At 45.8% G+C, this 144,179-nt stretch overlaps 6 protein-coding genes, 1 long non-coding RNA gene and 1 pseudogene across 7 annotated transcripts; 7 read left to right on the top strand and 1 right to left on the bottom strand.

Moving 5' to 3' along the window:
* The first annotated feature begins 5,911 nt into the window (after window positions 1-5,911).
* Window positions 5,912-10,301, top strand: LOC126525731 (uncharacterized). Its single transcript, XM_050173654.3, has 2 exons — window positions 5,912-6,064; window positions 9,086-10,301. The coding sequence occupies exons 1-2, from the start codon at window positions 5,953-5,955 to the stop codon at window positions 10,219-10,221; spliced, it is 1,248 nt and encodes a 415-aa protein (XP_050029611.1). The 5' UTR covers window positions 5,912-5,952; the 3' UTR covers window positions 10,222-10,301.
* Window positions 10,302-19,776: 9,475 nt separating this feature from the next.
* On the top strand, window positions 19,777-23,423 carry LOC126525739 (uncharacterized). The gene is made up of 2 exons (XM_050173663.3): window positions 19,777-19,931; window positions 22,635-23,423. The coding sequence occupies exons 1-2, from the start codon at window positions 19,820-19,822 to the stop codon at window positions 23,330-23,332; spliced, it is 810 nt and encodes a 269-aa protein (XP_050029620.1). The 5' UTR covers window positions 19,777-19,819; the 3' UTR covers window positions 23,333-23,423.
* Window positions 23,424-34,624: 11,201 nt separating this feature from the next.
* Window positions 34,625-37,864, top strand: LOC126525755 (uncharacterized). Its single transcript, XR_011889948.1, has 2 exons — window positions 34,625-35,144; window positions 37,510-37,864. It is a non-coding gene; the product is annotated as an uncharacterized lncRNA (long non-coding RNA).
* Window positions 37,865-51,948: 14,084 nt separating this feature from the next.
* LOC126526037 (uncharacterized) lies at window positions 51,949-60,426 on the top strand. Its single transcript, XM_055067657.1, has 2 exons — window positions 51,949-52,122; window positions 59,715-60,426. Exons 1-2 carry the CDS (start codon window positions 51,990-51,992, stop codon window positions 60,059-60,061), a joined length of 480 nt encoding a protein of 159 aa, XP_054923632.1. The 5' UTR covers window positions 51,949-51,989; the 3' UTR covers window positions 60,062-60,426.
* Window positions 60,427-63,934: 3,508 nt separating this feature from the next.
* On the bottom strand, window positions 63,935-64,114 carry LOC126526079 (U2 spliceosomal RNA; annotated as a pseudogene).
* A 20,258-nt stretch (window positions 64,115-84,372) lies between these two features.
* Window positions 84,373-85,289, top strand: LOC126525762 (uncharacterized). Its single transcript, XM_072284128.1, has 2 exons — window positions 84,373-85,113; window positions 85,199-85,289. The coding sequence occupies exons 1-2, from the start codon at window positions 84,416-84,418 to the stop codon at window positions 85,287-85,289; spliced, it is 789 nt and encodes a 262-aa protein (XP_072140229.1). The 5' UTR covers window positions 84,373-84,415.
* An 11-nt stretch (window positions 85,290-85,300) lies between these two features.
* LOC140212801 (uncharacterized) lies at window positions 85,301-87,828 on the top strand. The gene has a single exon (XM_072284129.1). It carries the CDS (start codon window positions 85,301-85,303, stop codon window positions 87,317-87,319), a length of 2,019 nt encoding a protein of 672 aa, XP_072140230.1. The 3' UTR covers window positions 87,320-87,828.
* Window positions 87,829-95,814: 7,986 nt separating this feature from the next.
* On the top strand, window positions 95,815-114,635 carry LOC126525748 (uncharacterized). Its single transcript, XM_050173671.3, has 2 exons — window positions 95,815-95,959; window positions 114,024-114,635. The coding sequence occupies exons 1-2, from the start codon at window positions 95,878-95,880 to the stop codon at window positions 114,443-114,445; spliced, it is 504 nt and encodes a 167-aa protein (XP_050029628.1). The 5' UTR covers window positions 95,815-95,877; the 3' UTR covers window positions 114,446-114,635.
* Window positions 114,636-144,179: the final 29,544 nt, after the last annotated feature.

The following is a 144,179-nucleotide window of genomic DNA, read 5'->3' on the forward strand; positions in this document are numbered from 1 at the left end:
AGCGATCGGCGGCAGCCATCTTTTATTCCTTTCGGAACGGGGCAGTCTGCGGCTATTCAGAAGAAAATTCAACTTTGTTCGGCATAATAATGCATCTTTAACGTGTGCACGTCACTTTGACGCGGTGAGTTCTTGCGGTTTATGACGTCGCGTGAGAGGCAGGTGAAGTGGGTGCAGCCCGAAAACTTTTGACCAATAGCCAAGGGCTGATGGCGAAAACGCGTCGAATCAGAAATAACTATTTTTCTTTTGTTCGGTCAAATCATTCATAATCAGTGTGTACACGTCATATCAGATGGGGAGCTATTGCGGTTTTCGTGACGTCGTGTGACAGACAGGCGAAGTGGGAGCGGTCCAAAAAAGTTTTTGACCGATCGCGCCGGGCTGATTGCAGAATTGGAATAGAAAAGTTTGGAATAGTTTTACGTTATAGCGCCCCAGGTCACTTATAAACCTTGTAGAAGATAAATTGTACCTTTCACAGAGCTAAGGAAATAAGAGTAGCGGTGGCGTTGTGAACTAAAGTATACGACCGAGAGATGGCACTGCAAAAAAATCAAAACTAATATCATCATCATCATGGCCGCTCCGGTAGCGGCTGGTGGGGCTTGTCGCGCTGCTCGCTTGTTGGTTTCGGGCGTTTTGTTACCGCTTTCCGGGCAGTCATCCTGTGTGCGGTACTATAACATGACTACAGGTATCTTTATTATGTCGCCAGAGGATCGAGAGGCCTCCACTGGCAAAAAAAAAAGAACACTTGAAACAAGTAAGCTTACATTGTTTATGGTCAATGAGGAACGAAGTAGTACACGCTCACAATTTTCGTACAGGACAGGTGGAGTTATTGCTCTCAGTCACTAAGTTTACAATATACAGAAACACAGATGGACATCTATTTAATGGAATTGAAAGCTGAAAGCCAACGAAGTTTTCTCATCATGTTCGGCGTGCCGCTAAAGTAGGGAGAGCGACGCTTCAGAGAACAATATTTATGCCGGGCTAACTTCGTACTTGTAGTTACGTACAGCGCTGCTTGACGTGTTTCATACTCACATGAATCGTCTGCGTTCTGCGAGTTCAGCTGCATTAAAAAGAAACATGAAAAGTGCTCGGCAGACATGTACTGTCAGCAAAATAAGCTCGAGCTGGAATATCCCATTGTTTTCATAACATATTGGCGAGAACCAAGTAGTGTACTGAAAAAAAAAAAAAAACGTTACGCTTTATTTTACTCCACATATTGCCTGCTCTTCACACTTCTGCTGCACATTTGGTGTTCAGGTGCGCCAGTAAAGGCTTTGACAGAAGTCGAGTGCTGGAAAGGAATGGTATGGAGACAACAGTGCTAAGAAGGACTTCTGCAAATATTGTGTGAATTAACAAGGACACTAAATAAACAATTAATTAGTAAGCCCAAATAATGCTCACGGATCCTTGGAAAATGCAATTGACGGTTTCATGCTGAAAAAACATCTCGGTTTCTGTATTTAAACAAGGCAAAGAGGTTGTAAGGAATAGAACACTTCAACTTAGAAACAGATGTGAGCAAGGGAAGCCTCAGCCTGGAGCTAACGTCTCAGCAAGCAAACATCTTTGTGAGGGCCGTGACGAAGACAAGCTCCCGCCCTGAGGCTTCCCTTGCTTGTCCACTGCTAATTGACTGAAAGCTGAGCTGAACCTACTACGAGCATATTAAAAAAAAACACGTTTTTGGGGACACACTGTGCTCAGGTGTGTCATCCGTTGTTTGAAGGCAAAGTAAAATTGTTTTTATTGACTTGTCTGTTTGAGAAGTGTAGAACAGGCCGATTGTGTGAACACACCTTTTCTAGCTATCTCTTACGGTGCAAGCATAGCCTAGTTATTGATTTCATGCAAACTGTGCATGAACCATTTGTAATTAACAAACGTAAAATAATGTACGTATTCTTATCTAATTCTAATCTTAGCACTTGGCATCCTAACATTCACTTAGATTTCGGCATGCCATTTAAACACCTTGCGGTACACATTACAAATAACCTAAAGTGGAACGTTAATATGAAGTACGTCTTTAACAATGCTAATCTTATGATCGGGTACTTACGGTGGAACTTTTTCAAAGAACAGTCTACGTTAAAACTACAGCTTTACAAGACTCTAACACGTTCGAAACTTGAATATGCATCTGCAATACGGGATCCCAGTCGCGTTACTTGAAGTAGTAAAAATAACTCTACAGCTTTCATTCTAATTAAAATCGTATTGCGAGTATAACCTCAATGAAAACTAACCTAGCCCTTATACCAGTAGCTAACCGCCGTAATGTCGCCCGTCTTTCGCTATTTCTAAAAAAATTTTCCACCACATGACACTTCACGTCGGCTTCATACTGCAATCTCAGTGCATTTCAATCGACGTCGACCATCACAGTAAAGTACGAATTGATTCATGTTACACGAAGTCTTCCTTTCAATTTTTCATTTCCCGCACATCTAAGGAAGGTAACTACCTTCCCTCAAGTATCGTAGCCATCACCGATAAGAAACTTCTTGCGAAGCTGTAGCTAACATTGTATAATCAGGATAATTGCTATATTACCAGAACTCACTGCACTAGTTTATTTGTTTGTTTGCTTTACTCTACTACTTTGAAACCACTCCCCTGTTTTGTGCCATATGGCCATGAGGGTATTTCAAATCAAAAATGAAATGAGCAGTGACTGCCAGGATTTCAGTCAACATGAAGTAGCATTTTCACAATATTGCACTGGGTGCGTTTGATCGTTTTAAAATTCTTTGCATTTACATGTAACAAATTGTTCTCAGTGAGCATATGATACCTGGTGGGAATGCACGTCAAGTTGATTTGCAAAGAGCAGATGACAGAGTTTGTGCATTAGCAAGTTGGCTGATTTTTTGGTTCTGGTCTTCATGGCTATAACGAATTGAAAAGAAACAAGTTGGCACTAAACATGTTACTTCTCTAGTTGTCATAAAATGCCCTTAAATGCAAATAAGCATGTATGTAAAATTTTAGGATTCCCGCTCGGTACGATACAATACTCTAGGCTTCTGCTTTCCTGATAGGGCTCACACACCTCTATCTGGTAAAATTGTAAACATTTCATGGTGAGGCACATAGTTCAAGAGGGCCTGTTGCCATTATGGTGACCGTTGAGCTTTTTATGGTATGGCGTGGGCAGCTTGCAGACCAATAATCTCTCTGGTCCGTCTTCCTGAAAAGACGAATCATGAAGCCATGACAAACATGCAAGCAAAAAATTGTGAAGCAAATGTTAGTCAAATAAATGAACAAATCATGGTTCTAGTTTAGGTGTTCAGAAACATACCTCGAATTTATCGCAATGTATCCTTTGTGCAGAAACAGGCAAAAGTATTTATTATTGACGCCGTACTACATGTTAGGAATTTTAGCAAAGTGCCAAAATAGCAAGAGCCTCGTTTGAAATGCCTTTAAAGAGCAATAACTTTATAATAAGTATTATTTTCCACTTTTGAGAAATGACTACAGGAATCTGTTTTATCCACCTCGTACGCAAAGGAATTCAAAGTTGAGGATGTGAAGCACTGTTTTTTTACTCCGAGGTGCACACGCCCACGGGTTGCAAGGTTAATCCACTTTCTTGGGTAGCCTCCGAACAGACTGTGCTCAAATCCAGCGATGAATTTTCGCGCCAGCTAGCCCATTTTTTTTCAAGCAACACGTCATTATGCGGCCAGATGCGGCAGATCACTAACGATGGAAGCCGTGGAGTAGTTATGCCCCTGAAACGCCGCAGCTGATAAAATTCACCGTCTTTAGACACTTTCGCTTGGTGGCAGCTATAGAATGTTGGACGCATAAACAGGCTGAGATATTATTGCTATCTACTTAAAACGAACCTGCGTGATGCTGCTCAAAGGAAACGACCACACCGTTCGCAAATATTGCCACCGAACAATTCGAATCGATAAACTGCACGGACTACAATCGATACCAGTGAGCTGCTGCATATCACACTTGAGTGAGGTCTCAAAACCTTTATTCAAGTAATAAAGCACAGATGTTAATAACGTAAGTCCAATAAAACAATGGTCTGGTTATTCGTAAAACAATGACAGGTTAAATATGCTTCTGGGTTACTATATATACGTTTATAAACCAAATAGGTTGGATGGATGGATGGATGGATGTTATGAGGGCCCCCTTTGGAACGGGGCGGTGGGTTGTGCCACCAAGCTCTTGCTATTATACTGCCTATTGTCCTACGTAGGTTAAACAATAAAAAAGAAAATAAACACTGTGAACTAACACACCAGAATTTTCTGATCGCCTAGTGCGAACTGTGCTTTTGTACGTCTCCGTCTTTTGTCGTTTCCCCACTTTTCTTCCAACTCAAATATTGAGGTGGGAATAGTGAGCCACGTTGAGCGCCCCTACACTCTAAAAACAGTTTGCACCCTTTGGGGTGTATATTTGTCCCACAACAATAATCGTCATCTGTCTTGCCCGCGTTTCCTTTCTTTAACGCTGCGAGCTCGGTACTTCCCAGTCACGAACGGCATGCGCGTTATCAGTGTCATGACGCAGCATTCTCGACAGGAAAGTAGCGAGCGTCGAGTTTTCAAGAAAGGAAGCGCAAGCAAGGCAGATGACGATTATCGTTGTGGGACAAATATACACCCCAAAGGGTGCAAACTGTTTTTAGAGTGTAGCAGAAAAATTACGAACTAAAGTATACTACCAAATTAGAATATCTCCACTTGCGCCCTTCATGCTGGAACGCGCCGCGGTTCATTTTTCGCCCTCTGTGACGATTGCTGGAACTTGAAAGCGTGCGGGGCCTGGCTCGACTAGCAAATGCGCGCAGGGTCACAGCAATACGTTAGAATCCCAGTAGAGGTGGTTGTAGAGAAGTCGCATATTGTTTTTTCACGTTGTGGTAATGGCGAAGATGGGCAAGATGATGGGGGCCTGACGAAGAAAAATATGTATATCTGCGTCCTCGATGACGACAACGGTCGTCGTCAGCGTAACAGAATGAATGAGCGGACAGGGCAAACACGATTTTGAGCACTTAACGGATGCCTCCGTAAAATAAAAGGTTGACAGTACTACCATAATTAGTTGTATTACTTTACGTTTAAGATTCATTCCCAGCATAAGGTTTCCAGTGTACTGTTTCTTGCGAGAAAAGCTTATCTGCTGTAGAAACATTAGTGGTCTCTGGGAAATTTCAGGTTCGAATGAATAGTTGGCAGATTAGACCACTGTATATGAAAGCGGATCTCTGCCACATTATATAACTACCGGAAGCTTCAATAAACAAGGTCACTAATTTTAATATCGACGATGCGGAGATATGTTCAAGTGATGTCACTCTCAGCCATCGCAAAGCAGTGAGAGAGAGTTGGGAAAGAGGAAATGCTTACGTGGCAAATTTTTTGCATATCTAATGCGATCCAGAGGCCCGCCTTCACTCTTGTGCGTATCGTATTCGCAGTGCAGTAAGTAAACAGCAGATGCGGCAACTTTGTTTTTTATTAGGAAGCGCCAAAACTTGGGCACGAGGCAGGAAGAAAATGAATCCTTGAAAGTTTGCTTACACTCGCAGATCAATCACTTCCCAAGGACAGGCGCGTCCGTGAACCTTTTCTTCCTCCTTGCCAATAAGAAGAAAGCGAGGTCACTCACCGTTGCAATTTTCCAGGACCTCTCCTAAGCTCTTCATGTCTTGTGTTATTTGCACACTGAACAAATAAAATGACAAAAATGTTTTCTTAGAGAAACAATAGATGTGGCGACACGCATTGAGGAAGCCTGTACTTGAGCTATTTTCTGTCGTGTATACGTGTGTAGGTTGACCTTTTTTTTTGCGATACCAGGCGGGCGGTAGTGGAATTATCTGCGTATAAAAAGGCCGAAGCGTCTTCGGTGAGTTCACGAGCATCTCGAAAAAACTCCAGAACCATGGCCCGCCTCTTGGTAGTCTGCGTACTCTCCGTGTCTGTGGCCTATGCCGCCTCATACCAGTATTCGATCGGGAGCAGCGGCCTCTACGGTGACGACAGCTCTAGCTTTGGTGAGTCTAAATCCCGAGTCCCACATATTGGAGGCGAAGATTCGCACACTTAATCAGTATTACACTCAAGTTCTGTAGAAATATGCAAGGTAGTTGGAGACGAAAAGCAGTCGACGCGACCGTAGCAGAAGGCTAGAGAGGGACCACTTCGCCAGTCCCCAGAAAGCAGACTGGAGATGAAAAACAGCGTATCCCTAATCAAAACGCATTCGACACGAAAGTTCTACCTTGAATGGGCAGCCGCTATTGCATAGAAGCTAAGCATGAGGCTAGCCGTTGGCAGCGTGAGGACAGGATTCTTTAGCTCCCTTTGAAAAAAGGTGTTGATGTTGTGACCGTCAGAGCAATCTATACACAGTGGAGGGAAACATCGTTCAACCGCTGCTAATTTTAGGTGAACTTGGGTGCTCAGCTATATATATATGTGTATATATATATATATATATATATATATATATATGTGTGTATATATATATATATATATATATATATATATATATATATATATATATATATATATATATATATATATATATATATATATATGTATATGACAGCAGTAGTTCATCGGACCCGGTGTTCAATAATATCTTTCAAAGTGCAGCCGCTCATAGAGAAGCCAAACCAAACATTTACTTTCGACGTTTCAGCCAGCGTCCGGCCTTCATCTAGAGTTTTTGCCGTTATACCTGTGTGTGCATTTCCTCCAATATATATGCCTGTGTGTGTACGTATAGCGAAGGAGAGAGAGAACGAGAGCAGACGTTACTGAGGGAACGCAGAGACGTCGGCCTGAGGTAACAGTCCATTAGCCTGCCAACTGCTCAGTGTGAAAGGGTAGAGAAGAAAAAGAGGGGTATGAGAGGTAATGATGAGCAAACACAGTAGGACGCGATTTCTCAGTCTTTTAAGCCTTTAGGCCTAAACTGTAGGCTGTGCAGTTTGGTTGGATACAATGACTTCGAGTTCGCTTTATTGAAGTTAAAAGCTCGAAAATGCTACAAACGTATAATAAAAATGCTAATCATGATGATGTTTCCATATATGTTTTGCCATGCTTGTACAAAATCTTTCATTCACGAAGATGTTAAAGCCAGATTTCTGTATTGAGGCTTTCTTATTCATGGGTGCGGGAGGGGGGTGTTGTACGTATATAGAAAACACACACTAACGGGGAAGCCAGTGCGACGTCCGGGATGAGAATGGTCGTGCACCTAGGATAGCTCAGAGATGCATTGGACACGTTCCCCCCCCCCCCCCCCCCCCATCTCACCCCACCCCAGAGGTGTAACACATTCCGCTTACTTTCACCGCGAGCGCCTTGTCGACCCCGACATGCGGCGCACCATGCCAATTTTATCGCTAGTGGCTCAGAGACCTGGATTGGGAGGAATTGTGGATAACAGTTAGTGGAGAATACCTTAGTAACTTGGGATTCGCTGATGATATTTCCTTGCTTAGTAACTCAGCGGACCAATTGGAATGCATGCTCACTGACGTGGAGAGGCAAAGCAGAAGGGTGGGTGTAAAAATTAATCTGAAGAAAACTAAAGTAATGTTTAACAGGTCTTCAAAGAGAACAGCAGCTTACGATAGGTAGCGAGGCAATGGAAGTGATAAGGAAAACCATCTACTAAAGCAGGTAGTGACCGCGGATCCGGAACATGAGACTGAAATAATCAGAAGAATAAGAATGTGCTGGGGTGCGTTTGGCAGCCAGGTTCAGATCATGAACAGCAGGTTGCCATTATCGCTCAAAAGCAAAGTGTATAACAGGTGTGTCTTACCAGTACTCACCTGCGGGGCAGAACCCTGGACGCTTACGAAAAGGGTTCTAGTTAAATTGAGAACGATGCAACGAGCTATGGCAAAAAGTATAATGGGTGTAACGTTAAGGGGATGAGAAAAGAGCGGATTGGGTGAGGGAACAAACACGAGTTAATGACATCTTAGCTGAAATCGAGAAAAAGAAATGGGCATGGGCAGGGCATGTAATGAGGAGGGAAGATAAGCGACGGTCAATAAGGGTTACGGACTGCATTCCAAGAGAAAAGAAGCATAGCAGGGGGCGGCAGAAAGTTAAGCGAGCGGATGAGATTAAGAAGTTTGCAGGGACAAGATGGCCACAATTAGCACATGACCGGTGTAGTTAGAGAAGTATGGGAGAGGCCTTTGCCTTGCAGTGGGCGTAGCCAGGCTGATGATGATGTTGATGACGATGATGATTATGGCTCTACCATCAACGGTCATTTCGCTCGTAACAGCACGATGTGCGTGCACAGGCAAGTTGACAGACACAAGTAAATGAGTGACCGCGTCATAGAAGGCAAGATGTAAAACACGCATGCTATTCACTATCAAATAATGAGGCAACGCACATTTACACATGGTTCAGTTACACCAACGTACAATTTTATTTGCTGTTACTGTGAAAAATATTCTAGATTGAAAGCGCAATATGCAGCAACGTTCTCAGCAGTAGTAATCGCTAGAACGAGGAGCAACTTTAGTACACTGAATGTAAGAGGCCTCGTGATAAGATAAAGTGAATTTGTTTGACATAGGAATTGAGGTACAGACTATCATGCATTACATTAATTACAGATTAGTTTCAGATGGCCAAAGGTGGATTGTTTTTATTACACTGTCCAAATGTCATATTGAAAAAGCGTTGGAAAACGCTCCGCTTTGTACGGTGCACATAAACGGAGTACTACTTATGCTCTTGCTGGCTAGATTTCAAAATGACAGGCGCGTATTCATGCGTTATGGCATAAATAAAGACAACGATTCTCGCGTAGGCTCCTCGGCAACACGATGCACCTAATTTAATTAAACGCTACTCCACAAAAAGAAAACATTGTCTAAAACTTATGCTCAAGATATCTGATGCGGCATAACTTATACGGAAAGATGCCGATATACACAGCAATATATGCGTGCTGGCCCTATATATACTGAGGTGACCGCCACATCATGCCACAGTAGTAAAACCTAAAATATTCGCCTGTTTATTCGCAGGTGGTAGTAGCGGTCTAGGATTTGGTAGTGGTGGCTTCGGCGGCAGCAGCTATGGTGGCGGCCTCGGCAGTCTTGGCTTTGGCAGCAGCGGCCTCGGAAGCGGCAGCTACGGCGGCTACGGAAGCTACGGCAGTAGCGGCCTCGGTGGTTTAGGCTTCGGCAGCGGTGGCTATGGAAGCAGTGGCTACGGTAGTGGCGGCTATGGCGGCTATGGCAGCAGTGGTCTCGGTGGTCTTGGCTTCGGCAGCAGCGGATACGGCAGTGGCGGCTACGGCGGCTATGGCAGCAGTGGTCTCGGTGGTCTTGGCTTCGGCAGCAGTGGATACGGCAGTGGCAGCTACGGCGGCTATGGCAGCAGTGGTCTCGGTGGTCTTGGCTTAGGTAGCAGCGGATACGGCAGTGGCAGCTACGGCGGCTATGGCAGCAGTGGTCTCAGTGGTCTTGGCTTAGGCAGCAGCGGATACGGCAGTGGCAGCAGTGGCCTCGGCGGTCTTGGCTTTGGCAGCAGCGGATACGGCAGCGGTAGTTACGGCAGTTATGGCAGCAGTGGTCTCGGTGGTCTTGGCTTCGGCAGCAGTGGATACGGAAGCGGCAGCTACGGCGGCTATGGCGGCAGTGGTCTCGGTGGTCTTGGCTTCGGCAGCAGCGGATACGGCAGTGGCAGCTACGGCGGCTATGGCAGCAGCGGCCTCGGCGGTCTTGGCTTCGGCAGCAGCGGCTACGGTAGTGGCAGCTATGGCGGCTATGGCAGCAGTGGTCTCGGTGGTCTTGGCTTCGGCAGCAGCGGATATGGCAGCGGATACGGAAGCGGCAGCTACGGCGGCTATGGCAGCAGTGGTCTCGGTGGCCTTGGCTTCGGCAGCAGCGGATACGGCAGTGGCAGCTACGGCGGCTACGGCAGCAGCGGCCTGGGCGGTCTTGGCTTCGGCAGCAGCGGCTACGGTAGCGGCAGCTATGGCGGCTATGGCAGCAGTGGTCGCGGTGGTCTTGGCTTCGGCAGCAGCGGATATGGCAGTGGCAGCTACGGCGGCCATGGCAGCAGCGGCTACGGTAGTGGCAGCTACGGCGGCTATGGCGGCAGTGGCTTCGGGAGTGACGACTATAGCAGTGGATCAATGCAGAAGTCAGTGATGTAAACAACAAGCTGAGCAAAACGAGATGCGCCGGCGGGAGGGGTTTACTAGTTCAATAAAAAGCTCGCTTCTCCACCGCTTCATTTCATTGTGGATTATTATTTTGTCAGAATGGTATCATTTTTACTTGGCAGCTTTTAAGTGCCTGAAAACAGAACGCAGACCATAAAGCACTCTCGTGGATCGTTACTCCCAGATAGAAGTGTTGTTCGTGCCTGTGGATGCAACATGCTAGGACGCGTAGTTTGCTGTTATACTTCAAGAAGATTGCTCCCCCATAGCGAGTCTCAACAAAAGACGAAAGACACAATGCATGAAAGTTATGAAAGTCGCACGCAATGGGGGGATCTGAAGGTATATGCGAATTGTTTTGCAGGTAGCAGGCAATTAACATCGTTTGGGATGCTATAAAGTTTACGCCAGTTTACTAGCGAGTGACATGAATTGACGACATGCCGATTGTTGGACTCCAGATGAGCATTGGACGAGCGTAAGTGAGAGCAGCGCAAAGTTCTACGCCATCAGAGACTAAATCTTGTACAGTCCTACATATCTATCTGTATGCCATTTGGTCTATGTAAAACTAAACAGCGATGGCATTCGTACTCCGGTGAAGAAGCGTAAAACGTATCTGAACGATCGAGAAGGCCCATGCCACAGAGCTCACAAAGCTTCTGTTTGTCTGTTTGTTTGTTTGTTTGTTTATTTATACTGTCAGTCCAAGGATGGACCATTACAGGAGTGGATAGAAATACAACAACACATATACAAAATATCGGTACATGTTGAACAAACAACTATGCAATAGCAGTATCTGTAAAAAGTGACATGCAGTGATCAAAGACAAAACACTCGTAATATGCGCATCAGAAACAAATGCTATGATGCAGTCATATCCGGAAAAATAAGATTCTCTAAACCAGCAGTAAAAGCACTGACAGAGGAACATGTGACAAGTGGATTGGGTAATTCATTCCATTCCTTGATCGCCCTAGGAAAGAAACTATACCTGAATATATCATTCCGTGTAACTGGCGGGTGTATGTATAAACTGTGCTTGTGTCTGGAGCGTTGATCTGGTGAAATTATACAGAAATCAGTGAAATTAAGTTTAACCTGGTTATGAACAATTAGGTAGAAAAATTTCAGCCGGTCAAACTTAGTCCTTAGTTCTAAAGCGGAGAGGTTTGCGCGTCTGCATAGTTCAGTAGGAGAGTGCACGCGCTGATACTTATTAAATATGAATCTGGAGGCGAGTCGTTGAACTCTGTCCAATTTATGACGGTTGGTTACAGTGTGTGGGTCCCATATAATGTTAGCGTATTCAATAATTGGCCTTACTAATACCTTATATGCCAAGCTTTTCACTTCAGGAGTTGCGCTGTACAGTCTTCGCCTGAGACTCCATAAGACTTTATTTGCTCTGCTACACACCTGATTGATATGCGCATTCCATCTCAAATCTTGAGTAAATATTAGTCCTAGATATTTATATTCTGTTACTCTTTTTAGTTTCTGTGGACCTATGCTGTATTAGTACCGCAAAGGCACCTTCTTTCTTGTTATGGTCATACAAACTGATTTTACTGGGTTCAGTGACATTTGCCATTCATTACACCATTTTAATATTCTTTGTAAATTGTTGTTAAGTTCTAACTGGTCACTTAAAGATCCGATCCTATTGTAAATGACGCAGTCGTCTGCAAACAACCTTAGTGGAACAGTTATATCGGAAGGCAAATCATTAATAAATATAAGAAATAAAAGGGGACCCAGGACACTGCCTTGGGGTACTCCAGACAAAACTGGTTTGGGCATGGATTTAATTTTGTTTATTTCAACATACTGCTCACGAGACTGAAGGTAGGATTTAAGCCACTTAGTAATATTTGGATTTCTAAATATTTCATTCGTTTTTAAGAGAAGTTTAGGATGTGATACTTTGTCGAACGCTTTGGCGAAGTCTAAAAAAATTAGGTCGACCTGTCCTCGGCAATTTAAAGTTTGTGAAAGATCGTGAACGGTTTGAACAAGCTGCGTTATTGTAGACAACCTCTTGCGAAAGCCATGTTGTGCTGGTGGTAATAACTCGTAAGCTTCCAGGTAATTTGACAGATGTTTACAAACTATATGCTCAAGTAGCTTGGAGCAGGTACTCGTAAGAGAAATAGGCCTGTAGTTTCCTACCTCAGATGTGCTCCCACTTTTGTGAACTGGAATTATTTTAGCTTGCTTCCAAGCTGTAGGAAATGTTCCCTGGGTGAGCGAAGATTGAAAGACTATGGTAAGATATTTAGCAACCCATGGAGCATATGTATATAGGAACTCATTCGGGATGCCATCGGGGCCGGGGGATTTCTTAATGTTAATGCTCAGAAGAAGGTTCAGGACTCCTGCCTCGTTGATGAGAAGGTCAGATGCTGAAGGGCGGTCTGAGGTGTCACGAAAGTACGGAAGTGTGCCATCATCACTGGTGAACACGGAGGAAAAAAAGGAATTGAAATTTTCTGTGCGTTCTTGGTTAATCATTTCATCCTCGTCTTTGTGTTGTTTTTTAGAAGGGTTCACGTATCTCCAAAATTTACTAGGTGCGTTATGAAGAAAATTTTTCAGTGTTACATTAAAGAATCTCTCCTTGGATTCCTTGATCAGACGGTTTAAGTCGAGCTTCATGTTATGAAGCAAAGTCTTGTTTTGGGCGCTAGGATCTCGAGAACAAGCTTTTCGTTTCCTTTTTATCCTCCGTTTGACATGTATGATTTCCCTTGTAATCCATGGGTTATTTCGTTTACATTTTTTGACGCTTATAGGGATAAATCGCGTAATGCAATGCATCGTAACCTTGGAAAAAAAGTCCCAGAGATCGTCAGTGCCACCATTGGATTCATAAACAGACATAAAGTTATCAAACGACCTTTCAAGGTAATCCAAGATGCTAACATCATCAGCAGCTTGAAAGTTTAGATATTGGATGCTTGAATCCTGGTGCAAAGGGTACGATGACATGTTCATGGACAGAATAATCATTTTGTGGTCAGATAGCCCTTCATCAACAAGACAGTCAATCACATGCGGTGTCAAAGCATTTGATATTAGTATAAGATCAAGTACAGATGACCTTGTTGCACACTCCCTAGTATATTGGTTAACAAGCTGGGTTAAATTGTATGAATATATTAAATCCAAGAACAACTCAGAAGATGTAACATCTGTGTCACCGGCTACATATGAATCCCAATCAATAGCCGGGAGATTAAAATCACCTAGTAACAGTATGCTATCTTGCTTTTTCACGTGTGTTTCCATGAATTCTCTTAGCAGCATAATGTGTTCTACTGGGGAGTTCGGAGGCCTGTATACCGCTCCGATGAATACAGTGCGATTATTCAATTTTGTAGTGATCCATACAGCCTCAATATTTCCTGGTACTTCTAAAGTGGAAAATATGATATTTCGTTTCACCAAAACGGCCACGCCTCCGCCTCTTCCATCTCGATCCCTCCTAACCAGCGAATATCCGGGTGGCGCGATATCGCTATCGAGAATATTTTTATGCAACCAGGTTTCGGTGATTACAGCAATGTCAGGAGCATGATCAATAACTAGAGCTTCAAGCGCATGCGCTTTGTTTATCAGGCTTCTTGCATTTACGTTGATTATTTTGAAACCAGCGTGTTGGCCCTGCATGCGTCAATTATCACTTGCTCCTGCATCAGTTCGCAGTTTGCACCTTTCCTCACGTTCTTCATTCCAGCTGTACAGCGTATTGTTTACTTTTAATTTATCAAAAAGCAGCTTTACCTTCTTTCCTGCCTTCTTCTCCTCACTCGCCGAGGCCCCCAGCTTTTTTCTTATTCCCTGTACTCTTTTAGAGAAATCTTCGCTTACGCTGTAATCTGTGTCTCTTAGTTTTGTGCAGTTCTGCAAAACTGTCATTTTATCCCTATAGTATGCCACCCTCAGGATAACTGGTCGAGTTCTACCAGAAATCCTCCTGCCTAACCTATGAATTCGTTCAATAGAAGATACATTCACTTTCAGAGTAGCGCTGAAGATTTCGTCCTTTACTTTGCTTAATAGAGTCTCTTCGTTTTCGTGGTCCTCTTCTTTAATTCCTCTAATGATAAGATTATTTCGTCGTGAACGATTATCCAGATCATCCAGATGTTTGACCAGAGTAGATGTTTCAACGCTGTGGTCAGCTACAATTCCCTCAAGAGTTGCGAGCCTGTTCCGAGTCTCGTCTAAGCTTTGTACCTTACTCTCGATAAGAAGAATCCGACTCTGCATGTCTAGGATTCTTGTTTCAAACGAGTCTTGCTTGTCTTGAACCGCAGTGAGTTTAGACAAAATGTCTTTCTGGTTTTGGAGCATTTCCCTGCACATTACTTCTGTTATTGGACCTGGATTTTTCTCCACGTCCCCAGAGAGACTCAACAACAGGGCCGCAATAGAAGAACAGTCGCTTATACAGTCAACGACAGCCTGTGGACACGGCAGCACTATAAGACCAAGAACATCACTATGGAAGCCATTTTTTCGGTCACCAACCGGCATGAACAGCGGCACGTCAGGCGACATCGTCACGGCGGTGCTGCCGTGTCCACTGAAGCTGGTAGGTGAAGGGCATGCTTTTATAGCATACAGCTGATCCCTTCTGGGCATGCGTCCTGACGTCATCGTGCCCCCAGATGGTGAGTCGAAAAGACCATTCACGTGTCGATGCCCCTGGATACTGGTGAGGTCAGCAAACTGGCCGAAGTATCCGCCTGCGCAGAAGTGTCGCGGCTGGCCAGCATCGTAGCGAAGCATGATGTTTCCAGCGTCGAAGGGTTTCGCAGCGCCTCCAGCGTTGAGACTAAGGCATGCGCAGAGAACCTGCATGAACAGCGGCACGTCAGGCGACATCGTCACGGCGGTGTTGCCGTGTCCACTTCTGGGTAGCGTGAGCTGCTACCTGTAAATGACTGGGGGAATGTCGACCGATAACACAGCGTCTAACAGCGTCTCGAAGAGCTGGCTGTCACAAAGGAAGAATGCGAGGAACTGACGTATGCCTGAAATGACGTATGTCTCAACGAGTTAGTGTCCCTTTCGCATTGGAGAAGTATGCGAGCATCAGACTGCCTTGCTGGGAGACAGAAGTTTTATCCCACCGTATGCCACGCATGATTAGTTTTCACTGAAGAGACACGAAGCGAAGTGAAATAGTGATCTACCTCCCACAGGGTGCCTGGATTGAGGCAAAGAATGCTTAACATTTAACATTTCTTTATTGCTTAGAAGCAACAATAGCTATAGCGCAATATTACATGTGTTTATTCAGTGTGTCTATCCGTAACAACGACTGCGAACATTAGGAGCTGTGCGTGAAATCTCTAGAAAAGGAAGGATGCTGGTTACTGGTCATTTATATGTGCGTGCTTTTGCTTCTTTTTTTGCCGCTTGTGTCGTTTACCTTCTCCAACTTCATGCCTGTTATGGGCTCTGCAATGAAAACGTTGCCGCTAGAGGCTATGTTGCTCCTAGCGTTCTCCTTTGTCGGTATTCAGGTGGAAGTGCGCCGAATTTCAGCCTGGCTTGTTTACGAAGGGATGACCCATTTCTCCCGTTTTTTAAAGGACTGCGAAGTCTCGTTTTACACGGATCCTAGCAAAACGTTCTTTTTATTTCGAGGGGCCCTGAACTACTTTTCATCGAAGTGTAGAGATGCATTTGAAATGAAACTAGGCTTTTTCAGAAATACTTCGCCACAAAAAGTACTTCAATGCATTCAGCAGAAGCAGAGTTATCGGCAGTCAGACACGGGTTCCGCCGTGCTCCCGTACCTACTTCAGTGCTTTGCACTGCGAAGGCTACGGCGCAGTGGGGGAGTGCCCACAAAGCTCCGCCTTCTAATTGTCACGGTGGCGCGCAGTTCAAATTTAATTTTGGGTGTGAACGTACACGCCACGATTTCCGATTTCGGTACCTACGACGAGCTAACGACAGGCCAAACGCTTTCTTCCTCAGCAAGTCCTAGTGCGCTAAGCCAGTGGGCTCGTGGAGGCACACCGCGGCGGCCGCAGTATATACGCTATGTAGCCGACCGCAACTAGCAATAGCTGCCGCGTATGGGAATCCGCTTTAATACGAAATAAAGTTTAAGCCTGCCTCCTAAAGAATGTAAGGACGCTGGCTTCTGTTCATGAAAGAGAGCGGTTGAGAGAAAGGTGCACTTCGCGATCCGCTTGCGAGCTCCAACGCGCCGCGTACGACGGCAAAACGATGGCTGATATGTCCACAGCAGCGTATGCTAGCCGCGGACTATGTTGTTTCACCAAGCGCGAGGGGTGGTACGGGGCCCCTTTAAATAAACTGTTTGCTCTACGCTCCCTATTGATTCGCTACCATTATAGTAATTTTTTGATGTTCATCTGAAGACCAGAGTTCTTGAAACATGTCAAAACTCCATGAAGACGAGTGAGGTCCGTCGAAAAATCGGAAGAAAACACAACGTCATCAAGGTAGATAAGCAGATGTTGCATTTGAGACCGCGAAGCACGTTGCGCATCATGCACGCGAAAATTGCGGGTGCATCGTGGAGTCCGAATGTAATGACGTTAATTTCATATAGTCCATGAGGGCTGCCACACGCCGTCTTAGGACGATAGCACGGGGCCACGGGGACCTCCCAGGAGCCAGATCCCAGGTCCAATGAGGAGAAGTACTCAGCTCCTTGTTGACAATCGTGTGCATCGTACATGCAGGGTTAGGGGCAGACGTCCATCCGTGTCGCACCGTGTTGAGACGAAAGTAACTGACACACAGTTGAATAGCACCATCTTACTTCTGCAGTACCACAACTGGAGACGACCACGGACTCTGGTATGGTTGAATGGCGCAACGCGCGGACATGTCATCCACTTGGTCATAGGTTAAACGATGCTCCGCCGCTAAAACGCGCTAGGGATATTGCTCGGATCCAGTGTCGATGTGGTAGTAACACTGTGCGCACGTCCCAAGCCGTGTTGAGTACAGTTGAAGGAAGCGCGTAAAGTATCTAGGAGAGACAGAAATTGCTCGTGGTGCTCCAGGGGAAAATTAGCGTGGACACACAAACGAAAGACTTGGGCAGCCAATCGTGAACATTTCAGAAACGGTGCTATGACGTCGAGCGAAAGACGAAAACAGGAACCAGGAACTTCCAAACAAGCAGATATGTCTACGGAATTGACACAGCCGAGGGTCTCGTCGCAAAGAAGAGTGAGCGGGTGTGCGAGCAGGTTGTAGATCAGCATAAGCGTCTTACCAGCGGCTACGCCGAGAAGGGCGAGTGGAAGTAGTAGAAGTTTACGGGCGAGAAAAAAAAAAAAAAAAAAAAACATGCAGCCTCCCCCGTAATCTAGAGTAGATGTAAGCGTGAAATGGCTACCGACAAAGCAGACTGGTTGGAGTAATTACGAAGATTAATAGCGACCATTTCACAACCACCCGCGGTGCGGCGGAGGCTGCCGGCTTGGTCACGCAGCGTGGCGCCGTCTCTCGAAGGAGGCGGTGCAAAACCCACGCCGCGGAGCTCGCGGATTGCTGGCGTCGAAAAGAGCACAGGCAACCCTGTCTCAGCGCAGAAAGACGACAATCATGTGCACGGTGCACTCGATCTGCCTTTTGAACGTAGCTATTAGAAATGACAACATAAATATTAACATGTTTATGAACAATATAAACAGTAATTGACATAGATAAAAGTAGTTTTGAACAAACTCTAGAGACTGACGGTCAATCATGAATTGTTGTTTCCTTGCCAGGCTATTCTACATTACCTTTATCTTCCGCATAATAAACTCCATTCTACTCTTACACTTTTTCAATTAAGGTCATCTATCATACGCTGCGATTCACACCTAGTGCTGCTGAACAGCGCAGTGTCATCTCCAAACCGAAGGCTGTTGATATATTCAGAATTGATCCTTATTCCTAAGCCTTCCCAGTCAAACAGTTTGAATACTTCTTCTAAACATGCGGTGAATAGCATTGAAGAAACTGCGTCTCTTAGTATGACCCCTTACTTAATAGGTAATTTTCTACTTTTCTTGCTGAGAAACAAGGCAGCTGTGGAATCTTTGTAGATATCTCACAATATATTCTCGTATACCTTCTGTGCCCTTTGATTACGGAATAACCCCACGAATGCTGGTATCTCTACTCAATGGAATGCCTTTTCATAATCTATAAAATGCATTTAGAGAGGTTGAGTGTATTCATTAGAATTACCTGGATAGATGGCAAAGACGTGATCCATTGTAATATATTCCGTCCCGAAGCCAGCTAGTTTTCTTGGTTGATTAAATTGTTGCCCTGATTGGATTGGAAATTTCTGAATTTACTACACAATACTGAAAGCAAGCGAATAGAGCCATAGCTTTTCAATTCTTTAACGTCTCCCTTCTTAAGGATTTGTATGTGGTTGACACTCTTCCAGCTCTCTGGTGCGCTTGATGTCGTGAGGAACTGCGTATACAGGGCCTCAAGTTTTTGGGACAGAATATTCGTTCCATCTTCGATTAAGTCGATCGTTATTCCATTTTCTCCTGTCACCTTTCCCATGAACATATCTTGAAAGGCCCGTATAACTTCATCACTAGTTGTAGAAGGAGCCTCTGTATTGTTCGCACTACTTCAAATGAAGCCTGCGTACCTGTTCCGGGTGCGGTACAGGTCGACCGTACAGGTACAGGTCAACCTAGTACGCTTCTGTCGATTATACTGCGCATATAATAGAAATTTCCGAAGAAATTACACGCTTATCTTCCACTGCATACATCTTGCTCGGTGCCATGGCTAGTTTTCATCTCGCTGATTTTATGCTGTGGTCATTTTCTACGGCTTTCTCAATTTTTTCGAAATTATAACTGAGAATATGGCTTAATTTATACTTTGTTCATCAGCTTTGCTACTTCAGCGAATTTAATTTGATCGCTAGCTCTCCCTCACTCTATATGGGTCCTCAAAGCACCCGTGTTGAGGCGGAAATAAAAGGCACGTATTCATTAATAATACCCTCAGTGCTTGACCAATAAAGAAGTTCTATCTAGTAATATTGGGATTAAACTTAATGCTGAAATTGAAGTAGCAAGAGCAACCTCATTGCGACAGTTTCTTGGAAGTTACGCTGCTGACGTCACTGCTTTGGGGAGTATGCTGTGAGGCAAGTGCAAGCGTCAGTAAAGAAAACTAACTTTTACGGCATTCTTATCGTTCTATATCAATCACTGACTAGGGAAAAGCCTCTTCGACAAGCCCTGTCCCCGTTGTCAGCGTCAAGCAAGCAAGGTCGCTCGCATGCAAAAAACAGTATGAGCACACTTTCAGACGACGTTCCGTCTTGTCCATGGCTGTGTCTATAAATAAATAAAGCAAAAAGAAGGGTTCTACTGTGCAAGACAATAGAAGTTTGTGACATCAATTCGTGGAGCTTTCATAAGAGCCATTTTTTTTTTCAAGCATGCCACGTAGCCTAACCTTCCCGAAGACAGGCGGTCAGCAGTGCAAACTTGGTATATAAGGAGTACCTGTCTTCTACGTCTTCACAAGGCTTCTACAGTCCAAGACCGTGACCATGGCCCGTCTCTTTGTTGCCTGCGTGCTCGCCGCGTCCGTGGCCTGCGGGGCCTCCTACCAGCAGAGCGTGCAGTGGGGCGGTGGACCGATGGGTGGAGGCTTTGGTTCAAGTGAGTTTGTTGTGCAATTTCTATATAGTGAGAATGCGTGATCTAAGACTTGAAGCATTTTATGCGTACGATTCCCGTCACACATTGCCTTAACAGCTATAGTTTTACTGCGGAGGTGTTTAAACCGTAGAGACCGTCGCACAACTAAATTTGATGAGGAGTGGCGCTAAAGAGAGAGAGTAAGCTGGTATGTAACGCGGGCATTTATGAACAAAAATTTGCGAACATTTAGACGCTTGGAAAATGTGCAGTGAGACATAGGCTTTGTTAAATGGAATTGAATGCCGATCGCTGAATAGTGTGAATTGAATGTATTGACATGTAAAAAGCGGAAAAGATTGGTGTAGTTTGCACGCATCTAAGCCAGAATAGTTATACGAGATGAGAATTGCTAAACATATCTGCAAATCTTTCAGGATGACCGTCTTTACAGTAGAAATACCTTGTAGACAGCAAAATTGATCAGCATCGCAGTTATCTGGGAAGTCATCAATGCCTTCTTCGTCAGCACTGAGAACATATGCAATGCCTAGTAATGTTTGCATGGGACCATGCTATAACGCACGCAATGTAATAAGCATTCGTATATACGTATTGTAAACTGACACATCAGGATAGTTTGCTTTTACACACGTACAATACCGGCATTTAACAAAAGGGCAATAGCTGTATCCTGGAAAATAACTGTGTTTTGAATTTACTACATGAGGTTTCGTTTATCCCGACATTATTTTGCAAGTTTTATAATCCTTGATATCATAAAGCAATGTCCCGCTTCCAACTTACAGGTAGAATTGCCACGCTCTCGTAAATTATAAAGTTTGTTTAAATTATCCGAGTGTTTGCATATAGAGAGTTACTCTTCTATTCCTGCGATCCCCGTGTTATCGATGTACTTGAATAACCTTATTCAACTTCATATGAAAAAAAAAAAAGCTCCGTAGCTAGCTGAACTTTCCTTTAAATTCATCTGCGCTTCCTGCCATGCCCAGCTTTACGCTATTTACATTGTAGAGAGTTTCTTCTTAGGACCTCCGTGTCATCAAAGAATGTCTGACAGTTCCGAGTTCAATTATCTGGGGATATCTTTCTGCCTAAGAAGGCCCTATAGGAATATCCGCTCCCTCCCACCTCTCCCTCCGAATAAGTTCCTAGATTATATTATGAATTGGCAGCCCCGGAGCAAAATGAGTTACTTATCAGGAAGAGAACCCCTCAGCAGTTCCAATCCCGATTACCCAAAAAGATTACCTGAAGCAAATTACCACTGTGCCCCGAAACAAATTAGCGAAGTTACTGACGTCCTTCTGCAAGAGCGGTCATTGGAAGCGTAGATAAGCTGCCATGTACGTCAAATTAGGCCCAGCTAACTTTACGGTCGTTGGAAGAAGGCTCAATAAAGGTGTAATGTGCGTTAGTGAATTCAGCCTAAAGCCCAGGTTGAAATCCGAGCAACGCAAGTAGTCGTATAAATTTATATTCCTAACTGAACGCAGACACGTTCACTGTATGCGCGCTTAGTGAACAAAATGTCTTTACTTGTCGCAGAGGGACCCTAATAGAGCGCAGCTGGTGGTGCACTTTAATGCTAATTGAGTTAGAAAATTGGGAAGCAGGCGCCATTTATTGTCCACATTAAAATTAACAAAAGAAATAGTTTTTAGGTGTCGGAACCTAGATATGATTTTGAGAAACGCCGTCGTGGTGGACTCCGGATTACTCTTATCTCCTGGAGTGGTCAAAATAATTCTGAGGTACGCGAGCGTTTTTTGAATTTTAGAACTATTTCAGCCCGTTCAACCCGGAACTTCGTGTTTAGCAGAGCAACGCCTTAGTCACTAATTCACCACGACAAGTATATGTAGTGAGCACTGTCACACTTGTTACTGTTGCGCACTTTAGTTGCTAGAGTAATAGTGCATAATACCAAAGTCGAAGCAAAACATGCTGTATAGCGCTTGTGCTTGTTGGCTAAGCGAAAACTTGGTGCTCTAAGAACAAATTTAGCGACGATATAGCAGTAAATGCCAAAGCATTCACTGGCCTTTATTTAATGCGTTAGCATACGTGATTACAACGGCGTTCACCACATTAGAAAGTGTTGTTAAGGAGAGTTACTTTTGTGAATCATATTATGAGAAGCCAACAAATAGACACCAATAACCGCATAGGGGAAATTACTTGCACTTAATAATTGAATTAAGGAAATGATATTTTAATGGAAATGAAAGTGGTTGAAAAACAAGTCGCCTCAGGTGGGATACGAGCCCACGACTTCGCCCTACGCGTGCAATGCTCTTACCAAATGAGCTACCGCGACGCTGTTTTCACGTCCACTTTCTGGGGCAGTTACGTTTCACTACTAGAACTAACTCGGGGAGTGGTAGCCAGCGCCACTGCTCAAAAAGCCTGTGTGATTTGTGGTGACCACTCCCATTTCCGTAATTTAATGAATAGCTACAAGTAATTTTTTCTATTCCCCTATGCTTCCTTGGTGTCGTTGCATCGCTTCTTAGGACACACACACACACACACACACACACACACACACAGACACACAACTATATATATATATGTACGCATGACTAGCTGCCCAGACTGCCCACAGATGCACATGCACTTTTTTCCTCCGATAATCCTGATGCTAACACAATTATGAAATGTAAAAAAGGCTTGATGAGCTCCCCATGAACATATTTACAGGCAGCGGTGGCAGCCTCGGCGGGGGGCTCGGCGGCGGCCTCGGCGGCAGCCTAGGCGGCTTCGGCGGTTCCGGCGGAATGGGCAGTTCTGGCTCCGGCAGTGGCGGCTTCGGTTCCAGCTTCGGCGGTTCCGGCGGAATGGGCAGTTCTGGCTCCGGCAGTGGCGGCTTCGGTTCCAGCTTTGGAGGTGCCGGCGGCGGCCTCAGCTCACAGGGTTATGGAAGCGGTGGATACATTGGGTCCCAGGCAGGACCTTCTTACAGTGGATTAGGAGGTGGTTCAGGCAGTGGAAGCGGTCTCGGCGGACTCGGCGGCGGTCTCAGCGGACTCGGTGGCGGTCTCAGCGGACTCGGCGGTGGACTCGGTGGTGGACTCGGCAGTGGACTCGGCAGTGGACTCGGCAGTGGACGCGGCAGTGGACTCGGCGGCGGACTTGGTGGAGGACTCGGCAGTAGACTCGGCGGCGGACTGGGCGGTGGACTCGGCAGTGGACTCGGCGGTGGACTCGGCGGTTCCGGCTACGGCAGTGGCGGCTATGGTTCTGGCTCTGGCTACGGTTCCGGTTCTGGCCTCAGCTCACAAGGTTTCGGAAGCGGTGGATTCTTTGGGTCGAATGGAGGACCTTCTTACAGCGGATTTGGAGGGGGTTCCGGCAGCTTCGGTGGCCAGAGACAGCAACTGATGCAACAGCGTCTGTGAACACCATGAAGAGCAAGGAAAAGAGAAACCGTGGGGAGATGCTGGCTGCAGTATAATAAAACAACTTCGGTCTCAGACCGAGAGAAATGCAGTGGAGGCGTTTTTTGCTCTAGTTCTTCCAATCAGAAGACACGTGGCTTATTTTACTTGTGCGTAGAACTAAACCCGAAAATTGCACAAACGACTTATGCCTTATGACTTATGCCAAACGGCCTTGCTGCCGTGCACAGAAAGTTGCTGTGGTAAAATTTAATGTCCGGCCTCGAAGAAAAGGACCATATTCTACAAAGCACACAAAGAAGAGCAGCACAATTATATTTAATTTGATATATATATATATATATATATTAATGAAAGTGACGAAAGGAAACCAATGGGTTCGGCTTTATTAGTGAAATCATCATAAGAAGCCAACCAACAATGACAGGAAGGACAGCATAAGGGAAATTATGTGTAGTTCTAGTAGAAGTACTGAAATGACAATGTAATTGTTATGAATTTGGCTGAACAAAGCAGCTGCGCGCAGGTTGTACACGAACCCGCGTCTTGGCATTACGTGTGCGATGCTCTTACCAATTGAGCTACTGCAGAGCCGCTGTACCATTCCCTTTAGTGGATATTTCATATCTGAAATTGTATTGAAGCGCAAATAAGGTGTGGACACAGAAATGAAGTAGATAGGATGGCAAGGGCCGTCCTGTCTGCTATATATCTATATATATGAGAGAAGACGGACCTTACTTCCTTTCTGGGACCACGCCTTATATATATATATATATATATATATATATATATATATATATATATATATATATGTTCACGTTGTGCGGAACTGCGACTGTGAATGGTACCCCCTATAGGTGGCGGGAATTCGGCCTTTAGAAAGTCTCGTTTGCGCCAGGTCCAGCAGAGCTTTAGAATGCACGTGCCACGTCTGGAAAGCGTGGGTGTCCCTTCTAGGTTGATGGCAGCCGATGAAGGTTCATACCCGCCGTGGTTGCTCAGTGGCTATGGTGTTGGGCTGCTGAGCACGAGGTCGCGGGATCAAATCCCGGCCTCGGCGGCCGCATTTCGATGGGGGCGAAATGCGAAAACACCCGTGTACTTAGATTTAGGTGCACGTAAAGAACCCCAGGTGGTCGAAATTTCCGGAGTCTCCCACTTTCTGATTATGAGGCACGGCGTGCCTCATAATCAGAAAGTGGTTTTGGCACGTTAAACCCCATAATTTAAATTTTTTTATGAAGGTTCACGTTTAAAGAAGCACAAGATGACACCCGCGGCAACCATGCAGAAAAAGTGGCGACCAGAAAGGCTGTGCCGATGCCATATATACACGCAGTTTCGGGCGAACTGAATAAAATCGGACGTAAGCATGGGTTGCTTTCAAAGCCCTATGTATACTTTAGAGGTTATGCTCTCTAGCACGTGATTAAAGCAAATAGAAAAACGCCGAACATGTATGTGGGAAAAGATGTGTAAAGCCTACTGTGACTTGCGCTACTAAGGTTGTTTACAAGATTCTGCAAAGCTGTGGTAAAGTTTACATTTGCCAAACAGCATGAGGTTTAGGCGACCGACTAAGAAAGCACTCATCGTGTTTAAAGGCTGTGTAGTGTAGTATTCATATACCTGCGCACAATAAAGATTACTATTGCACCCTGACTTTGACAATGCAACGATTGTGATCAAATCTTATGACAGACTGGTCAGGCACATTATTGAGGGTGGCCAGATATGCGCACAGTGAGTTACGTGCATTGTCCCGTAATTATTGCTGACGGAATAGAAAACACGTTAATAAAGGGAAACTCAGACATCCGCCCGTTCTGCTGCAAAGGAAACCAATACGGTTTCCTCGAAAGGAAAGCCTCAGAGTTGAAGAAAAATTCGTCCTGGTCCGGGACTTGAACCCGGGACCACCGCCTTTCCGGGGCAGCCGCTCTACCATCTGAGATAACCAGGCGGCTAGCAGATGGCAGGGCGAAGTCGAACTTGTCGACAACACGAAGGAATTAAAGGCAAGTGTTTGACGTAGTAGTTCTGCGGAAACCCGCAAGGTGGAGAGAATGAATTAATAAAGGGAAAATCAGACATGCACCCGTTCGTAGCAATTGCTATTTTCCCTCTGATTTTCCCTTTATTAATTAATTCTCTCCACCTTGCGGGTTTCCGCAGAACTACTACGTCAAACACTTGCCTTTAATTCCTTCGTGTTGTCGACAAGTTCGATTTATTTTATTCGATTAGCGACCTTCTAAACGTTTTAAACAATTCATTAAACAAAAACCTGGATACCTTACGATTGGAAAGTAGCTAAAGTAATCCCGATACCTAAAAAGCAAGGAGTAGGTTATAAGATAGAAAATATCAGACCTATTGCTGTTACTTCTAATATGGTCAAGCTCATAGAGAGGGTATTACATTGCAGAATCACTATCTGGATGACGGATAATTTAATATTAGGTCAAAATCAAATAGGCTTCAGAGCTGATTGCTCAATATTGCGTGCCCCTGCTGATTAAGAAAGCCGCATCCAGCTTTCTCGGAAAAGAAGACAATATTCTGCTTTATTGACATTAGGTATAGCTAAAGCTTACAACAGCGTTTAACATTCAATGTTACTGGATTTTCAACAGAATTTTGGATTGTCTGTCGTATTTCGCAGATTATGTTATTGTGTGGTTGGCAGAATTAAAAAAAAATTTGAATATGGGGTTTTACGTGCCAAAACCACTTTCTGATTATGAGGCACGCCGTAGTGGAGGACTCCGGAAATTTCGACCGCCTGGGGTTCTTTAACGTGCACCTAAATCTAAGTACACGGGTGTTTTCACAGGCAGAATTTTTGCTATCCAGAGGATTTTATTGCTTCAAGAACGGATGTTCCTCGTGTAAATTTAGACAGACTCGCGGTGTTCCCCAAGGAGCAGTCCTGTCCCCAATATTATTAAATATAGCAATGAGCTCCATCCCCACTTGTCACGGCGTGCAAGTTTATATGTATGCAGATGAAATTATATTCTTGACGGCTGAAAGTGACGTTTGCACTCTATAGCAAAAATTACAAAGATACATGAGTATGATAGAGATATGGCTTGAGACAATCTGCGTGTCAATAAATGTAAGCACAAGCTCAGACTTAGTGTTCCCGGTCACGGATACGATTTCAATTTCTATAGCTTATAAACAAGAACGCATTCCACAGGTTGAGACGAAAATGGGAATTATATATAATAGAAAACTCAACTGAAGTCTACACAGTTTATATGTATGCAGATGAAATTATATTCTTGACGGCTGAAAGTGACGTTTGCACTCTATAGCAAAAATTACAAAGATACATGAGTATGATAGAGATATGGCTTGAGACAATCTGCGTGTCAATAAATGTAAGCACAAGCTCAGACTTAGTGTTCCCGGTCACGGATACGATTTCAATTTCTATAGCTTATAAACAAGAACGCATTCCACAGGTTGAGACGAAAATGGGAATTATATATAATAGAAAACTCAACTGAAGTCTACACATAGCAAGTGTAGCGTGTAAGGCAGAACGTGCATTAGGTGTTCTGCGCAGACTGAGTAACCGACAATTAGCACACCGTAGGGATTCACTGCTAATCATATATAAAATGTATATTTGCCCCACATTGGAATTCGCGTGTGTATTGCTCTCAGGCAGCCCTTCTTATAAAACGAAGCCAATGGTTTTTTTGGATCGTGAGGCCCTGCGCCGGTGTCTGGGACTCCCCATGTTTGTGGCCATTAATGTTATCTATCAATAAGTGCGCCTACCAACATTTCCCTGCAGGTTTCGCATCTCAAGAATTTAAGCATTTCTAAAATTTTACACTTGCCGCTTAGACGATCTGAATACGCCTTTATTATTATTCCAAATTCCTTCTTTCTTGCTCATTGGCCTCGTTTTTGCACTCCGCAGATTGTATTTGCACAAAAACAATTAGATAGTCTGAATGTGAACATTTGAGAGATAATTCCATCAACTGAACCAAATCAGAATATTAAGATAGGATTTGATGACATTTTTAAACGCCACTTTTAAAATAACGTGTTGCAAGATTGCCTTGCGCACGTACAAACAAATAACATAATAGCAACAGACGCTTCAGTGAACAATGAAAAGGCGGGCGTAGGATTGGATTGGATTGGAGAAACTTTATTTATGCCTGCAGTTGGGCGCTCGCGCGCCCCGACGAGGGCCTACGTCATCCTCGAAGTTGCCGTAGGCATTTTTTCGCTTCCGCTTAGCTGGTCATTCTCCTTCAGACCGCCAGATTTCACTCGCGTTTTTGAAGCCGAGCTTTTAGCAATGATTTTAGCGCTTCCGATACTCTATTCAAACGCAATAAGTGAGGTTATTATAACAGGTTCCCTTTCGATCTGTACTTCGCTTACAGCTTCATCGAATTCGCCAACCCTAAAAACGTTTCTAACATTAGTTCCTCCACAGTTAAATTCTCTGAAACTATTATGGATACCATAGGGACTGTGGATTACGTTCAAACGAAATGGCGGGCTCACTACCGCGAGCACCCCTGAGTGGACCTACAATGCCGGTTCTTCCACTAGTGGCGCACATAACAGCAATTAGATATCGAAAATATTCAATTCATAGAGATGTCAACGAAACAATAATAACATGGACAGAATTTCAGCACCTGCAATTTTTGTGGACAATCCAGTGGTGTCCATAAAGACAATCGGAAGTAGTGATCATGAGATTACGGTGCCGTGTCCCTCCATTACACCTGTATTTACAAAGGAATGGTCCGACGCTATCGCCACTGTGTCCATACTGCCAAGAAACAGAATCCCTAGATCACCATTTTTTTGTTACGTCGGTGATACAAATTGTTAAGAAACACACATCTATAAATTCCGCTTGCTCAATTAGGCTTAACGTTGTCAACAGAAATAATACTATCTTTCGATGGGTCAGATATAGAGGACAGCCACAGGGACTTGTTTGATGCCGTTTGCGGTTACAAACATTCAACTAAGCGAACAACTTGTTGAACGTTTTTTCGTAATTTGTTTATTTTTTAACGTTTTTCTTTCTCTTTCTTTAATCGAATATGGAACACTTCAAAATAATAGGTAATTTCTTCAGCACGCAATTCTTGGCTAATCCCCCAGTGTGGGTATGAGGAATAATATGAGGTCATCATCATCATCATCATCATCATCATCATCATCATATGCTGGCTTCAATGGGGAGGTGCTGCGTACTTATTGTGAGGAAGGAGCTTCGCAGGGCATGCCACCGCGACTCTACCAGCATGCAGCCTGGTGATGACACGTGGGCGCCAGCTACGCCTGCGAGCTCCACCCAGTTTATCTCCCTCTCGCAGCCCCGTGATCCCGGGACTTTTTCTTGGGCAAACAGCGTCGACGCGGATAAGTGCCCCAGCATGTACCAGCGAGTCAGAAACTAGAATGGCTTGGATCAAACTTTAATGCTGGACAACGACTTATTTTATCTCGGCAGAAGCCCTCGCGTCTGGTTTCGGACCCACGAGGATGATATCAACAGCTGGGACACGTTCAAGCTGCAGCTTCGCAATCTTTTCGTCAACGCGTTTGGTCGACAGCTTGCTGCCAAGAAACAACTGGCGGTACGTATCTAGACGTCCACTGAGCCTTGTTGCACACACAGGTAGTGCCCGCTCTGTGTCTACAAGCTGACCAGAAGGTGTCCGAGGCTTACAAGATCACCCACATCTTGAAGGGTATCGCAGAGTACGCGTTCTACCTGCTCGTCTTCACCAAAATGACCACGGTTGACAGTGTAATCAGAATGCCGTCGTCTAGAACAAGCGGAATGCCGATGCATCTCGTCTCGTTTCGAGCTTAGAAGTATGGTTGTTTGGGCTAATTAGTTTCATGCAGCAAGCACTGGAAGACACGGACAAGAGCAAGACAACAAGTATCAGCGCTCGTTTTTGTTGTCTCGCTCTTGTCCATATTTTCAAGCGCTATGACCCCCATTGCTCATTACGAGCGTCTGCCGGATACCGATGCAACGTCGTCCTGTGAGGCAACTCCTTGTCAACCATCCAAATCAAACGATATGGCGCACAGCGTCCGCCGAGAACTCGAGGCCGCCTATCCGCCTTCGTATAAACCTACGGTATCCGTGACCTCGACGCCGGTTACTTCCTTGATCCAGGCCGTTGTTCGCCAGGAATTTGCGAACCTTGGCCTCCTCCCTACTGTCTGCGTCATGAACACTCCTGACGCCAGCCTAGTCTCCGCGGACAGGCCTCGTCGCGGGCCGTGCGCCTTGCATCGTACCAGAAGCCCATTGGAAGGGAAAACAGACGACGACAAGCCTATCTGCTTCCGCCACAGCCGCACTGGACACATTGCTCGCTGTTGCCTCAGCCAATGGCCCTCTTAGTCTCATAGCCCATTGTCCACTTATTTTTGCCCCTCCCGTAATAGAAACCGTTATCCGCCCCACACCTCTGCCCCCTGCAAGACTCTCAGCTAGAAGCTTTTCCAATGGATGCTACATGTCCTCAGCGAAGCACTCGGACGCCGACAAATTCTGGCAGCCACGAATTTCGCAGCATGATCGCCTATGACCTTCCACCTGAGCACAATGACGCCTTCAAGCGTATTTGTGAGTGGTGTGGAGATATTTACGACTTTGGCAATCGGCCTTTTGGCGAGACGTCCGTTGTCGCGCATCGCATACACGCATGCAATGCCAGCCCTGTTGACCGGCGCCCCTATCGCGTGTCTGCGTCTGAGCGAAGCGTCATCCGCAGCTAGTCAACAAGATGCTTGCGGAGGACATTATCGAGCCATCCTCCAGTCTTTGGACGTTGCCTCTTGTTTTGGTTAAGCAGGATGGTTCGTGGCGCTTTTGTGTGGACTATCGTCACCTCAACAACATTACGAAGAAACACGCTAGCCCATGCCCGCGAATGAATGGTGCTCTTGATTGTCTGAATGGTGCCGCTTACTTTTCTTCAACAGACCTTCAATCTTGATATTGGCACGCTGCGGTGGACCCAATTGACCGAGTGAAAACGGCTTTTGTAACTACTGATATGCTTTACCAGTTTAAGGCCATACCTTTCGATCTGTGTAATGCCCCAGCCACATTCGAGTGAATGATGAGCTCTGTGCTTTAAGGATTCAAATGGTATGGATGCTTGTGTTATTTAGACGACGTGATTGTGATTTCGCCTACATTTGATACACAGCTAGAACGTCTCTCATTGATTCGTGACGTGTTCCGCCGTGCCGGACTTCAGCTGAATTTATCGAAGTTTCGTTTTGGCCGTCGCCTCATTGTGATTTTTGGCCATAACGCGGACGCTGCCGGCGTACAACCGGAGTCAGAAAAAATTCGAGCCGTCAAAGACTTCCCTGTGCCCAAGTCTGCCAAATATCGTCGCGGCTTTGTGGGTGTCTGCTCCTATTTCACCGCTTCGTGAAGAATTTTGCAGTCCTTGTGAAACCACTCATAGATCTGTTTAATGTAGACGCCCTTCTTACCAGGGGTCCTGCACAAGCCGCGGATTTCTCCGAGTTAACCACATTAGTCACAACGTCTCCTTTTTTGGCCCACTTCAACCCACCAGCTCAAATCAATGTCCACACTGACGCGAGTGATACCGCATAAACGCTGTCTTGGCCCAACCTGAACGGGGAACGAAATGCGCCATCGCTTATGCCATCAGGCTGCTCTCCGCATGGGAGCGCAAGTATTTAATTACAGAACGTGAGTGCCTTGCTTTTGTAAGGGCAGCTGCTTAATTTCACCCTTATCTATGACGGCAAATCAGAAAGTCATTTGCCCCTATTTTGATTAGCCAAAATAAGGTACATACAAGTACTTACAAATATACTTACCATTGTACGTACCTTGCACTATTTTCCCACATAATTTCCACCCCGGCTCAGACATTTATGCCATCGCAGCACTAAATCTGAGATGTCCTTGTGGTAGAATTCGTCCGGCTGACTGGGGAACAACCGTCGGACTGAAGGCTTGGCTTTATCGTTGCACCTGAATCGCTGCCCGCCTCCTCGCACTTCTCAAAGCGAGATACCTTTCCCCATACGTGGGCTTACGGTGGATTTCGACGGGCGTTGGCTACCTTGCTCTACAGAAAACGAATCATACTTTGTTGCTAGTTCGCCGTGGATGTGTGAAACACAACCGCCATCTTCAGTAACTGATAGCAGCGCCGTGCCACGGAGTTAGCTGCAGATAAGATCGGGCCGGTGCGAAAGGGTCCACCGCGGGGAATGGATACCCTGGCTGCGCATTTGCAGCCAGTCTTTCCTCGTGGTGCTTTTTATTGCTCCCCGCCTTCCCACTCTCCCGCTTTTGTCCCCTCGTCTTAGAAACCACGCTTGCAGACGTCAGGCGACAGCACTCATCCTCTTTGAAGTCTCTCCCTTTACATCCAGCCGCACCGACAACAGCCGCACGTGACGTCATTCTACTAACCCGTTAAAAATAACATGCCGAGTATGACGAGGCCACCTTTGACTAAGATAGGTCCCCCTATCGAAACGTTGGTCAGTCATTCTGCTGCACATTATCCCTGTTTATAACATGTATACCAAAGTGTGCTACTCCATCTGTCAGCCCCATTCTTGATTTTGGATTTCCAAGAGTAAAGAAACATTGGGGAAAGCGGCAGGATTCCCCGTGTTCCTTCCCCGTCATGCCTCCCGATATAATCAACTCCAAGAATTTTCAATGACATTTAGGAATATCTACTAGACTGGTTGAGAGCGAACGCCCACAGACAGACTGACAGGCACACACTGTGCAGTTGTGTCATAGCAGTGGCCGCAATCATTTTACAGACTGCCACACGGTGCTGATTGACTCGAGACAAGCGGTGCGAAACTTCGCCAAAGGCCAAATCTGCAGGGAGGCCGAAAGCTTACTGCGCGTGGCCAAACTACAAGACAGGAAAGTAACACTCAAGTGGCTCCCGGCGCACGCGGGCGACGCGGGCGTCGCGTCGGAACGCAATGAGAACCACAATGACACGGCACACGCAGCGGCGCGAGCGCTAACCAACCACGCCCCGGCGACAGACCGCCTGACGTGGTTTAGGAACCAAGGACCGCATGACGGACTACAACAAAATCACGAAGGCTTACCGTCTGGCTCGCAGGCTTGCAGGACCCGCACACCCGAGGCTGAGTCGAGCGGAGGCGGTACTACTGACACCGCTCCAGACGGGATCGCTACCGAGCCCGGGACTGATGCATCACATGTACCCCGAGACATACCCGGCCGATAAGTGCAGAGTCTGCCGGAGGGAGACGGCATGTTACACGCACATCTTGTGGGAATACATAAAAATCCAGAAGAAGCAAGATCAAGAATGATCCCGCCGCGGCTCGAGGCAGCCGCAAAGAGCTACGACCAAGACCAACAGCTCTTGGCCATCCCGCCAGTCCTCGGGGCGCTCGAAAGGCAGAGACCCAGCGAGCTGGCAACGGTGAGCGGAGACTAGCGCCGAGTAACGGCAACCTAGTGGATGCGTAGGCCCTTTCGGGGCACGTGAGCGCTCAACTGCAGGCACAAATACAGTTTGCTCCAATCGAATCCCTGAACGGAGAGGCATCGCAGGTGGTGCGAAAGCTCCGAATTTTGGAAAGGACAAAGTATATGATATAGAAACAAGCACTGAGCCCTTCGAGATTAAAATAAAATGAATTCTGGAGGTTTCCGAACAAGAACCACGTTGAGATTACGAGACACGCTGCATTGAGGGGCTGCGGATTTAGTTTGGCCACAAGGGCTTTCTTTTTATACTGCCCCTAATGCGCGGAACACTAGCATTTTTGCATTCAGGCGCCATTGGAGTACGGCCGTTTTCGCCAGGAGCTAACCCGTAACCTCGTCCTCAACAGCCTTCTGCCATCGCCACTGGTCGCCGTCAAAAATGGTTTCATACGTTTAGACTCGGTTAAAAATTGATTTTTCTTGCGCGAAATATGTGACAGTATGAGGGGATTTTAGTTTACAGCCCCTTCCTTGCAATAACGTGCAGGTGCACAAGAATACGCCTTCGTTATCGGTAGTTTTTTTTGTTTTGTTCTGTTTACGTTTGTTACGTGTGTTGGTTGTTCAGACTTCACTGAAAAAAAAAATATGAGCCGCTATCTTCGCGATTATCTTATTCTATTGTATTTCTAGAGCAATCCTTCAAGTTGCTTTTGCATATCTCTACAATCATCGTACTAACCCGCCACGAGTAGCTTTTCAAGGGCACAAAGCAGAAAAATAGGTTCAGCTGGATTAGTAAGTAACACTTTTTCAACACCAAGAAAGCTAGGTGGTGACGCCTACTTGAAGTTTCCAAATCAGCTCGGCGTGATTTCATGAATTTTAGCGGCATCTGCTCGGGGTTTTGCTAATTTTATCGACATAGCAACAGCTGTCCTAGTCGTCCTCACAACCGCAGTAACAAAGTATCCACGGCGCATGCGCTACCCACGCGTGGAGCGTTATAAGGCGTCCAGCATGGTGGCATCTAGGGACGTGCCAGGCATACGGCTGTGCAAACGAAAGACTGGACTACAGCACTCAAATACGAGAAAATACATTGAAATCGATGATGTCACAGTAATGTACCGGTTCATGTTCTCGGCAGGAAATTTAAACGTCTTAGCGCTAAGCTTGCAAAAATTGAGTTTCCATACATTACTTTATCCAACCGATTTATTGTTTCGCAATAGTGTAGCTCTAAACCTCAGTGCTTGCTGTATCGCTGGGCTTGCCGCTCTATATCGGTATCAAGGACATCACGCTGCACCAAATTGCCCCATATATATATATATATATATATATATATATATATATATATATAGAGAGAGAGAGAGAGAGAGAGAGAGAGAGAAAGAGAGAGAGAGAGAGAAATAGAAGGCAGGGAGGTTAACCAGACGCACGTCCGGTTGGCGACCTTGCACTGGGGGAAGGAGGTGCGGAGAGGAGAGAGAGAGAGCACAGTTTCGCGCACAGTTGAAGGTTCGCACCGAGTCTACACACGGTTCCCAAGACCTGTCGACTTCAAGTATTTCAAGAGCGCTTTCGTGGCTTTCTGTGCCATCGACGCGTACGGCCAAGGTCCAAGGATCTTCATTGCCGAAAATGGTCAAAAGCCCAGCCATTTCAGTGCTGTCCGGAGAACTCCGCGCTCGACGTCGTATTGGGGACAGACACATAGGAAATTGTTGTGCTATAAGCTAAAAAACATAAAGCGACTCGCGTCAGAGGCCCGGTTTAGCATCGAGCGTAGAACGCTGAAAATTCTGCGCGTGCGGAAGACGAAGAAGAGACTTCGCTGCATTATTATTTCTTGTCCATCAATCAATCACACAGGGCGAGCTTCTAGCTCAGGGTTTGTCAATGAAACGAATTCGTGTTCTGTCGCCGTTGCAGAATGCATGCAGCCTCTGCAAAATAAAACGCCTTTGTCCGGGGCCACCTTTAGTAAAACGACAAAGCGTGTTCCGAACGACTTTGTTGACGTACAATTGAAACAATCGGTCGGGCAGCTTTTCTCACTGCAGCGTCGGCATTTTGTGTCAACCTTGCCGATGACAGGCAACCAGCACTCACATCTCTGGTGTATAAAAAGCGTAATAAGTCTACATGCAGTCATTGAGCACTTCGAAGCAGGAACCATGGCCGGTCTTCTGTTAGTCTCTGTGTTCGCGATTTCAGTGGCCTGCGTGGCCTCCTACCAGCAGAACGTAATGTGGGGTCGTGGCCTCAGTGGCAGCGGTCTCTCAGGTTTTGGTGAGTATAGCTTTTGAGGTCCTGCTTTTTAATGTGTTTAAACGAAATATCAAATGCAATATTTTCTTGCCTTTACGGACATTGCTTGTTTTGCTGCCAATAAGCGTTCCGCAAATATCTATGAACACGTCTAACCAGCCTCGGAATCAGGAGTTTCTTAGCGTTCAAAAAAAAAAAGAAAAAAAAAAGAAAAAACATCCCTGGGGAGGATAATTTTGCGGACTGGTTGCACATAGAAAATTTCTAAGAAGATATACCGCATAGAAATGATTTCTCGAAATCTGGATATGAATGATGTAACAATTTTAATGATTATTATGATGATGATCATATATTTATCGGCGCAAGGGCCAGGTATGACCAAAGAGCGCCATGCAAGTGCTGCTGAGTTGTCGATGAAAAAAAAAAAAAAGAACTGGGCAAAGATTTTTTGCTTGTGTGTTTTTATTTGCGCGTCTGTGGTCCGAGCTGCGCTCCCTCCACGTGGGCACCAAAATAGGCCGGTCCTGAACGCTGGATGTCAAAACGTAACTAAACTGAGCAAGAAGATGGACTGCATTTTGCGGGTTCAGTTATGCCTGACGTAATTTCAAAAATGCAGTAAAAAGGATGCGCGGTATCCAACGCGGCTGTGCTGGCGCTGAAACATCACCCCCCTTCGTGGAAATTTTCGATATGCTCGCCTTCCTCATCACACCTGGGGGTGGGGGAGGGGGTTACAAAAGACCTATGGGCCCAGGGTTCCAGATGACCTAGCTACGCCACTGCATTATTGTCAATTTATTGGCTTTGAAGTACCTCGGAAAAGTCATTCCGAGGGCGGAGAATTCTTTGCGGACGCCCTATGCATCGAGATATCATGACGAGCTTCTTCATTGGTTGCCCTATATGAGCTGGCACAGCAACAGTGTTTAATAGCGGAAAAAATTTTCCTTCTCGCTTTTTTTTTTCAGTAATCCGAGCCGCGCCGCGCCCCCGTTATCGACACGACCGAGCGGTCGTGAACGGTGGATGACAAAGAGCGGCATTAAATCAGGCGAGAGGAATCACTACGTTGTGCACGCCTACGTTTGATGTAATTTTATATATCCAGTAAAAAAAGGGACCATTGTGTGCTTTCATTCGGAAAGACCACTTGATACGCAGAAGCTGTAAAGCAATATGAAATCAATGTCGAGTAACGGTTAAGAAATCTTCGATTTATTGCTTCACAATAGAAATTTTTTATATAGATTTCCAGAACAAAAAAGCCCACTGTGCGCTGGGAAAGGGCGATGAGTAGCAGCGTAGCTCATAACTGAACATACCCCCCCCCCCCCATATTTATATATATATATATATATATATATATATATGTATATAAACGCGATCAATGTCACATGTGTAGGATGCGGAAATCGTGCAGCAGAAAACATCAAGATAGAATTGTGAACAAGAAGAAATTACAAGACTAATAGCAACTACCCAAATAACGCGAGAGTTGTAAACCGCGTAAAAACGGCTTTTTACGTCATCTAACTAACAGACTACAGATTTTAGCCAATATCTAGACTGTCTGTAAGGCGGGAAGTAACGTAGTAAACAGTTTCCTCCAGGCAAACATTTACGACTACCCATCGGGACCAAGTGTATTAGAAGCTTCACGCAAAATCGTAGGAATCGCGGCACAGTCACTTGTCTCACAACTGAACTTCATGATGGCAACAATTACAAATTAATAGAGAAGCATCAATAAATTCTAGGACAGAAGGTCGGGAAGCGTGTTTATAAATATTTTCAGATTGTTGATAGTCAGATGCTTTGCAGTGTGATTACCTACGCACTGCTTTGTAAATGGTACTGCTCGGCGGCATTAAAAAAGGAAGGTTCATGTCCTGCAATACAAAGCACGCTAAGACATTTGGGCGCCTTAAGTTAAGCAAAACGATGTGTGGGTGACTGTGATCGGTCCCGCAAATTAGTTAGTTTCCCGCCAGCAAACGAACAGTTCACAATATTTACGGGGAAAGTCAATTCAACCATCTACGATAGCACGTTCAAATAAAGCGGCTCTTATTCTGTACTGAGGAGGTAACCAATGAACTCAGCAGCACCTGAGCATGCGCTGTTGTGTACAGTCTTTGCCCGGACTGCGAACTTCGCTAGGTTCATAGGTTTGGAGAAGTGCCTTTGTTTCATGCCTAGTGCAGGAAGTTCTAAACACAGCCTTTTCTGGGCTATGTTTGCTATGATCGCTACAGTGGATGCTGTTGTACGCAATGTTAAAAAAAATCAATGCTAACGAGAGTTCCACGATAGGAAGCTAACAGCGCGTTTACTATGTCCAGTGAAGGTGGTAATAACGTCTTCACCCTTACGTTTACAGGCAGTGGTCAACCCGTAGGCTACGGAAACAGTGGCTACGAAAGTGGCTATGGCTTTGCCGGAGGCCTGGGCGGACTGAGCGTGTACGGAAGCGGAGATGGAGGCGACGGTGGAAATTTCGAATTCAGCCCCCTCCCCCATACTCACCAGCCAGGCTGCCCCCATTTTCAAGGTGGATACGGCGGTGGTATCGGCAGTGGCTTCGGTAACGGATTGCTTGGCCCCCAACACCTGCAGCTACAACAACAGCGGTTTGGTTGGTAAAAAGAGAGGCGAACTAGAAAACACCGCTGCGGAGAAGAATGCTTTTGTACAATAAACACGTCCAGCCATTCGCTAATGTCGGAAAGAAACTAGTCAGTTTTTAACTATTTGTGTGGTTTTATCCTGAAGCCCTGATGGTCGACCACTGATCGATAGATGGTGACGATGGGAACTGAGAATTCAGCAGGAAGACTTCGCTGCCGCTAGGCTCTCTAAGGCTCAGAGGGCTGATATCGAAAAATTTGAGTCTCTTGACAAAATGAAGGCCTTTCTTGAACTGCTATAGTGCCTGATAAGCCTAATAAGCCGCACAGCAGATATATGAAGCTTAACAAATCAAGTACTCTATTTTCTAGCAGCTACGCGCAGTTATTCTGAATACAGAAAAAAATGTTGACATTTAATTTAAAGAAAAATTAGGGAGCTCAAGAAACAACCTTATAGATGCAAGAATGGAAAGAACAGGGGTAAAGACAGGGAGATTGCCAGTGTATTCACCAGGTAATGGGGTAAAGCGAATAAAGGGTGATAGAAGGACAGACTATGAAAAAGAAAGAAAGAAAGGAAAAAATACGCACATGTGGAAATCCAAGTTCAGGAAAGCTTATGTGAAGAGAGTATTTAAATACGGTGCATCTAACACTGACGCATACGTTTATAAATATATTCACAGCATGCAACGTGTAATATTATGCAATATTTTTTACGCACTGCGCAGATCAAAACTTCTATACTCATGGAGTATTCCTTATGATGCATTATACGGTCCACAAGATGTTCCTAAATGCGAGCCACCGTTTATGCGGGTGCACACCGTCAGACATCCTCGGAGTGATGTCGCAAGGAGAAAACAATGTTTGATATCCGTCAAAAGAAAAATGATGAGGAGAGGTGACTTTATATATAGATATCAGTCATATCATAAGAAGCCAACAAACACTGACACCAAGACCAACATAGGGGAAATTACTTGTGCTTAATAAATGAAATAAGGAAACGATAAATTATTGGAAATTAAAGTGGACGCAAAAACAACTTGCCACAGGTGGGAACTGAACCCACATCCTTCGGAAGCCAACATGCGAAGCCGCATCCGAAGCCAGCTTCGGATGCGAACGATATATATATATATATATATATATATATATATATATATATATATATATATATATATATATATATATATATATACATATATGGTGCTGCCGGCAGCTGCCCCTTCTCCCGGTGTTCCTAATGGGCAGAGAGATTTTCCTCGGTTGTTTGTATGTTTTCTGACAGGAAGAGGGAGGTCGTAGACATATACAAAGAAAGCTTGATTTGCTCCCGTGGCGGTCACTTTCTCGTGTGGCGTCCCAGTGTTCGCATTAGGTAGGGACGTCCTCGTGGCTGGGGACATACTCCTCTTTCCAGTCGTTGGGGTCCCACAAAGACCGAGCAAATGACCAGGAGCGCGCTTGCCCTTATTTTAGCGGCAGGTATCCGGCGGAAGCTCTATCCTGCCTCCTAAAACCACGGCAGACGCATTTCAACAAGCGCTGATGATCAGGCGAGTTGGTATGGCATTCAAAAACTGGCACAGCGCCACATATTTATTTATTTATTTATTTATTTCATACTGCAGACCTAGAACAGGTCCAAGCAGGGTGGTTAAACACAACAATATTACAATGCATTATTCAATCAAGTAGGGTGGTAAGACAAAACAGTAGTACAATGAGTCAATCAATTGAAACAGGCAACGACGAGTTATTCCAGTCTGTTATAGTTCGGGGAAAAAATAATAGACTTGAATACATCCGTCCGTGCAAAATAATGTGTTAGTGAATTCGGATGATAGTGTCGAGTAAGCCTAGACGTTGTACTGGACAGATACAATGCAGCATTAATTGATAAGTCTCCATTAATAAGCATGGAAAGAAATCGAATTCTTGAGTGTTGCCTTCGCTGCTCAAGGACTTCGATGCCATTATCATGCAATATTTGTGAGGAGGAATCATAGCGAGAGAATTTAGCATATATGAATCGTACGGCTCTTTTCTGTACCCTTTGGAGACATCTAATATTTTGTTTAGCAAACGGGTCCCAAACAACACATGCATATTCAAGTTTCGATCTAATTAATTAATAATAAGCAAGCAGCTTTACGTTAAGTGGCGAATTTCTAAGTTTATGTCGCAAAAAATATGATTTATACAAGGCTGAAGAACAGATATTATCAATGTGTAAATTCCATGATAAGTTGTCAGTAATTGTGACGCCCAAATACTTATATTTTGTTTCTTCCTGCAAAGGCAAGGAACTTAACGCGTAACTAAAGGTTAGTGGAGCTTTCTGACGACTGAAGCGAAGAAAGACCGTCTTTTCAGCGTGAAGCCACATTCCCCACGTTTTGCACCAATCAATAATGGCAGCTAGAGAAGCATTTCAATCAGTTTGATCATTGGTTGAAGTGATTTCTCTAAAAAGCACACAGTCGTCCGCAAACAACCTAATTTGCACGCTGGGATGGATTGAAGTAGTAATATCATTTATATAGAGTAAAAAGAGCAGTGGCCTTAGGATACTTCCTTGAAGAACTCCCGAGGTGACCGGAAGACAGCCAGACTGTTGCGTATTAATTTCCACGAACTGGCGGCGATTTGTTAGGTAGTTTGTTATCCATGCGATTAATATTTCAGGGAGCTCAAGATGTCTAAGTTTTAGTGTTAATTTGTCATGTGGAACTGCATCAAAGCTTTTGCTAAAATCAAGAAATACAGCATCAATTTGACCATCTTTATCGAGGCATGAGGCGAGTGAATGAATTACGGTGACAAGCTGTGTAACTGTTGAATAGCCTTTTCTAAATCCGTGTTGAAAATTAGACAGTATTGAATGTTTATCTAGACATTCGTTAATCTAATTGGCAACAATATGTTCAATTAGTTTGCAACATGAGGATGTCAATGATATTGGCCGGTAATTTTCTAACAATGAACAGTCGCCCTTCTTGAATACGGGTACAACTCTGGCTACCCTCCAGTCATCCGGTAATTTTCCAGCAAGCAACGAAGCATGAAATATAATAAGAAGGAACCTTGCAATAGTTTCAGCATAACGTTTCAAAAAAATGTTCGGAAGGTTGTCAGGACCGCAGGAAGATTTAGTTTTTAAGTTAACTAGCATCGAAACTAAGCCAGGGTATGAAATAAAATTAGCTTCAGATGGGTGAAACGTTTTGTCTTTAGATGAACTAATGCCAGAATTAGAAAATACACTATGGAAATAATAATTGAAGTGACTCGCAATTTCCCTGTGATCGGTAATGATTGAACCATCGATGCATATTTGTGCTACTGGCTTCTTTTTTTTTTGCTCAAGTAATTCTAGAACTTTTCGGGCTGTTGAACAATAAAGTTTGGTAGTACTATATTGAAATATTGTTCCTTCGAGGTGCGTACTGCACGCGCAAGGTTTTGTTTCATTTCTTTAACTCGGTCAGGTTGTAATCGTGTTTCCTTTAACCTTTTTATCTTGCGGGTCATCTGGATAATATCACGTGTCATCCACGGTGTTTGTTTGCGGACTAGTTTGTATTTATCAGGCACAAATTTATCAATAGAGAACTTACACATGTTTTAAAAACGGTGCCAGAGTATTGTCACATCACTGTCGTTAAAGTCGGTGAGACAGGTTTCCATATGTTCTATTATGGCTGCATCATTTGCGAGTGAGTAGTCCTTGAAGGAACGCTTCACAGGTTTTTCAGATGGGGTGGAAGAGACTATGGATATATCGATACTGACAAGTAGATGGTCACATATACCTTCTACAACTGCAACGGTATATTCAGTTAACATTCTGGGCAAAAATACCAGATCAAGCAAAGATTGGCAAGGTCCTTGCACACGTGTTGGCTCCTGAACGACTTGAATTAGGTCATGCGTTAGCATTATGTTAAGCATGCTGTTTAAATGTTTATTGTTGCGTGAAAATGCTTGCAAACGCTCCCAAATGACGTCAGGTAAGTTCAGGTCACCCACAAGTAACAATTGGTGTGACTGGAATTGGGACATGCTTTCTTCTAGCTTGACTAGATATTCAGGTGATGCATCGGGAGGTCTGTAAATTGCGTACAAAAGGAATTTGTGTCCCCAGCACGTGATTTTTATGCATAAGCATTCGAGACTTTTACCGTCTTCCAGTAGAACAGCTTCTATATGGTGTTTAATAAGGACTGCAACACCGCCTCCGCTAGAATTCCTATCGTTGCGGAATACTTGATATCACCGGTTGTAACCGGTGGTGACACCTTCAGCCGCGGTCTCATTTCGCCAAGGTTGTGAGAAGCCTAATAGCTGCCAAGACACTGTTTCTGCATTGCAGCAGCCATTGCCAAAAATGCTGCAATGCGCCAACATGTCGCCCCCACGTATCCTTAGCACACCATATGAGTAGAGGATGTGTTCTGTAAGAGTCCACGTTGAATGGAAGAAACAAGCCGAGCCGGCCATGTGAAAGAACAGAGCGTTCCGTTCCTTCATCTGGCCTGCTCGACTTGTGTCTTCCTTTATTTTTCTTCCTGTTTCTTCTTGTTCTTCTTGTTTCTTCTTCCGGCCAGATGAAAGGGCAGAGTGCTCTGTTCTTTCATCTGGCCGGCTCGGCTTGTTTCTTCCTTTATTTTTCTTTCTGTTCTTCCTGTTTCTTCTTCCGGCCAGATGAAAGGGCTGAGCGCTCTGTTCTTTCATCTGGCCGGCTCGGATAGTTTCTTGCTTTGTATGTTGCGCTGTACCAGTTTTAGTTTTCAACAAGGCCGTCTGTGGCTGGACAAAGGGAGCCCAGAGACCACGCCCTTAACTTTTGTGTTGGGCGCCCTTTCGAGACGGGAACCACGACGAGTAGCAGGGCACGATGCCAGAGTACATGTCTGCCCCTGAAAAGAACCGGTGGGTCTCTGGTGGCACAGGGAGCTACGTATAGCTCTCGGACGTCAGCGGCCGATACTCAGTCGTCATACAATGCAGAAGCCCAAATATAAAAAAATACAAAAAATGTACCAATCATGGAATGTCATGCGAGAACCTATTACTTGCAGAGAGAGGTCGCAAACTGTGTACTCAGCAGAGCTCCAGGTTTATTCTATCGAGGAACAAAGATATTTATTGCGATAGCAATTATACGGACTTATGGCCATGAGCACCATTGTGCTATCACGGTGCCGGCAATTGACTTTTTCCTTCCTCCATGGTGCTTACGTACTGCGCAAGAGGTGCAGTGCGTTAGGCTGCAAAAAAGAAAAAAAATACGAGGACGCGAAGTGAACTCACCGTCAAGCTCCGCACAGCCTACTCTGCAACAGCGCAAGGGCAGCGTTCCGCCTCCCACTTCTGGCGTGAGCGCTGTGCGCGCAAGCACTAGCGTTCCTGTCGAGCAAGGTGCACGTTTGGGTCACTTGGTTTGACTTCATTAGACGAACTGCGGGAACGTAAAACTTGGGCACCAGAGAAGAGTAGGAGGAGGAAAGAGAAAAGAAGAAGGCAGGGAGGTTAACCAGAATAACGTCCGGTTGGCTACCCTACACCGGGCGAATGGGAAAGGGGAAAGCAAAGATCACAGGGAGAGAGAGAAGGGAAGGGAAGAAGGAAATTGCGGCAAGTTCGCTGACGCGTGTGGTTTTACAGTAATTGCCTTAATAGTCACAGGTGGTCGCACAAACCCGTCGTCCTTAACACAAAAGCGCCTTCACCGCTTTATGGGCCGACGGGCGATGGGGGCGGTGTTACAGCAGCACCTGCACAGAAAGCGGCCGATTGTCCAGTTTTTGGAAAGCTTTGGCAAGTTCTTGTCTCTCTAGGGCATATCTTGGACAGTGGCACAGCAGGTGGTCGATGTTTTCTTCGGTGCCACAGACCTCGCATGCTGCACTGTCAGTCACTCCAATTAATGTACAGTATGCCTTTGTGAAGGCAACTCCTAACCAAAGGCGACAGAGAAGGGTAGCTTCACGTCGGGGAAGTCCGAGTGGAGGCCGGAGCTGCAGGGAGGGGTTTAGTCGATGTAGTCATGTAAGTCGTAAGTTTGGCGAGTGCCACTCAGTCACTGTGAGGCTGCGTGCCAGGTGTCGAAGCTGCCTTGCAGCGTCAGTCCTCGAAAGCGGAATTGGAACGCTGTGCTCTTCTTGATGAGCTGTGCGGGCAGCGTTAGGGACCAACATGGTGCTACCTTTAAACTGGTCTAACTTTTCTTCAAAGCGGATGCTTTCTTTTGATTCACGGAAACAAATGAAAATATGCGTGTAACAACGGGAAAGAAAAAGTAAACGTAGCAAGAACATGAAAAAATAAATGAGAACGATATGAACGAATATCTAGACTAAAGCCACGGAATGTTATCACGCTACAATTATCAACTGTCAACGTATTTGTGTAGATTCTTACCGCGAATTACATAAAAAGCAGCCGCTTCAAAACGAATAAACTCATTGAAAGTCAGCGCCGTATTTGCTCCTTCTCAATTCTTTGGTCTCCAAGCTTTACTTTGGCGCTGTTAGTCCAATTCCTGCTGACAAGTTGTGTGCATACCACACGGTGGTACACGCAGTGGTCCGAGCTGAAAGAGAGCACAACAAATCCGCAACGACTGATGATTTTCCTTCGGTTGCATCATCTGCACCCCTGTCTTGTGACACCTGCAACCCCGGTGGCGGCGCTTCTCATTTCGGCAAGATTGTGAGAAGCCTAATAGCGGCCAGTACGCTGTTTCTGCATTGCAGCAGCCATTGCCCAAAATGCTGCAATGCTCCAACATGTCGCCCCCGCGTATTCTTAGCACACCATCTAAGCAGAGGAGGTGTTCTCTAAGAGTCCACGTTGAATAAAGGGAAAAATGAGACATCCACCCAACTGTAGCAACTGCTACAAAGGAAACCCATGCGGGTTCCTCGAAAGAAAGGCCTCGCAGTTGAAGAAAAATGTGTCGTGGTTCGGGACTCGAACCCAGAACCACTGCCTTTCTAGGGCAGCCGCTCTGCCACTTGAGCTAACCAGGCGGCTACCAGATGGCAGGGCGAAGTCGAACTTGTCAACAATCCGAAGAAAAGGCAAGGGTTTGACGTAATAGTTCTGCGGAAACCCGCAAGGTGGAGAGAAGTAATTAATAAAGGCGAAAATCTGACATTCACCCAGAAGTCCACCTTGTGGACAAGTCTATTTCGCCTGCTGTTGAAGTTCTCATGGGCTGTGACGCCTGGCTGCTGTGGACGCGCAGCCTAGGCCAGTCAATCAGAACTTCAGCAGCGGACGAAATGGACATGTCCACAAGGTGGACTCTTACAGAATACCTTCCCAGCTGTCGCTATCGTCCACCCTGCCATTTCTTTGCTGGATTAGTGAGCGTGTGAGCGTCGTCTCACATGTCAGTAAGCACCCGGAAACGGAAGTCGTCAGCCCCCCTCCCCCCCAAAAAAAGTTTTACGGTGAGAGCATAGCCTAAGCTAGAGGCGACTGATGCGCTATATTAATATTTGGTGACAGCGCAACGGCACTTGATATTTTTCTTGGTCGTATAGTATAATATAGTCAGAGCCATCACTTCCTCCTGGCCCGCAGACGGTGCTGCGAGCTGAATGCACAGCCACTGCTAAGTGAGGTTCTGGGGTTTTACGTACTAAAACCACAATACGATTATGAGGCACGCCGTAGTGTTGGGAATCCGAATCAATTCATTATAGCGGGAGACTGCGCTTCATTAACATGCGCCAAATGCTCGGTGCACGAGCGTTCTTGCATTTCGCGTTCATTAAAATGGGGCCGCCGCGGCCGGATTTCGGTGCTGCGTCGTCGCGCTTAGGCGCAACTCCATAGCTACTACGCCACCATGGCGGACACCGCCATTGCTGTTGCCCTCTAGGCGCAATGGCTAAAGAACGGCGTACGAAAAGCGCAGCTCAATAAATTTCACAACAGGTGTTCTTACGCACTGCTCGTATGATTTTTTTATTCAAATGGGATAATAGAAGCCTTGTTTCTATCACTCTGCGGCTGTAGTTTATTTGTAACACTGCAATTCATCGGCCGGTTGTTCGCGATAACAGCTCCCTTGAACATATTTTTTTTTATGTGGCGAATACGAGCCCAGCGGCCACATAGTTAACAAATCGTCATGCTCACTCACAGCTGAACCTGAAGTATTTTACTAATAGCCTCTCTTTTTCTTTTTGTAGGTACTGTTTCTAAATTTTTGTTCAAGCTTGATTCCGTCTATTTTCGGCCAAACAAACATCTCCAGCTTGTGAATACCAACCTGTATGACTTCTGTAGGGAAATTGTCATTTTATAACCACCAATACATCAAATCGATTAGACTTTACTACTAAGGAAGCTTGGGTAATGTCTAGTTTTACTGAGCAATAACGAATGCATTGTGTATTTGCGTGTTCCCGGAATGGAGGGCGGAGGCAGACATAAAAATATTTCACAGCCAGCCTTCTACTTGAGCAGAGTGCGCTTTCTAAATTCGAGAGAGCGTTATCGCAGAACTCCGAAGGAAAGGTATGAGCTCCACAAAAAAAAGTGAATTTTGAACAGATTTCTTTACATTTCTTTTTCAATTGTTGCTACCAGCTGCAATCGAAAACTTGGGCTGCAATACTGTGGTTAGGAGCGCTATGAGTACTATAATATTTAAAAGAAGTTGGATCCCACAGTGCTCGAAAATAGGCATTACGTCTGTACAACGTAGTTAACAAAGCATAACGATTACTCATATACCGCAACTTTTCAAGCACTTCAATGGTCATGAGAAGTGCCGCATGGCTGAAATTTAAATATTCTTTGCCCTACCAGACTCTTTTACAAACGTGTGTGCACAGCTTTTCTTCTGTTCTAGATATTTCAGGCTACTGCATTGTGTAAAGCATGTTGTCTTACGGAGACTCAGAATCTGTTGGTCACCTTCTATGACCGATGAAAATTTGACTCTTCTACCTAAGGCCTTAGCAACATAGCACGATGTGCGAAAAAAAAAAGAAATTTTTTTGACTCTGCATTATAGCATGGTGGGAGAGCTGTTTTGTGTTTTGAGTGTTTGATAAGTGAACTCTTTAGTGCTATGCGTTCGGAAGACTAAACTGACCCATAATAAGGTAGCCTAGCAAAGTGCTTATTGTGGTCTTGTAGCGCGTTTGAGCCGGCACTATTTCGTTTGCGGTGCTGTAGGAGGAGTGCTGCATACGCCACGTCGCGCCTTGAAGTCTCACGTCACACTGGTAGTGCGTCAATTATCACAACTCTAAATCGCTTTCACGCACAATAAGTAAGGTGGCAGGGTGCGACGAAGACGGCGTATATTTTGACCACCCAGACATAGCTTCCGTTGAAGTACTTGCTGACAAACGACCAATGCAAGAAACAGTTATTTGTTCTTCTTCTCAAATTAATTATGCAGAGAGGCGGAAGGTGGAAGAGGTTTACAGGAAGGCTGAAATTTGTAGCTTCGTGCTACTCTTGGTTCAACCACAAATCTTACCGGTCATAAAACTGAAGATTTCTGAATGCCTCATTTGCCATATTCAGGGATCTTCGCTTTATAGTGTAGATAAATTCGTGCTCATCCAGCACTATCCTAGTTTCCTGGTACGTAAAGACGGTAGAGCGACTGAAAGGAGCGGTGTTGGTCCTGAGTATTGATTTGCAAAGTTTTCGTTCGGAGGAAATACGTTCAGGGTCCAAAGTTACACGCTTGATGTGCTTGTTCCACGAAAGATCAGAAGAAATGTGAACACTAAGGTATTTATAACGAAGGAGTGGAGGAACATGGCAAGACGTGCAGCTAACAACAAAATATTACAAGGAATGTTGTAAAGCGATCTTAAACTTGTTGTCATCAGTTGTGCTTGCGATTAAGTAGGGAAGGTGGATCCATGCGACGCTTGTTCGGCGAACAGAGAAAGTTGTTACACAATTTTGAGAGACAAGATGGTTGACACACCTAGAAGCGATGATCAGACCCTGAAGATATATGATGAGGTGGATGAAACAGGACATCCTTCAAGTCGTTGTTATCAGAATAGATTTTGTGAAAAAGATTAAGGGGAGATGACTTTCGAGGCAACCAAAGGTCAGGCAAGTTTGGGGATTTTTTTGAGAGACATGAAACTGGAATGGCGTGAATAATTCGATAAGATGAAATGTGCTGCGCTTTTATGAATGGCTTCAAGAGTAAGAATGAGGGTGGCCTGAGTAGGATCCCATATGGCGCATGCGTACTCTAATTTAGAACGCACCAAGGTTTTGTAAATTGTCATGTTCTGGGATGATGGGGCATAAAAAAAATTTCGACGCACATAACCAACCATGTGATTCGCGTTTTTAGCTATACATTCGATATGCGTATTCCCCGAAAGATTAGAAGAATTGTGAACACCAAGGCATTTATAATTGTCAACAGATGGCAATGGAATATTAGTGAGGGAGTAAGTACGCGGACAACGAGTAGTGGTGCGGCGACAAATTTGCATGCTTTTACATTTAGTTGTATTAAGTGTCATGAACAACTTACTGCACCATTCAAATATCCTATCTAGATGGCGTCGCAGGTTGAGATAACTGGCAGCGCTAGTAATTTTCTGTTGAACTACACAGTCATCTGCCAACAGTCGGGCAGTTCAGGAAGAAAGGGAAGCAGGAATATCATTAATGTAAATCAAGAAAACCAGAGGCCCCAAAACAGACCTTTGCGGGATACCAGATGTTATGGCGGAATTAGGGGAACAAAAGTCATTAGCTGTCACATACCGACTACGGTTAGAGAGAAATTCTTTAATCCATGCAAGTACACTGGGCTCTATGTTTAGTTGATTAAGCTATAAGATAAGCTGATCGTGTGAGATGGAGCCCAATGTTTTAGCAAAATCGGAATATATGCAAATAGTATTAATGTCATGGTCTGCGTTAATGAACAATTCGCTAGTAAAACATAGCAATTCCGTTTCGCACGAAAGCCTTTTACGGAATCCATGCTGACAAATGCTGAAGAAGGAATTGGACTCAGTGAATTCCGTGAGGTGCTATTATATTATATGTTTTAAGATTTTTACTGGAATTGATTGTTAATGATATCGTACGGTAATTATTGGGGGAATGTACATCACCAGACTTATGCACAGCGACCACCTTCTTTCTCTTTCAGTCAGAGGGAAATATAGACATCTGTAATAACTGTTCAAAAAGCTTTGACAATATCAGGGAAGATTGAACTTGTGTACACTTTAGCATTTTTGATGAGGGACAAACTGGGCAGTCACCCCAGTTTGTCCCTTGTCCCTTGTTTGTCAAATTGACAGTCAGCCTTTTGACACCAACTGAGTCAATAGCGCTGGAATTCATTGGTAAGAAGTTGGTTTTTGGCATATGTGGAAATACTGTGTGGGTGCTCTCCAAGGTCTACGTGGCTTTGAATGCAGTTGAAAAGGAAGATTGTTACGAAAGAATTCCTTCTCGGCTTTCGAAAGTGCAGTACAGAATTTTTCGTTAAATTTTTCATAGCAAGACCAGTGATCTGTTCTGGTCGTTAATTTTGCGCATCGACATATCCGCTTCTTTCTGGTGCGCATGCGGTTTAACATGTTAAACAATTGGGAGCGAGGACTTGATGAAACTTTTCTTTTAGGTGCAAAACGATCGATTAGAAACGAGGGTTTGTTTTTGTAACGCAACCAGTTGTCCTCAACCGACCATTGCTGAAAACCGGCAATAAACCGATCAACAATGGCCTGCAATTCCCTGTTCATTGCAGCAATGTCAGCTTTACTGTAGTCTTGGATGAATGTTTTTTTTTTCTTGTTGGAAGCCCATGCCCGTGTAGAGTGAAGTGAATTATAGAGTGGTCACTCATTCCCGATGCATGAGTTAAGCAGGAAGCTAGGTGCGGTGTAGTTGCATGTATTAGTTGTAGAATGTTAGCGGAAGTGTGAGTTATGCTAGTGGGAAAGTGAACGAGCTGAGCTAAGTTGAAGTCCTGAAGAAAGGTAAAAATTCTTTGCTTTTAGCTGACTTGTGTTTTAAAGCAACCGAGTCTTGTTCCCACCTGACGTCTAGAAAATTGAAATGCCCAAGTACGAAAATGGGTAATTTTGGCTATGTGACGAACAGCTGATTGGCGACATCGTGCAGTTCATTACAGAAGGACGGTGATGCAGTTTGTGGCCGATAACAGACACAGAAAATCATTTCGCGGCAATCAATTAGCACGCGCACACAAAAGCTGAAGTGAGGATGCAATTGGAATGAAATGAGAAGCAAGAGCATAGGCAACCGCCAACAGATCACCACCACCAGACTGGCAATCACGAAGCCATCGGTAATATTTGTAGAACTTTTCACAGTTCAGCATTTCTTAATTTTTGACTTTTGCAGCAAACCAAGTCTCCATGAGATCAACAATATGACCAGAGCAGAAATAAATAGCGAAATACAATTCAGCGCGCTTTTTCAGGATACTCTGCAAATTGTAAAGGAAAATAGAGGAGTGTTCTGCGCAGGATCTAGGCAGACGTGGATACGATGCACTAGAAGTGCCAGCACGTGCAGATACAGTGGCTGCGCTGTATTGCGTATATGCCGATTGTGGTAAAACAGTTTAGCGTATACTGGCAGTTACTGCGCAGTAAACGAACGTATTTTTAAATTCATGATTAGTTTATCCTTGCGAAGCGAGTACGGCCGCCCAGCGACCTTTGGAAATTACGTTAGTTTCCTTCTTGAGTTTAGCGTGGCTCTGCAAAAATCTTCGCTAGCTGATACACCAGCCCCCTTGAGCATATGTTTCTGCGCCAAGATTGCATTCCTAACTTTAGATGACGAAAAATCGATGATAATTAGTCGATGCTTTTTATCAGTGTAGGATCCTAACCTGTATTACACCCCAAAATTACACACCAAAGGGTGCAACTTTTCAAGAGCGTACACTCTTAAACAAACTTGCACCGTTTGGGTCGTATCTCGCCACACAGCAATAATCGTCGTCTGTCTGGTCCGCATTTCCTTTCTTTAACCCAGCGATCCCAGCACTTCCAAGTCAGAAACGGCATGCGCGTTATCAGCATGACAGAGCATTCTCGACAGGAAAGTAGCGAGCGAAGTGTTTTCAAGGAAGGAAACGAAAGCAAGGCAGATGACGATTATCGTTGTGTGGCAAATATACACCCTGAAGGGTGTACTTTGTCAACACTCACTCTAAAGAAGTTTACACCCCTTGGGGTGTATATCTGACACAGAAGGATAATCGTCATCTGCCTTGCTTGCGTTTGCTTTCTTGAAAACACCGCGTCCGCTACATTCCTGCCGGCAGCGCTATGTCATGCTGATAACGTGCATGGCGTTCGTTACTGGGAGTAACCAGGCTCGCAGCGTTAAAGAAAGGAAATGCGGACAAGACAGATGACGTTTATTGTTGTGTGACAAGATACGATTCAAAGGGTGTAAAATTTTCTTAGAGTGCTCTTCGCTCTTAAAAAAATTACGCCCTTTGAGGCTCAGTACCATCAGTACCAAGTTTGCAATATGTGCGCCATTTTGCCAACGCCTTCGTTGGGCCGTGGTCGTTAATGCTGGTCTGCTATATTGATGTAGTCATCGTTGTTTCCGCTATTGTGGTCGTTGCACCCATTTTGTTCCGTCTCCATCAGCGGGACCGCATATTATTGTGGCTCTTCAAGCTACATGGGTGACTCTTGAACTATTTTTCGTTAGTTTACAGAAAATTAACTATTATATTTTAAGGTAATTATTACCTTTGCGTAATCCTACACGATGTCTTGTGAGCTTTCCTTTTCCCTTGCTATCACCCTCACCGATTCATATTCACTGTTCATTGGTCTTGCCAGCTGATCCCTCTCCTGCTTTTAAGCTGCAGAAGTAACATACGGTGTGATGTGGAATATTTTCTCCGCTAACCGCGACATTTGCCCTCCTTGCTATTCCGAGTCTCTTGTCTCATATATGTATAGTATTTTAATGTAAGAGTAAAGCCTCTCTCCCGTGGTCAGAGTAGTTTTGGCGAAACACCTTCAAAACACCTGTAAAAGCCGTGCGAGCTTCACAATAGCTACCTCTTTCCACAAGCACTCACGCGGCGAACCTCCTTACCGTTGATAGGCGAGTGAGAGAGGCTATTCTGTATATAAAGGCGTTCGTGCTTTCGTACTTCTGCGAGCCAAATTTGGTCGAATTCGGAAACATGGCTCGCTTCTTCGTCTTCTTCATGCTCACCGTATCGGTGGCTTACGCAGCGTCCATCGGGCGGCGACAGCCGTTCCAGCAACAGCAGCAGCAGCAGCAGCAGCAGCAGCAGCAGCAGCGGCGGCCGGGGTGTAAGTATAGATTTCGTATGCAGGAGTTTACAGTCCCGGAAAGCTGGTGGATTTAAACAAGTACGGAAACTGTTTCCTGCACATGAATTTAACATTTTGCTCAAGTGGGCTGTTTCCTACGCTCGATTTATTTGCTTAAGGCTTATGTTAAGTCATTTCTAGTTGCATATTAGGCGTCATTTTTTTGTTGAATATCGACGAAGGCTTGCAGATTTTACAGAAAGCCATAACGCTAAAGATCACAGAACAGCTTCTTGTACGTCATGTTCAGAAGTAATGTAGGAAATAAAAAGTTCACCTACAATTTCGATACGCCGTAAAACGCAATTTGAGTGCAGCTGTATACGCCTTTTCATATTGCGATATATTGAGGCAATCTGCCTCGCGCGGCAAGCTGCAAACAGAGCAAAGTGCGGCGCGACTGGCCCGTTAATCCGGAGATTCGGGGCGCGATTCATGGCAGCCGCCGCCGACAGACCTCCCAGTCGACGCGCGCTACTCTGGTGCCATCCCCCATCTCGTAGCCATCATCGCCCCGCTACGCTTTTCTTTTCACGCTTTCGTCATGCCCTCCTCCTCTGCTTTCTTCCTCGCGTCTTTCGTTCCCTGTTGCGCTCCGCGTTGGCTCTATTATCCTTCGTTGTGCTCGTTCGCTCCATTACACCGATGCCGACGCTCGCCGCAGGAACGCGTGCGTCTCTAAAATAGAGAGCTTTAGATCAGGGGACGCAAGCAGCCTAGGGCGTTCGCCATTGCACACTTCACGTCACAGCCATCTGGTTGACTAGAGGCGCGCCGAAATGCTTGCGTCACTGGGCACGTGACGGCGCAGCCAATGGGGAGGAGGTGGCGCCACGTCACGAGTATATAAAGTGAACGCACTGCTTCCCGCGCGTCGCTTGCTCTTCGGATTTGAACGGTGCTGTCTGTACTGCGATGAACTCCGAAGCGTCTACTTTAGCGGCAGCTGGTAAACGCACAGCTCGAAATAAGATTATTTGTTCTGCAGCGAAATGGTGCGGATATTTGGGGTCTGTGGCCAGCGAATACGCAAAGGCACACACCGAATTCAGCGGAAAGAACTTTAATGCATGTAAAAAACAAACATAAATCGAACATGTTTAACCGAAAGGACTATAATGATTTCGCATTCCCACACGTAAGCGGTCTTCTGTGTCTCTGGCGAAGTTTTCTTGGTATTGTATGACTGCAGATATGTCTGCCCCTTTTTATAGTGATATGGAGAACTTTTGCACATTTCAAAAGTCCGCAGCGCAAAACACACCCGGATGGAGACGAGACGACAAGCACGAGCGCTGCTGCCTTTTGCGCTGCCGCGTTTTCAAATATGTGCCAACGCTCGATTCGCCATATTAACAAAGAACTTTTGCACATTTTCTTTTGTGACGATCCAAAATGAGGGTTTTGTTGTAGAAATACTACAGGTGTGTAATGTATCTATCCCGTTTAATGATAATTGAGTAATGTTGCCAGTTCTATTTTCTCTCTTACCAGACCTTATGGAGTAGCTTAAGATATGTTTTCCTCTAAATGTACATAATATGAATCATTGTTTGAAATTTAGCTGAATTCGCAGTGCAATATTTGTAAAAGCTTAGCGGTGGCCAAGTATGATTTTCTTGAAAAGAATTTCTTGATACTTGGGAACTTATTCTAAGTTGTACAGTTACCGATGTTTTGCTCTGTAAACCATTCAAGCAGTGATTGTGCCTTATTAAAGTCGGCCTAACTCAGAGCCCTGTTCGATGAGCAACTTCGTGAACAAAGTCCTGATAGAAATAGAGCACATTTAGCCATCGCGAAAATATTTTGATTCTCTACTAACCAATTAATTAATTAATTAATTATTCATTTTCATCCTCTGAGGATCCGAGGGTATTACAGAGAGGAGTGTTTTACTAATAAATTGTTAATCGCAACTTTTAAAGGCTCGTGTACATTTCTGCAGGCCTAAAGCGTGGGCAGATGCTAGTGAAAGTCTTAGGTGTGTGTAAAGTATGGCAACCGGGAAGAAATATTTCTTTCTTACAATAAATCATTTCAAATGGTCCATAAACGTAAAGAAATTATGTTGATCAACTGAAAGGTAACTATACACGTAGTTTCAGTGTACTGTTTAGTTTAAAACACGTATGCAATCGGGTCCGGTTTCCTGAGCGTGCTTGATTAGTTATTAAATACGACGGCGTGTCCCAGCTACCATGCACCGCGTTTTCAAATAAGACGAATTATCCTGGCCGAATATAACGGAGCTCATATTGCTCACTATCGAGTAGAGTAGTCTCCCGTACATTCTAAAGCGAAAGCTTTACTAAAGGTGTCGAGCCGAGTTTCGTCGTCGCCAGGTAATTTTATCTTCATTTGATCGCATCTGCACCGTAGCCTTGGCAACGCATCACGTGCATCAGCGCGCCGAGCACCGGCGCAGCCGCCGGCTAGGAGCATGTGCTCTCCGCAGCTGGGTTGCCGCCTGACCACGTGACCTACCACGCGCCTGGCTAAGAGGAGACGGCGATGACAGAAATGCGCATGGAGTGTTCATATAATTGCTGTGGCACAAAAATTATTTGCAATTAGCTGTTTCTTAGTTACAGCTCTGAATAGCGTATTGTTAGTGAATAGCTTGCAGAAATTCGAAGAAACTTAAAGCTCGCATGTTTCCAGCCAGGTATTTATTGCCCGTTTATTTCTTTTTCGGCTGATAAACTAAGCCTAAAGATGAATATCATATGCCTTACGGCCCATCCGCATCAAGTAGCAGTGCCCTCAAACACGCTCTATAGCAGTTAGCGGCACAGCTAGTCATTAATCTGAAGCACCCCGTTGTGATAGCGCGCCGTCTTGGCGTTGATAAGGAAAGAATGCCTATCACTGGTAGTTGATGCGTCGTGGAAGGAGTGCGCGCGTTAACTCAAGTGGAACGTGTATGAGGCTGGTGGTTCTTTATGCGGGCGAACGAGTAGTCACGTGATATTTTAAAATTTTTGCAGGCTTTCTTTATCAGCGGGAAAAAATAAACGGGCCGGAAGTACCTGGCTGAAAACATGCCAGTTATAATTTTCTTTCAATGAAATTAAATTCAATTAATGTAGAGCTTTCTGCAAGAGAACGCAATATCTGATACACTTCCTGCCCATTTATGAACAGCGTGTTAAAGTACTGTGCTTGTAGGTGGCGGTTATGGCAATGGCGGGGGAGGCTTGGGGGGGCGCAGAGACCAAGCTACTGCTGGCAGCAACGCCAGGGGTGGTGCACCCTATGGCGGCGGCTATTATTTAGGTGTTGGACTGTCTCCTATGAACCACGAACATTGTCTGGATGTCAATTACATGCTTCAGTTGACGATTCAACACCTCCAATAGTGGTTGACATTGCTCTGGTTTAAGTAAAAATAACGTTGACGGCACGAAGTTTGCAGGGACAACATGGCCACAATTAGTACATGACCGGGGTAGTTAGGGAAGTATGGGAGAGGCCTTTGCCCTGCAGTGGGCATAACCAGGCTGATGATGATGATGATGAACGTTGACGGCACTGTCAAAAGTCCTGCTTCTTTACGTTGAAAATGTGTTGTATAGATGTCTCTGCTGGATGTTGATTATATTGTTTGGGTATTAGTGCGGCGCTGAAATGCGTTATAAAGACGTTACCATGAAGAAATCTTGTACATTCACATGAAGGTGCGGGAACAGTTTAGCATGTTACAGTGAAGCTGTACATAGCTGCCCTCCGGCGGTGGTTGATGTGAGTCCGTCTACGCGTGGCGTCGACAAGAAAAAAAAATTCATATGCAGTTTCTGACGAATACATTGGAGCTTTCAATCCAATATGTGCATCTTGAAAAAAAAGATTATATTAAAATTGGCCGCTAATATGACTCTGTCATTGCGTGGAATTTCATTTACTTGTCATAATTGGTTCACAGTGAAGTTGTAAGCGTTACAAAATTCCTGTCTCCTGTCAGCACATAGCCGTTTAGGGAGGGAGTACGGTTACAGAAAACAGCTGTAACTCTTCTTTTAACAAAACTAACCCAACCAATGTATATGATATATATATGATATGATATATGATATATGAATATATGATATAGCCGTTAAGAAGACGCTAACATTACGCCGAGTCTTAACAGCTTTTCCTAATTACGTAGTTCGCAGTGACTACGTAAATGCTGCGGAATTCCCGTCTGCACCCGCCGTGGTTGCTCAGTGGCTATGGTGTTAGGCTGCTGAGCACGAGGTCGCGGGATGAAATCCTAGCCATGGCGGCCGCATTTCAATGGGGGCAAAATGCGAAAACACCCGTGTACTTAGCTTTAGGTGCACGTTAAAGAACCCCAGGTGGCCGAAATTTCCGGAGCCCGCCACTACGGCGAGCCTCATAATCAGAGAGTGGTTTTGGCACGTAAAGCCCCATAATTTAATTTATTTTAATTCCCGTCTTCCATGCGGTGGTACTTGCACATGTCAGTGCTTCATAAAGGAATACGAATGAATCAATTCACCATCAAAAGACGTCTTCGTTGTCAGTGTTCCTCAACAACAACAACAATAGCTATGTGTACATAGATCCGTCGATTGAGGTAAAACACACCGCAGCTTCGCTGCTCATCCTTTTTCACAGAGTGGAAGGGTTGAATCTTTTTTATTGTCAGAACGTACATAAAACATAACATTTCAATAACCTTGCTGTGAATATTAAAAACTCGCCATAGTGTCCGGCATACAAGGGCCATTTGCAGATTGCTTGCTATGTTGAAAATTAACTCCTCAGCAGGGGCTATACGTGATAGGTGGCAGGCAGAACGCCTCACAGCAAGATCAGACACTTAGCTCGAACACGTATATGCGCACGCGCGCTCGCCGCGCGGACGTGCAAAGTACCTGTTGTTCTGGTCCTCACACCTGGTACAAGTAGCCTATTGAATAAGCGCACATTTTCAAAATAAATTAGATCAAAAAATAGGAAAGTAGGTGTAAACATATGACATACTGAAATGATAGTCGTGAAATATAATTTGATCGAGTAAGAAAACATAATTTTGCAGACGGAAACAGAAAAGGAGACCCTAGAACTTTTCATGTGTGGTCTGAGAAAAGCATATTTGTGATGTTCCTACACGGTGAATTAGAGGTGACGTGAAAACACGCGAACGCACGCACGCACGCGCACGCACACACACACACACACACGCACACGCGCACACGCGCACACGCGCACACGCGCACACGCACACGCGCACACGCACACACGCACACGCGCACACGCACACGCGCACACGCACACGCACACGCGCACACGCACACGCACACGCACACGCACACGCACACACGCGCACGCACACACGCGCACGCACACACGCGCACGCACACACGCACACACGCACACGCACATTAATACTTGATACACTATGCATTCGATTCGACCGATTCTCCCGGTTATGCACTACCAGTGATGTCAATACTATAGTATCGCATTTTGACAACATTGTTCATACTTGTATAGAGCGCTATGTGCCATTAAAAAACGAAGAAAATTTTGACCTTCCTTGGATGACAAGGGAAATACTGCATTTGAAGCGTCGAGTAGCCAGAGCACGTCGGAAGCGCCACATGAGAGCTGAAACAAATGACCAGTTTCGCTTTAGGAAGGAAGAACTCCGTCAAAAGATTGATACAGCTAAGAACTTCTATTATTACTTCACTCTACCTAATTTCATTAAAACAACTAACGAAAATGTTGGATCTGGATTTCGCGTACGAAAATCACCACCAAGACATTTCTCTTACATGATTCCGAAATAAGTGATCCGGGAGCTATTGCTAAAGCATTCAATGAATATTTTCAGTCTGTATTTACACAGGACAATGGCGTAATCCCTCCCTGCTCCATGACAACTAACATGTCCTGGGCAATTATCAATGTGACAATATCTAAGCAAGGAGTCCTGAACCTTATTTTAAATCTCGACACCAAAAAAGGCTGCAGTCCAGACAATGTCAACAATGTGTTGCTTCATCGTTATGCGCTTTGCACGTGTCAATACCTCACATTATTTTTGAGAAATGAGTGTCTACTTGTACAGTTCCTTGTTCATGGAAACGGGCTAGAGTCATTCCATTGTTCAAATCTGGGGAGAAACAATCTTTTCTAAATTATAGACCCATTTCTTTAACTTCTCATGCACGCAAACTCCTTGAACACATATTTTATAAACACATTATCACTTTCCTCGAGTCTAATAACATTTCATGCAGCGCTCAACGTGGATCTCGTAGTGGCTTTAGCACAGTGACTAAATTAACTGAATTTACACAGGACATCAGGTTTGCTCTTCATTTAGGTCATCAAGCCGCTGCGCTCTTCATTGATTTCTCTAAAGCATTTGATACTGTACCACATCCTAAACTATTACATAAACTAAGCTTTATCCTTAATAACCCTCTTCTCGTTGACTGGATCCGTAGTTTTCTTTATGATCGTTCACAGTATGTTTCTTTTAATTCATTATGCTCTCCTGACGCATCAGTATCTTCCAGAATACCCCAAGGTTCTATTTTATGACCATTGCTTTTTTTTTGCTTTATATTAACGACATTCCAAAGTCTGTTTCAGTAAAAATTCGGCTTTACGCTGACTACTGCGTTCTATACAATGTCATTTCTAAACCTAACGATCATAACACTGTGAATCAATCTTAAATAAGTTTTTGTGAATGGTGAAAACTCTGGCCAATGAACATTAACTTTAAATAAACAGTCATAATGTCCTTTCAAAAGCATGGTAATTGCTCATATTTCAATTGCTCCTATAAAGCCACGTTTCTGCCGCGAGCATATGAATATAAGTATGTAGGCCTCCTTTTCACTCCAAGGTTATCCTAGTCAAACGTATTCTAACCACTTGCAACAAAGCACTAAAAAAACTTGGTTGCCTGTCCCGAACCCTACGTGCTGCCCCGAAAGAAACTAAACTAATTACATAGAAAACACTTGTAAGACCTGTTCTTGAAAATGCGGCTGCAATATGGGACCCTTACAAAATTTCGGACATCTACAAAATTGAATTTGTTCAGAAAAAGGTAGTTCGTTTCATATACTGCCGCTATGACAGAATGTTTTCACCGTCATCTCATCTGCATATACTCGGTTTAACCCCTCTTTCCCACCGTCGTCACATTAATTCTCTGAAACTTCTACACTCTCTATTTTACTCTTCACATTATGCTTCCCCTAACACATATCTGACCCGTGCAAGGCCCCTAATCACGAGAAACAGCGAACACTTTTAAATACAGTTTTTTTCCTAGGAATATAGAACTCTGGAATCACCTGCCTGGTTCCATCCGTTGTTTACCACATAAAGAATCTGGCGATGCTATTGAGTGCTCCCTTTAGCCTTGTTACTCACTTATGCTTCTTTTGTATTGTGATTTGTATTTTCCACATATTGTATTCACCCACTCCTGCAATAGCCCTTCTGGGCTGCAGTATCTGTAAATAAATAAATAAATAAATAAATAAATAAATAAATAAATAAATAAATAAATAAGAGAGGTTTGTGGTTCACAGGGTGGTCCCCTAGCTCCTCTTACGGCTCCGGAAACAGCTACGGTCGTGGCTTTGGAGGTGGGAGCTTCGGCAGTGGGAGCTTCGGCAGTGGCGGCTACGGCTATGGCGGCTACGGCGATGGCGGCTACGGCACCAGTGGCGGCTATGGCGGGGGCGGCTACGGAGGTGGCGGCTACAGCGGTGGACATGGTAGCAGCGGTGGGGGCTACGGTGCTGCCGGCTTCGGATATGGAGGTCACGGTGGCGGAAGCTATGGTGGCGGCTATGGTGGAGCAGGACGTAGGGGGCAGCAGCAGCAGCAACAGCAGCAGCAAAACCAATCTCCACAGTTTTTCCGACAAGGGTAGCTTCAGGGACAGCACCCTGTGTTGTCGAAGAAAAAAAATTCTTTGGCCAATCGACAGTTATAGCATAATAGGCCTGCTCACTGATTATGGCGGATAAAAAAAGTATTCGGTAAATACGTGTGCGTTTCTTGGCAAAACGCGGCTGTTTTTGTTTTTCTACGTATGTCGCAAATGAGGTTCAACGAAAGCTGAAGTTGAATACCTCGTGAGCATGAAGAATTAACTAGGAAATAACATGTACGAACGGAGGAAAGAAAGAAAACAAGTGGACGAAGAAAAGAAACTGTTTCGGAAGAAGTGATCGCACAAAATGTAAAGATAATAAGTTGTCCTAATTACTGGAAAATAAATAGTGATGATAATAAGTTTTTGCTTTGTAATCTTCAAGTATTTATGCCATTGACACTGTAGTAGACGAGGAGTTCGTTTTTTAGGCAATAAAATATACCTAGAAATAATTACCTTCTAAGCAAGAGACATCCGCTTGCACAAGTCACGCTGTGAAAAGTCCACCATCGTTCGTTTTATGCATTTTACGACATTGCTGTGCTTTTTTTTTCTTGCAATTTTTTGTTTGGTAACTGAAGTGAAGAACACCTTTGAAGACAAGTCAGTGCCGCTTTCATTGTGACGGCGGAGGCTTTAGGGCGCGAAGCCAATATGTAGAGCTCTGTTACGCGCACATTTCGAACCTGAAGTCAAAGTAGCTTGGGTTTTGGTGACGCGTTGTGACGAGATGCAGGCACACACGAGAACAAGAAATTCCACAAGGATGGCATCTTACTCAATTTTGGCGAGTTCCGTTTTCGCTCTGACAAGCAGCTTAAGAAATTATGGAATTCTACACGCTAAAACCACGATCGGATTATGAGGACCGCCGTAGTGTGGGACGCCGAAATAATTTGGGCCACTTGGGGTTTTTCAACGTGCTCGTAAATCCAAGTACACGAGTGTTTTCGCATTTCGCATCCATCTGAATGCGGCCACCATGGCCGGTATCCAATCTCACGGCCTCGTGCTTAGCCTGACAAGGAGGTCCTTCAGGTCTTTTATCGCTGCAGTACACCATGGAAGATGGTTCCTTGAAGTTAGAGGTTAGTCGGTTACTTCGAATGAAATATACAAACATTAAAATGTCGGGCAAGTGTGGTCACTTGTGGCAATGGTGATAGTTTAGTATAAGATTTGTTCAGGAGGTAGCGTCGGGCATTGACTTTGGGTCCTTGAATTCCGGTTCACATTATGAGCGCATTATATGTTGTCATCAATAATGCATTCTGGATAACTTTGGTGCGATAAGGCACGCTTCAGTTGTTCGGCGTGTTTGTCAATGTTCCTGGATGCCGTAAGAAATTCTACGGTACCTGCAAACTTGAGAGTGTGAGATGCTCGTGTTACAATGCTGAGGGTAGCTGCTTTTAAAGTGTAGATGTTGCTGGCGGTCTGTAGGTTTCCTTGTAAAGGTTTGTCGACAAGCAGTCGCTTTCCAGCAAAACAGTGACGCCCAAGAAGTGGATACTAGGTTTGGAAATAGTCTGGGTGAATTTGATCAATGGGTGGCACTTGTTGAAGTCCGATGTAAAATGAAGGAGGCTCTTTCATCGTGGTTCCACACGAGAAATATATTGTTACGGTCTACTCTCTGTGGAGAGAGGGTTTATTGGGACGCAATCGACGCTCCTGAGCACCAGCCGAGATTCGGTTAACACTAGGCGAACGTCCTCTCTCTTACACCGTGTCCCACTGCTGCTGGCGGCACATACCCAAATCATCCATTATTAGTATGGATAGTTGGGCGTGTTGGTTAAGCGTGATCTGAAGTGAAGGCGCTACAACGACGGTGGACGAAGAGGGAAGAGGGAATAGGCGCCCTGTTAGTGTGTGTTCCCTCTTCGTCCACTATGGTTGTCGCGCCTTCACTTCAGATCAAATCATCCAAGACTTCCAGGCTTGTAACACATCCCCCTGCGCAGACAAAGCCCACCGGGTAAGTCAAACATCATCTCGAGTGGTGCTGGCCTCCAAGCGGGTAACATGAGTCAGTTAAGTCTCTGAAGAACGTCGACGATTTGAAAGGAGACGCGCTATGCGCTACATCAATTCGTTTATACGGTCTAACACCACGTAAGGTCCAACATAGTGCGCCAGCAGTTTTTCGCACAACCTACGTTTTCTGTCAGGCGTCCACAGTCACACTAAGTCACCTGGATCATATGTGACACGTCGATGTCGGCGGTCGTAATGTGCCTTCAAGCGATCCTTTGAAGCAAGAGTGCGCAAATAAGCAAGGCGGTGGGCTGCTTCTGCACGACAGATGGTCTGAGATATGCAAGCACCATTGTGGTTCATATATGGGAAGATCGTAGGTGGCGGTCGAGCGTAAAGGAAAAAGAAGGGGCTGTAGCCGGTAGTTTCGTGCTGGGCGGTGTTAAATGCATAAGTAACGAAAGGTAGGACGCCGTCCCTGTTCTCGTGATCCGTCGAGAAATACATGGACGACATGTTCATGAGAGTTCTGTTGGTGCGTTCTGTAAGGCCGTCTGTTTATGGGTGGTACGGCGTAGAGTGTCGAAAACTTCAACAACATAGACGGAGCATCACTTCAACCCCCTCTTCTGTAAACTGTCGCCCACGATCGCTAATAACGACTTTCGGAGGCCAGTGTCGGAGAATGATAAAATGTAGCAAGAAAAGGCGCACGTCTGCTTCAGTAGCCGTTGGTATTGCAGCCGTTTCACAATATCGTGTCAGGTGGTCCGTGCACACTACGATCCAACGATTCCCTTTAGAGGAATTGTTGGAATCGTTAGAGGAATCGCTCTCATTCCCCGTGTCCCACTGCTGCTGGCGGCACCCCATACCCAAATCATCCAACACTTTCACGCTTGTAACAATATTATCAAGGAAGCTTTCCGAAGTATAAAAACATTAGAGTGCGATCTTCAGTAAATGGAATTTCGAGGCAGGCCGTCAAGATACTGGCCAAATTTGGGGCCATGCGTCTATTCATCGCAGGGCCAACTGACCTGAAGCAAGTGCTTGTCATTGAATTCAATATGGCTAAGATTCAGTGCGAGATGCAGAAGTGCGTACCAAGCAAGGCTACCTACACCCACCGCCGGGCCAGTTTTCCATATGCAGATACCGTCGCTACTATCCCATCACGATTAGGAATGTTTGCGTAAAAGGAGCACACGTCCATGGTCTCCAGAAAACTGTGGGCGTGGATGCGGAGGTCGCCCAATACGCGGATAAAGTGGCTTGTCCCGTCAACTAAGAGAGGAATATCGCTGTGATGCCTTCTATGAGTTGTTTAATAAATTCTGGTATACTTTCCGGTAACGTATTGTGGCTGAATAGTATCAGACGGCCGATATTGCCTGGTTAATAAATTTTGGAGAGCAGATGAAAGCGACAGGAAATATAATGAGCTCCCAAAATCGCTCTTAGCAGTCTACTGCTTACTAGCTCAGCCGGACAAAGAGTCGCCACGGTTTGTCTTCTATTATTTTCAATCTCAGAGGTGGGATCGTTGTGAAGCTCCCTGCAGAATTTTCTGCCCAATAGTTGCCGCGACCTGTCCATCAGTATTGCGACGCATTTAAAATAACTATGCCTACCCCTTTGCCAGCCGCCTTGATTGTAATCTTGGAGACGTTGGGAAACTTTTCGAGTGCCCTTCGTTCTGCAATTGATAAGTTGTGACGAATTTTGTGACTCTTGGAGTACGCTTTGAACATATCATTTTTGGACTGCTTGTTTTTCTGCTCACTTGCACGTATAAGCAAATATACTTTTTACAGCGAAGCTATGGCTAGGTTCCAGAAAAAATTGCGTGCCTCTTTCGAGCCGTATAAATCGAGAATTTCGCCAAAAACGTGTGCCGATTCCGAAGATAGTGCAATACCGAGCCAACCTGTGGCGGAGAGGAAGCAGACTTAGAAGTACTCCACCAACTTGCAAAAATAGGCTTGATATCGTAGGTCCAAATAATAACCGTATCAGATATTAAACTGATAAGAATAGACACTACATTTTACCCGCTTCGACCATGTCTACGTTCGCACGGTTCTCTCTTTGTCGGCGTGCACAGCGCTTGCACATCTCCTTCCCTTCCCTTACGCTCTCCCGTGGTGGTGGTCCCGTAAGCGTGCTGTCAGCCAGGACCACTAGGCCGAAAGCAAATGGGAACCGTCCACATGGCCCCGATCCCGAAAACTTGGGAACGTTTCCCCGGAGCAACGGCCAGGTTAAAGAGAAAGTTTGTGGGGTACTAATTTTGGGTGGCCTGTGTTGTGTGTGACCGCTTGTGGTTTTTGAGTGACCTCACAACCATTACTGCACTGCGGGACGTAGACCAACGCGCTATCGCCTTGGCTACGGTGAAGCAGTGTGTGCCATCAGAGTGCGGTGAAGTACGTGTCTTTTCTAGGTGCCGGGATTCGTTAGTAAAAGGTGTCGTGCTGCGTTTCGCAACAATACATTGGTATGTATACGCCCCCGTGACTCATCAACTTCCCAGGCTCAACATCGTGGAGGAGCGACTAGTCACACCTCGCCTTCCATTTATGTGCATACGGAATTTGACGCACAGCTATGGACAGTTCGCCATTAAGGGGACTACATACACAGTTTCGCTGTCATCCACCTTAACATAGTGGAAAGGCACTGAATTTTTTCCCCGCTTTCATACTCCAAATGATAACGCGTTCAAAAAAGAAATAATCTTGAATAACGTGAAAGAAAAAGAAAATTCATCATTTAAGGAAGCCCTAAGGCGAGTGCCCTGCCTGCTCTATGTCAGCTATGGCGAAATGTCGCGCCACTATGGTTTCCCGCGCCTCTCAGGGTACGCGCAGTGTGCCTCGGTTGTCGCGCAATCTGACCTCTCTGCGACAGGACCTCGAACAAATCTGCGGTCTTCAAGCCCCCAGCTGCTAAAGCGCTGGCTGATACACGAGTTAATGTGCTCCCAGAGCGGGTCTCCAGCGCCTCAAATGTCGCAACGGACACAAGACATACAGCACTTCGGTAACTTTGTCACCAAGAGAGCGTCGAGACTCTCGCGAGCATACCAGAAAAGGAAAAAAAATATCAGGCTTGTTTCTAAGCAATGAATTTACAACATAGGTCACTAGCTTAGAAGTGCGCACATCCACATATCGATCATACTTTACTATTCCACCTACTAAAAAGCGCTTTACCTTTCACCACTTCCACTTATTATGGAGCCAGGTACTATTACATTTTGGTGTTGCAGATGACTTATCAAAAACCGGGATGACGTCAATGAATTACTATACGCGCTCAGGCTGCCACCCTGCGGCAGTAATTTTACTAAAGTATGTTGTATTTAAGTGAATACAACTAATCTCGGCTGTCGAATTCATAGCGCCTTTAGTGATGATGCTAGAGAGGTTCAGTACTGTTTGATCAATTTACAATAGCTCTGACTGCCGTTTCAGTAGCACTGATGTTATAGCACTCACAAACCAGCTATCTGTACCATATTGTTCAGTGGAATATTTTAATCCACATCAACAACTTTGGGTGTGATCACACCATAATTCCCGTGGATGTGCTATTAAGAAATATTTACTTACTCCAAAAGAATGCCTTTTAAACAAAAAGAAGCCAACACATTTTTGCGAAGCCCACAGAAGTGTTTCATACGCTTCCCTGCGCTGTTTCCTTCATTAAAGTGCACGTCCACTTAGGAGCGGAAGTGACAACTTCCCAATTTCCGGACTAACTCAGAGACTCAATGGAGCCTACTGGATCAGGCCCAGTGCGTGGCGGTGGCCACTGGAGTCTCGGAATGACGACTCACTCTACGGCCCCCATAACCCTGCTTTTCCTCAGTAAAGTTATCTCTCTCTCTCTCTCTCTCTCTCTCTCTGAATTTTGTTGAAAACAAACAATACCACGCAACGCGCCTTAGCTAGTGTCCCACGATGAATGCTGACATGAGCCGAGTGTGAAATTTTTTTGATAACGCACTCGAATATGACGCGAATAAGTAGATGGTTTTAATGATTGCGCTGCTCCATCTATTACGGCTCTCATAATAGATGCTGCCGCAGAATGCATGCCACAGGCAAGTAACTGTGGAAACAAAACACGTGTGCCATGGCGGAACGAACAGTGTAACCATGCGCACAAAAACCAGAGCAAAGGCAAGGGGTTGTTTCATTCGTATTCAAATGCGGGAAAGTCATCAATTTCAAGCAAACAAATGTCGCAAGGTAGACGCATTAGGCGAACGGCAAGAAGGAAACGCTGGGAGAAGTGTCTCTTTGACATGAAATCATGTAGCGACCAAGAAAATGTGTGAAATGGGTTGAAAACTATAATTGAGAGAATATAGGTTCACTGCCCTTGGTCAACCAATAGAAGAAAGCTTGGAAGAGCAGGTTATTACTCTTGATGCACCTTTCAAGCACTTGAAGTTCAGCACATTACTCGAAAGAATTTCGGAAACTCAGAGAGAGAAAAATCTTTTCTCTAAACAAGCGCATTGTGCGCCCTAGGTGGGCGGCCTCCTTATTTCAGGTAGCTACGGGCAATGACCATCTCCGGTGCCTGTTCCACCAGGCTGCGTTAATTATTCGGGTCTGGGTCTGATAGCTTGGCCTGCCACTGCTCTTCCATTGGTGTTTGGCTGTCGACGGTGCTGTGTTTTTGCACACATCCACGTTCTATATGGCATGGGGTGCTGGGACATCGCAGTACGTGCACATGCGTGAAATGATACAGCGAAGTACACTGGAACTCCAGCCCATGCTATCAGCGTCGTTGACACCAAGCGCAAAGAACGGCAGCTAGCATCTTAAAAGCGAAATAGACACGGCAGAAGAGAGCAATAGCCCTGGCCATCTCATCCTGTGGAGAGGCAGCAATAATACTCATTGATTCACAAGCAGCTTGCCAAAATTTTCATAGAGAGAGAATCTCCAGACAAGCCTTACAAATCCTCATAGCAACGTCAAAGAGGCATCTACCCAACTTATACATCGTTTGGACACCGGGGCACGAGCCTTTGTTCGGGAATAAGGCAGCCAACGCCTCCACCCGCGCTCACGTTCACCACGATTTTTTACAGGAGGCGCGAAGGAAGAACGATGAAGTCCCCAAAAGGTACGCTGACATTTTGCAACACTACAGGCTAGACAGAAGGACTTACCTGCCGCTTCATTCCAGCCTAACTAAGGAAGAGGCAGTAAACGTCAATAAATGGGAACCAATACTTACGTCCACGGTATCCTATTGCACAAGATCTCACCCACTGAAGCACAAAGAAAATGTGGAAAAAAAAGATACTGTACCTCAAATACAGTCGAAATTAAACGTATATACTCCTCGTTACTATTGCTGAATTCAAAGCCACCTTGAACTCCAGCCCAAATTCACCACTTGGAGGGGCAGGTTTTTTATTAAACGATAAAGAGATAGCGGTACCCGATGCGTACACTGTGCTTCTTTAGTATTTTAACAAAATTAGGGCTGCAGGGCATGTACCCTGCAGTTGGAAGCAGGGTATAGTAATACCGATCCTCAAAGAAGAAAAACATAATGCTCTGTTTAAGAGTTGCCAGTCAATAGCTGTCCCTGGCTGCCAATGCAAGCCTTTTGAAGAACTGATAAATCGCCTCTTTCGAAATTACCTAGCGAGCAGTAAGCTACTAAATCCATGCTACTGTGAGTTCAGGAAAGGAAGGTCGACAGAAGATCCGAGGACACCTAAGCACTTCTTATGAGTTATGAATGCGAAAGCATAACTGTCCAATTGAACGCAGCTGAGCGGTCATTCGAGATGAACTCCTCGCAGGCAAGCGAGTGCGTTGAGACGGTTGGCCAACGCCGCCTGGTTAGCACAAGGCCGGCGCACTCGAATCCGTGACGTCGTGCTACCTTGCCCGACTACTATGGAATATAATGGAGACGCTCCAGTGTAACGTTGTGTTGTGTGCACGGACGCAGAATGCAGGGCTCCGTTGGAGCGGTTACAGCGGCAATGCTTGGCCGCGGAAACGGGCTTTCTTCAATCGATAGTGAATACCAGTTGGTTCTGCCCAATTTGCCTACAGGCCGGCTAGCTTTGAAAACCTTTTTTTTTATCACTGACGCAAATGCTCGCCCGAATAGGGTAGAAGACTTTCGTGACGCCCTCATTGAACAGTCGGTGCTCCTCGAGGGTACAGCCATGGGGGCGTACCGCATGAGCCACGTGGGGGCCGTCACGTACAAGGGTGCTGAAGCGGCGTAGAAGGTGGTCAGCATAGGCAAAATGCAAGTGAAAAGTAAGTGCTGCACCTTCGTTAATCCAACCAACAGGGACGTTCCAATGAAGGTGCACTGGCTCTTCCATAGTATGCCTGACGAGGACGTATGCGTTGCCTTCTCGCCTATCGGCAAAGCAACCGACGTCATTCAGGAGCGCTGTTGGGCAGATGGAGCGACTGACAAGGGCTCTACAACCAGGCTCTTGACCATGAAGATGAACGCCGGGATGAAAATGTGCGTACAATTCTGTTACCAATGTATCTATCGTCTGTTAATGCATTCCATGTCTTTTGGTACATATTGTGATTTCAATTTGCTAGGAATGCAACCACCAATGGCGCCACCACTGACGGCAACCTCGAATTTGAAGTAGTGCCAATAAAGATTGGTGGCTCATCTATCCTTTGGAGATGATCGAATGGTGATTTTAATGCGATTAGCGATCTCGTAGCTGTCTAATTGGGCATTTGTTTCAACAGTGCTTACCTACTATCCCCTTCGGCCAGCCAGCCCTGTTCATACATTTCTTATTGAACGAAGCTTTAGGGTCAATTATTGTGAGAACAATATAAGTATTAGAACAGATCGTCAAACAGTGGCAGGCAAAAAATTGCTTGGAATCAGTAGTAAGCTTCAGTCGGCCTTATGCGGCTACGAAAGGTCCCCACACACCACATTATTTTGCACTCTCTTGTTCGTATAACGATTTTTATGCGAAGATCCACTGGCGAAGCATTTTCTTAAAGTGAACAACAGTTACGAGTTAGCGAATGAGCTGAAATAATCCACATTTCGAGCGATTCTCACACAGCCTAAATATTTACACTGCCGTGTTATGGATAGAACGTCTCTGCATGCGCCTTCAAGTGGAGCGTTTACTTCATGTCCGCCTTGTAGGCTAACAAATAACGGAACGTATTTGTCCAAAGCTTGACAGATTCTCCGGAAAGCGCAGAACGATGTCCGGTAGGAAAGGAATACTTTCGTCCTTGTGGGTTCGAGGCCACCGCTATTATCAGGGCATTATACGTCGACACACACACAGACAAAAAAGAATGCGCTCGCCATCTTGATGCAGAGCCGCAGCCCAAGTACTAGAACCAAGGGCCCTATAACGTAAAACTATTCCAATATGTTTCTATTCCAATATCCTGACGTCAAATTTGCGTAACCACTGACGCAAGCATTGGGCGGTCACCCGCAAGGTTGTCTGAACAGACCAATAAAACGCTCTCCTCGTTCATTGGAGGTCCCTTTTGTTTGCTTGACAAACGAATAACATTTTCTACACTGAGCGGCTTGTCGTATCTAATTTATTTATTTATTTATTTCACGTACTTTCAAGGCCCGAAGGCGTTACAGAAAGGAGTGGAGTCAAAACAAGAAGTAATGCAGTAAAAAATACAAACAAAAAAGTATTAACAAAAATACTAACAAAAGGCATTTTGAACGGCGGTCTTGAAGTTAGTAGGGTCGGTGATGAGTGTGATTGAGGCGGGAAGGCGATTCCAGTCCGTGCTCGTCCTGGGGATGAATGAGTCACTGTACCGGTTAGTACGGCACAATGGCACCCCGATTTTAAGGCTGTGGTCAGTGCGGGCAGAAATATAAGACGGAGGGGCAAGAAGGGTCTCTTTTAACAGGGGGTTCAAGTGAAAAACTTTGTGAAAAAGGGAGAGACGGGAAGATTTGCGGCGTGACGAAAGATCAGGTAAGTTAAGAGTTCGTTTCATTGAAGAAATACTTGCATAGCGAGAATAATTAGATAATACAAAGCGTGCACTTCGATTTTGAATACTTTCAAGAGTAGAAACTAATGAAGACTGAGTCGGATCCCAAATGGCTGAAGCATACTCCAATTTGGAGCGAACTAAAGTTTTATAAAGAGTTAGCTTCAGGGAAGAAGGGGCAGAGCTAAAATTACGGCGTAAGTAACCAAGCATGCTATTAGCGTTTTTAGTAACATAGTCAATATGCGAGTGCCAAGAAAGGTTATTTGATATGTGAAGGCCGAGATACTTGTAAGAGCTGACTGACGTCACAGGTGCACCATTAATAAAGTAGGTGTGTGTGGCAGCGTTACGAGATATACGCATGGCCTTGCATTTATTTGAATTTAGTTGCATGCACCAATTAGAACACCACTCAATTACGCGGTTAAGGTCGTCCTGCAGCTCTTGCGAATCTGAAGGATTAGTAATTTTACGGTAAAGAACACAGTCATCCGCGAAAAGCTTTATGGAAGAGTAAAGAACGCAGTTCGGAAGATCGTTAATATAGATTAGAAAGAGAAGTGGACCCAGGACTGACCCTTGAGGAACACCTGCTGGTACGTTAGAAAACCGAGAATTACAGTTATTAGTGTTTACAAACTGCGTCCTGTTAGAAAGAAAGTTTTTTATCCATTCGAGTACATTAGCGTCCAAGTTAAGTTGAGACAGCTTAAGCAGAAGTAAATCATGGGTCACAGAGTCAAAGGCTTTGGCAAAATCAAGAAATACGCAGTCAATGTCGGTACCTAGATCAGAAATTGCAAAGAGATCGTTAGTAAATGTTAAGAGCTGTGTTTCACAGGAAAAGAACTTACGGAAACCATGTTGACAGGGGTTGAAAAAGGAGTTTGATTCTAAAAACTCAGCCAAATGAGAATATATTATATGCTCAAGAATTTTACATGAAATGCTTGTTAGTGAGATAGGCCTGTAATTGCTTGGTAAGTGTGTGTTACCTGATTTATGAACTGGAATCACCTTTCCCACGCACCAGTCGTGTGGAAGAACAGACTGCTGTAATGACTGAGTGAAAATGTGCGACAAAATAACAGCAGAAAATACATTAGTACACTTCAAAATTTTTGAGTTCAGGCAGTCTGGGCCGGCAGAGGAGGACGTTTTGTGATTGTTAATTAGGCAGCTAACACCAACCCAGTCAATAGAGATTGGATCCATGGGCGAAAAACCAGAATTGGATACAAGCGGTAATCCACGTGGCATTGTGGTAACATGTGAAGAGAAAACATCATTAAATACATTACAGCATTCTTCAGGAGCAACAGGTTGATCATTTGGGTATGTTAATTGGATTATTTTGCTTGGTGTACCGTTAACTATGGTCCAGAATTTGCGAGGATTAGTTTGTAAGATGGACGGAAGGGTAACAGAATAAAAATGCTGTTTCGCACTAGCGGAGGCTGTGTTGTAGTCATTTTCAGTGAGGTAGTAAGCGGACCAAGCAACGTCACTGCATGAAGCTTTTGCGCGACGAAACAACCGCTTTTTTTTGTTACGTAGTCGCTTCAAAAAGGGGTTGAACCAAGGGGACCGTGGCTTGCAAGCGACTGTTCTTTGCGGTACGAAACGTTCGATTAATGACAACAATTTATTTTTGAAAATGCACCAGTTTTCTTCAACACAGCGCTGATCGCAATTAGCGATGTAAGAAGCTGCGAAATTTTCCATTTCAGCGGTGATGGAAGCCAAGTCGGCTTTGCTGTAATCGCGGATCACCTTCGTAGTTTTCTTAACAGGAGCCCGTGCGTTGATATGAAAAGTGAGTGCAAGGTGATCACTTAAGCCTTTTATGTAAATAATTGGGGAAACTGTGTCAGGGTTCGTAGTGAGAATCAGATCTAGTATGTTAGATGAAGAGGCAGACACGCGCGTTGGTTTCAGTACAAGCTGGGTGAAGTGGAAATCCAAACAAGTGTTTATGAACTGGGTACTCTGAGAAGACTGGGACGTTGCCATGTCGTTACGCCAAATGATATCGGGAAAGTTAAAGTCACCAAGAAGAAAAAGGGGAGCGTTAGGGTATCTGACAACTAATTTGTTCAATGCGTCGTGAAGGTCATCGCAAAATGATGTCGAAGCAGTAGGAGGGCGATAGCATGTGCAAAATATAACATCTCTGTTGTCGAGTACAACGCGCACGCAAACAAGTTCAAGTGGTGTTTCTATGGAAACTGAGCTTGAAGTGAGCGTTTCAGATACTGCAATCAAGACACCTCCACCTGATCGCACACCACGATCGCAGCGATAACATGAATACAGTTTTTCACAATCAAAAATTTCGCTATTTTTTATCCGAGCAGAGAGCCATGTTTCAGTGAGACATACTATGTCAGCAGCGCATGAATCAATCAGTGAGGACACCGCAGCACGTTTATTTAGTAGACTTCGCACGTTAGTGAAAAAGACAGATATGGTGTTATTAGATTGCGCATGTGCTAGCTATGTCGAACCATTTCCTTCGATAGCTTGACGCGACCGAACAGAAGAGCGTGCTGCACGTGGCATGTTGACTTCGCATACATTGTCAGTGGTAGAACAGTAAACGTAGCACTTCTTGTTCAAAAACAACTTATTTAGCCGTATTGAGTATGTCTGTCCTGATGCCTTAGCAAAATCAAGCAGCTTTTTCCTAGACTGGCGCGTTGCTCGGCAGAAATCTTCGCCCACAGATACCCCGGTGGATTTCAGATTAGATTTTAGTGCCAGAATTTTATCCTTTAGTTTTGAGCAAGAAAATTTCATTATAATCGGGCGAGTCTTGTTAGCAGTATACGAGCCAAGTCGGTGGGCTCTACATACCATATTCTCGGGGACCTCAAACTTAAGATGATGAGATAAAAATTCGCACACCAATTTTTCGGACTGCGCCCATGTTTCTGACGGAGTGTCAGAAATACCATAAAATATTAAGTTATCCCGGCGGGAGCGATCTTCTAGATCATCGAGACGTGTCAGGAGGGAGGCATTTTCAGTTTTAACGGCGTGAGCTACAACTGCAGGTATGTCAGCTGACGATGGGTTAAGCTCAAGTGATTCAACAAGCGATTCAACTGTCGTTAATCTAGTGGTTAAATCGAACACTTGATTAGTTAATTGAGCCTGTTTTTCCTTTAATTCGGCGAGACCACTCATTACCTCTGTGTGTCGTGAATCTATTTTTGCTGAAAGGGCAGAAATGGCTGCAAGAAGTTCTTTGTACTGCGCGTCAGTTGCGGGTCCCGGATTAAGTTCAACGTCACCAGATAGGATGAGTAGCCTTGCAACAAACGCACATTCACACAGTGAGGCAAAAAATACACTTGGGCACGGGAAAAGCAGCAGACAGACGTTACTCGTACGTTTAGAGTAAAGAGACGGAGCTTCACAGACCTGCATGAAGAAGCAAAAAGGGTTTAGCGGCGACTGCATGGTTGCCGCTATCCCGTGCCCACTGAAAGTGGCCGGACGAAGGCAGCTGCTTAAGTAGAGCCAGAAGGGAGATGTCGCTCCTGGCGGCTGTGAATCCGTGTGCAAAGGTATGAAGATGGCGCCCTGGATTACTTGCTGGCACCAAAGATCTTGACTTGCGTCAGATAGCCGGACTGGCAACGGTGTCGGTGAGTCATTATAGATGAGCACTGGTGAAACCGCACATGCGCAGGTCGAGGGATACAGCCATACTCCAAGGAGCACGATGAACTGCATGAAGAAGCAAAAAGGGTTTAGCGGCGACTGCATGGTTGCCGCTATCCCGTGCCCACTCATTGGCTGACAAGAGGCGAGGAGAACGCTCAAGTGGAGAGGGATTCACTCGGGCAGAGCCAGTGCACTGAAAAGCGATAACCGGATGAAGAGGGTGGTGCCGGCGTCTGCGATTGGTCGGGTTTCTTTTACTTAGCTTGTGGTGGCTGGCCGAAAACCACGGCGGCATGCAACGGAAGCTTAAGAATGAGGCTAAAACTGACCCTCAGCAACGAAGAGTTGGCAGAATGAAGTAGTAAACGTGCCTAAAAGGCTCGAAAACGTTACACGGCCACGCAAGAAGTTTTATTATACGCAAATACACCCATGCTCTCCGGCAGGTGCGAGTAGCCAGCGTCTCAGCGATCGGCGGCAGCCATCTTTTATTCCTTTTGGAATGGGGCAGCCTGCGGCTATTCCGAAGAAAATTCAGTTTTGTTCGGCGTATTAATGTACCTTTATCGCGTACACGTCACTTTGACGCGGTGAGTTTGTGCGATTTTGTAACGTCGTGTGACAGGCAGGTGAAGTGGGTGCAGCCCGAAAACTTTTTACCAATAGTTGAGGGCTAATGGCGAAAAGGGGTAGAATCAGAGATAAGTTTTTCTTTTTTCTGTCAAATCATGCATAATCAGTGTGTACACATCATATCAGATGGGGAGGCATCGCGGTTTTCGTGACGTCGCGTGACAGACAGGTGAAGTGGGCGTGGTCTAAAATAGTTTTCGACCAATCGTGGAGGGCTGATAGCAGGATTGGAATAGAAAAGTTTGGAATAGTTTTACGTTATAGCGCGCCAACTAACCGATGCAGAATATGAAAATCACGTAAAAAATACTCTTCTTAGCCAATCAGTAGTCATTGAAATCATGGACCGACGATAACGCAGGAGCTTCAAATGAAGCCACATGTAAAACAAAAGAAACATGCAAAAAAAAAAGAAAAAGCTTTGCACATCCAACTCGCAAATTAAAATGTACGTGAAGGGACGCTTTCGTGAAGAAGGTAATCAAATGTTACAAGTTTTGCCAATTTTATTCTCGCGACTTCGGCGTCAAGGAAACTCGCACACGCACTATGTGTTCTTGCCCGGCCGTGTTACAGTATGTCACACACGTGGCGACCATCTAGAAGAGCTTACAAGGCGGAGAAGTTGCAAAATGTTCCGATACTTTAATCGAAGGTCACAAAATTATAACTTAAACGAGTGATATTGGTATAATGTATGCGTACTCTGAATAAAGTAATACAGGCTAACTTGGCGTAATGCATCTGCACCGAAACATTCCACGTTCAAATAGCGTGCGTGCAGCTGAGGAGAACACCTTGTTTTAAATAGCCAGCTGTCGAGATCCTTGTTTAATAATGCATTTAGAAAGCTGCGCATACCGTCTGGTGAGATTCTTCGATTATATTCAGAATTTCAGATGGAAAATTCAGCACACTTAAAAAAAAAAACAGATGAGTAACCTTATTTCTTCCTATGAAAGGTGCACTTGCTACAAGTTATGCCGGCAAATTTTCTTGCCTTAGGCCCTCACGAAAGAAGAAATGAATAATGTGACACCATGTTCGTAATGCTAACTCGGTGATCGAAATCATTTCAGCATTACACAGTTTATTAAAACATTTAAACCCCTTGATCCACATGAATGCTCCGTGCTGTGTTCATTAATCCGAAAGTCGCCGAGAAACGGAGGTGGTGTTCTTATTCAAGTGGAAAAAAGAAAAAAAAAACATTCTCATAGCACTGCCCTTAACATTTTGTTGAAAATTATTTATGTAAATTGATAGCCTACCGGCTACTAAGGAGAAATCAGTACTCATCATGCAATTCTTGATTATATGGGCGACAAACCAGCTGACCTGCACGGTTAGGCACGCCCCTTTCATGTGATCTACTTCCCAGGTGTTCTAGAATTTCGCAAGTGCTTCTTCGGCTGTCCTCGATGCATTTTGATGGCCACGAGAAACCGCGTGCAGGAACCAGAGGAGGCGTCCACAATGCAGCATTGCAGGATATTAGACAAGAAAAACAACGCACTATAATCATCCACGTTCGACGCTATGTGAAGACACTGCACACGTTAGACGACTTCAGGTGCTATGATTCCGCGCACTCGGAAATGTCGCATTTTTTTACAGAATAAAAGCATGTGCGATGTGTCTGTACCTTCCAAACACTATGTGAAACAGGTAAAACAAGTGACATTGTTCCAACATTTCTGTCATGCGTTCATGAAATAAGTCATCGTACAAGGGCGGCAAAGTGTGCCACGTACTAAAAAAATACACTGCTATGAGTTTGACACGACGTGGTCACTAACGTCTATGCCATGTACTGACGTATAGAGCCCAACTCACTGCTCGCTTAGACGTCACGCAACCACGCACGGAGACACGATGTCATTTTAAGACCTGCATTTTCCATCTCCCTCTTCAGTTATGACGTAGCCACTTTTCAAGAATCGGTTGTGCAACCTACTTGCAAGACAAAGGTATCTCCATATTTCCGCCTGAACATTCACTGTGGTGCAGCCGACCTCTACTCTCCCTGATATGTCCAAGCGTCCGGTATTACATGTGGAGACCCTTCAAACAGAATAGATTGCCGGCAGACAAGCGATTGCTCCATAGATGTATTTTTGAAACAATTGGTACGAAAGACGAATGTATTACATGCGCTACAGTATCTGACCCTGCGGGATGTCAATTTCTGTGATGAAAGGCATGTTTTTGCATATAAGATGGAGAAAATTCCTTCAACGTGTCCACAAGCGCTGCGCATACGCAGTCGAAGACAATGACTCGTGTATTGTTCAGCCTTACGCTCGCAGTTGCAATGGCCTGCGTGGCCTCCTACCCGTCTTCTCGTGAACATCGAAATCGCAATGGTAAGTGACCTATATGTGTAGCGGATCGAGGCGTAGAAAAGGACATATATTTTGTTCTGTGGTGAAAATGTTTGTCGTCGATTGCACTTTTCTTGCGTTGTGCGTTTAAGTGGAATTCTTCTTGGTTATTTATGCACAGTGTAAGCAAACCCTGAATTTCGCCTTTCTAGTAAAAGCGAAGCTCTAGATGGTGAGCCGATTCATCCGTCCGTCTGTCGCTAATGTGCCGCAAACTCCTCTGGCGCATTCGCATGCACATGCGCGAAAAGAAATAGAGACCGAGAGGTGCGCGATTGGCTGCGCCAGTAGTGGTGTCGTTTATCTCCGTCGCAGCCGAACGCGTACGCAGCAGTTTCTCTCCGGCTCCAAAATGCGTAGGCCACGCGCCATACGTACTTCTGAGGAACAGGCAGCTTTCGTTTAGCAAAGGCGCGAGCAGAACCGAGAACGAGCTCATCTACTCCATGCCGATGTTGCAGCCCGGGCCCAAGAACAGGCTCGTGCAGCCGAGCGCAAGCAGCAACTGCGCACCGAGGATCCGGCAGCCTACCAAGCCGTCGTTTAATGAACCGTCGGGATGAACTCAGTGACAAACACCAGGGAAGCACGTTTCAGCATCGCTGGTAAACCACCTGTACGGAGTGCTTGGGCGTGATTTTCTTTTCAATTTCTTGTCGAAGAGGACCGAGGTCTAGGTGAAGTTACGGACAGCCAAATGGCGAAGAGCCATGTATAGATGATTTAGGTTTAAAATAATGAAGCCAAATCAAGAGGGTTTAGCTCACTTTGTTTTTCACTCCTCGGAGTTTATATATATATATATATATATATATATATATATATATATATATATATATATATATATATATATATATATATATATATATATATATATATTGCACCTTCAGCTTCCTAAGCTTATTCCGTTTACAGCGGACTTCTTCGTGAGAAAGTGCTTGATTTATGGCGAATTCGCCACAATGGCTTACACGAGCAACACGAAAAAGGACGTGGGGTCACTAGAGTTCAGTATGCACACTTTACAAGCAGGAATCGCAATGGCAACCTTATTTTTCAAGAAATGGCTCATACATGTTTTCTTTTCTATCTATAGCGCAGTAGTCGCCTTCTTCAAGTTCATCACGCTATCCACATGCACGGCGCCACAATATGCGGTGGCCTGATCAGTTTGTTTTTGCCTTCACGTGAACGCCCTTTTCAATGCTTTCTTAATTTCGCACTTAATGTTGCCTTGAATTCAAGCCTAATTAGGCTACCGGCTGCTTGAGGCTGTACACACTGCACTTTGACTTTGACCTCGAATGCTTGCAAGATCCTAATATATTCAGAGCGCGAACACTTCTATGGCCATAGAAAATAACGTTCTTACCTCCAAAGGAATTTATTACCTCCCTTGACGGTCGGGTTTTGGTGCCTTTAAAAGCTTTGAAGACCAAGGCGGCTAGCAGAGACTTTGAGAACCGAATGCTACATCTTTTGTAATAATGACGGCGTACGTTCCTATCGCAGTACAAGTTATTGTTACTAAACGATAGAAGCTGGATGGAATTTTATAGAAATTATTATATTAATTTATTTATTACATACTGCCAATCCCAATGGGGTCTATTGCAGGAGGGCAAAACAAAACATGAAAGAAAAACAATTGCAAATAAAGTGTCAATATGCTGTTACAGATTTTATGCAATATTATTTGGGGTGGAGGGACCAACAATCATAGAGTAAAAAGATTACGAACCGACCGCACATAATGATCCCATGCAAGAATTGCACTAGTACATAAGAAAAACACAAGATTTTAACTGTGGGTAGTAGGGAGTGATTTTGAAGTAGTGATCAAAATTTACTCACATCGTTACAATTAGGTATACATTCGGGTAATCTATTCCATTCTCTAACGTACTGTGTGAAGAAAGAATATCTGAGACAGTTTGCGTTGAAACGGTATTCTTGTAAGGTTAGTGGATGTCTGTGGCGTGATTGATTAGTTTCGCATTTAGGCATAAATCTTGAGCTGTCGATCTTAAGGTGCTTAAGAAGGAGTTGGAACAGCATTTATGGGCGTGCGAATTTAGCGCGTATATTTAATGCTAAGAGTCCAGATCTTTCAAATCCTTTTGAGGGTGAATCGAATGGACCATATTTGTTGTAGACAAAGCTAACGGCGTTTTTTTTTGTACACCTTCCAGCTTTTTGATTAAATTGTTTGTGACCGGAAACAGTTGCAGTTCTAGTATAGGGCAAATAACGGTACTGTACAGGCTAAGAGCTTTGTTTTAGGTGGTGCACATCAGAGTAGCCTTTTAAGGAAGGATAATCTCTACTCAAGGTGGACGACGTAACATTGTTTACGTATGCCTAACATCTAAAGTCATTTGACATCACTAATCCAAGGTACTTGTGTTTCTTGGCTATAGCTATTTGGGTGTCACCAATGGTGTAGGAAAAATCAGATATATTTTGTTTACATGTTATTCTTAGCAAAGCTAGATTATTTTTCTTAAATTTAAAGTCATTTGCCATTTCGCACATCATTCTGATACTGCTATTAAGGCATTGTTGAGGACAATATGATCGGAAGGGAAGGTAATTTCTTTATAAATGGTGCAATCATAAGCGAAAGCTTTATGTTAGTTCTGATAGATGAAGGTGCATCATTAACAAAAATTAACAATAATATGGGAGCCAGGACACTGCCCTGCGGTACTCCTGATGCAACTTCTGCTACTTCAGATTTCTGCAGATCTTTTACAAACTGTTTCGGCTTGCTAAAGTAAACGCTAATCCAGTCTGTAATTGGTCCTTTACCTATTGTCATCTGTAATTTTTTGTTAGTTTTCGATGTGATACCCGGTCAAATGCTTTAGAAAAGTCACGTGAGATAAGGTCGATCTGCTTTTGTTCGTCGACGGCCAAAGAGATATCGCGTAATAATTCAATTATCTTTAACTATGGAAAGATCTTTACGAAACGCTTGTTGAAACAGTGGCAAAATGCGTTCTTTTTCAAAGTAATTAGTGATGTGTTTATAAATATTGTGCTTGTTAAGGATATTGGGTGATATAAGGCCACATTAGATTCACTGGCCGACTTGTGAATTGGTATCACCTGTGCCATCTTCCACTCAAAGGGCAAGGTACTTGGAGATAAGGACATGTTGAGGATTACATGCAGATATTTGGCCACCAATTCGGCGTAGCGGGTGAGAAACACATTCGGTATGTTATCAGGCCCTGGCTGCTTTTGGATGTTTGTTTTTAGTAAAGGGTTAAAAATACCTGCTTCGTCTATATGAACAGGTTCTATGTAGGTGGCACTACGAATCCCAACATGTGGTGGGACGTCGTTGTTTGTAGTGAAAACTGAGTTAAAGTAACTATTAAACAAGCCATCTCTGTCTCTGCTTAATTTGGCGGACATTATATTGTCTTTCCAATTTTTAGGATTTAAGTAGTTCCAAAATTTTTTGTGGCGCATCAATTAGAAAATTAGGTACTGTGAAAGAAAAATATGATTTTTAGGAGCGCTTATCTTAGACCTCATCGAACTGATGGCTTCCGTAAGGTTACTTTTAGTTTTCAGGTTCGGCATTCGGTTGGAAGAAGTTTTGAGGCGCATTACTTTGCGTTTTGCATGAATAATGTCGCGATTTTTCCATGCTATGATTTTTTTTCTTGGTTTTGATTGGTATGTAGTAAGAAAGCAACTTCTTTAAATTTCTATCACAATGATCCGACATCAGCATCTGGATACTCAATGACACTCAAATGAACTAAATTCGTGTCATAGGTGGTCGACTATGCTAATGCCATCAGCATTCTTGAAGGCGAGGAAAGTTAAAACTGTTTTGGAGGGCTTTATACGATGGCGCTCCGGTGAGCACAATGATATATTGTGGACCGATATACCGTCCATTAACTCAACGTTGGCCTAAGCAGAGGGAAAATGGTCTTTAACAAACACCCCGTCAAGTATATTTGAGGAACGCAGCTGCACACGGGTGGGCTGCTTAATAATTTGAGAGAGGTTAAATATTAGCAAAGTATCAAAAATTATGTCGGAAGAGGGTGACTGATGTTGCATAGTGAGACAGTCGACATCAGGGAGGTTAAAATCACCGACCAGTCTAATCCTACTCGTAACAACATGAAAGTGAACGTAAGCGTACAAGGAACGTATAACATTGATGTTTGACAAGGGACTCCGATAAACAAAGCCAACAACAACTGGACAAGAAGTGAAATGCATTTCACAAAAAATAACTTCCACCCCTTCAACTTGAGAGAGCAGTGTGAAAGCCTTATCTTTTCTTATTAAAATGGCTACGCCTCCCCCAAGCGTAATTCTATCTTTACGTAAGATTGCGCGTTTAGCCGGCGTTATCTCGAAGTCCCTGTCACCACTTGACAGCCATTTTTCGGTGAACGCCACAAAGTTGGGTTCAGTGCTGAGTAAAAATGATTCTAGCCTGGTTGTCTTTTGAAGAATGCTGCGAGCATCAATGTTCGCGAACTTTACTTGGTGAGCATCTGTTGCGTGGACGCAATACACGCACCTGTGATCCTTCGTTTTTTTTGTTGCGGGCTGTGGTTTATTAGGCCGAATGCAGTTTGCACCGTCATCCTATTCGTATAAATCGTTGTAACCTTTAACTTCTCAAACACGAGAGCTATCTTTTCACCGACTCTTTCTTTGCCTTAGCCGCTTGCCATAATTTCTTTCTCATATCGAGAACACGCGATGAAAAATCATCCCTAACTAGGAACTTTGTTTTTATAGTAATTTCTCAGTATTAGAGCCTTGTCTGGGAAATCCAGATAGTATTATAGGCCTTGTTTTATTGGCAGCATGTCTGCCCAGTGAACGGATTCATTAAATTGCTACTGGTTATAATTCAATCACTTTTTCATTATGCCACCATTAATCTATCAGAAAGGGCCCTGTCGTTTTCCTTAACATCCTCTGGGATTCCACACAGTATTAGATTGGACCGTCGCGAGCGGTTGTCAAGGTCGTCTAGTCCTTCTTCTACAGCTGAAAGAGTTTGCTGCAATTTGTTTACAACGTTCATGCAGGGGCTGCTACTTTTTTCAGTTTTCATTGGATGGCAGTGAGCCGGTCCTTCGTAATTTCCTTCACGTCAACAGCAATTTGTTGTATCTGTTTATAGAGAAGGGTTAGGTCAGGTCCAGGTACAGAGTTAGATTCCACGTCCCCACAATGTAACAGTAACTTCTCGAGGTGAAAAGCTATTTCAGACAGCATTTCGCATAGCAGCCTTGGGCACGGCAGCACAACTAAGCAAAGGTTATTTGCGCCAATACATTTGCCGTAGTGATTGCTCACCTGAACGACGAAAACAAACGGATTAGACGTCATGCTAGCATTGCTTCCGTGCCCTATGGTGCCTGGTAGGTTGCCTCCTTGCTTCATGCTCAAGCGGAATGCTTGCAGTGCCGTCGCTGGACCGTCGAAGGCCACCGCAGTGCAAAGTACTGTCGATGAAGGGGGCATAATCCAGATATTTTTTATTTTGAGGTGCGTCTGCGCAGTTGTCACGTTGGAAGGCAAGAAATGAGTAAACTGAATAACGTTTATCGCAGCTTGCCGGTCTGGTACATCGCACTCTGCTAGCAACAGCATATAGGTCTGCGACGAGCTGAACAACGAAAACAAACGTACTGCCGTGCCCTATTCTTATGTAAATTTCGTAGGATTCTGTCAAGCACCCTATATTGACTAATAGCCTATGAACTTGATAGCTCGCAATCCAATCAAATTAAGCAAATATTTCCCACAGGAAACGTATCAGCATAAGCAGGCTTTCATTTGGCTTTTCTGTCTAGTATAACTGAACTGCGTCGTCAGCTTTTTTTCACGGTGTGCCCCGCCATCAGTTGTGCCCATCACTTGTGCCCACAAATCATCAATTTGTGCCCCGCAATGGTTAGAACTTAAAACCTACGCAGTTCTTATATTCACTAAGAAAAAAGTATAGCTTTAAGAAATGAAAGAAAGCTCGAAAGGAAGAATTTGGAACCTGACAGGCTGCTGATTTCTGCTGCTTGAAACTGGGTTGGTCTGGATGAATTGTGAAAATAGCCATGCCACTTCGTCGCATGAGCTTTTGAAGTTGTGATCGTCATCTTGATGATACAGCACACATTACCCAAAGAGGTAGCTTAGGAATTTGGTGGGACTGATACGCTACATTCTCCCCGATATCATAAATCTCGAAACCTTATGAGCGGAGGGACCTTAGAAAAAGTTGAATTTCAGAGAATTTCATGGCTGTAGCACGTAAAACCATGCAACATAATGTGGTTTGCTTGTACATTTAAAGGCCAGAAATCCGAATATCTGGCTGCTTTCCAAAGCTACAGAAATGCGACGCTTTTTCTCCAATGCTGCCGCCAGTGCAACATTAAAGTAAACAGTGCACAGAAAATATCTTTTTGTACTTTACGGGAGCGCAAGGTGGTGGTGCGTCCTTTGCAACATGTTTTGCCTGAAACGTAGTCCCTATCTTGCAGTGGCATAGTTTAAGGCGCGTGTTATGATTAATTTTTAAAAAGTAGCTTGCTTTGCGACCCCCCTGCGCCTCTCTTGCTGGCCGTGGCTGCCAGTCTGCTGCCGCTCGTGCTTTCTCGTCGAATAGCTCACGCTTGGCTGCGATACGGTAGCGCCATCTAGGAGCGACTACACACACTAGTTTACCTACAGCAGTGGAAGGTAGAGGGGCAAGCTCGCCGGCGCATGCGGCTTGTTCGGCGCTGGTGAAGAGGGTGAGGGGCCGCGACTCGGAGCCACGATGAGAAGGATAGAGGGCACCGGAGGTCGGGTAGGTCGGGTACCCGAAGCAAATTGCGCAGAAAGGCGTGCTCCAACTTCAGTGCCAAAGCGTTAGAGCGAACACCACGCACACATGTGACTGAATCGATTAGTTACCCGAATAAAGCCGTCGGTTTCGCTTTGCACTCACTGAATAAACACAAACACGTGGTTCTGCACTCATTATGCATTTACGGAAGTTTCGTTGTATATGAATGTCAACAGGGCACACTAGATGCGCTGCATTTTGTTCACTATAACAAGTCATCCTTAACTGGTACGCTACACAGCGTAGCTTACAAGAAAATTATTTTCATAATATAAACTGTCCGGCTAAGTGCCAGTTTGGGTTCTGTGGCGTCATTTTAAACTAAGCAAGTGCATCCACGGGTGACAGTGAATTTTTGCAATACCACCCCTATTTATTTTGTTTTATTCTAGAGGACATGCCATGGTGCAAAGGGTAATATTATGCATCCACGAGTGTGGTAATAAAATAGTGGCACATTCCATTTCGATACAGAATACACTCACTGACTACGAGTAATTGCTTTTGTGCCTCATATGGTGAACTCATAGTGCTTTTTAAGAATTCTACAGCGGGGAAAGCTCGAACATCGACGCAAAATGCCGGGTAGAGGAAAGTGTGTAAGCACGGTCGCACTGGCTTAGCTTGACGGTAGTTAAGAAACGACCATTCACCATCACAACGCGTAGATCCTACAAGCGCCTGCTTACACCTGCATGTTTCCCAGATGAGAGTTCAGCCATCAAACAGGACTAGGAGATATACAAAACTGTTCTAGTAGAGTATTATGAAACATTATGCGCAATTTAACTGCTGTGCAGGCGGTGGCTGGCGCACTGAAAGAATTGGAGGCCAGGAGCTGGTTCAACAGCAGCAGCTACTATCACAGCTCAAGCCACAGCAGCACCAAGAACCGCTGCAGGAGCAACAGAAGCCCGAGCAGCAGCATCATGAACAGCTGTCGTCACAGGTAACACTACAGCAGACGACAGAGCTGCAACAACAGCAGCATCATCATCAGCAGCAGCAGCACGCGCAGAAGCAAGAGCAGCGGGAGCGCCGGAGGCGACAGCGGCAGCGGCAACTGAAGCCAGGGCAAACACAGCAGCAGCAGCCAGTGACGTCACAGGGTCAAGTGCATCAAATGCCCGAGCTGCTGGAGCAACATCATAAGCTTGACCAGCAGCAACAGCAACTGCTGTCATCGCAGGCACCACTGCATCAGAAGCCGGAACTGCAAAAACAACAGCAAGAACAACAACAGCAGCAGCAAGAGTTGCTGACGTCACAGGTGCCGTCGCATTATAAGCCGGAGCAGCAGGAGCAAGTGCAGAAACCCGAGCAGGGGCAGCGCCGGAGACGACAGCGGCAGCGGCAGCAGCTAATGACGTCACCAGGTTCCCTGTATCAGAAGCCCGAGCGGCCGGATCAACTGCAGAGGCTTGCCCAGCAGCAACAGCAACAGCTGTCGTCGCAGCCGCCACGGCATCAAAAGCCGGAGCTGCAACAACAACAACAACAACAGCAGCAGCAGCAGCAGCAGCAGCAGCAAGAGTTCCTGACGTCACAGGCGCCGTCGCATCGTAAGCCGGAGCAGCAGGAGCAAGTGCAGAAGCCCGATCAGGGGCAGCGCCGGAGACGACAGCAGCAGCAGCAGCTGAAGCCAGAGCAAATGCAGCAGCAGCTAATGACGTCACCGGGTCCACTTTATCAGAAGCCCGAGCTGCCGGAGCAACAGCAGAAGCTTGACGAGCAGCAACAGCAATTGCTGTCATCGCAGGAACCACTGCACCAGAGGCCGGAACTGCAAAAACAACAGCAAGGACAACAACAGCAGCAGCAGAAAGAGTTGCTGACGCCACAGCTGCCGTCGCAGCATAAGCCGGAGCAGCAGGAGCAAGTGCAGAAGCCCGAGCAGGGGCAGCGTCGGAGACGACAGCGGCAGCAGCCGCTGAAACAAGAGCAAACGCAGCAACAGCTAATGACGTCACCGGGCTCACTGAATCAGAAGCCCGAGCGGCCAGATCAATTGCAGAGGCTTGACCAGCAGCAACAGCAACTGCTGTCATCGCAGGTACCACTGCATCAGAAGCCGGAACTGCAAAAACAACAACAGCAAGAACAACAACAGCAGCAGCAGCAAGAGTTGCTGACGTCACAGGCGCCGTCGCATCATAAGCCGGAGCAGCAGGAGCAAGTGCAGAAGCCCGAGCAAGGGCAGCGCCGGAGACGACAGCGGCAGCAGCAGCTGAAGCCAGAGCAAATGCAGCAGCAGCTAATGACGTCACCGGCTCCACTTTATCAGAAGCCCGAGCTGCCGGAGCAACAGCAGAAGCTTGACCAGCAGCAACAGCAATTGCTGTCATCGCAGGAACCACTGCACCAGAGGGCGGAACTGCAAAAACAACAGCAAGAACAACAACAGCAGCAGCAGAAAGAGTTGCTGACGTCACAGCTGCCGTCGCATCATAAGCCGGAGCAGCAGGAGCAAGTGCAGAAGCCCGAGCAGGGACAGCGCCAGAGACGACAACGGCAGCAGCAGCTGAAGCCAGAGCAAATGCAGCAGCAGGTACTGACGTCACCGGGTCCACTTTATCAAAAGCCCAAGCTGCCCGAGCAACAGCAGAAGCTTGACCAGCAGCAACAGCAACTGTTGTCGTCGCAGCCGCCACTGCAGCAGAAGCCGGCACTGCAACAACAGCAACAACAACAGCAGCAGCAGCAGCCGCAGCAGGAGTTGCTTACCTCACAGGCACCACTGCAGCAGAAGCAGGAGCAGCAGGAGAAAGTGCAGACGCCCGAAGAGCGGCAGCGCCGGAGGAGACAGTGGCAGCAGCAGCGGAACCCAGAGCAAACACACCAGCATCTACTGGTGTCACCATCTCCGCTATATGAGAAGCCCAAGCTGCAAGAACAGCAACAGAAGCTCGACGAGCAACAACGGCTGTCGTCGCAGGCGCCACTGCAGCAGAAGCTGGAGCAGCAGCAGAAGCCTGAGCTTCAACAACAGCAGCACTTATTGACGACGCAGGAATTGCTGCATCAGAAGCCTCAGCAGCAGCAAGAGCAGCAGCAACTACAAATGCTCGAGCTGCCACCGCATCAGAATCCCAACCTGCACGAGCAACAGGAGAAGCACGACCTGCAGCAAAACCAACTGATGTCGGAAGCGCCACTGCAACAGACGCTGGTACAGCATCGGGCGCCGCGGCTGCAAGAGGAGCAACAGTTGCATCATCATCATCAGCATGCGCAGCATCAACAACAACAACATACGTCACAACTGCCACTGCATCAGAAGCAACACCAGAAGCCGGAGAAGCAGGAGAAGCCGCATCTGCAACAGCAACTACTGGCGGCGCAGGCGCCACTGCAGAAGAAGCTGGAGCAGCAGCAATTGCAGCAGCAAATGCTTACGTCGCAGGAACGGCTGCATAAGCAGGCCGAGCTGGAACAGCAACAACAGAAGTCAGAGCCCCAGCAGCAGCAACTCCAGTCGCAGTCCTCAGTGCAGCAGGAGCTGCAACAACAGCAACATCAGGAGCGACTGTTTACTTCACAGAGGGCACTGCGTCTGGAGCTGAAAGAAAAGCAGCGGAGGCAGAGGCGGAAGAGGCTGCGGCACAGGCACTCACAGAAGCAGCAGCAAGAAGAGCAACAGCAGCAGCAGCAACAGCAACTGAAGCGTTAGGATCAAATACCATAGACACGAGCACTAAAGTCAAATTGAGTTTGCAAATGTGGTCAATTGGATGGCTGGTCTAGCTTTCATTCGTTTTGACGTGTTTTGTTTGTAAAAATGACTCTGCTTGTACAATGATATATAAAGTACATGTCATGTTCTGCTCAAAACATAGCCCAAAATGGTTTCACCTGCTTCAGGAGGATGCGACTGAATGAATCAGCCATGGTATAATGAACACGGTAAAAAGAAATTGCGAGAAAATTCGAACAACTTTCATCCTCATCTGGTCGTGTACAACAACGTCACCTAAAGAAGAAAGGCGAGTGTCCTCGTATTAAAAGGAGATGCGAATGTATAACAACACTCCTGATAAGTAGTCAGCTTCTTTGAAATATATTTTTCACTAATTTGCTGCAGGGAAATTATTCGATGCACTATAATACCGGTGAATCTAGCAGCTTCCAGATACTAATTGGTAATCAGCCCAACACAAATTTAACATACTACTGCTTCATAGACTAGACTGAATGGTTGTGAATATTTATTTATGATTTGACTTTTTATCCTCTCGAAGCAAATAAAGTATTTATGCGTAATACTGTTGGTTCGTAAAGATACGTTCTGTACGTTAATTTTGCATTGAGAGGCGGTAGTCTTGATAAAGCTTAAACCTCTTGTGCAAAGTATATGATTCTGCAAAACCCATCAGCCACTTGGTGGATCTGATAACAGGAGCCCTATTTGTGCTGATGCTTCTGGCAGACAAAAAAAGAAGACCATCTTGCGTCTTTTCCCACACTCCGCTGCGTCACCAGGGCGGATTCTCTCTGGGACTCTCAGGGAGCCGACCTCTGAAAGTGAAAATAGCGTACTCAGCATGAAATGTAATAAATATCTCCGAGCTCACGTGCTGTACATGTATGAGGCGCAACAAAAGTTTCTTCAGATAAGAAGTTATTTAACGTTGTCGTAATACCGCATATAATATTCACAAAATTAATAAAAGGTAATCAACGAAGCTTATATTTGAGTAAGCTTTTAACTCAACCTTGCAATAAATTTGTCCGACGAGCGGCAATAACCTCAAAAGCAAGCGTCTAGTGTGTTGCTGGCTTACATATGATATTAAGACTAGGGATTGTTTAACTGTGAAGACCCGGTTATCTTTGCTTGTGTCGTCTGCTCTTGAAGTCTAAAGGGGCTTCCGATGCCTTATGGACAATGACGCCAATTACATTTTGAGCAGGCAACAAACAATATGATCTTTATATTAAATTTAAAGGTTTAAGATCCTGAAGCAGCAGCAGGGGCTAGTATGGATAAAGAGGTGGTGGTTTGGGGATTAATTTTGACCACATGGGTTCTCTTTAGTCTACACCCGATGCATGGCGCACGAGAACCTTTGAATAGTGATTTTTTTAGAAAGGTGGTTGACGCGGAAAATAATCAAGCCCGATCACTCGGGCTCAGCAGGGGAGCATCATAGCCGCTTAGCCAGCTTTGCGGATGCGCTGGCTGTCCAGATAATAAAACTCTTGACTTGCTTTCAAAATATCATGTAACTAAACAAGCTCATCGCATGCAGGTATGATTCAAGATTAAATACATTTCCTTCCTCTTCGTGCGCATGCTGACGAAGGGCATAAAGGTCAAAATATTATGGGGTCAACGTGACTAAGCTTCTTCCTCGGAAGTGCACTTTAGCAGTGCCTGACTGCTTTCAATAATAGAAGAATTTGTCCATTGTCGCTACTTGCTGGCCCTATATCTTAAATGTTCTAGCCTGAGAGCGTTCTATGGTGACAATGGAAACTGGATTCTTTTCGGCCGTCAATTCACTAACGCTGACGGCTATTTTCGCCATCAACGTCACTTTGTCCTCGTGCGATCTTAAACGTCAGCATTGTCATAGGGAGAAAAATGGAAACACTGTCTAACAGTGATCCTACATTGCGATTCATAACATACAAGCCTTTTCACACCGGCGAATATAGATCGCCCTTTCATGTATGCAGCAGTACCAATGAGCAGATATCAGTTTTGCGTAATGAAACGATCAGTCGTGACATAATACGGTCATGTACGTAGCATGCATAAATGTATCTTTACAGCACACCAACGAGCTAGTATCGCAGCGCTTGTTCTCCAGAGGTTTCGTAACAGAGGTGGGAAACCTTACATGTAGTAATAAGTTCGTGCTGCACACGCATGTTTGCCAAATGTCGTCGTCGTCGTCGTCGTCGTCGTCGTCGTCGTCGTCATCATCATCATCATCATCATCATCATCATCATCATCATCATCATCATCATCGTCGTCGTCGTCGTCATCATCATAATCATCATCATCATCAGCCTGGCTACGCCCACTGCTGGGGAAAGGCCTCTCCCATACTTCTCCAACTAACCCGGTCATGTGCTAATTGTGGCCAAGCTGTCCCTGCAAACTTCTTAATCTCATCCGCCCATCTAATTGTCTGCCGCCCCCTGCTACGCTGCCCTTCTCTCCAGTGGAAAATCGCGCGGCACCAGGATTTCAACCACGCTTCTCTTTGCCTCTCAACCCAACCTGCGACTTGACTTTGGTGTCATGGCACTTCGCCGCACACACAGTGATCACTTCCTTCCTCTCTTTCTTTTTCTATTTCCTCTTTCCCTAACCCCGAGTGTCGGACAGCAAACCGGACGCTCGTCTGGCTGACGTGCCTGCCTTCCTTCTCTTTGCTATCGTTTCTCCTTCGAGCCAGCGACTTAACAGCACTATCGCGAGACATAGACCTTGGTAGTATGTTCCAAGTTTTGCGCTACTCGCTGACTCTGAGAGCGGAAACACCTAAAATGCACGGTACAAGCGGCGATGGGGCCATCTGCAGCGATTCAAGCAAACGCCCCGAGCGAGCAGCTCGTCCTCGCCCCTCTACACTTCTTATGTTTAAAGCCTAGCTTCTAGTCAGCTTTTTATTTGGTGTCTTAATCGTGAGGACGCTGCTTAGGTAGCCGCAGAAAACTGTAAAAAAGTCAAAATGTGCATTTTCCAGGAAGGTTAAGATCGCATATATATTACTGCGATGGGAATTAAGTACCCCAATATTATTCCTCGTTCGTCTTTCAGACAGCACAATCATTACCACGGCCCACTCACAAATGAACATTATAGCAGTCACATGATGAAGCTGGTCATGCGGAAGCTGGAGACGACGAAGTGGTATGATGGCAGAATGACGTCGATGACGTTAAGGGTCATAGTCGACGTGATGGTAAGGACAGACGCACAGACAAGGCGTACTCATTTTCAAGCCCTTGATTGCTGTTGCAGTAATATAAGAGACAGTTTCTAATGTAACCAGTGTAAACGCAAGGAGCATTAGGGATTTGGAGCATTACCTTCGTGATCTGACTCTCATTATATCGTCGTCATGACGCCTTCTACTCCGGTCCAGTGACCGAAGTTCAGTAGGTTGAGCCACTATGTATGCGCTTGTCATTGTTGCATAGCGAGCATTCCAGTTTTGTCAACCGACTGTCACTGTGATGTCACCGTCACGCCATCGTCATCATACAGCCGTTCTGCATTTGTTATCACATCGTCGTCGTGAGGTCGTCATGGTCGTTCCATTCTCGGGATTCTGACTCCCTCATTCGACTCTAATCGTGCTGCCGTTGTCATGTAATCGTTTTACCATCGTCAGCACTTCAGTACCGCCATCCTAGTGTACTCTTGCCGTCATCTTCATACCACTTCCGTTGTTCAATCGAGATCAGTGTTTCTTCGTAATTTCATAGCAATCATGCTGTCGTCCTTCAATCGTGATTATGCTACTGTTGTCATGCTGTCGTCGTCAAACAGTCGCTACCTTACATCCGTTGTCACACCGTCATGGTCATGCCGTCGTTTGCGTGCTATCGTTCTCACTCCACCTTTGCCATCCTTGGCTTGCTATGACTTTTCCGCTACGTCATTGTCATAATACGGACTTTATGATGCAGTCGTCGTCCCACCATTCTCCTCATACATTCGATGTTATCACATTGGCCTTACACCGTTGTAATGTCATCGCCGTCATTTCGTCGTCATCATTCATTCGTTGTCACCTCTCGTGATACTGTCGCGGCCCAACCTTTGTCATTTTGTCTTCAGCATCCGACTCGCGTCATGCCATCATCGTTAGCCATGATCGTCACAACGTGGTGGTCATACCATTGCCGCGATGCCACCGTCGTCGCCATACCCTTTTACCATTGTCATTATTTCATTGACTTCACCCCTTTGTGTTCATGCTGTCGTTGTCATACTTCCTTCGTCGATTCATCGGCGTCATGATGTTTTCGTCAGTCTATCGTAACAATGAGGTCGTCATTTAATCGCCATTGTACTGCCGTTGTCATGCCATCGTCGTCATTGCGTCATTGTAAGGTTGTCGTTATTATGCGTAGTTCGCATACCGTCGTCGCCACGCCTTCGAGGGCGTAACGTCACCAGAATTCCAGCTTTGTTACCTGGTTTTTGTCATACCATCATCGTCATGCCATAATCGTCATTCACTCTTCATTACCTAATGGTCCCCGCATCTCTGTCATCATGCTGTGGTTATTACGATTACGATATCGCCATCGTTTAGGAATTCATGACTCCGTGTCGTCATTCCATCTTCGTATTACTGGCTTTGTCGCTATGCAACTCTTTGTAACACTACGTAACGCCTTCTCAGACTGTGTGACAGAGCCAACAGGGACCGTTCTGTATTGTACGTGTGTGTGTTTTCTTTGTTTTATTTTCGTTTTCTTTCTCTTTCAACCGTTGCATCCCTTTCAATCTCTCCAGGTGCCGGGTAGTTAACCCGCAGCTATCCTCTGGTTAACTTCTCTGTCTTTGCTTTGCCTTTCTCTCTATCTTTTTCTTTCCGTCAACGTAATTCATATTTCATTACTTCGTCGTCTTCACTGCGTCAGCGTCATGGAGTCCTCGTACTGCCGCCACGCGCATGAACAACCTTGGTCAGCGAGTGCCATACCAAGGTGGGACGGCATCGGAGTAAGTCGCATTTAGACGAGGCAACGAGAGCCTGAGAATGTCGACTACACGTGTTAGATAAACGCGACTTCTGGAATACGGTGTGTCTCGTTACATTTCTCGAATGCTTGTCTCATTCCCGTTGACACCAGTCTTGTACACGTTACTGAAAAGAAAACGCAACCAAGAACAATTGCAAATAGTTGCTTGAAAAATGAAATTGATCACGGTTAGGGATTGCTGCCCCTCGAAAGCATCTGAACAATTAATGATATGTAATCAATGACTTTGCGACAGTTGTGCATGGTCACTCAATGCGGCAGTGCTCGGGTTGGGTCCTCCACACAACGCCGCGCTTCATTGTTGCTGGAAGTAGGAAAAGGTGCTCCCGATAAAGCCAGTGACACGACGGAAATATCGACCATATGTTATTCCCAGGAAAGTGCATATGCCAGAACTGTTGCACTAACCCTTATTTCCATTCGTCCCTGCCGAACGGAACAGCCACCATCGTCAACAATCCTGACCACAAAACTTTGCAACTCGCCATCTCTATTATTGCATTACGGAACTCACCCACTCCTCTATGCAACGCCAGTAGGCATTTGGAGTATTTTAAATAAAGAGAGAAATAGCTACAATTGACCTGTAAAAACCATGGCCGGTCTGGAGCACGCGTTCCTCCTAATTCAACAAGCGCGCTCTAGACTAGCCCTGATAACCAGTGAGTGCGCGCATCTCTGATGATGAAGATCCGAGTCGCGGAAAGGGGGGGGGGGGGGGGGGATTCGTCGCCGAAATTCTTAACGCGTCTCTCTTCGTATGACGCGCGTTCACAGCGACGGCGGGGCGGCCGAAGCGGGCAGGCGGGTGCGCGGAAAAGAAACGAAAACCTCTTCGGCGAGCGGGCATGGCTAGCGAAAAACGAGGTGGTAAACCCGCTTACTCCCGGACCGATTTTTTGCGCCCCGCCGGAGCTTTTTACGCTTTCCCGCAGCCAATCAGGACTCGAGGAGAAAAGTCGGCTCAAAATGGCGTCCGCAGAGAGGGCCAGATTTCGTGCTGCACTTTTCACCGATGCAATCAAAAGTTAGCCAATGCTTTATGACAATCAAGTGACACAACTTGTACAAAGGCGTTGAATACAAGAATCAGATATGGAAAAAACAAGTATCGCAAGATCTGGGCGCGAATGGTAAGTCCGCAGGGCAACTCGTCCCATACATGCTTTTTTTTTTTGTCGCGTCGTTGCATGAATACGCTTTATCCCAGTGGTTAAGAGATTGTTCAATGCGTGCATAGCCGTCAGCGCAACCTGCGACCTTTATCCTAAACCGGTACACGCAGGACTCTACCCCCTTTTGCTTGAATGCGGTGGCGTGGGCAGCTAGGCCAGGGGGCTGGTCTCGACAATTCCGCGTACTTGTCGCCACGCCGCGTTGAAAATTTGCATGCTTTGTGCCGTTCCTCGCTTTCCCACTTGTCCTGTGTGAACATGCCTCTAGGCTGCGGCGCGTTTCTAGAAGATGACGCACGTATTGTATTGTAACACAAACACTTTTAACGCTCGATAAAGGTTTCGCTCTCTCTGCAAGGTTCACCATGGTTGCAGAGGGAGGCGTTCGTGTCACTAAAGTTTGCAGCGGGTCCATTGACGCAATGCTCCATTCTGCCTTGCTGTCTCAGGAAAGCTTCGCGTACACCGGTTAACCCATTGTGTGGGATCTGCATATAGCTTTTTTTTTACATTGCGTTTGTCAGGAACGACATTCTCACCCATTGTTCCACTTGTCCTAAAATTAGACATAAGTTTCGTTTTAAGGGGAATATAGTATACGTTGTCCCACCGCTTCATATAGAAAAGCCTGCTAGATTTCTCAGTTGCTTCGATTGTTCCCTTAAAGCTCAAGTGACGTCTTTAGAGAGATAACTGTAATACGCAGAAAAATGTTATTAACACAGAGCAATCGTTAGCAATCCGAATCACAACCTGCAGTTTTCGCTTTTCTGATGCTCTTTCATTACAATATGAACAGGAAATACATTAATTCAGTAAGTTCTTGCAGTATAACTGCACCAGCCTGTTTTATAAAATGCTTTTACATCAGTGGCTTTCCGAGTTTAATAACAATGATTTATTAGAAAACACTAGCTCTACTCGTTTCACGCGAGATGGAAATTCAATATTACCATGAGATCGCAATAAATACTGAAAAAAAATCTAGTCATTTACAGCCAGGTCATATTCGAACCATATCCCACCTACCTCAATATCATTGTCTAATTAAGTTACAAACATGAAGAAAGATCCGAGGTCCTTACTATTGCTATCTGATTTTTTTTCCATGCTACACTTATTGCCTTCTACTATTATGTTCGTTGCGTGGTGTCATATTTTTACCATTATGTTTATTTCTTTCGTTTTGCACGTTCTTGCAATTTTTATTAGCCATGTTTCATAAGCATTACACTGGTCGTGTTGCTGCCCATATGGATGAATTTAAGCGTGCATTTTTCTATCATCATGGGCCCCCCTACAGGCTTCGCACTGCGGGACCCTAGTTTGTCACAATATTTTTCTTTGCAACTGGACCATTGCCTTGCTCGAATAAATCCTGAAAAAGGAATGGTTAATCGCAAGTTAAACAAAGTTTTCTGAAGAACTCGTTATGACTCTGCTCGTTCACAATAATTTTAGCACTTATTGCCTCTTACGGCATCCTTCATAAGCACACAATCGCTCGAAAAAGCAACGGACGTTCGGGAAAGAGATGTTGACGTCATCACCCAGAAAGCGACGCTGATATCAACGGCGAGAAAGAGAACCTCGGTGGACTAAGCGTTCGTGCGTCCCCACTCGGCCAGATTGCCTAATTTTCTTTGCGTCCGATTTTAAGCGCTCAAATAATTACTAATGAAATATTATTTCATCTCGCTACACTCCCCCTTTGGTTTCTGAAATGTTGCTATTGGGCAAGCTATTTGAAACTACAGGCTAAAACTCCACTAACTTAATTCAAAAATCGCCGTCGAAACTAGTTCCCTGACAAGGATACTCCCATCTCTGATTTTGCACTGCCACGTGCGAGATATGAAAGCTCCCTCATATGAATCTTCGGTAGAGACAGGAGAAACAAGACGCACAAAGCGTCGTCAATAAATAAGTCAGTGCTGATTACTCCCATTTACCGAAATTTTTAATGAAGAAAGCGAAAAGCAAGCGCTTATTCCAGGCGCAATTTTTGGCGCTGTTCAAAAAATAGCCAGCACAATACCGCTCAAATTTCTATTTTCGCCCATATGCAGGTGCCGCCTATTATTAATAGAAACCATTCTCAACTGACGCGACAAAATATCCCCACGGACCAGTGAGTCATGACGACCTCTGTTCGAGTAACACCTGTAAAAGTTAAAAATGGCACAAATACTATTTTCACTCGGCTTCTTGCGTCGAAGCATCTCTGAAGACGGGGGAGGAGGAGCTACGTTTTCGTATATAATGGGCTCCGGCGCACTCAATGTGTCCTAAAGCACTGCACAGAGTGAGTCGAAGACAATGGCGCGCGTGTTATTCATCTGCGTGCTCGCTGCTGCTGTGGCCTGCGTGGCATGTCACCCGTCCTCTGACGCTAGTGGAAGTGAGTGTTATTTGGAATTCATCTGTAGTCGAGGTGTTTAACGTAGTTGATACGTTCGTAAGCTCCATATGCCGATAATGTTTCCTGTGAACTCTACTTTCTTCGGGACCACCTATAGCAAAATTCCAAAAACTGTAACGAAGTCCAGGGTTCGAACCACTGCCGTCCACTTCGCCCTCTTCCTTTCTTTGGGTGTCTATTGCGCTGTTTGACGTGGGGGCTAAGTGCACACCATTTCTGGCAGTTCTTGACCACATACGCCGCACAGAAGGCCTATATTCTGTATTTATGCCTTCTTCTTTCTTTTTGTGAAAGCAGCAGATGGTTTAAGCGATCGCTTGAACTTGAAGAACGTGCGGGCGTCTTTGTTCTCTGCATGAACTCAACTGATCCTTGGGTCTGACTCATAACGTATGTTAAAGATGAACTGCAAAGAAAAACCTTACTTCGGCCAAATTTGTTTGAAGAGCAGTGTATACCACTGAAGCAATCTTGGCAAAGCCGCAGTATTGGTAACTGTATGCGTTTCTTGTTATCAGCTTTTAAACTGCACCTAAGCAGAGGATCGATGCGTGAACCTGTTGGTTGTGGTTATGACGAAGATCCCATCACTCCACTTCCGAAATTTTTCAGAGTACTGCAAGAAGCCGCGGGCGCCGCCTTCATCACTCTGGTCATGCCAAGAAGCCGCGCGTTCTAGGTCATGCGTCATTTTGGGCAAGCGCAAATGACGACTATTTTTTTTTTCAGTTGCGGTATCAAAAGCGCCTATTTTTGCTAGCTTTTCGTGACGCTCTCGTTCGCATTTACACGTCAGACATTTCATGGAGTCTCCTCTATATCAAAATTATGTTCAGCAAATCTTCTTGCGCAGCCTAAACGTTTCTCGCAGTTGGCCTTCAAGGCAGAAATCGGGATACAAGTATTCTACGACCACTGGCCATGTAATGCCAATAGACTTCACTTGAGATGAAAGCGTCCGATCGGTGAAACTCGTACGCAGTGAGTGCACAAAGCGTTCTCGGACGGATGCGACGCTCGAGGCACACCAAAGGTGGTTTCGATTGCTGATAGACGTACCAAATTGCAGCTCAACGTTCAAGTACGGCAACGCGCCTTCGCTCATGCAGAGCGGTGCTGGTTCCCGGCGTCTCCTCCGAAAACGGCTTGGGCGGTCACGGCGCGCCCCCACTGCGCTCGTCTTCTCCTTCAAGGGTGCGACCCTTCTGTGGACAGGGTATCTTGCTTTAAATGGATTCAAACTTCACTTACAGCGCATACATAAACAAGGGACTAAAAGAACGACGAAGACAAGCGCTTGTCTTCGTCGTTCTTTTGGCCCCTTGTCTATGCATGCGCTGTAAGTGAAGTTTGAATCCATGGAATACCATCTAGTCCGTACCCAAACCTTGCTTCAGATGGAAGTGGCTAGATGATGATGATGATGATGATGATGATGATTGTGATCTAAAGAACGGAAAGACGATGAGCAAAACGAGCACAAGGAGAAAGTATTGAAGAAGACAAGTCCACTTGTCGAAACATTGGATCCTGCTTTCACCGTGTTCTCGTTTTGCGCATCGTCTTGAATTTCTATCTCCCGCATTCCCCGTGTTTTCCCTAAAGAACGGAAAGACGCTTGATTCTGCAACCCTTGAGGACGCGTCGTCAGGGGCTAGGGAGTGGGAAGTTATAGATGATAGAGAAAAGAGGGAGGACATGGGCTAATAGACTTCACTATGCACGATAGGTAGCGGGCTAGCGCTGTAGCGGGCGCTCACAGGATTCAAGGAGCCGGATGGAGCACGTGCCTGGCGCCTGCTCAGGACCTTGATGATAGGACCTCCTGCGCAACGCCAGGTGCTCTGAGCAGCTCTATTCTCCCAAGGCATCTCCGCATTTACTCTGGCGTAGTCACTAGCCGACCGGTTTACCGCCCGGCTAGTAACTCCGAAATGCTTAGGCACGCACAAACACAAAAATGATATTCGCATTAAAATTCATGGTGGCTTTGGCGACCTCCCTTTTTACTAGTATCAAAATTTCCGTCTAGCACAGTCGCGTCTGCGTACGGTGGAGTGCTCTGCAATCGGGAAGAAATGCCAACCAGAAGAAAAGTTCGTTAAAGCGTACATGCGATGAATCTGCACTGAAGGACTGAATATGCCCCAGAGTACCTACCTGGTCACTGAAAATAACGACACGCAACTCCTGAATGGCGCAGATATAGTGAGAGCCTTAAAGAATTTGCAAATTTATCAGGAATTTGAGGAAGAATAATGTAGTGCGCTGAATTTCAAACGAATAAATTAGGGATATACCTTTAGGGGCTTACTGCTGCTGACGATTTCTAGCAATCATGAAGCTTGTCTCTCCGCAACCCGGCACCTGTAAACACTTTTTTCTGTGTGGCCTTTGTCTCGAGACACAGACACGAGAGATGGCGAGCAATCTCTGAAAACGAGAGCAATCGTATGATTTGTTCACAGGCGTATTTACCGGGAGGGGGGGGGGGAGACAAGGGGCACTTGGGCGGCAAAGATGTAATTTGACCTCACCCTCCCTCCCCCCCCCCCCCACACACACATATCCTTCAAAGCTCACACTTTCGGTTGCACGCTCGAAAGTCCAATAAAAGTACAGCTGAAGCTAAATTTTCTTTCTTTATAGAGTGACCACATAAGTAATGCATTCCTTTACTACGCGTCCCTTACGGTTTCATTTTATAGCTATGCAGCCTTTAATGCTTGGCGAATTATAGCCTGCACGGCAGCTACGCGATTTAAATTCCAAACATCATCATCATTTTCAGGTTGTTTTTGAATAAGAACTACACCATTACTTATTTCTCAGCAGGAGAAAACCACAGATATTTCGTATTTGAAAAAAAAAAAATAAATTGAACCACTATTTGGTGACGTGTACTGAAAATTTGCACTATGTAGGTTGCTTATGTGCTGTGAAAACAGATGCTGAATAGTCACTTTCTGCCAATATTTATGCGTTATACACGGAATTTAGTTGTGTTGGGGACTCGGTGCTGACGCCCGTTATTGCAAATGGGTCGCAAGCCCCAAGGGTAGCGTTGGCCTGGCGGCCTGGGGCACTGGAAGCATCCGAAGGTCCCGGCAAAGCATGAGAAGACTGGTAACAGAACAACTTGTTTATTCTAACATAGCAAAAGAGCGGCCGGTCAGGTCGACCGAAGTGGAGAGACGGGAGAGCACGTAACTCAACAGAACAAATCGGAGCCTCTCTCCTGGCGTCCGGGGGCAGCTGCTCTTATACTCTCGGCGTCGCGGGCCAGAAGGAAGGTCACGGGATGAGCCCACGCGACGGCGGAGCATGAGCCCACGACGGCGCGCACGGTCGAGCCGAGAGACATGGTGAGCCGAGTGTAGTGACGCATCGCCAACCCGCCGACGGACAGACCTGCTGGCTCCTCACTTGGGGAGCTCCGCTCCCCGGCTGCCACGCTTTGACAAGCGTGGGCACACACACACACACGCACACACGAAGACACGTGGCACTGAAACACGCCTGGACACGCTTGGCGGGTAGGCGTTGCGGCGGCGTCGAACGGGCCAAAATGTCCGCCGCTTTGAACGAAGCCCCGGCGTCCGTTGCATCCGCGCCGGCATTACCGCGCGTTGTAGGCGGAACGTAACAGACCGCCCCGCCGGGGGAAGGAGATCCCGATGGTCAGGGGACTGCATCCGCTGTCCGGAGGGATGTCGCTCGATGATGCTCATAACCGAAGTCGGGCGTCCTTTGGCGTTTCTTGAGCGCAGCGCACAGAGAAGGCCTCGTTCTCACGTTCAGGTGCACACAGGACACTGCAAAGTGACTTCGGGAGAGTTGACATTTTTGTTCTCGTTTCCGGCAAGCGTTAGAACTACGCCGAAAGTCAACCGCTCAGTCAGCAAGCACGGCACAACCCTCACTAAGCCCTGCCAGGCTCTTTCCCCTTTTATACTGCTGCCTAGTTCCTTACAGTAGTTTAGCAGCACTCAGAACGCGTCCACAAATCGGAAAATTGCACTAGAAAGCACATCATCACTTTGAAACACTACACGAAAGCAATAGGTTAAAAATCCTGCCTCAGGAAGAAAAACATCAGTAACAAGCAATTTTGAGGCTGATTCCCACGTTAGGGGCTTCGACTTAAGCCATCGGCGTTACCGTTGAGACTCCCCTTTTTGTAACGCACCTCAAAGGAATATTGTTGCAAAGCGAGGCTCCAGCGCAGGAGGCGGCCATTTTTGGGAGAGATGGTCTGCAGCCATTGGAGAGGGCAGTGATCCGTCTCAATGATAAACCTCGAGCCAGCTAGGTAACATGACAATTTCTGAACGGCCCACACGATACACGCACACTCTTTCTCGGTGGCGCTATACGCCTGCTCACGACTCGTCAGCTTACGACTAGCATACAGGACGGGGTGTTCTACTTCTCCATTTTCCCGTTGGCACAGTACAACGCCCATGCCTCGCTCACTAGCATCGCACTGAACAACGAACCCTTTTGTGTAGTCGGGCGATCGTAGCACAGGCTGGCTTGTTAGGGCGCTCTTTAGGGCGCTAAAAGCTCTTTCCTTTGTCTCGTCCCAGACGACTGTTTGCGGCTCTGTCTTTCTTAGAGCATCCGTTAGGGGAGACGCGATATCACAGTACCTGGGGATGTACCTCTGATAGTAGCCGGCGACACCTAAGAACGACCGAATATCGGTCTTCGTGCGCGGTTGCGGGAAGTCTCGCACAGCGGCCACCTTTATTTCAGAGGGGCGGCGACGACCCCGACCAATCACGTGTCCGAGGTAGACAACCTCGGCCTGTGCTAACTGGCACTTGGGAGCCTTGACTGTCAAGCCCGCATCGCGCAGGCAGGTTAGCACTGCCCGCAAGTGCGCCATATGCTCAGGCCAGGATGCGGAGAATATCGCTACGTCGTCTAGATACGGTAAAGCGAATTCTTGCTGTCCCCGCAACACTTTATCCATGAGGCTTGAAAAGCAGTATGGCGCGTTCTTCAAACCAAAACTCAAAACTTTAGGACGGAATGTCCCCATTGGTGAAATGAACGCCGCATACCTACTAGCCTCATCTGTAAGTGGAACCTGCCAATAACCCCTGACAAGATCTAGGGTGGAAATAAACTGAGCGCTACTCACTCTCTCAAGGCGCTCCTCGATGTTAGGGATCGGATAAATTTGATCCTTAGTGATGGAATTAAGCCTGCGGTAGTCGACGCAAGGACGAGGTTCCTTGCCCGGTACCTCAACTAAAATCAAAGGGGAGGTATAATCACTCTCACCCGCTTCAATAACACCGAGCTGTAGCATTTTCTTTACCTCAGCCTCCATAATATCGCTCTGGCGGGGTGACACCCGGTACGCCTTGGATCGTACTGGCTCTGGGGAGGTAAGTTCTATGTCATGAGTAAGGACAGAAGTCCTACCAGGCCTCTCAGAGAACAGACCTTGAAACTCTTGTAAGAGCTGGTGTAGTTCGGTTTTCTGCTCAGGCGACAGCGATGCTTTACTTATTAAGTCACTAATGACTTGATCGGTGTCTTTCCTGTTCGTCACTGAGCCTAGTCCCGGAAGCTCGACCGGAAGCTCTTCGGGAACGTTTACCATCATGCACACCACTGCTTCCCGTTGCTTATAGGGTTTGAGCAGATTACAGTGGTAAACTTGCTGTGCTTTCCGCTTTCCTGGCAGACTCACCACGTAGTTAACGTCCGACAGTTTTTGAACAATCCGTGCTGGGCCCTCCCACTGCACGTCGAGTTTGTTCTTTAGCGATGTGCGCAATATCATGACCTCATCGCCCACCTCAAAACGACGGGCCCTGGCTCTCCGATCATAATAAACCTTGGCCCTCTGCTGGGCCTCTGCCATTGCTTCACCTGACAACTCCTGTGCCCTTCTTAAGCGTTCGAGGAGCTTAAGCACGTACTCTACCACGACTGGGTCGTCGCCCCTGCCTTCCCATGATTCTCGAAGCATGCGAAGCGGAGATCGCAGCGAGCGACCGTACACCAGCTCAGCTGGCGAAAACCCCGTAGCCGCATTCGGCGCGGTCCTTAATGCGAACATCACTCCAGGCAGACACAGCTCCCAGTCAGTTTGATGTTCAAAACACAATGCTCTCAACACGCGCTTCATGACGGAGTGGAGCTTCTCAACGGAATTCGACTGGGGGTGGTGCACTGAGCTGTGTAACAGCCTTAGCCCGCACCTTTCGAGAAAGGCTGTCGTCAAAGCGCTAGTAAACACTGTACCCTGATCTGACTGGATTTCTGCAGGAAAACCAACTCGCGCAAATATGGACAGTAGTGCATTGACTATCTCAACTGAGCTGAGTTCTTTAAGCGGCACTGCTTCAGGGAACTTTGTCGCTGGGCAGATCACAGTCAAAATGTGTCGGTACCCCGTGGCTGTTACCGGCAGAGGTCCCACTGTATCAATAACGAGCCGTCTAAAAGGCTCCGTAATGATAGGTACCAACTTCAACGGCGCCCTCGATTTGTCCCCTGGCTTGCCCACCCGCTGACAGGTGTCGCATGTCTTCACAAAGTGGTCTGCGTCCCGAAAACACCCTGGCCAATAGTACTCTTGCAAGAGACGGTCCTTAGTTTTCTTAACTCCTAGGTGTCCGGACCACGAACCCCCATGCGACAAGCGCAACAGATCCTGACGATAGCATTGAGGCACGATCAGCTGATCGAACTCCACTCCCCTGCGGTCTAGATACTTCCGGTACAGGACCCCACCTCTTTCCACAAAGCGAGCATTTTTCTTGGCGATACCTTCCTTGACAATGCAGCGTATGTTTTCTAGGCTGCCATCCTTCTTTTGCTCGGCTATCAAAGCCGACCGGCTGACTTTTAGCAACCTGTTAAGTCCGTCTGACGTAGGCGCGATGAGCAAATCTGGAGACAGCTCTTCTAACCTTCCCGTGTCGGGATTTTCCTCTCCAGTATCTGGTGCCTTTAACGCTACAGGCTCAATTTTATTCAGTTCGGGCGTGCTCTGAATACCAGCTTGCTGCGCCTCTGACCCTTTCTCATCGTTCAACAACGTCGGCCCCGCAACTACCGCCTTTGCAGCGAGCTCCCGAACCTTCGATCTGGTTAAGGCCTGAACGCTAGCCTCACCAAACAAAAGCCCCTTCTCGCGCAGGAGGTGATCGGACCTGTTCGAAAATAAGTACGGGTACTGGGGGGGCAGCATAGATGACACTGCGGCCTCCGTCTCAAGTGCTCCGAAAGGTCCTTCAATAAGCACTTTTGCTACCGGCAGACACACGCTATGAGCTTCCACTGCTTGCTTGATCCATGCGCACTCGCCCGTGAACATATCGGGTTCTACGTAAGAGGGGTGAACTACATCCATTGTAGCTGCGGAATCGCGAAGCACTCGGCACTCTTTCCCGTTCACGAGGAGGTCTCGCATGTAAGGCTCGAGAAGCTTCATGTTCTCGTCAGTGCTGCATAAAGACAAAAACACGACTTTTGTTTTTGTTTCTGGACACTGCGCCGAAAAGTGACCCGGCTTCTGGCACGTATAACAAACGCGCGCTTGCCTCGTCTCGAACCGCTTTCTGCGTTCGGCTTCGGTTGCCGCCGTCTCCTTACGTTCGGTCGGACTGCTTTCACTCGCATCCGCACTACGTGTATCCCCCTTTGCTCTCATGGGTGTGAACTTCGGCCTCTCAAACTTGGAGCCAAATTCACCCTTTTGACCGTCCTTAGCTCCGCGAGCCCGACGCGTCACAAACTCCTCGGCTAACTCAGCGGCTCTAGCCACCGTACTAACGTCTGGCCTATCCAAGACCCAGTACCGCACGTTCTCAGGTAACCGACTATAAAACTGTTCTAGCCCGAAACACTGCAGAACTTTCTCGTGGTCACCAAACGCTTTCTCTTCTTTGAGCCACTCCTGCATGTTTGACATAAGCCTGTAGGCAAACTCTGTATATGACTCACTTTTGCCTTTCTCATTTTCCCGAAACTTCCGACGGAACGCCTCCGCTGACAGCCGGTACTTTTTTAGCAGACTCGATTTCACTTTGTCGAAATCCTCTGCCTCCTCTCTCTCCAAGCGAGCGACTACGTCGGCCGCCTCGCCGGGTAGCAAAGTGAGCAAGCGCTGTGGCCACGTTTCCCGAGAGAACCCCTGCTTCTCGCACGTTCGCTCAAAGTTAACCAGGAACAAACCAATGTCCTCTCCAAGCTTAAACGGCCGCATCAGGTCAGTCATTTTGAACAATACTCGTTCTCCTGCACCGTGTGCCTGACTTCCATTACGAGCGCGTTCCATCTCTAACTCGAGACGCTTCATTTCCAAAGCGTGTTGACGGTCGCGCTCTTCTTTTTCTTTCTCTTTTTGTTCTTTAAGTTCACGCTCTTGTTTCTCTTTCTGTTCTTTAAGTTCACGCTCCCTCTCCTCAATGGTCTCAAGGCATTCCGACAGCTCGTCATCCTCAGCTTCTAACTCAAGAATAGCCCTTAGCAGTTCTGGTTTTCTGAGTTTGTCTGAGACATCCAGACCCAACTCTCTTGCAAGCTCCAGCAATATCGGTTTGCGCAACGACTTCAAATCCGTGGCTGCTCTGAATGCTGCTTTCTCTACTGCCTACTATTGTCTTGCCGCAAACTAACCCGGCAGCAACGACAACCACAATTACCAGCTCTGTTTCTGACACTAACAAAAGCCTGGCAAAACTCAGAAGAAGAAAGTCCCGCACTCACCAAACCTCGCAGCCAAGAATTCCGCGCAGTCGTTCCGCTGCAGGCAACCAGTCATCACACAGGGCTCGTTGCACTGCTCCCGGATGGTCGTTGTGCTGCTCAGCATACAGTCAACCGCATCTCTTCGCTGCTGGCCTCCGTTGTCGCGATCTCACCGCTGGCAACCAGTTGTTGGAATCGCACCGCTGGCACGAGTTGTTGGGGACTCGGTGCTGACGCCCGTTATTGCAAATGGGTCGCAAGCCCCAAGGGTAGCGTTGGCCTGGCGGCCTGGGGCACTGGAAGCATCCGAAGGTCCCGGCAAAGCATGAGAAGACTGGTAACAGAACAACTTGTTTATTCTAACATAGCAAAAGAGCGGCCGGTCAGGTCGACCGAAGTGGAGAGACGGGAGAGCACGTAACTCAACAGAACAAATCGGAGCCTCTCTCCTGGCGTCCGGGGGCAGCTGCTCTTATACTCTCGGCGTCGCGGGCCAGAAGGAAGGTCACGGGATGAGCCCACGCGACGGCGGAGCATGAGCCCACGACGGCGCGCACGGTCGAGCCGAGAGACATGGTGAGCCGAGTGTAGTGACGCATCGCCAACCCGCCGACGGACAGACCTGCTGGCTCCTCACTTGGGGAGCTCCGCTCCCCGGCTGCCGCGCTTTGACAAGCGTGGGCACACACACACACACGCACACACGAAGACACGTGGCACTGAAACACGCCTGGACACGCTTGGCGGGTAGGCGTTGCGGCGGCGTCGAACGGGCCAAAATGTCCGCCGCTTTGAACGAAGCCCCGGCGTCCGTTGCATCCGCGCCGGCATTACCGCGCGTTGTAGGCGGAACGTAACAGTTGGTTCCCCCGCGGTATCCCCGGTAAAATATGCGGGGCGCGTTGTTCATAGTTATTTGAAGTACGAAGGAATGTCCTGAGTGAAGAGCGATATATACGTGTTATTGCCCTTGTCGAGAAGGGGTGTGACTAGGCTTTTGTGTACCTGTATATCTTTTGTTGATTTTTGACTATAAAGCTTCTTATTGTTCTTGGTTGTATAGGCATGCGTGGCGGAGGTTTGTGGAATGTATTCCCATTAAACTTCAGTTGTGAGTCCAGCGTTGTCCTGTCCGTTTCTTCTTACTTGTGCTCGCGTCCGTACTTGCTGGAACCCCTTATACGTTCACCATGCACCAACTGGTCCAGCAAACCCCAATACTAAGCGATGTATATGTATGTTTATTCTGTGTAGGTTCATTGCAGCTTTCGTAGAAAGTACTCATGGAATCGTTCCAGGATGTCATACTGCCCCTAATCAAATTGTTTCCCAGAGTCCTAATACAACAGCACAAGAGAAGGCTGAAATCCGGTAAATATAGAGAGAAATTTAGGCGCAGTGCGTGGCAAAGCTTTCACTTTGCTGCTTTAAATGCAAATGTAGCAGATAATTACTAAACCTCCGTTTTTTCATGTGTTTCATGCATCATATGAGATTCGTAGTTTGTTTCTCCGATGTCCTCAGTGAGATAAACAAGGTATGTTGTGTATATCTGGGGAAAATTAGGGGCATGGTATGGCCAATGTGTAGGCAATGTTTCGAATAGGTGGGTTAAATGTGCATTTTCCAGTAAAATACGTCTGCAAAATGCTCCATAGCGTTATTCGTCTGTTTTAAGATCAGTGTAAAACTTAGACGGCCGCGCTGGCATAATTACAATTACAACTGAAGTCAAATTTTGCGAACCAAAGGAGAAAAATACACCAAGTTTACGTGCGATGGTAAATGCGTGTTGATATAATCGAAGGCTAAAAAAAGTAGTGCGCAAATGTTCGTGAGTATCACGCCCCTGCTATTAGCTAGGATTCCCAATGTTCCAAGAGAACTCTGCGTTTCAGATATTTTATATTTCGCAGGAGTAGCCAGCATTCTAAGTGCAATGTGCCGCCTAGATTTAAGGTTTCAGGCTTATTAAAAAGCGTTACAAGTAACCATTTAGCCCTCATATTTTCTTCTTTTTACTTTTTCCTGCGTGATACTTCAGTTTCGCCTGGTGTCCTCAAACAAATAAAAGAGGCAGCTTCGTTATGTTTGGTTACTGTAAAGACAAGTTAGTGGATGATGTGTAGTGAAGTTGAATATAGATGGGTAATTGGGGCTTTCGCAATAAATTGGGCGCGCAAGTCCTCTAAAACGTTATGAGCGTATCTAGTTAGCGGAGAAGAAATGAACCCGCGGCCCTAGCTGAACTATAAAAGCCACCAAGACTAAATTTGACGAAAATTGGTGGTATGAAGGTAAATGCGGGGAGGTCAGACACAGCCTTTGTAAAAAAGCTCCTTATTCTAGCGTTAGAACGTCTGATATGGCCGCTATCAGCTATAATTCCCAGTGTCCCGATATAGCTGTAAGTTACAACAGGTTTCTGTATTGTGGAAATGGGAGGGGGTCAATATTTGCGACACAATATGTGCGACAATATTTTTACGTTCCTGGTCCCGTTCGAAGCATTGGAAATAATTACTGAGCCGTCGTTCTTCTTTCCCTATTTTCAGGCGTCATAACACGTTTCAACTTGGTTTCAGCAATGTCCCTGCTGAACTAAACAAAGCGTGTTGTTTATATTCGGCGAAAATAAATAGTGTGTTATGGAAAATATGTAGGTAAACTTCAACGACAGCGGTTAATTATGACATTTGCAGTAAATTACGCACGCAAGCGGTCCGATACATTATTAATCAGTTTTGCGAACAAGGAATTTATCTCGTTGCTCTGGGAGAACTGTGAACTCAACCAAAATCAAATATAGTGGAAATTGAGCGCGGGGAGGGGGGGGTGTTTGGACGTAGGGAGGACACCATGGTAAATCATCAAACCAGCAACCAACTAGCCCATCAGCTGCCCATTGCTGAAACTAGCCCATTGCTGAAACTTTCATTGCAAGTGTTCGAAAGAAACTGCTTCGCTGGAAAACGGGTTGCAATTCTTCATGGTTGCACGCATCTGCTGCCTCTTTTTTCTTATGAAGATTGTAAGTAATTCTTGTTGATAATACTTCGTTGCGTATACCCTCGACAATACTATTACCTAATCTAGCAATACATTTATGCTGCAGACTTAAACATAAAGTACGAATATTAGTTTAATTATTAAAATTATTTGTCGCAAATGTGCACTTTTTCTGTGTGCTGCACTGCTGCTGCTGGGCGGGAGGCCGCACCTCTTGTGAGGCACTCATTTCACTTTGTTCCTGTATCAGCTTAAGATGTTATGTAGTTATGAAAAATAAAAGTGAATTCAGACAACCTTTCGGGCTCCCATGGTTCACCATGTGCGATGAATAGTAGGTCTATGTCTGTTGCATATATATAAAAATAACAGAAGCATTTCCAGGGCCTTTCAATTATTGCTATAAGAATTATATGGACACTCCATGCGCTTTTTTACCGTCGCCATCCCGTGGTGCTCCGTCGCCGCGCACTGTATGCTGCATGTGCGAGTAAAAGCATGCGAGGGTGAGCCGACGATCGCCGCTCAATCTCACGTGCGCAAGAGTGGAAAGCGGGGAGGAAGCGCGCAGTCTTCCGTCGCACGCAACGAACTGGGGGGAGGGGATGTAGTGGGGCGGCGTTGCACTTGGGCAGCAAGTGCGTAAGGCGCGGCCGCGCACTGTCACGTGGGCTTTATCTTGAAAGTGATCTGCTTTGGTGGCGTAGTCTAGGTGGACCGACGGCTCGTAGCTTTGCGTGTGCTGTGTCTTCGCCGCTCAGTTTCCGTTGAAGCGATAGACAGCACGAAGGTCACTTCGCTCGCTGCTGCTGCAGCGCGTCCTCACGCCAGGGTTTTGACAACGAGTGTCCGGGGTCATTGAGTGTGATGTGTGCGTGTTTGCCTGTGCATGATGACACCATGCTTGTTCATTTAGTTAGTAACGAACGTTTAAAACTTCATACGGCCAATAAAACTGCTATCCTCACTTATTATGGCTGTCTACTAATTCTATCGCAATTGATGCTTCGCCTTTCGGACGAAGCTGCGACACTTTAGAGCGAAACTGTATATGTCTAGCCGACTCGCCCCTCCGTCTGTCTTTCGGTCGCCTGTACGCCGAAAGCTCCTCCGGCACAACCGCATGCGCCAAAAAAGAAAAGAGAGGCACACGATTAGCCAATAGCACCCAGATAGCACAAAGCCTGTTTACTCCGATCCATGAAGTCAAGCTACCTGACCCGAAATTTCTATTGACAAGGTTGGCATGATGAAAGCGGCGACGTCAAAATCGCTGTTGCCTACTCGAGAGCATCTCAATTAGGTTCTATGCCAGTCGGGCCAGGCAACATGACGTCATGAATCGGAGTGAAAAGGCCTTGTCGTGGTGCACGATTAGGTGCGCCAGAAGTGACGTCGTTGCTTTCCGCCGCGTCATACATACTGCTGTGGAGAAGGTAATTTTCGACCAGCAAGGGCACGAGGAGAAGCGGAAACGGGCTCGTCTACGCCGTGCCGATGCTGGAACCCGGGCAGAAGAACAGGCTCGTGCAGCCCAGCACAAGCAGCAACAGCGTACCAAGGATCTAGCAGCCTACAAGACCGTCGTTTAATGAGCCGTCGGGCTGAACCCAGTGATAAGCAGCGGCGCCGCACATTTCAGCTTCGTTGGTAAACCATCTGTACGGAGGGCGATTGTAACGAAGAAGAGTAGCCTGCCTGCGCCACAGCACCATCGCTACCAGCATGAGCTCGTGGTTGCTGTATTTCGCCGAACGCTTGTGACGGCTACCCGTTCGCGCCCGCTGCTAATAAATCTCTTAGAATATATATATATATATATATTGCTGAGAGATTTATTAGCAACGGGTGCGAACGGGTAGCCGTCACAAGCGTTCGGCGAAATACAGCAACCACGAGCTCATGCCGGTAGCGATGGTGCTGTGGCGCAGGCAGGCTACTCTTCGTTACAATCGCCCTCCGCCGAAAAAGGCGCCATCCTGGCGGCTTAAGGCGAAGAGACTATTATTGGGTCTTAGTACGGCTTAATGCGAGAGACATGGACAAGTTCGCCGCCGCGATGGAATAGGTCAGTCGATGGCGTGAGGGGCTCTACGATGTAATTGACGGAGGACGTTTGCTCCAGAACGCGGTAGGGTCCTAGGTATTTTGCGACAAGTTTTGAGGAGAGTGAATGAGTGACTGAATAAACTTTTATTTGGTCCAGCAAAGCGCGATAAAACGCGCACCCGGCTAATCCCACGACGGGGCTGACAGATCTAGTCTGCCGGCCCGATCGCGGGTGTAGTAGCGGGTACCCCAAGCCATACGAGAGAGCAAAGCGAAAAAGTTGGTGCAGAACGGTCGGCAGGTTGACGGGATTGCTGCTGCCACTGGGCCTCGGTGGAAAAAGAGCGGGCAAGCTGGCGGCATTCCTCGGCATGACGAGCAGCTTCAGATAGCGGAGTACTTTCGGACGCGTCAGGTGTATATGAAAAAATGATATCGAGTGTAGTAGAAGGTTCTCGTCCGTATAGGAGAAAGAAAGGGGAAAACCCGTAGTTGCTTGGGCCGCAGCATTGTACGCATGCGTCACGAAAGGGAGAACTTGGTCCCAGTTTGAATGATCAGAGGCGACGTACATGGAGAGCATATCGCCAAGAGTACGGTTGAAGCACTCGGTCATGCCGTCAGTTTGCGGATGGTACGCTGTACTGGTGCGGTGGACGATTCGGCATTCGTCGAGTAGTGCCTTCAAAGCATCGGAAAGAAAGGCGCGGCCTCTATCGCTCAGAAGTTCGCGAGGGGCGCCGTGGCGAAGAACGATATGTCGTAACAGAAACGATGCAACATCGCGGGCGGTGGTAGTCGGCAGAGCAGCTGTTTCAGCATAGCGGGTCAAGTGATACACTGCAACAATAATCCAGCGATTGCCTGCTGGAGTGGAGGGTAGCGGTCCGTATATGTCTATACCAACACGATCAAAGGGCCGACTAGGGCAGGGAAGGGGTTTTGACGGGTAGACTTGACTGGAGGTAATTTTCGGCGTTGGCACTGAGCACAGGAGCGAATGAACTTTCTGAGATAGTTATACATGCCGCGCCAATAAAATCGGATGCGTAGTCGAGCATAGGTCTTGAAGAGGCCGGCATGCGTGCACTGAGGGTCTGCGTGGAAAGCGTCGCAGATAAGGTCACGGAGATGGCGGGGTAACACGAGAAGCCACTTGCGACCGTCAGAGAGGTAATTACGACGATAAAGAAGGCCGCCGCGAATGCAGAAGTGGGTAGCCTGGCGGTGAAGAGCGCGAGATGGTGAAGAGGTAAATGGATGAGAAAGGATACTGATGAGAGCAGTGATGCAGGGATCCTTGCGCTGCTCCGACGGCATGTTGCGCAGTGCATGAGATGTAAGTGTGGGCTCAAGGGTGGATGGGCAAGCGCAGTCAGCGGAGACCCGGTGAGTGAGAAAGGGCGTCAGCGTCCGTGTGTTTGCGACCGGAACGGTAGAGAACGCGGATGTCGTACTCCTGTAGCTTAAGGGCCCAGCGAGCAAGTCGGCAAGATGGGTCCTTAAGGGTAGACAGGCAACAAAGGGCGTGGTGGTCAGTGACGGCATCGCAAGGGTGGCCCTACAAATAAGGACGGAATTTTCCAAGGGCCCAAATAATGGCTAAACACTCTTTCTCTGTAACAGAGTAATTAGCTTCGGCCTTTGTCAGAGTTTGGCTCGCGTAGGCAACGACATATTCATCGAACTCCGCTTTTCGTTGCGCGAGTACGCCGCCAAGACCGACGCCGATGGCATCGGTGTGGACCTCTGTGGGGGCTGCAGGATCGAAGTGGCGGAGGATAGGTGGCGAGGTTAGCAGGCGGCGTAATTTCGTGAAGGCGTCATCACAGACGGGCGACCAAGCAGAAAGTTCTTTGTCGCCACTTAGAAGGGCTGTCAGGGGTGCACTCATGGAAGCGAAATTTCGAATGAAACGACGGAAGTATGAGCATAAACCAAGGAAACTTTGAAGCTCCTTTAATTTCTTTGGTTGCGGAAAGTCAGTGACAGCGCGGAGCTTGGCTGGATCCGGAAGGACGCCGTCTCGCGATACAACACGGTCAAGAATAGTGAGCTTTCGGGCGCCGAAACAACATTTTTTTAAGTTAAGTTGAAGTCCCGCGTCAGTAAGGCATTTCAGAACTTGCTCGAGACGGCTGAGATGGGACTTGCCAGTATCCGGAGCGTAAATCCAGCGAAGAAAAGAACTCAGCTCCCTGCAAATAGTCGAGAGCGTCGTCGATGTGTGGTAACGGGTAAACGTCCTTGCGCGTTATCTTGTTCAGACGTCTGTAGTCGACGCAGAATCGAATAGAGTCATCCTTTTTCTTAACGAGGACGACCGGCGATGCCCAGGGACTGTTGGAAGGCTGCACAACACCACGCTTGAGCATGTCAGCAACCTGGTGGTCAATGACACGGCGCTCAGAGGTGGATACTCGGTAAGGGCGCTGCCGTAAAGGTGCATGACTGCCGGTATCTATCTGGTGAAAAACGGTCGATTTGTGGCCCAAACCGGAAGCATGGCTGTCTAAAGAAGAGCTGAACCTCTGCAGGATAGCAATAAGCTGGCTTCGTTCTGAAGCTAACGTGCCATCGTCGATGGAGCAGTGGAAAGCGTCGAGGAGTGACTGATCAACCGCAGGGTCACAAGTAAGTGCGCCAAGGTCCGCAGCAGTACAAACGGCAGAAGCGTCAAAGATGCAAAAGGTGTCGACCGGTTGAACAAGGCCTAGGCATTCACCATGAAATAAAGCTAAAGGGCAGACCGTGGGATTGTCGACGACCATTTTTGTGACGCCACTGCGAAGAGTAAGGAGAGCAAAGGGCAGCGGAGAACATCGGCGGCGAATGAACACCTCAGAAATAGCGGCGCACGACACAGGCACAAGCAGGGAAGAGCGTGGAGGGACGGCATTGTCTTCGGACACAAACAATTTAACACTTGAAGGGCCGTTTTCGATAGTCTCAAGGTCGGGAAGTGCAGAAAGTTCGAGTTCGGTGTGACAACAGTCAATAAAGGCGTTATTATTTGCAAGGAAGTCCGAGCCTAATATAATGTCATGGGAACACGAGGGCAACACGATGAATTCGACGGTATACAGTAGACCTTGAATGAAGACGCGAGCAGTACGGGCAGCGAGAGGCGTTATATTTTGAGCGTTCGTGGTTCGAAGGGAGAAGTCGGAGAGAGGCGTCGAAACCTTGCGTAGTGTGCGGCAGAGTTCGGCGGAAATTACGGATACGGCGGCACCTGTGTCTACAAGTGCCAGGACGGCGATTCCTTCGACAGAGACATCAATTACGTTGGCTGGAGAGGGACGAGGACTTGGGCATTGCGACGGGGTCGCAGTTCGTGCCTCGGGAACTGCGGCCATCATTTTTTCTGCTCGGTGCACACGGGACGGCGCCGCATCGGAGAAAGCGAGCGACGACGGGGAGATGGTGAGCGGGGAGTAGAGGCGGATGGGCGGTCAGGGGAAAAGGAAGAGGTAGGAATGCTGGAAGGCGAAGAGGAAACGGAGCGGGGAAAGGCGGCGCTCGCCGGATGTTCTGAAGAGGAAGCATGCAACGACGACAATGGCGCGCCACGTGACCAGTGCCACTGCCCGTTGAACTTCCCACTGCACCACTGAACGGGTAGCCGTCACAAGCGTTCGGCGAAGGACAGCAACCACGAGCTCATGCCGGTAGCGATGGTGCTGTGGCGCAGGCAGGCTACTCTTCTTCGTTACAATAAATAAATAAATACATACATATATATATATATATATATATATATATATATATATATATATATATATATATATATATATATATATATATATATATATATATATATATATAAAGAGAGCTAGAGAGAAGCAAGGCCGTTCGCGGTTTGAACCCCACCTCCCACTCGAAAAATAGTTGGTACTCCGCTAGACTTGTTGCACAATACCTATGGTATGAATTGTATACAGCGTTCATAGGACTTGTATGACCGCATGTACATTGGTAAGACAGTAAATTTCAAACCAGTTCAGATAATCTCTTCAACGCTCGCAGCACAGACGGCTTACTGCCTGCTGCATGCGGCAGGCGGAAGATCGTTGTAGCGTAAATCATTTTTGTCAAAGCTAGCATATTACCACAGTAATTTGTAAGATTATAGATATCCCACAGAAAGCTGAAGTGCGGACTGAGACTTTGTGCTGGCAGGAAAAATAATGCAACGTAATATTCCTATGAAGCCCGAATTGGCACATCCCGAAAAAAGCTTTCATTTTGCCAAATGTTTATGCAGGAAAGGCTGGCTGGCGCAATGCTGACGGGGGAGGAAATACTACCAGCGGGAGTAACGATGGGCGGCAGCGGCTACAGCAGCAGCAACAGCAGCAACCGCAACAACAGCAGCAACCGCAGCAACAGCAGCAACCGCAACAGCAGCAGCAACCGCAACAGCAGCAACAGCAGCAACCGCAACACCAGCAGCAACCGCAACAACACCAGCAACAGCAGCAGCAACAGCAGCAGCAACAGCAGCAGCAACAGCAGCAGCAACAGCAGCAGCAACAGCAGCAGCAACAGCAGCAACCGCAACAGCAGCAGCAACCGCAACCGCAACAGCAGCAGCAACCGCAACAGCAGCAGCAACCGCAACAGCAACCGCAACAGCAACCGCAACAGCAACCGCAACAACAGCAACAACAGCAAAAGAAAGATTAAAAGCCCAAGCAACCGCAGAAGTCAGAGCTGCTGCGCTTGAAGCAGCCATAAAACATGGAACCATTGGCAGCCAAAAAAAAAAAAAAAACTTGCGGTGACCTTGGGGAAAGGCCCTCGTCAAAGAATAAATCATGTTTGAAGACTGCAATAGTTAATAAATAGACCTGTCACATACAGGAACTGTACCTTCCTTATGACTTCTCTCCAATTCATTCGAATGTGGCTCTAAAACTGAATACACGTGAGAATTTCCACTGACAAGCCCCACACATACCTACCATACAAAGACGACACACTCATAATATGGGGAAATGGTCAAGACAGTCTAGATAAATTTGTAGCATTTCTAAACTCTTCCCACCTAACAATAAAATTCCCACCAGAATCCTCAACTGAGCGCATAAACTTTCTGGACACAACAATATACGTTGACAATGGGGAGCTAAAGAGAACGCTGTATAGGAAACCTTTCGACGAACAACGGTACCTAGAATATACCAGCCACCATCCCAGACATTGCAAACAAGGTATCTTTAAAGGCCAAGCCACACGACTACGTCGCATTTGCGTTGAAAGCCAAGACTACATAGATAGACTCGATCACCTTAAAGAAACTCTATCAAACAGGAACCACCCAAACCATAACCTTCAAACAGCCTACAGCGCTGCAACCAGGCTTGATCGAGCCGAGGTCCTCAAGCCTCCGCCCCCCTCCCCCCGAAGATCACAAGAACAACAACGCCTCTTCTTGTTACTAAATTCTCAAACGCACTCAAAAACGTCAATAACATCCTCAGTAAATAGTACCCAATTCTCACCAGCAACCAGAAACTTAAAGAATTTTCCCGACCCTCCCAGAGTAGCCTACAGACCCAACACTAAATTTAAAGATGTTCTTGTGCACGCCAAATTAAAGACAAAGAGGAAGTTGGGAACCAGTCCCTGCGGCCGCCTCAGGTGCTCTACACGCAAACATTTTCAATCTACTACTACAGTAAAAAGTACAGCCTCGGATTACGCACACACGGTAACTTCGGCTTTCACCTGCACATCAAGCAACGTAGTCTACAGTCTAGAATGCGCCGCTTGTAGCAAACAATACATAGGTGAGACTGGACAACAAATTCATACAAGACTGAACGGTCACCGCGCGGACACAAAACACAATATACCTAAAGCAGTAGGGAGCCACTTTAATGAACATCGCCATATATTTTACAAAGCAAGGCTCTATATACTACAAACAAATTTCCGTTCCCCTCGCGAAAGGAAATATACGGAATCCCACATCATGCACAAGTTTAATTGCCTACACCCGACAGGAATTAATTTAGCACGTGGCACCTTAGAATCTTTAAAAGCGGTAACTTAAATATGAAATTCTCATATCATCAACCAAGACACAAAACACGTCATGCCACCAGCTAACCTTAATTCTTAACCTCACCTACTCTTGCATTTCCAAAATTTTTTCCTGCCTACCACTCAATTTCATATACTCTTTCAGGTTTTTACGTTTATATCAACTGTACGACCTCCTATGTACGCTTGCCCCCGCCCGCTTTTGCGTACGTCACCCTCCTATTTTTTAATCCGGTTTCGGTTCCACCGCTTCCTTTTCTATTTTTTTATATATATTTTCAAACACCCTCGCCAGCACATTCCGAAGTCAATATGCCTTTTTTCGGCGCCTCAACCCAGGGTATCGCCATTTCTGGATGCCGCCGTAACGACACATACGTTGAGCGACTGGGGCAATGCCCCTTGAAAGACCATGCCACTGCCTTTCAGTCACCCCATACATTGCACCGCAGAGTCCTCGTCGCCATCTTAACTACTTCAAAATTACTCTACGTATTACTGCTATGCTACTCCAGTAACTTTTTCAACTCATGTATTTTTTTTTTTGTCTTTTGTGTTACTCGCGCACTGACCACCTGACCGGCTCTTCTAATGCCACAAGAACATGCCGCCAACGACACCCCTGACTACTTCCTAACCTCTCGCCTCCCCAGCGCTCTCCCAGGCCCCCGTCCTTCTTAAATGTTTTTTCTATTTCTGGTTCTTTCTCTCTCTTTTTTTTTTGTCTTGGTGTCGCCCTGTCTTTTTTCTGCTTTTCTTTCTTTTCTTTTCTCCCCGCGTTCCCACTCTGCCGCTCCTGTCCCCTCGTCTGGGGAAGAAAGCTCACAGACGTCGGACGACAGCGCTCGTTACCTCTCAAGTCTCTCCCTTTAAAACCAGCCGCCAGCGACAACACCCGCACGAGACGTCGCTGCACTAACCCTTTAAAACTAACATGCCGAGGATGACGAGGCCGCCTTTGACGAAGATAAGTCCTCCTATCGAAACGTTGGCCAGCCTTTCTGAGGCATCTTATCCCTGTTTACAAACTTTGTACCACAGTGTGCCATTCCATCTGTCAGCCCCTTTCTTGATTTTGGACTGATTTATTAGGAAGATGAAAGTTAATCGTAAATGCCAACGTTGTCCCTGAATAATTCTGCAGTTTTTTGTCACGTTTTACATGGCCTCACAGACGGTTGCCTTCTCACGATTGTTGCTAAAAACTAAGCGTACCGGTTGTACTAGTTCCCAAATACTTGCGGTATAATACTCATAATATTCATAAGAAGAAACAGCAGCGTTCAAGATACACAGATAGAGAAAAAAGAATAACCTTTGAGAGTGAATTTCCTGCCGTTATGGAACCAGTTTCGTTCGCCCGAAAGATTTAATGACATAATAATTGTCAAGCTTCCGCAGGCTGGCAATGGCGAACACAGCTAAACTTTAAAGGAACTATAGAAAAATTTGTTGACGATGACAGTACGAAAATTTATTAAGGACGCACTTTATTCATAAGCAAGCGAATTGACGTTTCACATGTGCAGACGTTTCCCTTGAATATTGTCTCTTAAAATGTAGATTCATATTCTCAATCCATGTATCCGAATTCACCCAGATATTGATCGGCTCAAGTCACGCGTATTTACCAGCAAAACTAAGCTAGAAGCGGAAGCTGTGGACCAAGACAGAAAATTACTAATTTCATCGTCTTCCGCACCATCTTCCGCACAGCTCTAGTTCCAAAAAGGCACTAGAGCTGTGGTATTGCATGAGGGATTGCCTTATTTCAGTAAAACAGAGACTTGAAGAGAGGCTTGAAATGATGCAGGTCAGAATACCGCACAGTATCCGTGGGTAGAATGTTCCAATCCCCTGCTCTTGTCACGACTAAAAAAGAAGTGAGCTCAGGTGAGTGGTGGTCTGGTGGTGACGCATGATAAAGAGCCTTACCAAGGTTTATGTGGCTGCATAGGTTTATGCGGCTGCATACCTGCTTCTAATTACTTGTTTCTATTAGTACGGCCAGCAAGTGGTTTATGTTCACAAGCGCTGACGCAATATGAATAATAAAAAAAAAATATAGACACGGCTGCACGACTTTGAGTATATTCAAGTGTGATTGGAAGTTCACATTGAAGGTAATTCCAAAGAGAGCATGTATACGCCAGCTTAAGACTGTGCCATCAATGATAAGCTCGCTTCGCTTTCCGCCTTTAATTTTTGCCACGTATTAGCTCAGGCTTACGTAGGCAATCGTAATCCGATTATTGTTTCAGCAAAGCTCATGCTGCAGTGTAGGCTCATGTGTATCACAGCGTCCTCCTTGGCAGGTATAGATTATACAATTTCGTAAAGAACGCCCATGATGGCATTGTCCTTACGATTTAGTGTGCACGATCTATATTGTCGCACGTTTGAATTATATTGTATGATAAGTACTCGGCACCAGCTGTGGTGACTGCGCAGAGGGAAGTACGTCTCTTAAGTGGGAACCGAAGCTGTCTTGTGTTGCATATGCCGACTACTTCTCTAGAGCAGATTACAGGCAAACTCTAGCCCCTAGAGCTAAAAACCAAATGCTACATATACTTGGCCTCTTGAAGTAAGCTTAGGCGTATAATGTGTTTTTGACTGAAACTGGAGTTATAGAAAAAGCAGACTTCAAGAGAGAGAGAAACAAGCTTTAAGGATATGCTGGAGTTGTTAGCCCGGCTGTTAGGCTGACATTCTGCTCCATGTGTTGACTGACGATTATGATATATGCAGTCCTAAACACTTAACCGCACATAGTTTCTCTCTCACACACATACATTTACCTACATTGTGTGTGCATATATATATATATATATATATATATATATATATGTATACATACAATGTAGATGCAGTTAGAAACTTTTGTTAATGCTGGCAGCCTTCAAGAATGGCAGCAGCGCCTTCCTGGCGTGTAACGCACAGGTGGTGCTTTCTCATGGGCCAAGATTGCGTCGTAGTGCCAAGCTCGAGTCTTGTAGAAGGTGCAGTACCACCTAAAAAGACTCTTTCTCTCTCTTTGATGCGTAGCGGCAGCTGTCGCGCAGACCATATGGCAGGTATTCAGGGACATCACATGACGAGTGCATTGGCGAGTCCGTGAGTTGAATGTTACAACAGAAGTAGTTTGTCTAGGCCACGTTGGGTCTTATGAGGCGAAGGCATGCTTACTCTTGTCTACAGGGGCCTCGCGGCATGTAAAAGTAAGAGAATGGATCGTTTTTGTATCAGCGTCCATCGTGGTAGCTGGCATCTGTCCAGACGGATTACTGGAAACGCCAAACATGTTCAGATACCAGTGTCGCCACGTCTTTTCTCGAGAAAGATAACTGGACCATTTCTTTCGAAGTGTCGTGTCCAGCTTTGGCACCGTGGTCAGCCTGAACGTTGCCTTGTATTCCGACGTGGGCTGTTAACCACTGCATCACAGTGCTGTCATGCGGTTTTATTATTACTTACAGCACGCACTAAAAACACAGACACAGGAGAGAGAGGAAACATGAGCGTTCGTGTTTCGTCTCTCTTCTGTGTCCGTGTTTTTAATGCGCGCAGTAAGTAATACTAATGCAGATGTACCGACTCACCCAGCTAGCTAACGTGCTACAGGTCACGCAGTTCGCAAGCTTTATTAGATAAGCGTCTGATGTCCATTACGAGTTGTCCCTGCATGCGTGGCGACTTCTGGGACTGCAGGATCACTCTCGAGTCGGTGAATATTAGCCAAGACTCAGCTTTCTGGTCGATGATGGAAATCAAAGCTGCCCGCAGGGCAGCACGTTCAGTGGCTGTAGCTGAAGTGCGTCGACTGAGAAGGGCAGAGATGGCAACCCTCGCAGACGGAATCCGCACACCAGTGGCAGATAATGTAGGTGTAACGGAGCCATCAGTGTAAATGCGACGGTGAGCTGTGTAGCTGGTGTTACATGCTCTAGAGCAAAATGTGACAGCGCTGGACCAGGAGTATTTCTCTTGCTCTTGAACCCAGGCACGAAAGTGACAATGAACCATTAAGGAATTTTTGACGGGGTCTTAGTCGGCATGGAAGGGCTTTGAGTATGTCCCGCTTTTCGTATCATTAAAGTAAGACGTTGCAAGAGAAAGGGCTGCCCAAATTCAGAAACCTTTCTTCATGATAATTGATTCCTTGGCGTCGCATATAACGTGATGTTACGCTCCCCACGCACGAGCGTGAGCGGATGTTCAGAGGGATGAGACCTAGACATTAGGTGGGAAGGGGAGAGGGGTGACATGGCATACCTATCCCTCTATGCTCTCTCAGGCTATTATCGATGGTCTGGGGTCAGCTAAGGACGCGCAATCCCCCCTTTTGGTGACAACAGACAATACTGCTGCAAACACTGTGAAATACTGCAACAACACTATCCGAAAGCATTCTTTGCCGAATTCCGAGCAGTTCGCGGTTGTTAGGTAGATACGAAAGTTTCCGTCTCGAGTCGTATTGGCCCCTAAAACAACAACAACAACAACAACTTGGCTGTTGCTGGGACCGAATTCTTCTTGTTTTTCATTGTCACAGCCTGATGATGTGGCCATTAGGTCACAGTCACCTTTATTTTTTATTGCCTTGAACGTAGCAGTGCTTACAGATTAAGAACCATGCAACATAGTGTGCTACGATGAACCTTCCGACATTGTTGTGTGACTACATAACATTACAATTTTGGCATACTTAGCAATGGTCCCAATTGGCAAACCCACTCCGCAACATGCCTCGTGGATTTTCTTCACTTCGACATAATCGGACGCCGCAAAAATATTCGAGCACAGGTCTGTCATCAACAATTTTATGGCGCACAGTTGTCCGCGATTGCCATACTCAATGCAGGCCATGGCATATAAAATTATACGGCCCGCCATCCTTATCCCGAACAGGGACATAATGCATTTCGTACGGATTTATTAGTTATCTAGATTATGTCTCCGAAAGACGTCGCACCTCAGAAATCTAAAAACACCCCTTCAAGTCTCTCAAGTCTTCTCCGTAAAAAAAATTACCGACGATTACGTTACTTCCTAATGCGAAATTTGAGCGCAGCAAATAAGCTGTGTGACCTTTTCGATAGATTGAGGCAAAGAAATCGAGCAACACATGTATGCGCTATCACAGAATTTTTTTTTTTATTTTTCACACGTATTCCTTTAACAAAGACTCCACTAACAGTTCTTGACAGTCATGAAGGAAGCTTTGTGGTCGGAGAAATAGACTGATATATGTTCGACTTGGTACACCAATGCTTGATTCTCAAAGACGAGATCTATACAAGTGCCTCGCGAGGTTGTCACAGCCGTGGGACGCGTTACGAGCGAGAGGAACGGGATGTTCTCCCGCATAAGTGTTAGGAAATTGCTGTTTGTCTTTATGTCAACATTAAAGTCCCCCACTACTAACATCGGTGTGGATCGATGGACGGTTAATGCGAGTTGCAGGAAGTGCACGACGTCTTTCGTGAGTGCGGTAGGGGCGAAGTAGGCAGCTACTACCAGCAAGCCTTTGGGCAACTTTGCGGCGCACAGTTCGCCAACTTCATGTGACGTGCCAAACATTTCGACTGGTATTGCAGAGAGACCTGTGCGCAAGTAGATAGCGACTCCCGCCGCTCTGTTGTGGTCTCTGCGAGCACCACAGCAGTATAGGAAATCTATGATTTCGAGAGGCTCTTCGGGATCCATCCAGGTTTCAGCAAAGCAAAGTACACAGGAATGGCGCAGAATGTGATCGATGAGCTTCTGCTTCAGCCTCGCTTACTGCTGGTTGCTCTCGACGGCGGCGATGAGCCTCCGCTTCGGCGGCGCGAACGGCAGGGTTTTCTCGGCGGCGGCGCTTAGCCTCTGCTTCGGCGACGCGTACTCCTGGATCATCTCGACGGCGGCGACGGTAAGCTTCTGCTTCGGCGGCACGCACCTCTGGATTCTGACGGCGACGGCGCTGGGCCTCTGCTCTGGCAGCTCGTTTAGCAGCAGCAGCAGCAGCAGCAGACGGAGGACTTCCATCGGTCGTCTCGCTCATGGCTCAGAAAGAACTGGCAGATAATTTCGCAGTGGCGAACGGCAGCGGCAATTTCGGCTCGGGCGGTGCACATATACAGATCCGCCGCCACCGATCTGGCTCTCTGATTGCCACCCCACAGGGCGAACGGCAGCGGCAATTTCGGCTCGGGTGGTGCACATATACAGATCCGCCGCCACCGATCTGGCTCTCTGATTGCCACCGCACAGGGGTTGCATTGGAGGAGGAGCGAAGAAAGGAATTAAGTTCGAGCCGGCGCTTTGACAACCGGAGACTCGCAGGAAGAGGGGGGAGGGGGGCGGCGTGTACACCCAGCGGCAAACGATGGGGGCAGAAGCGCGCGCAGCAAGCGGACAACACGATAAAGGGAGGAGGGAAGAGATAGCAGCGACTGACTGATGCCGCTGACGCCGATAGTGAGTCAACCCCAGCTGCGGAGTTGGTTTCAGGGACAACGCCGCCGATGCCGACACAAACAATATGATACCCTCGCTTCCGCAGCGCTAAGAACCAGGTCTAGCCGTGGGAAGGTGGTCACGTATTCGTCGACGTGCCGGGGCCTACGTGAAATAACCGGCGCGTCGGCAACTGAAGAGCACCCTATCCGCCACACAGGAACAGGGGGGGGGACCCTTTCCTCCTCTTTCTGCATGGCGGCGACGGTGTTCTATGCAGTCACGTTATCTTGACTCTCTAGCGGCGTCAGCGGCATCCAGCGGTATCAGTCGGTCGCTGCTAGCGCTGCGGGGATGAAAGGGGGGCGGAGCTGGTTACGAGGCCGACGACAACGCCGACGACGACGCGAAACCCAGGAACGGACGCCAAAGAGCTGCGCTCTAAAAAGCAGGTACTCCGCGGAAATAACAAGGCCGCTATCTTATAATCATGTTCGCGTGTATACATATCTCGTGCCGACACCGGCTATCTCTTTGAGACGAGTGGCGCTTGCGTCCCAATCCGTAGCACGAGCGCGATACCGTGCGCTGGAGAGCGTGGGCGTACGTGCTTAAGTTATGCATCAAACGCATAGCAGCGCATAGCACCGAACATTTCCATTACCTGTTTGCGTCATGCCCGTCGCAACAAGTTGCTTTTAAACTGGAGAGCGTGCCAGCATTTCCCGAGTTTTCCCTTTGTGGTAGCTAGTGCTCTGAGGCACAGTGTAAGACCACACAGATCTCGGCATTGGCTGGCATTTTTCAGCCATTTCCTCGTATTACCTGGCGCTGCGTGGACGCGACGTGACACTGTACTGCCTTGAGTGTCGGTCGGCATAATGGTAAAGCTTGGAACGCCTCCTCTCTGGCACTCACAGGAAACATCGGTTGACATGGCACTGCCATCACTGTCACGCTAACGTCATCGTCATGAGCATTGTCATCGTCTTCCTGCGGTCGTCATACATAGGCTTGCGTCCACACGCAGTTACTCCCCTTATGTAAACGCATTTTGTCTATCAGGGAACTCAATGTAGAACCCTGTACAAAGCTGGATACTCACCTATGTGCAAAATGCTTCGTATGACGTCCATTATCAAAGAGTGCGGGATGAGCATATTTTATGAAATTTGCGCTATAAAAATTCATTTATTCGAAAGTTATTTTCAACAAAATGGCTGGTAGGCAGAAAATCCAAAGGTAATGAATTTTCAGTCAACAAGGCAAACGAATTTACGGTATGTCTAATTTATACCTAAAAGGTATCGACGCTAGTAATTGTTGTTGTAAGGTGTTAATTCACATCTACTGTTACTTTTTCTTCAATGACCTCATCACGCGAAAGATTTAACTACAATTTTTGATACGAGATTCGTAGCAGAGACTTCACTGAAGCAATATTGAAGCACGCATAGCATGAGGTGAGCATGTTTCACAATTGAAAGACCCATAAGAGGTCTTATTTACGTTTTGGGAATGCTCTTCCGGAAAACCAGTGTCTTTCGCTAGCATCTTCCCAATTGTATGTCTTCCTGCTTGCACCTCGCTGAAACCGCTAGAAGATTGGTGAGGTCCGCAGAGCTTAATTGTCATGAAACATAAAAAAAAGGTTTGAATAATAGGTTACTGCTGACTACGAAGCAGACTTCAGAAGACTTCAAGCGTAATATTCGTGGACTGCCTACCGCACAAATTAGTGTAGCCATTCTTCGTCTGAGTGCTATTACGTGTTCTGACCAAGTTATAACAATACTAGCGAGCTTGCTAACTCCTGTGATGTGTTCGAAAATGCAGTCGCCTTATTACAAGGAGGAAGCGAAAGATTAAAAAAATAAAATTATGGAGTTTTACGTGCCAAAACCACTTTCTGATTATGAAGCACGCCGTAGTGGGGCACTCCGGAAATTTCGACCACCTGGGGTTCTTTAACGTGCACCTAAATCTAAGTACACGGGTGTTTTCGCCCCCATCGAAATGCGGCCGCCGTGGCCGGGATTCGATCCCGCGACCTCGTGCTCAGCAGCCTAACGCCATAGCCACTGAGCAACCATGGCGGGTGAAGCGAAAGATGCTCTGATAGTGGTGGCAGGCAGACAAGAGCGGGCTCCTAGGCCAGAAGTACGGGATTCGAATTTCATGTATTGCTTTCACCAGGTGGTACTAAAAAAATCACTGCGTAATTTCCTTCGTTAGTTACACATCTTGCCTTTGAAGAAATATAGTAGCGGGCCATTTGAGGAACAGAATGTATGTTGAAATTCCTCTCATTGAAGTGGCAGCAGGCCTAACAATCAGGACAGGGATGCGTCAGCGGTGTTACAGAGCCAGAAATCTCACTTCGCGAACTTGCGGCCAGGACCCGGCTAGGGGCGGAGTGTGCTGTCCTATTTTAGGAAATCTCCTTTTGCCAAGCGAACATTATATTGATAAGTTTGATCGTGATACCTGCCGCAAGCATCATGAAACATTAAGTAATCTTGACTATAGGTTTATATAAATATAAAGAAACTAAAGGGTGCTGTGGAATTCCTTATAAGCAGTTGGTGGCAGTCGAATACAAACCATACAACGAAGCATGACATTGGCAAAGATTTAACGATTTAAGGCATTAGATTCGATTATCCACAAGGATTGAAGGTACCGCAGCCACAAGTACGAGCTATCGTTAGTCAAAAATTCTGGTGGGAAGTGTTTGTCGGCCGCGCTTATGTCCTTACGCCCGTCGGCGCGCTTGCGGGCATTGTGCCCCTGTTCGGCAAGGCGAGTTGTTCTCCGATATTATATTTAATTGGTAGTGAAACCTCCATAGATGTGTCTATGCGATACAGTTTATTATAGTCTCTGCACCGACAAGAGGTATGTTTGTAATCTTGTGCGTGCGAATTCTTTTTCGTACTTTGCCGTAGGAGAGATGGCACGGCGTAAAGCATTCCGTTTTTGGGCGGGGCCATCACACAAATGACGTTGATGCCTACGCACCAACTTCAGCGATGAAAGCGTGGCTAGTGTAACGCAAGAATTTCTTCGGCTTGATTCCGTTTCTTTCTTACCATCAGCAGCACAGGTCTAGCGAATCGCGCGGACCACGTATGCCTAGGTCCACTCCGACAATTAAAGGGCGACATGGTCAGGAATTGCTATTCAATTCTTACAATTTATTTATTCAAGATAGAGTGAAGTTAACCATATTGAGCCAGCAAGATGAGCGGCAGCGAGTGCTTCCATTGATAATAAATTATCTGATGCACTTTTACAGGTGCATATTAGTAAGAGGCTGGGATTAGGTCACTGTGAAAAGTAGATGTCCTTTCTTTTCCTAACACTTCGAAGGGGTAGTCACTAATGATTGTGGGAAAGAGAGTCAGATTTCCTGCTGGGAAATCCCCAATATACCTTCATGAATTTCCATGTTCTATAGTTCGCTCATAGTAGATTGCGTCAAGGGAAAATATGCAAGATAAAAGATAGAGAAAGGCAACCATGGTGGTTATGGGGAACCAGCTTTGGCCTGTGTACCGTAGAGGCGTGTCTTGATGTGACATATCGAGTTGTGTATTGGGTAAAACATCCACAATGTCCTTATTTTCATGACACGCGCAAGTGTTCTTACGTAGTTTCAAAATAACTCTTCAAAAATGTTCTATTGTCAATCTGTGTCACAGAGAAAATCGGTAATTGTCTATGTGGGTACGTGGGCGAACACAAAGGATATGACCATGAGACGCCGGCCTTGCGGTTTGCGCACAGTCTGGAACATACGCAGAGACCACACGAAGTATTGATGACAGAAATACGTTATCAATTATTGCAGCTTCAGGAACAATTGTCTTTACAACAGGCAGGACATCTGTCATTTCTCATTCGTAAAATCATCCATTCGTAAAAGGAGCCGGGACAAGCCCAGTATGAAAGGAACATTATTGTTCCGTGACTAGCTTAGTCTTTTTGTGAGTAGCGCTTCGCCACGTTTGCTGCCTCTTGCCAAATTCTAAATGTTATTTAGGGTGTGGACCAAGCGCTGTTAAAGTCATCTGAAAGTGGTGTTCTGTTACAGCTCAGCGTAAGTGATGAATGAACGATACTTGCGTTCGTAAGCATCGCAGTGAGGGACTAACTACTAATAGTAACCATGTTTTTGAGAAACCGGCTTGTAGGCCTGTTAATGGCCAACAAGACTACGAGCAGTCTGCCCGTAAAGCCGCTAACAAAACTGCAAAGTGCATGATACACTTTTGGTCTACGTGATGGGCCCAAAAGTGCTTAGTGCGAAACCGCATGAGGAAAGAGAGAGAATAGAGGGGCGAGTAGCAGGCTTGACTAGTCCAGTGCGAGCCGAATACACTTCTAAAAAAAAAATCAAGGACACTTCGGTTTCTAAATCGACACGAACGTATTCTGTGTATTATCATGCGTGTTTAGAACGCCTGCTTTCTATGCACAAAGTTTCAAGCTAGTGTAGAGTTCTTGAGCTGGCTACTAATACTGGGAAACAGTATTCAATATCGAGAAGGGTTACGATAACAAAAGAAATATTCACGCGCACAATGGATAATGACATGGTGGGCAGCCCGCCAAGGTGGGCAGTTATTTCTGCATAAAAATAACGAGGGAGGTCTGTTTTTGTGAGTAACTTGAGATAGACATAGGTATTTCATGCAACTTTAAATTACACAGGCAATGTGTTCGTTCCAAAGGTCTGACAAAAAGGAGTAAACAAGAAGCTGCTGACGCATGAAAGATTTTAATCGTTAATCATACCGTATGCTGTCCTGTAAAAAGGTAATTTCGTCAGAAAGAAAAGAGACAGTAAAGGCATGCTCATACATTATGCAGGTAAGAATAGCACAAAAAAAAACGAATTTATTAATAGTGGCTTGCTTTTCATCGATACGTCAATAGAAATTACCTCGTCGATTTAGAATAAAGACTTTCGAAGGAATGCTTCTTGTCTACTAACGTAGCGTTGCGGTGGGTGTGTCAAGCGAGAGCTCCTTTTCAGACACTTCAGAGAAAATGTCGCAGTCGTTCGTCGTCAGCGAAACAATAAAGCGCACGTACCTGTCACTCTTTTGTAGACTTGTCTGCTTGAACAAAGACAATTTCCTAGAAGCCCTAGAGCATGCCTTTCTATTGTACGCCACGTGTAAAAGCTGCGGCGTAGTGATTGCGCATCATACACCAAGCAGGGTGATCCCTTTCCAGGCATATTGAGCGATTGTCTACTGGTTCCTCTGTAAAAAATGCGGACGTGCCCTGTCCCCCCTTTTCGCCTTGTCCCTTGTTTTTAATCGCATCTTTAAATGTGAATAACGTTTCGAGAACACCGATCCGAGAGGAACGGTCTGATATTTTTACAGAAAGCATAACTGAGCGTGCGCATCTATATTTCGTCATGGTAGTTTTGCAGCTGTGGAAACCAAAGGTTCTCGGAGTGCTCCGTCCCATTATACGTAGTTTACAGGCGGTTTTCCGGCGCGCTCCAGCATTGAAGCTCACTAGTGCACCGAATACTGAAAAGAACTTTCTGGTTGAATAAATGTACAAATGATTCCAGACAGAGTGACGCGACAAGATGAACGAAAGTGCCTTGTTGATGCACTGCATTTTGACCCGGCGTCCATCTAAAAGGTAGGCGAGAAAGAAATCGAAGTCCGTGCCAGCTACTTGTACGGCGGGGCCTTAGCAACAGTTCTTACCTGATGGTACAAAAGGGACAATCCCAGTCACTTACCTTCAGGTATCCGAACTGGTCTTGATCCAGAAAACACTTGGCGCTCTTTGGCCATACCTGGCGCTTGCGCCACTAAACACTACACATTCATTCAAAACAAACACTATCAGTTGCCAGCCCGCAATCTCTTGAAAATCATTCGGCATATCTAGAACATTTAGTATTTTTCGCCTGTAGTTTGCTTCTTCAAATAGATGCAGTTGAGAGTCAGCGCTTTTCGTATTCACTTAGTTCTTGCGCCTTCTTTTTCTGTCGTGCAATAGCTACTAATGAATGGACACCAATTCGCCCAGCTTTCAATTCTTATCTTGCATGTGGTAGCAAAGTTGTAGATCACAGACTCCCGCTCTCTCCGCTGCTGTATTCTAAAGCATAAAAAATGGCGGATGAAGAAGGGTTGGAGCGAAGGGAACCGTAATTCAAGCGCATTGTGTTTTGTAGGCCTCGAATGTGAAGTTTTCCGAGTCAGAAAATTTTGTCGAGCTTCTGTAAGTTTGTTCTAAATCCTAGCAAGTTACGCTACACAAGTTACTGGCAAACACGACGAAAGGAATGTGAAAAAAATAAAAATAAACGAGAAATGATACGGCAGTCTAAGTGGGATGTTCTTGTGTGGGTTAGGTATAAGTAAGCAGGATTAATAAAGAAAACATATACTAATAGCTAAAATATTGTGCAGATGAAACGCTAATTTTGGAATCTATGTAGGTGAAGCAACTCTACCGTGAAGGGGTTAATTGAATGCCATAGACAATTAAAAGCTATGCGCAGAATCGGGTTTCTTTTCATTTGATGTAACGTGTAATCTGAAGCAATCTTTAGGCACCACAAAGGTAACTACTTTAGTGTTATGCAATGTCTATGTTTATGCGCTGCACTCTTTACAAGCGATGCCGAAATGCAACCACTGGTCCACGTGGGTCAACACTGAATTGAAGCGCTACTGTATTGTTTCGGTTTGTCTCTAGTCACGTGAAACATATGGTAGAATATTTAGGTATGCCTGCAGTGTCTAGTAAAGTCAGTGAATGTGATCAGCCGTGGGAAAAAAAGGTGACGTTGCCAGCGTAAGCTTAAGTACTAATACACCGATGTCCTTGTATTGTGCAAAACGGTATATAAAATAAAATTGTTGAGAAAACAGCACATTCAGGCACACCTGGTGTTTGCTTGTACCAGCTTGAATAGCCGCCCCGACAACAATAAAATTCTTTACCCGTCATGAACTGAGGAGCCGATGTGAAATGTACCCAGGAAGATCCTGATTTCGCGATTGGTCAATAAAATGGCGCGCTGACCGTTGCAGCAAGCTTTGGCTATACCTAGAGTACCAAAGGGTACTTGTTGAAGGTCGGCTTTCAAGATTAGTATGAGAGGGCACACAAAAGAGAGAAATGGGATGGTTTCATGGATCTCTTGCTTATTGTATTGCAGCGTTCCCCGCTACTTCAGTGTAACTGGACACATCAACCGTCCGCAGTGAAGCAGACGCCATTACTGCCTTACGGCTCTGTGGTGGCTGGTGCATCTACCTTTTTCATCCTACGGTTGCGGAATCGTGATATCTAGCCGTACCCGACAATGAATCTCCTTGAGATTTAGATTCCTGTATTGAAAAATGATGACAGAAACAATTTAGATGCTTCATGCGACGTTCACGGACGGGCATTCAGTCGATTGTAGGTTTTGACAATTTGGGCGGTTGGAGATGGGACGGGCTAGAAGAATTGAGCATTACAGGCCATCTTTATTTCACTTAATCTTCAACCAGTCGTACCTGAAAGGTTTTCTAAAGGTTTGGCGAAAAGAAGTCAACGAGAGTCGTCGTTACAGAACTAAGTTTTCAGAGGCAATTTGTGTGAGTTGCAGCGTTTGTGTGTGGATATTTAGCGTCCACAGGGGGGTATCGGACGCATTAAAGTGAAGTGTGTTTCCCACCTACGCACAAAGAATAAAAGTAGAAAAGAAAACTTGTTTCATTTCCTGCTAGGAACTGAAGTTTTCTACGTGCGACGACAACTGGCCTGTTGGGTGTGACCGCGTCGGCAAGAAAGTTTAGACCGAGATGCACACACACCCCAAAAAAGGTGTGAAGGCGTGTAAAAGCCACGGTATGTTTTTCCTTTCTTTAATTCTTCGTCGTTGTCGAAATTGGGCAGCCGGAATTTGTTCTTCCTGGATAGACTGTTAATAAGCTATTTAACTCGGAGGTATTAAGGCAATTCTGTGAGAACGTGCGAATAAACGCTGAAAAATCATGATCGCGGCTGAATCGTTTTCCCATCAAAATAAAGCCCCAGTTGACATTGTTTTGACTGTGACGTCATATTTAGCCTCTAAGGCAGGACTGCACAACTGTGACCTTTATAACACCCGTACTAACTTGAGATTAGCATGTGGCGGCTCCGAAACAGTTCAGAGCTAAAACAAACTTATAGCCAGACACCTATTTATAGTGGAGGTAAACGTTCAGTTTTGGTTTAGGTCCCTGCTTTGACATGGTTAGGACTCGATTATTATCCGACAGGCAGTGTGCCCTATCTTACCGCCCATGTCGTTTCGGATCGCACTTCTGAAAGACTCGTGCTTTTCGAAATAACAGAAAATTTATCATGAAACCTGAAAATTCAACGAACACTTCACTTGTCGCTGAAAAATGCGTCAATGTCTATCTGTCTCGTATATGCAGAATCTCTTTCTCTACCGAAGGAGTACAACGTTAAATGCCGGTAGAAGCACTCTCGAGAATTCAGCGCTCTTTCCGATGCTGAGAGGAAGACCAAGGCCTCGGGTACAAAGTGAAAAGTGCTTTCGGAGGAAGGCTTTTTTACTGAAGTGAAGAACGCACTGCGGCAGCTACGCGAAGCCTTCGTTTCAAATATTTCAGCTTATTGAGCGTTCAGGTCTCCCGTTCACTAATGGCGGTACCATAAATGAGCGCATTTGATGGCCCGCGATGAGATGTGGTGGGACAAGAAGTTGACGTTTCAAGATCTGAGCTAGTCAAGAACGATGGTCCGGTAACGTGTGCATGATATTGTGGACGACCTAAAAAACAGCACTGGGCACGCTGCAGCAAGTCCACGTACTACTCCCTGGTTTTGGACGAGTGCACAGCCATCAAGGACACAGCTGAGTTGCTTCGAGGTGTGCATGAGGTGTGCATGAGAAGTTCCATGTTACCCAGGAACTTCCGGGGCTCTGTTCAGTACACGAACGAACAAAGGGAAAATAGATAAGCCAGGAGGTGAAAAACGTCGTTCAGAAACTCAACTTGCAATGTCACAATCCCACAGGTGTCTGCGCAGATGAGACCCGACTGTTATTGGATAAGAGAAACAGAGCAGTTGCATTGTTTGAGGTATGCCACAGCATGCAATTTAAAAAGTACCACTGACTCCTGCACCAGGATGCACTCTGTACAAAGGTTACGAAATCTGAGCATGTGATGAGGATTGTGGCGGAAGTTGCCAACAAGATCACAAGTACGCAGGTATTCGCCTCCCGTGGCACGATGCAAGTTAGCAGTTACGCTAACAATAAATCGGTGGCGTGCCTGCACTTACCAGTCACCTCGCTTTTCCTACACCCTTTTCTCTAGTTGTGATGTCCAGCACACTTGCTATCCATAATTAACTTCCCGTTTTCAGTCTGACCATTGCAGGATCAAATCCCTTTCTATTCGTTCGGCTACTTCTCTGCTACGGTGAAGGGCACCAGTATCAATTGCAGAATTTTAAGGTACGCGTAAGATAAGGAAACAGGAATGTAAGGACATGAAATCGAAAGCCATTTTCATTACATTTTTAACATTTCGAGATGTGACAGTTTTAGATATGCCTTCCTGTGTATTCGAAGCCAAATAAAACAGCTGGTAGTGCCCCTCGCGTTTCCTCTCGGTACTGGTGCTCATGTTGCAACAGGTGGGGTTTGCCTGCTGTCTTCGTTCTATGGCTGTTCGTCTCTTTGCGCTTGATATGTTGCACAGCCTGTCCAAAGCACGTATTCTTCTACCCAAAGACAAAGGGACAATAACGACGGTACAGCAGAAACTAAGTAAGAGGGAACATGCTACTGCAATAAAAAAGGCAACTTTAACAGCTTAACTTATTCTCTACAAGCAATCCTCGTATACAATAACTTATCAACCTGACGTTTTCACGCGCCATATCTTTTAGAAGCTTGCGACTTCTTGCACAATGTGCAGAGCTCGCGTACGCTCACCACAACTCAAGTGCTCAGTTAGATCCCTCTAAAGTGAGTGAATTACGCCTATAATGCTATAAAGAAAAGTGTGACTAATTGTGGGATCATATCTGTATTCAAGCGCCACAGACCAATTCCCCAATCATTAGGATATGATTGCACACATGTTCCCCTGATGCTGGAGTCGCTCTTGGAAACGTCTGGTAGGCGGGTCACAGGCCAGTTTCCTGGAATCATTCCTCCTGGCGGCTAGCGCTTTGAGACGCTGTGTCAGACTGCATTGCCTTCAGGTAGGGCCCGTTGATTTGCCTAGAAGGCATGCTCCTCTGGTACAAACGTCGCTCTTTGAAACGTTTGGTACGCGCGACACGAGCCTTCTGAGAGCTAGCGTTTTCAGATGTCCTGTCAGACTTCACTGCCTCAAGTTGGCCCACATTTTCGCGTAGATACTGGATACCTCCCAGTTGGGTGGAATTCGCCTCTAATAATATTATGATAAAACCAGTATATTGTGAACCCCGCAATTCCTTCGCACCTGTCAAATTGCAGTGCCAGGTGTGTTAGTAGCTGGTATAAGCATTAGATTCAGCGTGGGAGATGGTCTTTATCCGCCTGTTCGCAATAGGCTCAACTTATTGTAAGCTGAATATGGGCTCATAACAAGACAGATAAAGGAGAAAAAACTTGTGCTGAGAGTCCGCTGTCGCCGTCTGTTTTGCGGATGCGGGCAAGATTAAAACGTGTACTGCTAAAAAACGGAGACCATGTGTCTTGCGAGGTTTCAATCATTTCCTTGTTAATAATATTCTGCAGGCCACCTATGACTGCTCAAAGCAGGTGTGGGTACAGTTCAGTGAAATGCTTGGCGCATCTATTACCACTCAATATGCAAGAAAAATTGCCTTGTCACCCGAATTTCGCTGAGCACACTGTAGCAATATTGAAAAAGGTTTTTGTCGTAGATGTCTTTGTTTTCAATCGCAGAAATTCCGCGAATGGTGCCTGATCACATTGCATGCCGTCTCTGTTAACCTTAAGATTTGGATCCCTTGATTCTTTCTAGCTGGTTGCACGGTCTGATATGGTACGGTTGCATAATATGGCCAAACGTTAAAGTATACGCTAGCGTACCACTGTGCTAACATAAGTTGTAATGCTTACTTTTCACGTTGGCTCAGTTGCTACTGAGCGTTATGCGTCAAAGAACGAGGTCACTAGATCTATTCCTCGTCCGCCTCTTTCCCATATGATGGTATGACAGCACTATGGTAACCTTTATAGCAAGACAATGGCTTAATAATTCAACATAGCCTCTTAAATTCGCACTTGAAGCAGCGAGTATCTTTATCCGTTTGAACGCTACTCCTTCAAAATGAGTTTCTGGACACGTATGAGTATTACTGGGTGCCCAAAGCCATACGTCGTAAGACTGTTAGTCCTGATGTGTGAACAGCATTTGAAGGAAAGTTTCCACTCTTTCCATGCATCACGTACATACCAGCGTCTCGTTATTCTAAAAAAAAATGTCAGTATTACGAAGGCGATGCCTCTTGAACCATGTTTATAGAGTAATGAGCTTGTCATGTTTAGTTGCATTTGGTGCTCAAGCTCGGCTGTTGATGCGCTTATCCACAAGAAAGACACGTCAATCTGCAGAATATGCGTGCTGGTGCGGCATGAATATCAGCTCGTTTTATTACCTGCTATATACTTTGTTGTCATAAGTTGACGGTGTTGCCTGGGACTGACTGCAGTCTGGTCACCAGATGAAGTTGCTTGAAACCAATGCGTGAGTAATTATGCAAGCGACAAGGCGATCAAGATTAGCGAGTAAGCAAGCAAGTAACACAGTAAAGCATGTCTCCTCATGTACCTTCGGTAGTCGGCACACAGGGCCCATTGATTCTTGCGGCAGCCAATGGAGTGATCTGGAGTAGTTAATGTGCCACGATCTTCAATAATAGAAAAAAAAAATTATTGGTAGATATAAAGGTTATAAAAGATGAGTGCCGGTTTCAATACAACAGTTTGAGCGGAGTCATGTAGTACTGACGAATGACACATGACGGGCATCGTACACAATCCAGCGATGCGACGCCAGATGCACGAATTGCAAAAAAAAAAAAAAAACTTTGTCTGAAGACATGTGGCAAATTCGTTCAGGGTGGTATACGGACCATGCAAAGGAAAACGGTAGCGATTTCTAGCAGAAATAGCACGGCGCTGTACGTGAATGTGCCAGGGCTTATAATGAATGAAGCTTACGGTAAAAAAGTTGCTCTTTCGGTTCCAGTGCCGTTCCAACTTGTGGAAGTCTGCCTTCTGGCGTCAATCCTGTAATCGTGTCACACATATATTGTTAACACTATGGAAGGCAGCTACAGAGGCTTGCCGATTTTGCAACGTACCGACGTTTGCGCTTCTACTGAACAATGCAACCACCAGAAAGAGCAAGAGGCTACAAGTTCTTTTTGCGTTGCGTCGTCAAACAGCAAATCAGTACCTGAACTGGCTATAGCATCATCGGGAACACAGTGAACAAGAGCTTAACGCTTGCAGTCTAGAATTCGCAAATGGCGAGTTTCTTTCTTATATGCGCTGCCACCTGATATGTCACGGCTTTCGAAATAATTGTTCGCCGAACTCTGATTCAGGGCTGGGACAATGACGCCGCGTTCTTAAAGAAACCGCAAAAAGTACTGCTGAAGCACGTGTACCAAGGTAGCTGTATTTTAGCGAGAATAGTTTCAGGCTAGTATTCGCAAGGAAGCCGCAAATTTGACAAGAGCGAGCAGGCAGTGCGAGAGACTCCAGTATCCATAACCTGTGCACAAAGACAAGGCTTACAATTTCGCACATGTTGTTGGAATTACAGGCACTCTTAGTATGAAGATGAAACTTATTAGCTGCGTTGCAACTGCGTTGGTCGTGTGCAGTTTCTTGTTGCCTGTGGAAGGAAAAAGAGACGTGCTCGCAGCGTACGGAGGTGGTAACAGCCTCTGGAACTACAGGAGAGTCTGGCCGTCACGTCAAGGGAAGTGTAAGTAAAATTTTTTATTAGCCTCGTACGATGTTCAATGATCGAAACCCATTACAAGAAAAAACACAATTTTCTACAGAAAATATTTTATGGCTGTGTCCAGTCTCCTAGATATTTTTTCATATATGAAGACCAGCAACGTCACTGTATACCAACAAGAGTGTACGTCAGGAAGACCAGGGTTCTGCCGGGTATACTTCTAGTGCTTTGTGCGTTCGGTGCTATGCAGCGTGCTTTTCTTTAGCTGCTCCAAATGTTTAAAATTAGAAAAATATAAATAACGGTAACGTTATGTTTACCATTCGAGTGTACGGATTGGTAGCCTCTAGATACAGAGCAATTTCCGTAATTACGCGCGTAATTAGCGAATTTACGGTAATTAACTTTCGAATTATCAACAATAGGTGGCTTCAGCAAATGAGTACCTTGGAGCCCGTTCTGGACACTGCCTATCTCAACGAATAAATTTTCGATACCGAATCTCGTATGGGAGCTACGGGAACAATTAGTTACCCTTGGCAGGTTCCTTGAAACCGAAACCGACCGTAAAAAGAGCGGCAGTGTCGTCAAATCATGTTATTTATAGGACGTTCTTCCCCAGTTCTAAGAACTGGCCACTTGCAATTACGTTAATTACTTTAACAGCGTAGAAGTGAGTAAACAAAGCCTGCCCCATAGTAAGTAACAAGGGAACAGCAATTTCAGGTGTAATAAAATCAGATAGCTTCAACAGTAACAATAATCTTTCAAAAGGTTTCCTACGTTAAACCTGCTGACAACAGAATACATCTTCTAAGAGTACGCAGAAAGCTTTTTTATTTTTATGCCCACTATCCAATTCTTATTGTTCTTTCATATGTGTAATTTAAGGAAAATACTGAATCAAGCGTAGACATTACGAGAAGTAAAGTTGGAGGTGCTGCATCCTGCTTCAAGAAGACGTCGAAGTAGTATTATATAAATATCTGCCACACAAACAATGCATAGATTCTGTCAATATGATCATGGCATGGGTACGCAACGATACAGGCTTCTGATAATACATGCGCGTCATTGTGATCTCGCATAAATAGAACAGTGAATTTATATTTACGGAACAGTGATCCTTCCCATCACTTTTTTTTTGCAGACTGCTGGAGGCGGAACGAGGTGTTTAAGGAATGCGTCGGCACTGGCTGTGAAGAGGGCACCTGTTGGAAACCTACAATCGGTCCTAGGTGCTTTAGAAACTGCAAAAGCGGATGCTACTGCGGAAAAGGCTATTACAGGAACCACAGAGGCAAATGTGTTGCATGGAGAACGTGCCTTAAGGAGCTGTATCCTTGGACCTACGAAAACTATCCATTTGGCCAAAATCAGTGGTGGTCACCGACGTCACACAGCTAACCCGTGTCCATTTGCGGGTATTTGTGGCAATAAAATAGGAACGAGAGCTCTTCCTCATGTCAGTGTCATTGGGCGTTTAAGGGGAGAAGGGAGTGGGGGAATACAGTAATAAAAGAGGATACCTTCGCTGTTTACGTCTTTGTATGTAGGGTTGGTTATTAGAAGTTATCTGCTACTGCGGCTCATTGTCAAATACAAAACAACAGCAAAATCGCAGCAGTGATCACAGAGTTAAATATTTAACATAAGTGACATACTCGTACATTACGCTAGCAGAAGAAGAACTTTGTGAGATTGCGGTACGTACCTTTCTGTGAAACTGGCTAAGAGCTTGGGAGCGATTCCAGGCCAGTGAGTTTCTATGGGCATATCAAAAGAAGACAGCGCAGCTCAAATTGCGACTACTGTCCCGTACCAGAGACAGTAGTGCCCATATTGTACGTCTGCACAGCATACTGGCATGAACTTCAGGTTATGGACTCTTTTCTGGGAACCACAAATGCCAATTCGTTCTCGGAGGACATTATTCTGGGTCCTTAGTGCCAACAAAGAAGTGCTGCGCTAACAGCACGGGCCATGATACAGTTTCATTACAAAACCGTACTGGGCTGAAGACTATGAGAGAAATATGGTGCTCTGTTTACGTCGAAATTTTTATCGCACACCTTTTCTTGCTATCATGATTGTTCAGGCATCTTTCCTTCCATTTTCCTCTTCCTCAGTGCAGAGTAGCAGGTTGAAGCACTAAGCTAAGGCAGTTCTACCCGTTTCTCTACAAATAAAATTCGCTCCCTTTCAAATGTCTATTTCGGCCATCTCGCCTAGTGCTGTTGGTCACACGCAGTGCGATATAGCATAAGAATCCGGAAACCGTGCAAAACATATCCTAGTATGATAGTTAAAAGAGATGCAGTGTCACGTGAAGTCGTTCATTAAAAAAAATGGTTCCATCAAATATAGAACTTCGAAATAGAGACATGGCCCGAAGAACAAGGAAACAATGTGGTAATGAGAGAGACATGTTCATAGTAGCCGCACAGCAACTGGCACTCTACCAAATTTACTCATTATATCCCCAGTACATCCACGTTTATACAGATGGTTCGTGTCATAAAAATTCCTCGACTTCAGCATTCGTCATTCCACATTTAGCGCTAGAGCAAACATTTAAATTATCCCGGGAGACATCTTCCACCATGGCCGAACTATTTGCAATCCTGTGTGCTTTGCGTTTCATAACTTTAGAAAAACATTCGCAAAAATGGGTTATCTTTAGCGATTCGCAAGCCGCTCTCACATTACTACAGAGCAATAAGAAAAATTCCTTGAACACTTCGATATTGTATGAGACGCTCAAAGAACTTACAAAAGCAAGCGCAATGAATCACGTAATTGCATTTCAGTGGATTCCTGGGCACTGCAATATTCCTGGTAATACTGCAGCGGACGCAGCTGCGAATCGAGCACAGAATAACGCAGAGACAACCAATCTTCCCCTATTGCGTAGTGAAGTCCGTCTGATCCTGAGACAGATTTCTTGTCGTCTCAGCAAAACTACCTGGTTTGACCAGCAAACTAAAAACGCGGAGTTATACTCAATAGACCCATGTATAAACTTATCAATGCCGGAAACTCTAAGAGACAAGAGAAAATTTGAAACTTTGGTACACCGGCTGCGTCTTGGTACTGCATTTACGAGACACTTCTTGTACAGAATAAAACGTGTCTCTAGTCCGCAGTGTTCTTGTGGCCATCCAGACTAAGATGTGCATCATCTTCTTCTCGAGTGTTCGAAATACGATACACAAAGAACGGTACTGCAAGCTAATTTGTTTATATTAGACAGAAGACCATTCACTTTAAAAAAGATACTTGGCCCATGGCCAACTGCGGGCCTTCAAAAAAGAGCGCTTCTTGCTCTGAAAACGTTTGTAGAGGAGACCAACATTTTGGGAAAATATTAAGTATTGGATGATCCGAATAAGCTAAATGAGTTACATAAACGTTGTTGGTTGTGCATAGTTGGTTTATGTGGTGATCGCAACTTTTACGCAATACGTATAATTCTGTCCTGTACTTGGAGTGTATTATAAGTGTAGTGTCTTTTGGCTGTTCAAAACATCGGACTTCATATATGCGTACGTGGACTGAACTCATGCACAGAACTTTGCGACTCATATACTGTTGGACTGTATATTTTTTATTGATCCGGTGTTCTACTGAGTGTTATATTTAGTGTCGCTATTCGCCCTTTTGCGCAAATTTGTTTCGTCAGCCAAGTGACAAGGAGTAGCCGGTGCCACCACATAAAGGCGCCAACCTCTCCTAACATTCACTTCAATAAAAAAAAATTTGGTAATAGGCTGCGCATAGGGTGAACTTACGGCTTCGGTTAGATCCTACCACATTCAGGAACAGCTGCCATTTCTGATACATGGTTGGCAAAGAAACTTTTATTTCATAACAGAAAACGAACAGCTGTTTCGGCAGCTTCAAGTTGAAGTTGCTTGGCGTACCAACGAGCCTAGCTGGCTTCCTTAATTTCAGGAGCGACGAATCCGCCAAATTACCAACCATATGAAATGCCACCCAAATAATTGAGTCCTGTACTCGATGCGCGGCCGACCATTTACATGCGCCACCTTGGACCTATCAAGTACCTTGGCAAGTACTTTGCTTGAGTAATAATATTATCAATAATATTTCCGAATAATATGTATTGAATGAAGAGTCCCTAATTTCAATTGCCCAATCATGAATAATGCGGCAAGAACACGCCAGCTACTTTTCTTGGTAGTACAATCAAAGGTGGAGGCCCAAAGTTGAGCTGAAAATTTTTTAAGCGACAGAAAAAGACCGCTCCCGTTCATCGTCGAGGGGTTGGAGCTGCAGCAGAAAGACATTTACGCGAGCACTGCAATGCCTTCGCGATTCGCGATAAAATTGTTCGCCTCCACTGACAATGGTGGCGCAGCCGCGCAAAGAAGCAAAAGGCACCGCCGAAACACGTGCGCAGTTCTCAATACCAATCAAGAGAAAATTCAATCTATTATTTCCAAGGCACCCACGAACTGGAAGAGCAAGTAGGCATCATATGTGATAAACTTTAGTATCAGAACTCGAACTCTGCATGCTAAGAGAACGTATCGCACTATTGGTTACCCTGTCTCAGTAAAGAGAAGACAATCGCTGTGAACCTCATGATTGTTTTCATCGGGTGCGGTGCTATTTCACTTGCGGAAGAAGAAAGTAATCTTTCCGCCAGCCACACAGGTGGCAATGGGCTGGTGAACAAGAGGAGAATCTGGTGGGAAAATTCTTGAAAGTGTACGTATTTTTTTTTTGTTACACATGGGGAAGGTTGTATATTTACTTTTTTATGTAATCAATTACCGAGAAAAAGTGCAGCAATAGGTCGCAGTTAATACAGTTTTGCTTCTTTTAGATGTTTGAGGTAGAAGAAATATATCCCTAAAAACTCCCTAGAAGACCTTATCGTTCATGTAAAGTGTGCTTACCCCAGCTTATAATAGGAATACTTTTTCTTTTAACACCGAGCAAGCTGCTGTTTTGCGGTAGCTCTACATTGCTTCTCGCTGTAGTTATGAACGCTGATAGGTTGCATACATTTAAGAGATCGTAGCCTTTCGTATACATTTAAGAGATCGTAGTCTGTGAAAACTCTGGGCGTTTACTTTGCAGCAGATATGTCGTGGAATGATCATATTAATTACGTAGTTCAGAAACTTTCCAGAACAGTTGGTATCATGCGCCGTAATTGCTTTAATTTTCCTACATCAGTTAACTTGTTACTTTACCACTCTTTGTTCTCTTCCATAGCCAACTACGGATGTATGGTGTGGGCAACAACAACAGCTGGAAACATTAACAAACTCACTGTCTTACAAAAACGTATTATACGCATTGCATGTAAAGTGCCGTATTTCTTCCACACTGCTGGCCTTTTCCATCAACACAACATTATACAGATGAAGTCCATGTATAACTACAGACTGTGCTATAAATATAAACTCGCCATGATGAAAAATGATGACTCCTTGCTTAGACTTGCTGGGTTAGAGCAGAGCAGAACTGTGTATGATACCCGCACAACAGAGCCTTGGAATGTTAAGAAATGCCGCACAAACTATGGCAAACAAATGTTGCAGCATACCTTACCGACACTTCTGAACCATTTGTACTGCTACGAGAATATTGACTTATCTAATATTTCTCTGAAAGAATTGCCCCAAATGTTCGTGTAGTTTTGTACTGTACAAGTACAATGTACTGCGTACTGAAAGTGTATGTCTCATTCTCTGTACCGAACGTATGTGTTTTTTTTTGCTTTTTTGTTTTTCTCCTCACGTTTTGTCTGTTGTTGTACTCCGCCGCCGTCAATGCTGCACTGTAAGAGGAAGCCAGGACCTCTCAAGCTGTCTATACAGCTTTTTCCCTGGCTGTCCTCGCAACACCAGTTGCGGAAATAAACCTTCAAATCAAATCAATCAAATGAACTCTTAATTCAATTGGGTGACATCAATACAGTGAATTACGTTGTAGGCGCTCAATATTTCTGTGTAAGCATAAGTGAGCGGGCTAGAATCCGCGGGCACGGCGGCCGCATTTCAATGGGGGTGAAACGCATAACGCCCCTGTAGCGTCCACTGCGCGCAAGTTAAATAACCTCAGATGGCCGAAATAATTCCGGAGTCCCCCTGAAGACGTGCCTCATAATACAAAAGTGGTTTTGGAATGCAAAACACAGCGATTTATTTTTATTTCTAATACATCTGTAACTTTTTCGTAATTGTTGTAGAATCTAGTGAGCCTGTTACGCCGTGACGGCATAATGGGTGTTTAGAAATCGGTACATAACTGGTTATACTTTGTGGAAGGCTTTAGGCAATCGTGTAAGAGGCACAAATGCGCTGAAATTCTGACGCGATTAGATTTAGTCACCTTGGTTGCAACGAAGATTTGTCCTGAAAGTGGTTTACGGCTTTGCATGTGCGTGAGGGCGGCTTCGCTACGCCTGTTAGAGTGCATAGTGCCTTTGTGACCATAGCCAACGTTCTGCCCTACATGGACAAACAGAAGTACCTATATGATGGTGATGACGACGACGGCGATGACGATGATAAAAATGACATTTCTTTTTTAAATGAAACTTTAAGACGCAGTTCCAAAATACCGCGATGTTAGGATAAACTCACAAATGACGTATGATCCTGATGATGATCTGTGGCTCCTTGAATTTGACACGAACACTCAAATGGCAATGGCCTAGAAATGCATGGACGTGAGAGAACGTTAGGCAAATAATTAATGTATGAAAAACAAATTGAAGAGCAAAGACAGGCAAAGAAAGTTGCGTAATTAGGCACTCAGAATAATTGAATATATATATATATATATATATATATATATATATATATATATGTGGTATTCAAGAATGAGATAGAAGCATGCGTTACGGAAAATTTGGTGAGCCACTCAATCAATCGATCAGTGCAGGAACAGGCAGAGAAAAAGCAAAAAAACGAAAGAAAGCACAAATTACAAATGGCAACTGTTTTGTTTGGTGCTGAATGTTTCAGTAATGACATGTAGTGCGACAACATTAGTGGCAGTAGCTAGGATGATAGAATGTGAATTTAGGTGACGTTACAGCACGGGCGCACGAAGAATTTAAGGGTAAGTGCGTTCACGAGGAAACTTTCTAGACTCACTATGTGAAGCCCCGCCTATGAAGACTAAGCTCAAAACGCCCACCGAAGCAGACTGGAGAATTTGTCGTTGTGACAGAATGGGGCCCGTACTGACAAAATCTTCTCACGCTAGAATTGCTCGTACGAAAATATGTCAGTCAGTCCTTATGCTAGACATACTATTGGACTACTGCAAAGTGCACTTACGAACAAAAAACTTTGCAAATTTGGCCAAGGGATATTTGGCCCAGCTACGATGTCATACTGCATATCATACTGCCTCAGCGTAACGTCCTTTGTGGCCCTGGCTTCTGACAGTTGCGCCGGTATTCACCGACCATCTCTCTCTGCTTCCCAAATCGACTCCACTCAAGAGAGCTCTTGTTCTCTGAGCACCAGCTGAGTTTGGCTATTTGTCAGTTTTTTATTAGTCGGGCTTCGTGCATCGAAGGATGCCATTTCTAGGAAATTCTGCACCGCATCTTTGAGCACAACTTGATAAGCTGTGGCCACTCTTGTTTTTGTTGTCTATCCAGGTAGCACAAGAGACAGCGAAATACAGCCTATCCAATGGCAATACTCGTCAAACACCACCTCTGGCCATATGCTAGCTTCCAAGATATCGACACACTTACAACTTTTGACAAGTCACCTAACTAACATTATGCTTGCGTAACCCCAACGCTCTCTCTTAAAAATACGCAATGGCGCTTGTCGCCTACGTTCTTTCTTTTTTATCGCGTAGAAAGTTGAAATAAATAAGTGACATCTCAGAACGCCCAATCAAAACGAGGTATGCAGCGGAAGACGTTGCTTCATGGTTTTATGGTTAAATAATATTGCGGAACATAACTTCGTCATCAAAGAGGGCGCACTCTTCCGGTCGGTAAGATCGTTGCAAAACATGGCTTTGCCACCAAACACACCTCTGTCAATATTTGCGCGTCACTGGGCCCTTGCAGAATTTGTGGCGACTTCCTTTTTACGTTTAGGCAGTAGGAATTATCTTTCTCCATTTCACGCAGAGAGCGGGAATCGACACGAAACGTGCAAGCAATTTGTCGGCACCGCCAGCAAAGAAGGTACCTGTTGGCCGCCTACGATCGATCAGTGCTAAGTGGTACAATAAACGCACAAGCAAGCGCTATTGCCCAAAAAAAGTTACTGCATGAGCTCCAGGGGCAAACGGGTTACCAGAAAAATGCACGTTGAGCAGCTGCAACCTTACGACCAATGAGACTATCAGGGAAAGCAAGTGGCGGCCACCGATGTCACCTAGCTATCTAGGCTCGAGTAGCGTGCATCCTTGGCAGTACGAATGAAATACGGGAGCTCGCAGGTGTCAAAGTCATCGAGCGTTCGAGCTGAATGAGCAGTAATAATGGAGGATGCATTTCATTATTCGTGTGCTGGATTGTACTGTTTAAAAAAATTTATATCCGCCTCTGTCAGAGGTCGTTAATTTAGGACCTTGGCCAGACGTTAAATCGAGTTTTAAGGCCATTCAGACGTAGCTCACTTGATTTTTTAAAAAAAGCACGGATCTTGACTGTAGGCTTTCAGTAGTCGAAATAACTTACTATATGCTTTTCAGCCTCCCTCATCATCGTCACCCATCATGCGCCTTTTTCTTCACTCTTTCTTTCCCTCTTCCCCTTCCCCCAACGCAGAGTAGCTGGCTAGAGGAACGTGCCTAAGGCCGACCTCTCTGCATTTCGTATCATTGAACTTTTCTCTTTCGCTCATCAAATTTGAGTCTATGGCAGATACCTATGTGTACCCTATCCGTCAAGCCCAAGCCATAAAGGAATTCAG

Source organism: Dermacentor andersoni, chromosome 8 (genome assembly GCF_023375885.2).
Source record: "Dermacentor andersoni chromosome 8, qqDerAnde1_hic_scaffold, whole genome shotgun sequence".
NCBI lineage: Eukaryota > Metazoa > Arthropoda > Arachnida > Ixodida > Ixodidae > Dermacentor > Dermacentor andersoni.

Bases quoted from the DNA above. Each gene is read 5' to 3' on its own strand.
- LOC126525731 (XM_050173654.3), top strand. From the start codon at position 5,953: ATGGCCCGCCTCTTGGTAGTCTGCGTACTCTCCGTGTCTGTGGCCTAT. The intron at 6,065-9,085 runs GTGAGTCTAAAT...GTTTATTCGCAG, and splicing joins TGACGACAGCTCTAGCTTTG to GTGGTAGTAGCGGTCTAGGA.
- LOC126525739 (XM_050173663.3), top strand. From the start codon at position 19,820: ATGGCCCGTCTCTTTGTTGCCTGCGTGCTCGCCGCGTCCGTGGCCTGC. The intron at 19,932-22,634 runs GTGAGTTTGTTG...ACATATTTACAG, and splicing joins GGGTGGAGGCTTTGGTTCAA to GCAGCGGTGGCAGCCTCGGC.
- LOC126526037 (XM_055067657.1), top strand. From the start codon at position 51,990: ATGGCTCGCTTCTTCGTCTTCTTCATGCTCACCGTATCGGTGGCTTAC. The intron at 52,123-59,714 runs GTAAGTATAGAT...TGTGGTTCACAG, and splicing joins GCAGCAGCGGCGGCCGGGGT to GGTGGTCCCCTAGCTCCTCT.
- LOC126525762 (XM_072284128.1), top strand. From the start codon at position 84,416: ATGAAACATTATGCGCAATTTAACTGCTGTGCAGGCGGTGGCTGGCGC. The intron at 85,114-85,198 runs GCATCAAAAGCC...CTGACGTCACAG, and splicing joins CTGTCGTCGCAGCCGCCACG to GCGCCGTCGCATCGTAAGCC.
- LOC140212801 (XM_072284129.1), top strand. From the start codon at position 85,301: ATGCAGCAGCAGCTAATGACGTCACCGGGTCCACTTTATCAGAAGCCC.
- LOC126525748 (XM_050173671.3), top strand. From the start codon at position 95,878: ATGGCGCGCGTGTTATTCATCTGCGTGCTCGCTGCTGCTGTGGCCTGC. The intron at 95,960-114,023 runs GTGAGTGTTATT...ATGTTTATGCAG, and splicing joins GTCCTCTGACGCTAGTGGAA to GAAAGGCTGGCTGGCGCAAT.